General features: G+C 44.5%; 1 protein-coding gene across 1 annotated transcript; it reads left to right on the top strand.

Annotated features, from left to right (window-relative positions):
* Window positions 1-30,081: 30,081 nt before the first annotated feature.
* COL6A6 (collagen type VI alpha 6 chain) lies at window positions 30,082-122,029 on the top strand (the record flags this gene model as incomplete). Its single annotated transcript, XM_080934160.1, has 35 exons — window positions 30,082-30,142; window positions 32,869-33,465; window positions 34,918-35,538; window positions 36,522-37,082; window positions 37,804-38,361; window positions 40,783-41,358; window positions 44,062-44,631; window positions 51,605-51,948; window positions 52,041-52,119; window positions 56,050-56,204; window positions 57,628-57,720; window positions 59,001-59,054; window positions 60,593-60,664; window positions 60,767-60,793; window positions 62,225-62,269; window positions 62,362-62,415; window positions 63,619-63,681; window positions 68,178-68,243; window positions 69,786-69,839; window positions 76,951-76,986; window positions 77,747-77,809; window positions 79,562-79,624; window positions 83,729-83,791; window positions 87,882-87,944; window positions 88,993-89,043; window positions 91,786-91,821; window positions 92,733-92,795; window positions 98,498-98,560; window positions 99,979-100,014; window positions 100,126-100,174; window positions 105,502-105,995; window positions 111,444-111,540; window positions 114,506-115,177; window positions 117,733-117,826; window positions 121,834-122,029. The coding sequence occupies 35 exons, from the start codon at window positions 30,082-30,084 to the stop codon at window positions 122,027-122,029; spliced, it is 6,789 nt and encodes a 2,262-aa protein (XP_080790286.1).
* Between the last annotated feature and the right edge of the window lie 222 nt (window positions 122,030-122,251).

Here is a 122,251-nt window from a genome sequence, read left to right as displayed (position 1 = left end):
TGCTGAGCTGTGGGAAAGTCCTGCTCTGAGCTCTGTAAGTGTGACCGAGTGTCATGGGCACTTGGTTCACCTGACAATGCTCCACGACCAGAGGACCCACATCCAGCCCCTTTTCAGATACTCTCTTACTCTCTGCGGTTTTAAGCAAGATCAGCTAAACATGTGGCACTCATTCGGACACCTTGAGTCTGCACTGCCAGCCCGGGGGACATCTATTTGTAGGCTTGCACTACTAGGGTAGCACATGTTGCTCTTAATTTTAAATCATTTAACTTCTAATTGTGGGTTCACCTATGTTATCTCCAGGTGTGTCTGTGTATATGAGTGAAGGTCCCTACAAAGGTGTCAAATCCTCTGGAGCTGAAGTTACAGACAGTTGTGAGTCACTGGCCCCGGGCAGCTAGGAACTGAACTCTGCTCCTCTGCAGGGGCAGTGAGCACTCTAACCATTGAGCTTTCTCTCCACTCAGGTCCTCTGGAAGAACAGTGCTTGCCCCTAGCTACTGAACCGCTCTCCCACCCCCACACATTGCTTCTTTAAAGTGACATCTTTTAGATACTTGGTGGCTTTTCACATATACACGACATTGACAGCCTCGGCAGAGTCCTGGGTGTTCCTAAAGTAAACATAAACATGTCACCTCTTGATTTTTATGAATTTGTAGGGTTTCCGATCAAGAGAGAAGCCAACCATTTTTACCTGTCACCTTAGGCTACTCACTTGTTTCATAATTCAGGGCACTTTAAAAACGTGTGTGCACATGTACGTGGGGATATAGTTGACATGTATGTGCCTCTGGAAGCAGAGACTGGTGTCTGGTGTTTTTCTCCACTGTTCTCCACCTCACTTTTGAGAGGGGGGTCTCTCTCTAAACCTAGGGCTTGCTGTTCCGCATAGACTGAGCCTCCAGTGAGGCCCCCGGGTCCTGCTGTCTGCTCCCCAGCCCTGGAGTTAGAGGTGCTCACTGATGCGTCGGGATTTTACATAGGTGCGGGGATCTGCACGCAGGCCCTCATGCCTGTGACACAAATGCTCTGCCCACCGAGTCAGTTCACTGGCCTTTTCAGACTAAGTCCCGAGTATGCCAGGGTGAGCTTCACTGTTCGGCTTGTTGCTCAGTATCTTCTCAATTGGGGCCAATTTCACAGAACTCCAGGAACTTAAAATAGAGGTTTGAAATAAAAAGCCTTAGGTGGTTGCATCATTCGACGAAAAAAGTGTCATTTCCTTCCACTGTTTTATAGTGTCAGAAATGCGGGGAGGAAGCGATGAGATGGCACAGTGGGTACGACACTTGCCTCTGAGCTTGGAGACCTGAGTTCTATTCCTGAGACCAACAAAATAGGAGAACTGACTCCCTCAAGTTGTCCTCTGACCTCCATGTGTGTGTGTGTGCATACACACACACAGACACACATAGACACAGACAGACACACATAAACATACATATACTCACACACAGACAGATACACATACGTATATACACATACACACAGAGACGCTCATAAACACACATAGACACAGACACATAAACACACACATACTCATATACACACAGACAGATTCACATATACACACACATAGACACACACACACATACACACACACACACACACACACACACACAGAGAGAGAGAGAGAGAGAGAGAGAGAGAGAGAGAGAGAGAGAGAGACATACTCATACTAATGGAATGTAACAGGGATAATGGGAGGAAGGAGAGGAGGAGAGAACCTGGATTAAGACATAGATACAGACAGATAGATATACACTCACGCGAGTGCACACACACACACACACAGATACATACTCATACTAATGAAATGTAGCAGGAAGTAGAGGAGAGAGAACCTGGATTAAGGGGTCTTTTCCACTCAGAACTTAAATGCTGTGTCATAAACAAATCAAATTTTATGATATTTACAGCTTTTGTTAAGTGTTCATTAGGGGATAAACTTTAGCTTCAGGAAGAAAATCTTTTGGTCTTGCTAAGTTTCCTAGTGACAGAATTCTACAGGGATACTGTTGTTGCGTGTAAAGTACAGTCTTCTTGTCTTAATCCCTTCAGGGGGTCTACATTTTGGAAAGTTTTAGTATTTGTAGTACGAATGCAGGGAATGTGTGTTTGTGTAGACGGTCCTGGCAGAAGCTAATTAAGTCACAAAATAAGGACCAGGATGCAAGAGCCACGGCTAGAGGCAGGCACAGTGTCTGGTCATCTGTAGACACCACGTGCTACACAGTTCTGCTAATACAAAGTCCTTAAAAATGGCGGTTGAACCCTCCGTAAGTTTGCCTTGGCTCAGAGTTACTCAAAAACTAAAAACAGTGTTAACTATATTCTAAGGTAAGTAAACAAGGGCTGAGCTAACGGTTATGCATCTGAAAGCAATGAACCACCACTTGACTGTCCCCAGAAACAAGTATGTTGACCATTATAGTTTCTCGGCGTTTACTGCTTTGTTGTTGCTGATTTGACCTGTTGTGTTATCTGTTCATTTGGAGACAGTCTTACCATGTAGCCCTGGCCAACCTGAAACTCACTATTGTATCAATTGGGCTGGCCCCACACTCATAGAAATCCTCCTGCCTCCTGAAGGCTAAGATGAAAGGTGAACGCCACCACTCCGAGCCTAATTACTCTTTGATATGTGACACAATCATGTCATTCCCTTGCTGATTAATGTTGGATAACATAGTTTTAAATTTCTACATTTTATTCATTTTATGTGTTTATGCGAATGGGGGTGGGGTGGGTGGGGGAGCTATGCAGAAGCCATGGCATATGGATGGGGCTCAGAAGATGACTTACTGAGGTCAGTCCTCTTTCCACAGTGTCTTCCTGGGGACTGAGCTCAGGTCACTAGGCTTGTTCGGACTACTAACCCATGTCCCCAGGCCTCCCTTGACTTTTCTGCTTGTTGTGACTGTTGTTTTTTGCGGTAAGGGGTAGCCTAGTTTTGAGTGACAGATGAACCTGATGAACTCTGACCTTTATCTCTTAGAGCCTCTTTCTGCTCACCTATGTCATGTAACAGCCTCAGGAAAATGCCAGGCACAAGGGAGGAGCAGCGGGAAAACCGTCAGACAGACACCCCTGTGTGGGACAACTTGGTCAGGGATAAATCCAATGTTATTCAGTGTTGCCAGCCCAGTGAACATCTTGTTTCCTGGAAATGTTCCAGTTCATAAAGATTACTTAAGGAAAGGCCTGTCACCCAGGCATGCGGCTCTCCCGGAAGAGATGTTGTGGGGGGGGGGTGGGAGGGCTGGGGAGGGGCTATCTGTACTGAACCCACAAGTCCTCATAGTTTACACTTTATGGTGTGAGGAAACTTTCCCAGAGAAATCAAAGTATTCCCACAGGTAGGTGTCTTTAAAGATCACACTTAAGGAGCTGGAGAGATGACTTAATGCTTAAGACCTCTGGCTGCTCTAGCACAGGACCTGGGTTCAATTCTCTGCACCCACATGGCCGAATACAACCGTCTGTATGTATGTAATCCTCTCTGGCTTCTGCCAGCACCAGGCACATGTGTGGTACACAGGCTTACGTGCAAGTGAAACACCCAATACACATCAAGTAAAACGACAAAGCATCTGTTGTTTTTGACTCTGTGGAACATGTGGTTCTCTGATGTTATAAATATCCTTCTAGTCCACTCCCCACTTCTTCCCCCTGCTTAACACCCCCCCAGCCCCTGTGTGTGGGGGTTGATGTCAAGTAGCTCCCTCAACTGCCCTCTCTGTCTAGTTCTGAGACAAGTCTCCCAGAAAACCTGGAGCTCGCCAATTCAGCTACACTGACCAGCGAGCCTCAAGGAACCCCTGTCTCTGCCTCCCCGGCACCGAGACTACAGTCATGTGTCCTGGTACCTGACTGTTAATGCAGAGGCTGGGGTCCCAACTCAGGTCTTCATGCTAACTCTGCAAACACTTTAGCCTCTAACCCATTTCCCCAGCCCCTCCTCTGACTGTCCGCAGAAGGGAATGTCTATTAAAATGTAAAACTGCCTTGGTGTGGTGATGAACACCTGCGATCCCTTCCCTTGGAAGGCAGAGGCAGGAGGATCAGGAGTTCAAGACTAACCTCAACTACGTGTGAGTTTGAGGCCAGCTAGGGCTACACTGGACACTGGGTGAATGAGTGAATGAATGAATGAATGGGATAAAATTCTTCCTTAAGGCATTCCTAGTGAGGAAATAATAGTTTTCATCTCAGTCACTCTGCTAGCTCTGGTCTTGGGGTGAGCTCACAGCCCTGGCGCAAGAATTCGGAAAGGACATCCAAGGGCAGACATGGATAGTGTTCAGCCAACACAAACCATATGCCAAAGGAAAAATATGCCCCGAGTTTGTCTTATCCTTACTGTTTCCCACGGTACCTTGTCACTTAGTAGGTACTCAAATATTTCAAAACTCTGGCTGGAGTATGTGTCTCTTTGAAAGCTGGGGCAGATGCTCTTAGAAAATTCAGGAATGTGCAAAACTTCATGATGTTCTGAAAAATCCTCAAGCTGTACAGTCTCAGAGAAAAACCATTAACATGCAAACTCTTAGCAGGATAAAGGAAAATGTAAACACCACCATTTATGCTGAAGATCGGTCTTGCCAAAGCAGGATGCTGCCAATCTATCATTATGAGTCTGAACCGTACCTTTGGGTGATCCTGATTGGCCTAGATAATGCTAAGAATCAAGTACTTTTTATGGTTCCAAGTAACAAGTCTGTGGAAATTTTCTGCTTTACTTTTGGCAGGAAAAGTTTTTCTCCAAATGTACGAATGGTAGAAGAGAAGAAAAAGAGAGCATTAAAAAAGGAATTTAATTAATGTAATTGGATGTCAAAATTTTTGGCTCACAAGGTGTTAAATGCACACACAGCTATCTAAGCACTTACAGCTAAGGACTCTGTGTTGACTTTAACGTGTGCTGATGAGCTGTGTGTACTGTATGCAGTTTAAACTTTGGAGTGGGGAAGGATTTGCCAGGATTGGTTGACAAAGGCATTTGTGTTGGCTTGAAAAATCATAAGCTAATCATTTATTGGGTCCTTAAAAAGAAAACAGCTTGATTAATGTTTGGCAAGAAATTCTGACCCAGGGTCTCCATTATGTGAGTCCTAATACAACTGAACTTTGAAGTTCATAGAAAAATCATCATCCTATTTAGTTTCTGTTCAGTGAGGGGAAAAGGTCACACAGAGCATCAAATGGTCCACAAACATGTTTTATGGTACTCCTGCCTCATCCCAAGCTAGCTTGTACAGGTGAGCACACAGTCCATTTACCTCCATATTGTCTTGGGGGCAGTTAGAATTTAGAATGCTATGGTGACTGACTTTAATGCAATATCCAGATCTCAGGGTCCAGCATTGCTTTGTTGGCTGCCAGATGATGTCAGGGCCCTGGCCTCTCTCATTTGCATTCAATACGTTCTGCTGGCTTCTTGTGGAGCTGCAGTTCTACCTGAGAGTTTCCTATGCCTTGGGACCTGACTCACATAGGGATGCTGTAGCTAATTTCAGGTTAAAGTTGGTGAGGAAATACCCCTGTCTTTGGGAACCACTCCCTGGGTCTGATCTATTCATTTTGCTGAGGTGGCCCATGGAAGAGAGTTCCAGGTGCATTCAATGGCAGACTACCTGTACTGTAATGTTGGTTTCCTTCCCTCCTCTGTCTTCTGTTTCCACTTTCATCTTTTTAGGAATCACCTCCCAAATAGCCTGTTATCCTGGTTATCTTTTATTGTCAGTGTGAACAGAATCTATAGTGATCTAAGCCAAAGAATTGCCTCAATAGGATTGGCCTTAGGCCAACTCTGTGAGCTTTTACCTTGGTTATGGTTGATCTGGAAGGACCCACTGGTGGCATCACCAATCCCTAGGCAGGGGTGGGGGTGGGGATGGGGTGGGATTGGGCTATATAAGGACACTATCTGAGCATAAGTCAGTGACCAAACTGGTAAGCAGTGTTTCTCCATAGTTCTTGTTTCAATACTTACCCTAACTTCCTTCTGTAAAGAACTATGACCCAGAAGTGCAAACCAAATAAATCCCATCATCCTCTAAGTGGCTTTTGATCAGAGTGTTTTCTCACAGAAACAGAAGCAAACAAGGACACATGGTCATATGAGTTCCTGTGCAGGGTCTGCTTTTGAGGAAACCCTTGTTACTATTTCAGTGCACGTGGAAGATTTAGATAGCTCAGTTCTACTGATCTATAGCCACTCTTTCAATCCCACTGGAGTCAAATATTAAGAATAGAATCGTTGCTTTCAGACTACAGATCAGAATTCTGTGGCTGGCTAAAGCTGTTTTCACTGTGTCTGGCTTGGTTGGATTCTTGGTCCTGATTTGCTCCTAAATTCTCATTAGCATTTAGAAAACTGTCATGGAACATGGAGTGAGGTGGGGAGGATTCAGTGTGATCTCAGAGCAGAGGAGAGCTTGCTGCAACCCAAAATTAGAGGAACACCACAAAAAAACACACTCTGCCGTTCATAGAGGTGGTTCGAACGTGCTCACGAAGATGAAGCTGGTCCCCCCATGTTCTTGTATGACATTCCAGTCCCCTCTGTGGTGGTAATCATTTGCTAAGCATGACTTTCTTATCCACACCCTCAGGCCTTAGTTTCTAATTCTAATTCCTGACAGTTTAACTTGATCCCAGCCTTAGCAAGCCCTCCTGAGCCCCCTTGGGCAGTGACGCCCTGTTCCAACAGTGCCCTCTCTCACACTCACCTAACACCAGCTTTCTGTCTCCCTCCCCACCTGCCATCTCGCCTCTCCAACAGCTGCCTCCACATTTCAACCCAGGGAATCTTCCTAAATCATCTGCTTGTGCTTTTTTCTCTGTTTAAAATGCTCCAGGGGCTTTGGATAAAACCCATCCTGATCCTGGTTAGAGTCTTCTTATCACCTAACCTGCGTTCTACCTTTCCTGTCTATGTCTGAGTCCTGCCTCTAGTCCCTTCCACTAGGTCTGCAGGGAGACTTACTCTCTCCCACCTCCTGCCATTTGCACTAGAGATTTCCAAGGACAGCATTATTCTCTAGACTCCAGGGCCTGACTAAATGCTTCCATCCATTATTAGCATAAGTGCTATCTACACTCATTCCTAAAAGAAGCGTTATTGAATTACATCTCCTGGGAATAGGTACAGTGCTGTGGTCCTCCTTAATCAGATTGCTCTCCAGTAAACTGATTGCTTTGATGTGTGTGTGTGTGTGTGTGTGTGTGTGCAAGTGTGTTCTCCAGGCCAGCCTCAGCTCTAGTCACTCAGTAGATGCTCCACTAATATCTGCAGATGAACAGATGAGCTAACATCAAGTTCTTCACCAGCTGACAACCACTGGCAACTTATAAGCTTTGAACTGTAACTTTCCCATTGATAATGGGATGATGGAAACGATATCCGAGCTGGGAAGAGTGAGAGGATTTGATGAAATTATAGGTTTCAGGTCTCTGGCATGCACACAGTTGGTGCTTAATAACAGTTACTTCGGAGTCAGAAAGATAGAAAGAAGCTTAAGTCGACCCTGTGACTCTTGGAGGTGGGCAAGGCCATGTTCTCTGAGGTGGAGGCTGAAGGTGAACCATGTTGGTATAGTATGGTTGGGTGAAGCCCAGAGGCGGGAAGGCATTGGTAACTCAGCTAAAACACCTGGCTTTTCTGATGTCTTTTCAACCCTAGCGTGGGCCCTTGGAAAGGTAAGTCCTGCCCATACTCTTTCACCGTTTCCTGCAAATGATCCTTCCTCCCAGCTGTCTACCTCTGCATCCCCTGGGTCGGAGTGGGAACGGAGCTATTTCTAAGAGTTTTTGCCTTAATAAGCCGCTCCCCACTGAGAAGGCTGCTTGGCTTTCTCCCTTCTGCCTGATTACTGCCATCATCCTGAAGCGGGGCCATTAGGCATCTAATTGTTGGGTCTCCCGGGAACTGCTGCCAGGGTGCTCCTCGAGTGTTAGGCATGTTTGCAGGTGATTTAACTGGCTGAGGATACACCGTAAATGAATTCCCAGGCTCACACCACTCAGTGAAGAAGGCATAAACAAACTCAGATGTGTGTAGTGGACAGCCAAGTTAAGAACGCAATTGAAGTAGAAACTGAGCTACTAGCCTCCAGGGAGGTGTCAGGATTTAAGGACATTTGGTGATATTTGTCAAGTTACTGCCTTGGCACACTTACTTAGGATCTGTAACTAGACTGATTTCAAGCTGGCAGGACCAAGAGGTAGCACAGACTTGCAACCTCCAGCCTCACCATGTCTATAGATCCAATAATTACGAGACACATGACTGCTTGTAATGAACGGTCACTAGAAAGACTATTGGTAAATTAATGACTATGACTTTTATACTTAGGTCCTCAGAGAAGCTTTTCTCTGATAGACCAGACTAGATAAACCTATAAATATTTATTCTGTCGTGCAGAATACTTTAAATACTTGCAAACCTACATGCTTGGGAGCAAGGGAGCATTTATCTGCTAACCTGCCTCTTCCTTGGTGCTCTAACAGACCTTTCCACTATTCTTTTCCTCCCCTTTGCATTTGTGTGTATGTGTGTTGTGTATGGTATGCATGTGTATGTGTGCTTGCATGTATGAAGATTCATGGATGTATGTGCATACCTGTGTGTGTACATGTGGAGGCCTGAAGTTGACATTGAGTGTCCTCAATTGCTGGCCTCTAGATTTGTTGACATGGGGACAGGTCTCTTCTTAACCCCAAAGCTCATCTCACCTCTTTAGCTAGTTTGGGCTGATAACTACCAGGAATCCTTGTTTCAGTTTCCCAAGTTCTGGGATTACAAGCATGCTGTTGCCTGTTCAGCTTTTACGTAGGGACTTAGGGGTCTAAACCAACTCCTGTCTGCACAGGAAGCATTTTATTCATGAAACCATCTCCCCAGCCTCTGGCCTTTCTAGTTTTTATGGAGAAAGCTGCTGTAGATGTAGCCTCTCTGCTGTCACTGCTGTCAGCCGAAGCAGCTGGGGGTCAGCTGTGTATCACACTGGGGTACAGCAAGCATCCGAGATGTCCTGGCCCCAGTGCCTGCCGAATTCCACAGTTTGCTGAGATGTAGAGGTTCAGTGAGAAGGATGGCTAAGACCACCCCTAGGATGAGGATCTGGGGTCTTCAGGTCTTCAGATAGGAGATCTTTGAGTTTTCTACCCATGGAGTTTTCTGTCAGTGAATACAGCACCTCCAAAGCACTATATGGTACAGTATTATCCCTCACTCCCAAAGAAAGGAAACTAGGTTAATTGATGATTAATGACAGGTATGTTAGGGTCTCAAGGAACAGCTGTTCTCAAGACCCTACCTATCATAGCCTTGGCCACTACTTGTCCACCCTGCAGGGAGGCATGGGAAATGCTCACAAGCCTAGAAGCTTTCTGCTGACACTTGAGTTACACACTCTTGCACAAGCAGAATAAGAATTCAGACTTCATTCCTTCATAGTAAGAGGACGTTTACAAAAAGCGGTGTTTTGTTATTTGTTGCTGTTTTTTGTCTTATTGCTTGTTTTTTAGAAGAAGGAAGAAAGAAAGAATGCTCAGTGTAGTCTGGACATGATGCTCCGAAGTGGTTAGTGATGGGTAAGAAGCAACAGCAACTCAGGGCCTGGGATTCAGTAGAGCGCTTGCTTAGTGTGTGTTTGAATCTGACTATGTGTAACTAGTGTGTCATTGAAACTGACTATGGTTCATATTTCCAGGAATCTTGTCTCGTTTTATTGTGTGGCTTATACTAGGGACTTAGTAAATCTTTTCAGATTTTCTTTGAGAAGTAAAAATGATTAGTTCTTCCCCTAACTCCCCCAGCTAAAAATCCATTCATAACCCAGGAATAAGGACCCAAAGCAGGAATGGCTTCCAAGCAGCCATGAACAGTCTGGCCACTTCCCGGCATCCAGCTTCATTCAGGGTGTGCTGGATAATTTTATGTCAACTTGATACAAGCAGATTCAGTTTCAAAGAAAGGATCTTGAATGAAAAAATGTCCCCACCAGGTTTACCTGTGGGCATGACAGATACATTTTCTTGATTGATTATTGATATGTGGATGAGTATGGCAGCTCTTTGTGCCACTGCTGGACTAGTCCTGAGGGACATAAGAAAGGCTGAGCAAGCCACTGGGGTAAGCAGGTAAGCAGCATCCATCCATGGCCTCTGCATCAGTTCCTGACTCCAGGTTCCTGCCCTGACTTCTGTCAGTGATGGCTACTGGGAGGCAAAGCAAAATGCATCCTTTCTTCCCCAAGTTGTTTTTGGTCATGGTGTTTCATCACAGCAATAAAAAAGCCTAGCACATTTCTCTATGTTTTGTTTGTGTAGATGTTCTTTGACACTCCCCACCCTCTTTCACTTGTTCCTGTGTGTGTGTGTGTGTGTGTGTGTGTTCATTCAGCTGTACTGAGTGTATGCATGTGTGTAGAGACAGGAAGCCAGCTTCAATTGGCTATTCATCAAAAGCATCCTTGGCTCTTTTTCTTTTTTATAAAACACAGAATTCATCCTTCTTTGTTTTCCTATGAAATTGTCTCTCATTGGCTTACAACTTGGCATACAAGCTGGCCTGTGAGCCCCAGAGATCTGCCCATCCCTAGCCCTGCAATGATTAAGTCCAGGCTACTGTACCCAGGTCTTTTGCTTGTTTTATTTGTCTGAGGTCTCTGAAGACTGCACTCATCGCTAATGCTCACATGGAAGTACTTGACCAACTGAGTCATCCCATGGCTCTTTTTTTAATTTCTTGACTACCCTGTTTTCCTCCACACCTCAGAGCCTTAGAGCAATATCTGGTCCCTAGCCAACCCCACATTCCTCTTGGCCTGGTAAAACCAAACCATTCTTTCAGCATTAAGTTCTCCTCCAAGCAAGCCCTCCCTGATCTCCCTGAAACAAGTACTTCTAAGTGTGTCAAGACTTACATCATCACAGTATGGAATAGCAGCAAACAGTTATTCAGCATCCTTTTATGTCCGAAGTCTCTTATAGATGATTACAAATGATATGAACAGAGTCCTACTTCCAGATCAGAAACAAACAGTAGCAAAGTCAAGGAATAACTTTCAAGTGGAATTAAACACCACCTTAGGTAAAAGATAGTTTAAGGGGCTGATAGCTGGCTGTATGGGTTGGTGAGGTGACTCTAAATAAACAGGAAAGACTCTCTGGGAAGGCAACATTCGAGGAGTCCCTAGGTATCAATATCTCAACCTCTTTGAGTAAGTGTGGGATCAAATGAAGGTATCTGGGGTCATATCCAGGTGCTTATTATGGGGATCCTTCAAGTAGAGAAATTGCTCAGTTCCAGAGAAATGAAACTCAGTTTGGCCCAACTTAGTTAACCAGTGCTGGGCCAAGCTTCTGGAGTCTGACACCAGGTGATTCATTTTAGCCATATTTAAGCACAGCAGAGTTCTGGAAAAGGTTACCTGATGTCAATTACAACATGTTTTCATCGAAACTCTTTACAAAATATGCATAGCTTCTACCATAGAGGTGGGTTCTTTGACTCAGAGACAATACAGGGTCTAGGGAGAATGACTGTGGTAAACACAATGCCTGTGAAAGTCAAGACTGGCCTGGCCTAAGATAACATGGAAGTCACCTAGTCTTATAAGGATGGGTTTTATGGACTGAGAAGCAACACTCAAGAGTCAGTGGGGGACAGTCTGGGATAAACAAACGTAATATTCTGAAGGGTGCAAGTGAGGCCAGGTTGTACATTCCCCACCCCCAGTCCCCAGGTCTCCCAACCCTGCAAAGTGGAGCCAGCATGGCTGCAGTGAAGGGGTAGAAGATAAAGGCCAGCAGATGAGGTCAGGACCCACATGGCCTGTATCGTGCAGACCCTCAAGAGCCTTCCGTAACTGTCCTTTAGTCTGAGCATGGCAGGGAAGTCACCAGGGACTTTTCACATGGCACTAATTGATCTGGTTCATAATCTTCAAAAAATTGATTATTGTGTGCAGATTTGATGGTGTGTGTGTGTGTGTGTGTGTGTGTGTGTACACATTATTGCAGCAATCCAGGTAGAAATGGTGGTGATGGGCATGGTTGGGGACTGACATTTGGAATGCATTTTGGAGGTATGGCTCACAAGATCTGTTGATGAATTAGCTGCAGGGTGCTAGAGGAATTCCTTTTCTCTATGCACTGTGGTCCTAATGTTGTATTTAGTGCCCCCACCCCATGCAAACATCTCATTTCTTCAGTTGGTTGCAAACCTCATGAGGGCAGAGTACACTGTCTGCTCTTTGGCACACGCATAGTGCCAAGAGCATGGGAGAGCTGGCCCTGCCCCTCACTAGCCCACAGCATTGCAGGAGCACTAGCCCTGCCCTGTTCTACCTACCACATGACTCTCCTCAGCTGATGGCTTCTGGGGCAGATGCAGGGAGAGAAAGACTCATCCTCCCTTGGGGAGGTGGCCACTAGGAATTTGACCACGCTCCAGGATAGGACACATGAAATAGACTTTCTTTTTTCTTTGGGGGGGGGGTTTGAGGGAAGGTCATGAGGGAAGGGGATGAAGATAGTAAGACTGAGGGGTGAGTGTGATTGGGGCACATGATGTGAGATTTCCAAATCATCAATTTTAAAAACAACTCGACAGAGACTTCGTGGTAAGCGAGAGGATGAAGGTGTAAGCCAACATGGATTTCATTTCACAGACAGAGAAGGATGAGCCTCTGAGAGTTGGGTTGAGGGGGTCACCTACGATCTCTCAGTGTAGTGCTTCACACTTTTTCAGAAGTTCCTTTAAACCTCACTCCTACATCAGCAGGACAGAGGGCCTACTAAAATGCTTAGAGTACCCCCTAGATAACCCTCTGTTTAGACACCTACCCATGACAGCAACATTGTTCCATTTACTTTCCAGACTCTCTCTCTCTCCTCTCTCCCCTGTTCCTTCTCCCCTTCTCCCCACTCCTCTCTCTCTGTGGGTATGTGAGTGTATGTGCATATACATATATCTGTGTTTTATGTGTGTGCAAGTGTGGGGCCCAGATTGTCCATATTGGATTGTCTTCCTCAGTGGCTCTCCCCTTCTTTCTTTGACACAGGGTCCCTTGTTGAACCCAGATCTCACCAGTTTGGCTAGCCTGACTGGCCAAGGAACTCCAGGGATCCCCTGTCTCGACCTGCTCAGCACTGAAATTTTAGATATGTACTGTGGAGTCCAGCTTCCCCCCATGGGTGCCGGGATCAGAACTCAGGTCCTCTCAGGTCCTCGTGTTTCTGGGGCAAGCACTTCACCACCTGCTCCATTTCCCCTCCCTGAATCTTCTAAGTAAAAGTCACCAGTGTCAGCTCTCCATGGGTAATTGTGGTGTAGGGACCTAAGGGAAGTCAGCCTAAGCCATCTTGATTTCTGTCCTGTTTTGAAAGGCACTCCAGATCAATTGCCAGGAACTGTCAGGGTCCTTAATCTCCATACAATAAGTTGGCCATCCAAATTGTTCCCCACAAGGGCACTCTGAGCAAAATCAATCGAAGAGAGAGCTCTCATCAAGAAGAAGAGAAGCATAGAATGTAGCCAGCTTTCCTTGGTCTCTTGGGGCAAAGCAGCTGCCTACAATGTAACTTTCTCAGGCAGGATCACATTCTGGGCTTTCTAATTAAATTCCTGATATAGATGGCTATTTCACTTAGTGAACAGCTGGTGAAATTGGATCCTTGCTCTGCAGAGGTTTCGAAAAGCCCTTGAAGATTGCTGTGTGATTGAATAGTAAATTTTCACCCTAGAATGCAGAGAGGGAATTAAAGCCTCCTGCTCATCATCCCAGGCCTCCGAGGCACCATCCCCCTTGGTCTAAGAACTTCCTAATAACTTACTTCATTCATTAACTTTCTTCTTTTGGTTATTTCCCACTTGTTATAAGTCACTGTGTTTCCACTTCTGTGTGTGTGTGTGTGTGTGTGTGTGTGTGTGTGTGTGTGTGTTGTACACACACATATATGTGTGCTGTACGTGTGAGTGTGTTTTAAACATGTTTGTGCATGTGTGTTATACATGTGTCTATATTGAATGTGGGTATGTATGTATTTTATGTGTATTGTTTATATATGTGTATTAATGTGTTGTGCATGTGTGTCTCTGTGTTAGATGTGTATGCATATATACATGTGTGTTGTACATGTATATGTGTGTGTTGTATATGCATTCACATGAGGAGTGTACTTGCCCATGTGTGCACATGTAAAGGCTAGAGATCAACTTTAGATGTTCCCTGTTGCTTTGCCTTATCTTTTTGAACCTGAAGTTAGCCATTTGACTGGCCTGGGAGCTTCTGGGATCTGCCTGTCTCTACTACTCCCACGGCCCCGGTGCTGGGGTTTCAGATGTGCACTGGTATGGCTGCTTTTATGTGGGTATCAGAGATTTGAACTTGGGTCCTTGTGCTTTCCTGGCAAGCACCCCCCACCCTGGCTGAGCCATCTCCCCAGCCTGGATTTGTGCCTGCTTGCTTTGACAGCGTTCTCACGTAGCCCAGTTGACCTCAAATTCCCCACACAGTAACCTTGAACTCTTGATTCTCCTGCTTCCAGCTCCAAGGACTAGGATTGTAAGCATGCACTAGCATGCCCGCCGACTTACAGAGTTTAGATCCATTTTACACTCCAAGCTCACGAGGCTTCCAGTGTCATGGTGGGACAGACATCAAAGAGAAAAATCACTCCAGTGAATGTATGGTCACCGATTTCAATGTTGCTTTGAGGAAAATAATAAAATGCCAGGAGAGCAAACTCAAAGAGAGGACCTGAAAAAGAACCAACCAGGATCGAGGAAAGGGATAAAAATGACAGTGGGTGGTTGGTGAGAGAATTGAATGTAAAAGCTCTTGCCACCAAGATCTATGACCTGAATTCAGTATCTGGAACCCACACAGTGGAAGACTAGAACCAACTTCTGCAAACTGTCCTCTGACCTCTACATGCTGAGTGCACACAGACTTGCACTTATGTGTCCTCACATATACATGCACACAATAAACAAACAAAATGTAATAAAATAAATCTTAAGGCTAGAGAGGGCGGCAGTAGCCAGATGGGCACAGGGCTTGACTTCTCAAGCCTTGGAATGGATGTAGGCTACCTGGGGCTTCAGATAAACTGCAGAATCTGGTGGAGGATGTATGCTGGATTTGGTGTTTCTAACAGCTTCCCGATCATGCTGACCAGAGGACCACACTTAGAGGGCAATGGAGTAAGGAAAAGTTGGCTTTCTTTCTGGAAAGATCCTTATAACAAGCAATTTAGTGCCACAGCCACCCAAGTGTGATGTAATTGCAGCAGTAGCTGGCCCGTAAATGATCAGGAAAGGCTGTGATCGATTAAAAACTTTGATTAGGAAAGCAGACAGGCGCATTCGATTGGTCTCCCTGGCTGCAGCTCGCTGCTTCCTGGTCAGTAGAATCGGGCAGCGCCCGTTCCCGACCTCAGCTGTACCTCAACCTTTCGGGTTAAAATCAATCCATCCTCCAGACCTTTCAGATCAGTCAAATCATGCTTCCGGGGTGGGGCCGGCTGTCTGGTGAGAGAGAAGTTGGCTTTAGAGGACAGGCAACAGGTAGGGTATGGAGCCAAGGGCTAGGCCTCCTCACCCCACATTCTGGATCTTTAGCTTGTAAAGTAAAAACTGTTTCTCTAGTTCTGGGTAACCCGTCTTGCAGCTCTGCATCTCAGCATCTGGCCTATGAGATGAAAACTGATAAAAATCACAGATCGGTGAGAGGAGATAAAGGGGCAGGGCTACTTCCACACTGCGCCTGCGTAAGGTAAGGGAGCTGGCACTGAACGCGGAGTCTTTGATGTCTTTGTGTTTTATCCCCTTGTCTTTAAACAAGTGTAGACTCTGCCTCACAGCTTTTCTGAGAATTAGGTGACAGTCGTGATAATTTTCAGAAGTGATTAATATTTAACTCAGGAGATAGTGGCAGGGTCAGTCAGTGAAACTCTTAAGAAAAAGCCGGAGGTTTCCCCCCAAAGAGAAAGAAAACCTCCACGCGGATGGTCTCCACAGTGAAGGCTGAACTCCAGTTCCAGTTGCCACTTCTGATTGGTAAATTTGGGACCTGCTAGCCCTGTGATTGGCTGAGCCAACTCCCTAACACAAATCTCTTTCCATCCCAAGCACACGCTGGAGAAAGCTGCTGTGTTCCGAGTGCTCGGGTTTTTCAGCCTGAATCATTTATTGACGCTTGGTTGCAGGAACTTGTCCCGTACAACTGTCCTGAAGGAGTTTTAGCATGTCCTTTGTCTCTGTGCAAAGGATGGCACAACTCTCCCTTCCCGGCTGTAAAACCCAAAAGGTGTCTCCAGATGGTGCCAAGTGTTCTCTACATCTCCAGAGACTCTGTCACCAACAAGGACAAAGGTCCTTCTTCCTGCTTCAGTACTGCAGAACTCACCATGACATGCTGCATGTGCATACCACAGTCCCTTCCTCATCTACGGCTTTCTCTGACACGGGGCTGTAGATGGGGTTCGGGTCACTTTTATGGATGACGTGTGCGTTAATGGTGGAGGGACAGCTCAGTAAATTAGAAGCAAGCCAGTCAAAGTATGACCTCTCCATTAGACCACATGAGCGTCACCTGGATGCTGTTAGACATGCACTCCCTGGCTCGAGCTACTCACACAAGAGACTGACCACGTTCTACAAGACTTAGTTCAAAACCCTACCATCAAAAGGGGACTTGGAACCTCCCACCTTCCACTTTCCCACCTGCATCCCCAGCTTTCTAGGAGCTTTTTTCCGCTTACACATCTCTGCAGAAACTTCAAGAAGGTAGGGGTGGTCCTGAAAAGAGAAGGAAATAATTTGAATTGAAATTCTGCTGATTTTCTACATATGGCTCAGGGAGCGGAGTTCGTTATAAGTTTCAGCGTTAGCATCCGTAAAACGAGAGTGGTGAGTGTTCTTTATAGACTAGTATGGCATAGTCATAGGATCCAAGGACACTCGTGCCCTCTTTTCTGTACAGGAACTAATGTGTGTGTATGTGTGTGTATGTGTGAGAGATACAATGTGACCTTGAAAAAATACCAATTTACATGTATTTTGCATCCTGTTTTCATTTATTTTGTTGGACTCATGTTAGAAGAAATATGTAAAGCAGTGGTTCTCAACCTGTGGGTTGTGACCCCTTTGGGGGTAGAATAACCCTTGTACAAGGGTCACATGACCATCAGAAAACACCAGTGTTTACATTATGACTCATAACAGTAACACAGTTACAGTTATTAAGTAGCATAGGAAATATCTTTATGGTTGGGGGGGGGATCACCACAACATGAGGAACTGTATTAAAAGGTCTCAGCATTAGGAAGGTTGAGAACCACAGAGTCTTATCTGTGTCTTTCTGAGATTAATACACACAGTACCCAATGGAGCTTTTGCCCAGTTGAAGCAGTTTGCCCAGTCCTTGGTTTCAAAGTCAAGAACTCATAACCTCCCCTCCGGATCTCCACTGCCTAGGTCTTTATTTCTTCCGGGAGATTGATTGTATTTGACACTACTCATGTTTTACTGGGGCAACTGCAACATGGAAGTAGAATTTCAGGATCCCCAATCAGCTCTCCCTGTAAAGCTTTGAGATGCCTCAGTCCCTCTTCCCCTCCCCCATCCACCTGCATCGGATAATGTCAGGTCCACGTGTTTCACTCCTAACACGTTTCTACAGTCTGTTTCTACAGTCTGTTAGACCAGAGCAGCCAAGCACTCATATAAAAAATGAGAGCATACTGAACTCCAATACTGCCTCTGCCTCTGGGATGTCCCCACTCAGTGGTCTGTGGACACCTCAAGAAGCCAGTATATACCAGCTACCTATAATTGCAGAACAATCCATTTCAAAAAGTCGTGACCTAAAGCAACAGTTACTTCTTGTGGTTCTGTGGGTGGACTTGGTCGTGTGGGGTCTTGGTGGGCTGGTGGCCATTAAGATCTTTTTCAGGGACATGCCTCGCCTAAGAATGGCTGAGCCACCTGGTTGCTGGCACAGTATCTCTCCTCAGCTCTCTGTGGAGCTGGCTTGTGTTTCTCCAGGGCCTGCTGGGCCCAAGAGAGTCTCTTACATGATGCCGAGCATAGATGATCCTACAGCATGGTCTATTGTAACACATTTCCATCTTTGCTGCTGGGAGTGGGGCATTTCCTGTGCCTCTTAGTCGCTTGTATTATCTTCAACTGTGACTCTTAACCGTCCACCATTTGTGTTGGTCCAGACTGGTGGCTTCTGCAGGTTTGCCAAAATACTTCATATGTTCTGATAATTCCCCTTCTCCTTTTTTGGTCTATACTGTTTCCTTCATGAGAATTTCTTCCAAAGACAATATTGGGGGAGGAATACCTTTTAATATGTTGCCTTTTGAGTGTCTCTCCTGTGACATTATCACAGTTTAACCTTAGCATCTCGGCATCCCTTGAATAATATACAAACCCCAAAGTTTTCCTTAATTGTTTTCTTCTTTGTTTCAAAACACCCCAAATTTAGGGTTTTTTTTTTCCCCCAATTAGCTCTTACACTATTCCAAGTGGTTCTTAGATTTATCACTATGCTATCAAATTCCTTTTCTATTGTTTCCTGCGTTCCATCCTTCTTGCTTGCTGGTTTTAATTTTCTTCTTACTCGAACATAAGCCTCTAGGAGTGTTTTAGTTAAAAATCTAGAAGCCGTTTTTGTCCCTTTCAAGTTGTCAGATTCAGCAGCCCAGGTCTCCTTTAACCTTTCAGGGATCCTGACTCAGGATCTGGGTTCCTGGCTGCACACACGGGAAGGAATCTCAGGGCTGGCCAGTGTGACGTGGAGCTAGTTTTATAGAAAGAAGGAACTTGTAAAGAATAGAAGGAGCATCCGCAGCATGGGTGTGGTCTTTTCTAAGATGAAGTCACAGAGAATAAGGCATTACCCCAGTGTGGAGTTGCCGCTGATTGTCACAAACTAGCTGTGGACAGCATTTGGTGGCTTTTAAGTTAGATCCGCACACACTGCTGAGGACCCCGCCTGCCTCCCCTTTTTGTTAGCTGAGACACACAAGCCTCGCATGGATGGTCTGATAACCTCAACTCAGGAGCCAAAGGCGGTTTGCACAAGGAGTTTTATTTGTGCCCGTTCCTTGTAAATAAATGGGGTTTCTAGTAAGATTCCTAGAAAGCGGCAAGTTTATGGCTCTGAAGAGAGAGAGGTCAGAGGTGGTTCTTAATTTGTTGAGAGTCATGCTTCATTGCTGGCAAGAATTTGTACCAGGGTCCAGGACGAGGGGTTCCTTCTCATGTCGAGACCATCTTCCCGCTCTCTCAGTCTCTTCTGCCTCAGTTTGTTTTTCTTCTTTTTGATGATTTTATTTATTTATTTTTTATTTTCTTACAACTTCATTTTAAAAAAACAGAGATACATGTACAGATTTTTAAAGGCACGTTGGCATAAAATTATATGAGTATATTTTTGTCAGCACTTGATATTTTTTAAAGGTTTTATAGTATGCATTGAAATTTTACTAGTTACAGTAAGCATAAAGTACATGTTAAAAAAAACATAACATGGAAATAGTCAAAGCTTTCTTGGTGTGTATAGATCAAATATAATGATTTTTTAAACCCCCAAAATTGCTACAAGGCTATCTTCTTAGCTCTTGAGTTATTAATGATTTAAGGTCTAGGTGTACCCTACTCTGAGAGAGTGTTATACACTTACTATTTTTTTTTTTTCCTAAGAAGGGCTGAGGCTTCCACTTTTTGGCCTTTTTTGAGCTTCATATGGTCTGTGAGTTGTTTTTTTTTTTTTTTTTGGGGGGGGGTATTCCAGTTTATTTTTCTAATCAGTAATGTTTTTTTACATTTGTTTCTAATTATAAATGATCTCAATATAAAATGCTTCCTGTGACAGAAGATGATTATTCTGACATTTGTTGCTGTGAACAAACCGTCTGCACAGCAGATCCCCTTCAGCGTTGGTACATTTTACCACCTCAGACCATTTGTATTTTCCTGACATTTTGGTTGTGAGCCCAGCCTTTAACCACTGAGCCATCTCTCCAGCCCTGACAATTTGTACTTTCAATTCTAAAACATTCCCACCCACAACCTCTTCAAAAAATCACCTCCTTTTCCTACATCTTCCCCAGGATTTCCACTGGACGCTGCCGGCTCTCTCTGTGCTGTTCCCTCTGTGTTAGGTAATTATAAAGCTCTGTCTTTGCTGCCTTCTGGGAACCCAGTTGCTGGCTGTAAACTTTCTATATGAAGCAGGATATTTACCACACTCAATCACGTTCCAGTGGGTATACTTTGCACGGGTCGGTGTTTTCATGATCGCTTTCAAACTCTGTTTTATATTCTTTGGGTTCCAGTAGTTTTACGTCCTGTGACGATTGCCGTGTGTGATTGCTACACTTCCCACAGTCCCTTTAAGCGCCTTTTATGTCTTTTCAGCTGTGTTCAGAGGCCCTTATTGCCTCATGCCTGTGTGCTACATCTCTGTGTTGAATCCTGCCTGCTCCTCCAGGGGCCCTTGCTTTCATAGGTTTTTCCTTGTTGCCCTGGTATCACATCAGTGGTGGTTCTTTTCAAGTGTATGAGAGAGTCTCATGTATCTAAAGATGTCCCTGAAGAGCAGCTTCTTTTCTTCTTTCCTTCTTACAAATATTTTTAAAATGTTTAATGTAAGGGGTATGCATGTATGATGCTTGTTTGTAGTTTTGTGTGTGTGTGTGTGTGTGTGTGTGTGTGTGTGTATGAATACAGATATGCATGTGCCTGACACGGGATGCATGTAGAAGTCACAGGAAAACTCAGGAGTGAGTACTCTCCTGTTGCACTGTTTTATTGTAGCAATAGTAACTCCTAGACCATGGGTTACAGAGACTGAACTAAGACCACCATCAGTCTTGTGCTTTCAGCCACCCAGCCCTCTGACCAGGTCATTGTCTTGTCCTTTGCTTTTGCTCTCTTTTTGTTCGTTTCTTTTTCTAGACCCTCATTTGGTAGTTCAGGCTGACCCGGAACCCACTCTACAACCCCAGTTGGCTCTTAGCCTCTGACAATTCTCCTGCCTCAGCCTCCTGAGTGTTGGGATTATAGGGACACACTGCTGTACCCACCATCTGATATTATTTTCTGAGTGAGGAAGAACATAAATGAGGAAACACATTGCCCCGTAGCGTCTCAGACAAAGACAGGTTCTCTAAAGAGGAATAGGATGGATATGATGACTAAGAGGGAGAAGGGAACGGGGGTGTTATTCTCAGTGGAGATACGTCTAAGCTGATTTCAGGAGCTGTGACAAAATACCCTGACAAAAGCAGCTTAAGAAATGGTTTATTTTGGCTCCTAGCTCCAGAGGGGTAGAGTCCATGGTGGTGGAAAAGATGGGAGGCAGAGCAGACATGGCTGGTGCAGGAGGCTGGATGATCACACGGCATCTGCACCCAGAAAGCAGGAAGTGTGGCTGGGCTATGGAAGTGTCAAGGCACATCCACAGTGACCTACTTCCTTGGAAAGGTTCCGCACACTCCCCACAAAGCACCATCAGCTGGGGACGAAGTGTTCAAACACATGTGCCAATGAGACTCTCAGACCAGAACAGAATGCAAGCCACAAGTCTTTTTAGGGTAGACCTGTCAGTGGAGGGAAGTAAAGAAGCAGAAGATGGAGGCTCTAAAGGACAAGATTGTCTCACAGGAAGACAGGCAAGCTCAGTAAAGGCAGCTGAGGTAGCTTGGGCTGGTAGGAAGGGGGTGGGGTTGGAGGATTAGTCATACTCAGATCCTGTGAGAACATGACAGACAAGTTAAGGAGTTTGAGTAAGTGTGGGATGGGTCTCCTTTTTTAAAGTTTAAGATAAAGCATTCTAGAACAATCTATAGTTGATCTGGAGTAGAACAAAGAATCTAGGCATATTTTGCTAAACTTCAGGTGAATGAATGATGTCTTAGGTTAAGATGGAAGTGTTAAAGATGTTGAGGCATGGCTGAATCCTAGACCATTCTAAAAACTAAAGCCAACAGCAAAAGTCAAGGACATGGAGAGAGATGGGGGTGGGGAGGGGGATAGCAATTACCTCTGAGTTGCTACCCAGGCATTGTGCTGTAAGGGGATACTAGCTTCCCCACTCCCAACTTATTATTGCTGATATAACTCAATATGTCAGCTGATGAAGAAAGCCCACATTGGCCTTATGAGGTTTCTCTCTGTGGGATTCTTTTCAGTGATATTTTGATTTTCTGAACTTGAGTCTTACAAAGTGAACATTTAGCAGATATTTGGTGAATGTCTATTTTGTGCCTAATTGCTGAGCTGGTGAACAGGATCAGTTAACCTTGACCATGTTTCCTACCATACTAACCCAGTCATGCTTTTGATTTAGCTACAGTTAATAAATATTTTATCAGTGACCAGTGCCTTTTATTACTTCTCTGGTCCTCCTGGATTTTGTTGAGCAGATTTCAGACTAGCTGATGTCATTGTTAGATTTTGTATTGGTTTGGCTTTTGTCCATTGGGTGAAACAGAAAAAAGCAAACTGGAGATCTGCATCTCCCTCATACTTAATTGGATCAGCTGTAGGCAGAGAGATTGCCTTAGTTGGTTTCCCTTCACTGATGCAGAAGACAACTTAAAGAAACAATTTCAAATAAAATAAGATAGCTGCAGAAATAGATCATCCAGGGCTTTCAAACACATCAGTTAAGATTCCTTTGTCTACGGAGAATGGGGCATCAGGCTGAGCATTGCCTTGCAGACAGCAATGACACAGTAGAAAGAGCATTGGTCTGGGGTCTCTGGGACTGGAAGCACTCAGTCTTGCCAAGCCTCAGACATTCCTTGTGAGAAGGGCTGGAAATTCCTATGAGCTTCACACACATGCTGTAAGCATCCAGGGAAACAGTGGCCATAGAAAGACATGGAGAGGTGCAAACCGCTGGACCCAGACAAGCCAGTGCACGTGCCAAGGTTAGGAAGCATGAAGGGAAAACTTAGGAGTCAGATTTCTTTCGGGGGCGTCCTCAGCCAGTGTCATTTCTAGATCACTTACAAACCGTCCCATTGTAAGCAGAACAGTGACAAGAGCAAAAATGTCATCTGGTCACATTTCAGTGAGACCTTTGCTTCACTCCTGGTCTTTTACTTTGTTCTAACGGTATTAAAATTGTCAATGTGCATATTATATCTACATACGCTTATGGAGTCTTGGATTTACAGAATTGGAATGATCTTCACACACACACACACACACACACACACACACACACACACACAGCCCATCCCACATTCTCACTCATGGGTTCTTGTCAGATGCTGCTTATTAATAAGCCACCAACATCACTCACTAAAACTGGGATTTTAATGATGAGCTCCCTCCTACTCCCATCCTCCTAGACCCACCTACATCAGCACTCCCCTTGACCTGATGTTTGTTATCCCTCTGCTTAAAAGGAAGAAGGTCTATGTTTCAAGGCAGTTTAGAATTCTGTCAGGTTGAGCTGAGGGGCACAGAGGTCTCCCAGAGGTCTTTCTGGTTCATGCCCAGTCCTTTCTCAGTATCTCTTCAGAGGATTTGTTAATGAATCCAGCTACAGTGGCACCTCATCACTGAAAATCTATAGTCTACACTAGGACTCACTCAGGTGATACAGTCCACGGGTCCAGCCACGTATAGAGTGACAGTTGTCTACTGTCACAATATCATGAAACTCAACAACCCTAAGACACTGTCTACGGCCATCCCATTTGTCCTTTGCTGGTCCTCCCTGGAGGCCACTTACCCTTCAGCCATCTGCATAATTTCCCAGAATACCATGCAGTTAGAATAGCACACTATGCTGCCTTTTACGTGGGCTTTTTTCTTGGGAGAAATGACCATTCATTTCCTCTGTTTCTTTTTTTGTGGTGAATAATGCTCCCTTACCAGAAATCCCCTTTCCCCAGGTTTCATTGTTCCTTGACCTGACACCTCCCTTGCTTCAGGGTTTTGACAGTTGTAACTGAAGTTGCTGTAGCCTCCAAGGGCAGGTTTTCCTGTTGGGGGTCTCCATTCAGATCGGCTGCAGAAAATAACTGAGTCTTGACATAAGTGCTTTCAGTGCCAGCCAGGAGGCTTCTTTTTACTTGAGAACTCCCTGATTATTCCTCTTAACACATTTGAAAGCATCGGAAGTGTCTGTGTGACTAGTAGCTTGATGCTGTGCTTTTGTGTTACTTTGATTTGTATTTCTAACATATCATTATACTTGATTAAAAATGACTCGTCAGCATCACCTATTTCCAAAACCCAGAGATTCAATGGATATAAAGACTGATCAGATGAAAGTTAGGAAAATGTAAATTAATAAGTGAAGAGTTATTGTTGCATCCTTAATGGTCATAACCTTAATATCCTGATAGGTCAGAGAGGGTTCAGAGCAAGGAGACTCCGGCACCTTTAGAGAGCCAGCTTGACGTTCTATTGTAAACCTGATGACACCTACCCCAGACTCCCTCTGCCACCAGCAGACATATACCTAACAGATAAAGAGGCTTGCACAACTGTGCACAAAATAGTGTTGTTGATAATAGAAAAGAATCCAGCTATTGCAAATAACTCTCATTTGGGAAGAGGATTAGCAAGCTACTTGGTGTTAAATACAGAGTCCAACGTGCAATAATGTAGAATGAGCAAATGTGGCATTCATTACATAGGCCTGCTCCTTTACATGATTGACACACATCCCTCTCTCCACCTACTGAGACATACAGAAAACACTAGCAGCTGGGGATCAGGATGAAGGACATGCAGTTACGTATCTGTTCGTGGTTCTGGACCGGGGAGATGAAAGTGCTTGATATGAAAGCATGAAGACTGGAGTCCCTATCCCCAGAACCCATGTAAAAGCCAGGACCCATTCAAGCCTCCCCCCACCCCCCACACCCTGGACTCTCCCACTCTCCTCCCTCTCCCTCTCAGTCCTGGGATTCAGGCTTGATGATTGGGCAGCCAGTCTAGACAGAGGAAGACACCCACTGCTGACTTCCGGCCTCCACATGTTCACAATGCACACAAGCATGTACACAAACACACACGTGTTTCATTGCTGTATCTTGCAACTTTTCTGTAATCTTGAAATATTCCAAAAAGAGGAAAATCAGACAGCATTAATGTATGTCATTTCAAAGAACACGCGTAAGATGATTTTTAAGAATGATTAGCAAAATTTGAGGTGGTACCAACTGAACAGGGAGAAGCTTGGAGGGAGTGGAGGCCTCATGGAAGCTCCTGAGGGGCAGGCTCTTCATCCTGGGGAACGCGTGTGACTTTCCCTTTCTTACACTTTAAGGATAAATTCTACACCTTTCCCTGGATACATATTTCACAGGAGGAAAAAAGTAAACACATCATGATGAAAAAAATTATTCTGAAGAAATTGCTATGCACATGCTGAAGTGGTTATTTATTTTTTTTAATTGGTTTGGGGCTCCTAAGATGGCTCAGCAGGTAAAGGCACTTACCTGATGTGCAATCCCCAGGACACACACACACACACACACACACACACACACACACACACACACGGTGGAAGGACAGAACCAACTGCCCCAAGCTGTCCTCTGACTAACACCTTTGTGACAGCGCATAGTGTACCTCCCTCCACATACACAAAGAAATTAAAATAAGTAAAACTAATTTTACTTTGTAACAAGAAATGCAAATAAAGTGGCTTTTGCATGAACTCAATTAATCGCAAGGTGCCTGCCATAGACTGTGTTTTGAGGCTGTCTCTGATCTTCTGACACGGCTGCTTCTGACTCTTGAGTGGTCGGCTGTCAGATCTCACATGCACTGCGTAGCACACACCCCATCCACACTTCAGCAGATGCCGGGAGCACGCAGCTTAAGATGCTGCCATTAGGAGAGTTTGGATGAAAGTTTCATAATTCTCCGAGTGTATACAACTCGTATTCACATATGCATGTATTGACATTTTATAAAATTGTATTTATTTATTTAGTGGGGGAGTGGTGCACATGTATCTTCATGTGCTGTCACAAGGCATGGACACTTTAACCATTTTCAGTGACTGCTCTAAAGTTTGTAAAGTTTATTCACAATCAACCCAAATCACCTCTAGGTAACACTCTACTACTTCATAAGTAATGAAAGGCCTTCTAAAAACAAAGTGACCCTGATTCCTTTATATATCCATTTTAACAGCACCATTGTCCATTTTTACATTTGCGTGAGTATACATACACACATCTGAGTAGATGGAAACCAATGCATCATTATTTTGAGCAAACTGCCATCTGTCCCAGCAATTCTCAAGTGCTCCTTTTTCCTTTGTGTAGATTGGAACTATGCCATTTACCGGCTGTCCTCAGCAGAAATTCTTTTACTAGTTCTTCTGAGTGGAAACCGATAACTAATCCTTTCCCACCAACAACAAATTTCTTCCTTCACTTCTTGCCTGAGAAACATTTGTTTACATCTTCATACATAGAGAAATGATTGATAATTAACACACCTAGTCAGTCTTACAAGGTTAACCATTATGTGTGTCAAGAAGGTAAAAACTCCTGAATACATTAGCCACAGTTGTACATCGAACACCTGCATGTACCCATCCTACGCATGTGTGCATTTATAGTCTTTGCCATGGGCTTCAATAATTCCTCTTCCCCCAGGCCCCAGCAGCCCCCCTCCTCTTCCTCTTTCCCCTTGTTTTGTTTTAAGATTCCTCCTATAAATGAGACTGTGTAACTTCTCTGCGTCTGGCTTATTTCTTTTAACATCATCACCCAATGACAGAATCCCCTTTCTCTTAAAAGACAATTTGTTTTCTCATACAAATAACATTATATATAAATCTATCACTCTTAAAAGAAAATCACCCTTCGGCTGCTGCCTGAGTTTCTCCACATCTTACTCTATTGCAAACAGTGCTGCGGTGCACTTGGGTGTGAAGATGTTGTGCCCAGGGGGTGCTCTCACTCCCTTGGGTGTATTCCCAAAGAGGCACTTCTGGGGTTCTATGTTTAACTTCTTTGGGGTCCCCTGTACTGCTTTCTACGATGGCTATACCAATGCGTGTTCTCGCCAACCTAACCATCACTCACCTCTTATTTTGGTGACAGCCACCCTAACAGGTGTGAGCTGACATCTCCTTGAGTTCGGATTTCCATTTTCCTAAAGATTGGTGATGGTTTTGTTGTTGTTGTTTTTAAATCAGGTACCTGGTGGCCATTTTTATTATCTGGAGAAATGTCTATTGGTACCTGGGTCACTTTGGCCCATTTTATAGCCAGGTTGTTTGTCCTGCTGTTACTAGGAATCTCTAGGCTCTCGGTGAGCTGTGAGTTTATTTTTATCTTAACACCTTACAGATAGATAGTTGGCAAATACTTCCCCCTCTCTGTGTTCTGCTGGCTGCTGGCTCAGTTCAATGCACTGCAATTAATTTGCTTTTGCTTTTGAAGGTTGAACTTTGATGTGGTTGCCAAACACCATTGCCAAGGCCACTGTCATGATAACTTCCCCATGTTTTCTTCTAGCTTTGTAGCTTCAGGTCTACTATTTAGATCCACCATTTCAAGTTGATTTTTGTGTGTAATGTGGGTTAAATGTCCGATTCCATTGTTTACCACATGGATGGTCCATTTCCCCAAATCATTTATTAAAGAGTTGATCCTTTTTTGTTATGTCTTTTTCGCACCTTCTCTTTCACATTTTTTTTTTTTTTTTTCTGAGATTTATGCTTGGGTCACCATGTTTGTGCATCAAGAACTCTTACCCACCCAACCATCTCTCTGGCCCCCATTTTCATCTTTGAAGGACAGCTTTGCAGAACAGAACATCCTCCCAGCTCGTGAGATATTTTCCTTGCTCTGGTCTTGCTCCTGTGGTGTCCTGGCTAGTGTTATGCCAACTTGACATAAGCTAGGGTCATCTGAGAGGAGAAACCTTACTTGAGAAAATGCCTGTATAATACAAGGCAAGACTATAGGGCATTTTCTTAATTAGTGATTGATCAGGGAGGTCCCAGCCCATTGTGGGTATGGCCACTCCCGGGCTGGTGGTCCTGGGTTCTATAAGAAAGCAGACTGAGCAAGCCATTGGGAACAAACTTGAAACAAACAAGAAAGCGGCACTCCTCTATAGCCACTGCATCAGCTCCTGCCTTCAGGTTCCTGCCTTGCTTGAGTTCCTATCCTGGTGTTCTTCAGTGATGAGCTGTAGTGTGGAAACATAAACGGAATAAATCCTCTCCTCCCCGAGTTTCTTTGCTCATGGTGTTTCATAATAGCAATAGTAACCCTAACTAATAAGACATGTGGTTTGCAAGAAAGTTTCAGGTGTGGTTTATTCTTAATGGGTGAAAAAAATTACCCCCTAGGTTTCTTCTTCATCTTTGTTTCTGAAATTCAAGAACTATCACTCTAGTGTGGTGTTTGGCATTCATCCAGCTTGGGGTATTCTCTGAGCTTCCTGTGCTTCCTCTATTTAAATTCTGTCACCAATCTCAGGAACATCCTCATCATTTCTTTTAATAGTTTTCTGTTCCTTGTTCTGAGGTTTCCTCTTCTGTGGTCATGCAGTTCTTGGGCCTCTTCTTCCTCCCCCTCCTTTTCTTCCTTCCCCTCCTTTTTCTCCTCTCCTTCTTCTTCCTCCTCTCCTTCCTCTTCCTCTTCCTTCCCCTCCTCTTCTTCCTTCCCCTCTTCTTACTCCTCTCCCTCCTCCTCCCCTTCCTCTTACCCTCCTCCTCCACTTCCTCCTCCTCCTGCTCTTCCTCCTCTCCCCTGTTCTTCCTTCCCTTCCTTTCATCATTTTGTTTTTTCAGTTTGGGGGGGTGGTGCATTCTGCAGAGATAACTGCATGCTCAGAGATTCTGTCTTCCCCAGGACCAGTCTAATAATCTCAACCCAGTGTTCTGTTTCCAACGAAATGTTCTGTTTCCTAGCAGATGTTTCTGGCCCTTCACTTGAGTTGAAGAGTCTGATGCATTGCCCAACTTTTCTTCTCTGCTGCAGAGTAAATGAGGCGCTCTTGCCATCACAGCATAAATTTACTAAGACCTAGGATTCTGAGTGGATGTAACCCAGCAGAGCACAGATTAAAGAGACCCCACTTTTGTTTGTAGGATGAGAGGCAATCAGCATTAGAATGATAACTACAGAAGGTGAAGTGCGCTGTGAATTTAAATTTCATGCTAATTACTTCAAGTGTCTCTCACTCTTTCTTCACATTCTTTAAGCAATCAGATCTTTTTGACACCCATGAGAGAATCTGCTTATATATAGTAGTAGACCGACATTTAAGGCACGGTCACTTGTCTATATTTTGGTACAATAAAAGTAAACCCATTATCACCTGCACATGCATTTTCCTACTAGTGTGTATAATCAAATGCTGTGTGTGTGTGTGTGAGTGTGTGTGTGTGTGTGTGTGTGTGAGTGTGTGTGTGTGTGTGAGAGAGAGAGAGAGAGAGAGAGAGAGAAGGAGGAGGAGGAGGAGGAGGAAGAGAAGCAAGAGGAAAAGGAGGAGGAAAAAGAGAAGGAAGAGAAAGAGGAGGAAAAAGAGAAGGAAGAGGAGGAAGACTTAAGACTTAGTTCCTTTGACTGAAAAGGTTGGCTAAAATGGCCTCTTAGGAGCCCAGTTCCAGCCCACTCAAAATTATAAAGAAACGGCAATCATTGTGCATCTAAGCAGCAGTCTTAGACCTCATTGCAATAAACTCCACACTGTCATGGCAACGAGTAGATAGAATACACCGGGACTTGGGGCAAAGACTGACGGGAACACAGTGCATCTGGGCATTTCCATTGACTGACCAATATCTCCTGTTTTCTCAAGGTCTAAGAAGCAGGAAAGCATACCTGTAAGGGAGCCTCCCTTGCCTCCGAGCTGCCTCACAGTCTAGAAGTCCAGTGAGCTTTTGTCACACAGCACCCATCATCACATGGCGTTTACTTGTGTAATTTTGTCTGCCGTCACCTGTGTGAGTCCTGGTGCGCAGATAAGCTTCACGTGATTTTCTATGTTTGCCTTTCAGCTTTCGAGTCGGGGATCTTTCAGCCTACAACCTGAAAATGCTGCTGAGTTTGCTCCTGACAATGACCTGTTTCCATGTTTGTGTGAACCAGGATTCTGGTAAGAAGAAATGGAAGTGCTTCCTTTTCGTTAATAACTTTTGTTATATGCACTAGCTAGTCAGCGAGTGTACGCTGTTAACGTTAGGGCATTTGCTTCACCCTGCCTGATTTCAGTGCCAGTGAGGACGTGGGGGCAAAGTTTTATCTTTTTTTGGTTACCCTGCGTTCTTCGGAAATCCTGGGCTACTGATAAAATACAGGAAAACTATCCTTTTTGTCCCCAGTTCAGCCTATTCCAGGTTTTCTTGGGAATTCTGCTGAGTTAAGCACTGGAAAGATCACGCTGTCTCTGTTTCGAATTGACTTGACTAAAACTGTTGCTTTGGCTAAATGTGTAGATCCGCTGCCTGGCGCTGCAGCTTGTTTGCCTTATGCTTATAAGAGCATGCCTGTGCTTACCCTGGAGAAAGCTTCTGCTCTGTTAGTAATTGCCCTCAGTAACTCATGTCCAGCAAAATGAAGTCCAAAACACCTCCCACCACCTCCTCCAGCCCCGCTTCAGTAGTTGGTGTAGGTGCTGGCTGGCTCGCCTCTAGGACCACCTACATGGGCTTTAATAGCTTTCTCTAGGATTCTAATCTTGAACAAGTTTTGTGGAGATAAACTAGACTTTGCCCCCATTGCCTTGAGCTTTCTAAGAAGAGTCGATCTCCCCCTCCCCCACATATCTCATGGCTTATACATGACAAAGGACCCGAGTATCACTGCTCATCAGCCACAAGTCTTTCCTACACAAGATACAGGAGCTTATGCATGAGGAGAAAGGTTACCGATGGCCATGTATCAAACTGCCCTGAGCAGGGTTCCCTGGACCAACCAGGCTGTCCTGAGAAGAAGGTCCCACTGGCCCTCTGTTCATTCCTCCCCTGAATGTTTCTGGCTCCGCAATCAACTCAAGAATCTCAGATTGCTGGGGATGAGGTCACTTGAAAGATGAGAAAGGACCAGCTTATCCTTCGAGCTTTGGTCAGTTGCTCACAGAGACCAGATGATGGAAGTTAGGGCTGCTTTCTTAGCAACAGAAGAAGAAAGCAGGGACTAGTATGGTGTGATAGGAATCTATTGAGTAATGATTTGTGATAAAAGGCTGATGTGAGGAGCTAGCCTGGGCATTTGCTAATTGAACCTGCATGCTTTAGAGCAGAGGAGACGGGCTCATGTATTCTGGATAACTTACTAATGATCACAGAATGAGCAGAGGCCAGGGAGGTTTCCTGTCACATAATCCAAGTGCACTGCATTTTCCCACACAAGGCACACACAAGTGCATACCATTTACCCATCTTCCTTTGTGACGAAGTGCTGAAAGCTCACAGACCAGACACAAAGCTGTCAGTAAGTGAAGCTAGTTCACACTGATTTTCTATAAAGTAAAACTAGAATCGTAGAGCCCCACATGGTGCTGAACACACGCCTGTAATTCTGACACTTGGGAAGTGATGGCAGGAGATCAAGAGTTCAAAGCCACCAGACCCTCCCCACCCCCCAGGGAATAAACCACCAGCCAAAGAGTGTGCAGGGGGTACCCAGGGTTCCAGCTGGATAGGAAGCAGAGGATTGCGTTGTGGGGCATCACTGGGAAGGGAGCCCCTTAGTCCTACGGATGCTTGATGACTCAGGATAGGGGAACTCTAGGCTGCTGAGGCAGGAGTGGGCAGGTGGGTGGGTGGGGAAGCACCATCATAGAGATGGGGGGAAGGGAGGAGGGATGGGGGCTCACGGATAGGAAACTGGGAAGAGGGGAATAACATTTGAAATGTAAATAAACAAAATAACCAATAAAAATTAATAAAGAGTTCAAAGCCAGCCTGGCATACATGAGACTATATCATTCATTTATATATATTTAATTGTATATGATTGTATAATGGCACATATATTTTTTTCTTGACATCTTGCAAATTGTTGAAGGTTCAGAAAGGTTTTTTGTGTTCCAGCATAAAATATGCTTAATAGAAACTGAGATTATAATCCCATTTCTCACTTCAAGTTCTTTGCTGCCATCATATCTTGTGTATAAGAAAATGAATTTATCAATCATGGTGTCCATCCATATGACTCACTGAATGTATTAGAAATAACTTTCCTGACGATTCAGCCAATCCTGTGTATTCGTGATGCCTTGAGCTTCATCAGCTCAACAGTTTGTAATACGAAAATAACGTTTATAAATTAATCAGATAACCTGAGGCATCACTTAAGTGAGAATCACAGTGACAGAGGCTCAGGTTTCATAGTTCTAACCAATCTGAAGGAATCTGATTCAAATGAGCATGATCAATGTTTTGATGTGTGTGTGCATGTGTGGACATGTGAAGGTATGTTTGTGTGCATGTGGCCACGTCTCAAATTCTATAAAGTACAGGAGGAAATTGCCCATTAAATTACTTTGATAAGCTTACCTATTCCCAGTTAGCTAATTGTTTGCACAATGCGCTCATTGTTGTAAAGCTTTCAAATGAGAAGCTGTCTAAAGTACTCACACCAAGAAACAAACACTGAGAGATTTCCTGAGAGCTTATGTGCTGTTAAACTATTCTGTTCGATTTATCAGGAAGGTTCTAAATTTTTTTCAAAGGAAAAAACTAACTTTCTATTTGTATACTCCCCCCCCCCCCGTGTGTGTGTGTGTGTGTGTGTGTGTGTGTGTGTGTGTGTGTGTGTAGTTGGCATTAAACATAACAGAAACTTTCTAAAACTTTTTGCTATGTTATGATTTTATAGGCCCCGAGTATGCAGATGTGGTGTTTCTGGTGGACAGTTCAGATCACGTAGGGATTAAGTCCTTTCCTCTTGTGAAAACTTTCATCCACAAGATGATCAGCAGCCTCCCCATAGAGGCCAACAAGTACCGCGTGGCCCTGGCCCAGTACAGTGACACTCTCCACAGTGAGTTCCAACTAGGCACCTTCAAGAACAGGAACCCCATGCTGAACCATCTGAAGAAGAACTTCGGGTTCCTCGGTGGGTCCCTGAAGATAGGGAACGCCCTGCAGGAGGCTCACAGGATCTATTTCTCTGCTCCCACAAACGGAAGAGACAAGAAACAGTTTCCCCCAATCCTGGTGGTGCTGGCTTCAGCGGAGTCTGAGGATGACGTGGAAGAGGCTTCGAAGGCCCTGCGGGAAGATGGGGTGAAGATCATCTCTGTGGGGGTGCAGAAGGCTTCTGAGGAAAACCTGAAGGCCATGGCCACCTCTCGGTTCCATTTCAACCTCAGGACTGCCAGGGACCTCAGTGCGTTTGCTCCAAATATGACACAGATCATCAAGGATGTGACTCAGTACAGGGAAGGGATGGCCGATGACAGTATTGTAGAAGGTGGGTGTCCTAATTTTCTTTATATTGTTGTGATAAGACACTAACCAAAAGCAACTTAGGGAGAAAAGGGTTTATTTTAGCTTACAGATCTATAGTCCATTGCAGAGGAATGCCAGGGTGGAGATTCAATCAAGAACTGAAGTGGAGGCCATAGTAGGACATTGTTTGGTAGCTGGCTCCCTCTAGTTTACTCATCTACCTTTCTTATATATCCGCATTTGCCTAGGGATGGTATTGCCCATAGTGGGCGGAGTCCTCTTCCATCAATTAGCAATCAAGGAAAGGCTCCAGAGACATGCCCACAGGCCAATTTGATGGAGGCAGTCCTTCTAAGTGTGTCAAATTGATAACAAGATTTACCAGGACATTGAGCTATTGTAATAATATCAAAATGATTTTGAAGAATCAAGGTGAAAAGGGAATTAGAGTCCTGTGAGTACCCCTTTCTTCCAATGGGTAGTTTTTTCAGGTATTAATTACCGCTGAGTGTTAAAGAAGATATAGAGGTTGTGGCCAGAAAAAAAGAAAAAAGAGAAAAGGAATCCCACAAGCCTGAGTTTTTTTTAATGGTCTGTTTAGCCCTGGATTTAAAAAGTCTGCAATGCCTCCTCCTTGCAACCCAGGTTGCTCTCAGCCACCTCCCTGGGTTGTTCTTGCTGCAGGTTTATGACTGGTTCCATGAAAACTAATTTGGTTCTGGAGAAACCTTTAGCTTTGGGAACCACATACTGTAACCGCAGAATATCAAGCTGAAGCCAACCTCTGGTTATTCAAACCCTGTTCTGAAGCAAAGAATTAAATAAAGATATGCCTCAGTGCTGAAGCAAAGAATTAAAGTGGTATGATATGCCCCAGTGCCAAGCAGCCATGTGTGGCCAGAGCTGGGTGAAGTCCCCTGGTTTCTAGGCTGGTAGCCTGAACCCCACATTGCTTATTCTGCTGCTTGATTCTGAATTAGCTCCTGTGTTCTTCACAGTCTACCCCCTTGGTTAAATCAGCTGGAGATGAAGTCTTGACAATACAGAATGCTTTTCTTGTGGCAGTTTATAGAAATACGATTCATTACTACTGATGTCTTTCCCAAATCATTGAAAATGCAAGGGCATCCCTTATCATTCCTTTGCAATATTTAGGTTTGAGCTGCTGAGTACAATAAAGGTGTTACCTAAGTGATTTTCATATTTAATGGCTAGTGTTCATTGAATGAATTATATCTACCAGGCTCCATGTTAAGTATTTTATCTCTTTAATATCTATGCCAACTCTGAGGTAAACACTGCATCTCACTTTATTATTTTATAAAAAATATATACCATATATATTTATAAATAATCACATCATACCTTTTTCATATAGCTGAGATCAACTGTATGTTCTATATGTCTTAAGCTCAACAGAGATGCTGACCCTCCTGTAATAGCTATGCTGACCCATTTCTTTCTCCCCACACAGCTTGCCAAGGTCCTTCTGTGGCTGATGTGGTATTCCTGTTGGACATGGCCATTAATGGCAGCCAAGAGAACCTAGATCATCTTAAAGCATTCCTGGGGGAAAGTGTCTCTGCCCTTGACATAAAGGAAAACTGCATGAGAGTTGGCCTGGTTGCCTATAGCAATGAGACAAGGGTGATCAGTTCTCTGAGCATGGGTACCAACAAGACAGAGGTCTTGCAGCACATACAGGATCTGTCCCCTCATGTAGGGCAGGCCTACATTGGAGCTGCCCTAAAAAAGACTAGGAAGGAAGTCTTCAGTGCACAGAGGGGCAGTAGGAAGAACCAAGGAGTGCCTCAGATCGCTGTGCTGGTGACCCACAGAGCTTCAGAAGACAACGTGACCAAGGCAGCTGTCAACCTCCGGCGGGAGGGAGTGACCATCTTTACCATGGGCATAGAGGGGGCTAACCCAGAGCAGCTGGAGAAGATCGCATCCTACCCTGCCGAACAGTTCACCTCCAAACTGGGCAACTTCTCAGAGCTGGCCACCCACAACCAGACATTCCTGAAAAAGCTGAGGAACCAAATCACACACACAGTCTCTGTCTTCTCAGAACGGACCGAGACCCTCAAATCTGGTAAAGTCTCACTGGGAGAAGGCCATTCTAGAGCCTTCTTTATTCTCATCTCTTGAGTGTTATACATACAGAAGTAGGTAGGCAGAATGAAATCTTAAATTTGAGGTTAGCTGGGTACTAGGAAGTCCAGCTTGTGAGCCTGGGAGGAGCATCTCCTCCTTGACAGGGCTTTAGCTGCACCCGTTACTTCAGACATTTCCGACTCTGCCCCCTTTTGCTGGCTTTCATTCTTTGCCTCCCCAATTCTCCTGGTCTTCCCTGTACTTTATTCTTATTTACCTTTCTCTTCCTTTAACCCCCAAGGCCAAAGTACAGACTACATAAGAAACATGATTTGTATAGAAGACAGATTAAGTAACCATCTATTACTTGCACACTTGGAGAGAGAACAGGTTGTATTTTTTGCAGTACACAATGTTTGTTTTGTACATGTATAGTCATAGATGCTATACAAATATTTCATATCTATGTATATGTAAACATATTTGTATAGATTATGCAATGATTACTTATAGCTTATTTACTGAGTCACTGTGTCCTACACTCAAAGCCCCCACTGAAGGTCAGGACTAGGAATAGGGAAGAAGTAAATAATTTTTTCCAGATTCTAGGAAAAAGAACTCGCATGCTCACAGTATCCCGCTACATGCCCTCTGTTCCACATTATATTTCTTTCTCTTCAAATATTATTTACTAGTGGAGAAAAACAACTTGCAAAGAGAAATTTCTCGCTTTCCTACACATATATTTGTCCTTATTTACGGCAAAGGATTAAGGTTATAGTCTCACACTATCAGAAACAACTCATTTTATCCAACCCATGCTGAACCCTCATCCCAAGCTAGGAAGCAAGTCTTTGATGCCCGGAAGTCACTTCCGTCTTCCTTCTGCAGATGTTTATGATACTCATCCTTCCCACCTGTACTCCTGTTTCTCTCACATTTGCCCCAGTTGCCACATTCAACTTTTTGGTTCCATTTCAGCCTGTGTGGATACAGAGGAAGCTGATATTTATCTGCTCATTGATGGTTCGGGGAACACCCAGCCCACAGACTTCCATGAAATGAAGACCTTCCTGTCAGAAGTGGTGGGCATGTTCAACATCGCTCCCCACAAGGTTCGAGTAGGGGCCGTGCAGTATGCCGACACCTGGGACTTGGAATTTGAGATTGATAAGTATACTAACAAGCCTGACTTGGGAAGGGCCATCGAGAACATCAGGCAGATGGGTGGGAGTACCAACACGGGTGCAGCCCTGAACTTCACCCTGAAGCTGTTGCAAAGAGCAAAGAAGCAGCGAGGCAACAAAGTGCCGTGTCACTTGGTTGTTCTGACAAATGGCATGTCCCAGGACAGCGTCCTGGAGCCCGCACTTAAGCTGAGAGAGGAAAACATCCGTGTGTATGCGATCGGTGTCAAGGAGGCCAACCAAACCCAGCTGCAGGAGATTGCAGGAGAGGAAAAGCGCGTTTACTATGTGCATGAATTCGATGCCCTGAGGGACATAAGGAACCAAGTGGTTCAGGAGATCTGTGCTGAAGAAGGTAGGAGATGGCTCGGCTTGACCTTCAGACAGCAGCTCACAGAGAGACACTGTTAGTCTAGACAGATGACTCACATTTCTAAGTTGAGATTGTTGACCTATGTGGTATTTTCTCTCCAGAACAAAGCAAAACCCCATTGTCGTATAAATTAATATTGGAAGAATGACAGCTATTTGGAGGGTTTCTGTCTGAGTATTAATTAGCCTTTCCCCACAGACCCCTGCTAAAATATATAATACAATCAAAACTGTTCTGAAAGGGATGTGGATCTCTGATGCGCATTTCATTTTATAAATGAACTTGTCTAGATTTCTCTGGAGTGCTGTGTCAGTAATTTTTCCCACATGGCTTTTACTATCTGAGAGTATTTGGTAATGTGTAGATATATTTCTGGTGTCTTGAGTAGGGATCTCTCTTAGCATCACTGAATGGATGAAGGCAGGATATTTGCTAACCATCGTACAGACTGGCCATTCAGAGTGCTGCTACAGCAAAAATGACCTGGCCTCAGATGGTGCTGAGATGGAGCTGCTTGAGCAAATTACCAACAAACAGAATAGTCTTGGCTCTTATTGCTTGTGATGCTTTATTCCCCTAAGCTATCTTTATGATGCACACACTGAGCTTGAACACAGAAATGTTTGTGATCTGGGTTTTCCTGTGAACTCTTAATTTCTCACGTGCAGCGATGTACATAAACATCCCAGTCTTTCCCATGCAGCCTGCAGACACATGAAAGCGGACATCATATTTCTGGTGGACAGTTCTGGCAGCATCGGACCTGAAAACTTCAGCAAGATGAAGATGTTTATGAAGAGCCTGGTGAGCAAATCCCAGATCGGGGCTGACCGAGTGCAGATTGGTGTGGTCCAGTTCAGCCACGAAAACAAGGAGGAGTTTCAGCTCAACACATTCATGTCTCAAAGTGACATTGCCAATGCCATTGACCAAATGACCCTCATTGGAGAAACAACCTTGACAGGCAGTGCCCTGACCTTTGTGTCTCAGTACTTTAGTCCTGAAAAGGGGGCCCGGCCCAACGTCAGGAAGTTCCTCATTCTCATCACGGATGGCGAGGCTCAGGACATAGTAAGGGACCCAGCAGTGGCCCTTCGCAGAGAAGGTGTGATTATCTATTCTGTGGGAGTGTTTGGCTCCAATGTTACCCAGCTGGAGGAGATCAGCGGGAAGCCAGAGATGGTTTTCTATGTTGAGAATTTTGACATTCTGCAGCACATTGAAGATGACCTCGTTCTGGGAATCTGCAGTCCCCGTGAAGGTAAGCATGGGCAACCCTGTACTTACTGCTGCTTACTGTTGATTAAATAGAATTGCATCTGAGTGCTGTAAGCTTCTTACTCGAAATGCTTGCTTCAGTGCCTTTGACCTTTGGAGTTAAGAGCTGGGGATGGCACCCCCAGTATTCGAGCTCTGAGACTAGGAAATCGGCCATGAGTTCAAAGCCAGCCTGGTCTACATAATGAGTCTCAGGCTACTCTGGGACATTGAGTAAGACCTTGGCTCAGTGCCTCCCCAATTCCCCATATAAAAAATAAATCCATAAAAGAACAATTTGGGCCAACGGCTTTTCCATTTGCAGACAAATCATAGTCCTAATGTGATCAATTACTTCTTTAAGAACCGCGATGTCACCAGGTCTTATGTCAGGTTCCCTGGAAGGGGAGGGCACTGTCAAGTGCTCTTGTGGAAGTGGTCTTTTGGGGAGGTGCTTCCAGGAGCGGAGGAAGGAAAGCAAAATGGTTGGTATCTTACTCATTTGACCCTCTTTTTTCAATAATTAGGAAAAACTTAACTAGCAGGCCTTACCAACGGGGTAGAGATGAGAGCCATGTAAGGCGGTCACTTCAGCTATGGGTCTAGTTTCAGCACAACCCCATAGGCAATGTTAAAACTCCAGTCCCACCATGGTTGGCCCTGCCTTCCAACGAGGGGCCCGACCTTATATGTCCTATGCCATTAGATCACACTAATAGATCTAATATGAGCTGCTGAGGTATCTGATAGAGGAACCTAGTAGCCTCCTGAGCAGGAAGACTCAGGTTTGGCTTAGCATCAACTTAATCAAGTAAAATGTTTGTGAGAACTGTCTGCTAAATTGTACAAAACAGGAAAGTAGGGCACGAAGTTGAGCAATAGATGCTTTCAGCGACGTAGAGGACATACTTCCCACTCTTCTATAACACTGCAGAGGAATGGAGGTGGGAAAAGCAGAGCTCCAGGCTGAAGGAGCAGCTCAGTGCTAGAGCACTCTCAAGGTCATGGGACTGAACCCCAGCATCTCACACACAACCCCCAAGTGCCCGAATCCACAGAAGGAAGGCCAGCAAATATAAGCAGCTAAATTGTTCTGTGACCCCTGGGCTGAATGACTGAATTTCCATTCTGGAAATTCACTCTAAAAAGATGTTATTTGCAGACTTTTAAGGGGGAAGAGACATTGTCTTGTTGTGCTAGCTCAAGCCCTTCTGTAGGGTTTGGTGGCTGTTGTCTGAGTTTGGTAGAAGGACTACATCTGGTTTGTTTGTTTTTGTTTCCTGGCAATACCATCCGTAATAAATATAAGCTCTTCGAAGGTCTCCAATGCTGAACAACCCTCCCCTCCACCCTCGAGTCCCCAAGAAACCCAAGCAATCTTCACAGCCAGCAGATGGCTGGGGGGACCTAGTTCTTCAGTGGAGTCAGCCTTTCTTGGGAATTTGATTTTTGGCTCTGCACACATGGTCTCTGGTCAGCATTGAGTACATTGGCTCTTGTGTTTTCAACGGTCCACCACATGGCTGGCAAGTGGCTTGCAAAAGAGGGAAATGTGAAAACTAGCTGGGGGAGTACTTTCTCCAAGTTCCGTTTCTCCAGAATAGATGAGTTAACAAATATCTGGATTGCATTTTTCCTAAGACCCAAAGAGAGAGCGTGTACTACCAACATAAAGACCACTTGATCATCTCAGGACGCCACTTCTCCAGAGAGGATGAGTTAAGCTCTAGAACTCATGGTGGGGCGGGCTCCATTAGATAAATTGGAAATTAGGTCTGTCCTACTCTACTTTGCCATGGTGCTGACCTTGGCCTTAACAAGTTCATAGGAATTTTATGTTAGGACAACTCACTTGAGCTAGAAGAGAACTGGTCTACTTTTTATGATGCATCCTAATAATGGAAGTAAATATCTCAAGAAAGTCAAAAAAGAAGAAATGTAGGCTCAGAAATCAGTCAACATACAACCATGATAAAAACATAGTGTTATCAAATTCTTGTGGTTGCTATTGTTTTGTTATTTCCTCGTGGGGTGTTAATAAAAGCTCAGGATCCCAATAAACTTAAAAATAACCTTGTATAAATAGAAGCATATAAGGAAGAAATGAGTTATATGGAAATGTTACACAGTTAGGATTTTCACCTTTTTAGTCTAAAGGTAGAGGTTGTACTCCCGATGGTCCTGGGATGGCCATTCCTTCTTATACCTTTGTACTAGGTTTCACTCTGCAGTTCCCTTGTTCTGAAATCTCATTTGAACATTGCTAAGTACCACCAGCACAATAGAGCCAGGTATCTCTGTTATCCAGAAAGCTTAAAATCTGATGCACAGCATGTTCCTACAGAGGGAAAACGCCACCCATATAAATGGAAGACGGGGGACTTCCCATGCTGAATCTCAGATGTTTGTTTTCCTTCCTTTTCAGAATGCAAGCGGATTGAAGTTTTGGATGTGGTGTTTGTCATTGATAGCTCCGGCAGCATTGACTATCAAGAATATAACATCATGAAGGACTTCATGATTGGCTTGGTGAAGAAAGCTGACGTGGGTAGGAATCAGGTCCGCTTTGGAGCTCTGAAGTATGCCGATGACCCAGAGGTACTGTTTTATCTGGATGAACTAGGAACAAAGCTGGAGGTGATTTCCATGCTCCAGAATGACCAGCCCATAGGTGGTAATACTTACACCGCTGAGGCCCTCGCCTTCTCCGATCACATGTTCACCGAAGCCCGGGGCAGCCGTTTGCACAAGGGAGTCCCCCAAGTCCTCATTGTGATTACCGATGGAGAATCTCATGACGCGGAGAAGCTCAATGCCACTGCCAAGGCTCTGAGGGACAAAGGCATTCTTGTCCTGGCTGTGGGGATTGAGGGTGCCAATAGCTGGGAGCTCTTGGCCATGGCGGGGTCCAGCGACAAGTACTACTTCGTAGAGACCTTCGGAGGCCTGAAGGGGATATTCTCTGATGTGTCGGCCAGTGTCTGTAACTCTTCAAAAGTCGGTAAGGCCTGTCACTTAAGTTCCTCCTAATTATTAAAGGGGGCCAAGTGAGTGAGATAGCAACCAGTCACATTTGGGAACAAGTTTTTCTGGGAGGGACTGATATTAGGAAGTGACCTTCCCATTCATAGGACCCCAAACTGGGGCAGGCTTTCAAGGATATTTCGTTTGCCTTCCTCCCCAGCAGGAAAAAAAAAAAAAAACTTTTGAAAATGCTTCTCCTGCCTCCCACCTGGACCCTTCTAACACTGGGAACTCTGCTGTTTTTGAAAATACGTCATTAGGACCCAGGTCCACTTAGATGCCTTTTGGCCAAAAGTCACACTCTGCCTCCTGGACTAAGGGCCATCACCATTCTCTGAAGTCACTCTCTTCTCCCGACCAAACCAATTCACCAAAAATGCAGACTTGGGTATTAAACACTCCAGTCTGGTCTTGGAGGACTGGGGTAGAGGGCAGCCAGCATTGCTGTGTTCATCTTTTTCTTTCAGGAAGCTAGAGATGGCGTGAGTTTTTGTGCATGTGCACACTCATTCAACACTCATTCATTTAGCTGCCATGTTACACTTTTTATCTTGTAGGCATGGTGCTGCGTACCTATAATCCTAGAACCTGGAGGAGGCTAAGGCAGTTCGAGCCCATCCTAGACTGCACTCTGAGTTGCAGGCTAGACCTCCTGTGTAGTATGACCCTGTTCACCTCCTCCTCAGCCTCAAAGTGAAAGAGGTTCTAAGGCCTATGTCTTAGTTAGGGTTTAATTGCTGTGAACAGAGACACCATGACCAAATGCAACTCTTATGAGGATGACATTTAATTGGGACTGACTAGGGAATGGCTTACAGGTTCAGAGGTTCAGTCCATTATCATCAAGGTAGGAATATGGCAGTGTCCAGACAGGCATGGTGCAGGAGGATCTGAGAGTCCCACCTCTTGTTCTGAAGACTGCTAGCAGGAGACTGACTGCTAGGCAGCTGGGATAAAGGTATTAAAGCCCAGTGACACAGCTACTCCAACAAGTCTATGCCTCCTAAATACTGCCACTCCCTGGGCCAAGCATATACAAACCACCACATTCTTCTCAAGAAGAGATAATTTGCTTTCCAGAATGGAAGCCTATTTGGTGGAAAAAATATATAGGCAACTTTGTGCCCTAACAAATAATAAGAAATCAAATAGTTTTATTATAGAGCAATCACGCTGTTGGTCCACAACGCTAACACGTGGGTGCAGTTCTTTTTTCAAAATGATTTAGCTTCTCTGCTTTTGTCTTCTTTTGTTTGTTTGTTGTGAGTTTTACCTCCTTAGGAAGTAGCCACTAGCTTTTTCTCTGGCAAGCTTACAACCTCTGTTTGTTAGTAGGAATGAGGACCAATCTTAGCTTCCTTTGCTGGCCAGTGCCTGAACTTGCATCTGTCCTCTCCTCTGTGCAGTTGAACAGTGCACGTTTTGACTGAGGCTTCCCACCGGAAGTGAGACAGACTGCCAAATATGAACCAGAAGCAGAGCAGTGTGATGGAGCTCCTCCATTCCTAGAGGACTGATGGGCCATGTCTGCTTCTCTCTCTCATCCAGACTGTAGGAAAGCCACCACCTTTACTCTTTCCTGAAACAATGCTGAGAATTAGCTTGAGGTTGAGAATGTGCTTAAGAGTGAGGAAGCTGGCCAAACAAGTATGAGAACCCAGCCCATGTCAAAGCCAATTGTGCCTGTGAGTCTAGGTTGTGGGGGAGCTGAGACAGGTCCAGCCTATGAGACTCACACCAGCCTAGCTCCAGTCTCAGTGAGACCCTGTCTCAAGGGACAGAGGAGGAAAGAATAAGTCAGAACACCTGATATTCCCCCATTTGGCCTTCATGAATGGATGTAGATACCCACACACCTATACACTAATGTACACACACACTACACACATAATTAAAAAACTTAAGTTGGGGCAGTGTTGAGAACCCTGGAAATTCAGCAAATTATGGCACTTAGCATAATGTTAAAGGGTCCAGATGAGTGTGTGCTAGGCATGACTTTTACCTATTGGCATCAATCTCCCTTGTTTTGTTTGTTTTGTAATTCCCAAAAGATGAGACAGAATTATCTCTGACTATATTGCATTATATGCTTGAAAACACTTTTTTTCCCTTAAGCTAGTATTTTTGTCTGAATACACCAGAGAGAGGAAGCCGATAGAAGAGGAAGGTCAGAAAGCATGCTCTTAACAAATTTCCCTAATAAACCAGAAAAAAATTTTATTGGACCAACTGGACCAGAGAAGCCAAGTCAGTAATACGGACCATCTGCTGCCACTGGAGTCTCTATGTGGATACGTGGTAATGTCGTTTGCAGTACTACTACTGTCCCTGCCTTCTGGAAAGGTCAGGGCATGATTGCAGATGCTAAGAGAAGCTCTTGTGTAGTCCAGTTGTCAGTCCTCTGGCATGTCAAAACAGAGAATGGCGAACCACCAAACTGACAGAGCCAAGAGAAACAGGACAGGATGGGTTAGCAATGTGTGACTCCCACTGCCTTTATGAAAGGATCATTTGTATTTCTTTATTCTCCAGTGAATGTGGCCACAGAGTAGCATGAGATAAGAAACAACTTCCAAACGACTCTTTTGCTGTAGAGTTGCCGACGTTTAATTTACTCCTGGAGGGTTAAAGAAGAGTCGTCTGGTCTTATCTCATTTCCTTTCCTCTCTGCTCTCCATAGATTGTGAAATTGAAAAAGTTGACCTTGTGTTCCTCATGGATGGTTCAAACAGCATCCACCCGGATGACTTCCAGAAGATGAAGGAGTTTTTGGCATCTGTTGTTCAAGACTTCGATGTCAGCCTCAACCGAGTCCGCATAGGAGCGGCACAGTTCAGTGACAGCTACAGGTCAGAGTTTCTGCTGGGGACATTCACAGGGGAGAAGGAGATATCCACACAGATTGAAGGCATCCAGCAGATCTTTGGATACACCCACATCGGAGATGCACTCAGGAAGGTGAAGCATTACTTCCGGCCAGACACGGGCAGTAGGATCAACGCAGGTACCCCTCAGGTGCTGCTGGTCCTCACGGATGGCCGGTCCCAAGATGAGGTAGCTCAGGCTGCTGAGGAGCTGAGACACATAGGTGTGGATATCTACTCGGTTGGCATCGGGGATGTAGATGACCAGCAGCTGGTCCAGATCACAGGGACAGCGGCGAAAAAATTGACGGTGCATAACTTCGACGAGCTTAAAAAGGTGAAGAAAAGGATCGTTCGCAACATCTGTACCTCGGGTGGTGAGAGCAGTAAGTACCAAGTGCTTTTCTGATTTTCCTACTGCCTTTGCTGACATTTTCCTCTGACTGTTTATCTCCCCCCCCCGGGGGGGTGGTTTCGGGAGAATTTAGATTTGTGCCCCTAGATTTCAATCTGGACTTTTTCACAGGTATGAAGTGTGTGTGTTTTGTGAACCATGGAATGAGACACAGAGAAATAGAGACCCTGTGGCTTCTATTCGCCCTGTCTCCCTGGGGGAACATGGCTCTTCTGTGAATAGAGATGCCTGACTTTAGAAGATGTGAGAGGGGAGAGAGGCCATTGTTCACAATCCAGCTGCTTTCTGAGATTGAAGAATATGCCACAGAGAAAATGAGCTGTCTGATGGATTTTGGTTGCCTGGCAATAGGCCTAGAGTGCAAGCAATGATCCCACATGGGTGGGGAGGGAGCATCTCTAGTCTATACCTTTACTTTGAAACTTTACCACAGAAGTTAATAATTATCTTACAGATGGCCACACTTGGGGCCTGGAGTCCTCAGTCAGTTAGTGAATGCTTGTATACAGTCATAGGGATTTGAGTTTGACACCTCTACTCCAGGACATGTAAAACAGCCAGATGTGGTTATGCATGGCTGTGATCCCAGGCCTGGAGAGACAGTGACAGGAAGGTCCCTGGGGTTTGCTGGATAGTCCGCCTAGCCTAGTAAATTACTTCCAGGACATGTGAGACTCTGTTTCAAAAAATAAGGTCTGTGGTACCCAAGGGAATGAATAACATATGAGGTTGACCTGTGGCTTCTAGGGTACATGTGTATACACACATGCACACACACACATACACACATACACACATGCACAAATGCACACACACACACACACACACACACACACACACACACACACACACACACGAGAGCTGGGGTTCATTTTGACATTTTCCTGGTAGATGGAAAGTTTCAAAAGAATAGCTTTTATTTTTTTTACAAAGTCCTATGGATTGATGATCATTTTGAGTACCCATGGTAGACATTAACCACAGAGTTCCACCCAGGAAAGGAAAGCAGCTGAGACTAAGAGTGTGACTTCAGATTTCTGCCCCATACCATCTGTTCTTGGACAAGTTGCTCCTCAGAGTTGAATGTTTCCTTTGTGGCATGTAGATGAACATCACCGGGTTCAGAGTGCCTTTGTGAGGATCTCTTGGCATGAATCATGTTCAAACCGGATTCTGAATAGGCCTGACCTGCCATGGAATTCTGAAGTCCCTCTGTATCGGTCAGGATTCTCCAAAGGAACAGAACTGATAGAATAAATCTTTCTTTATAAAGAGAGAGGATTTGATAGAGTGACTTAAAAGCCATGGTCCAGCTCATGCAGCAATGGCTGTCAAGCTGTGGTCCAGCTCATGCAGCAATGGCTGTCTACTTAAGTCCAAGAATCTGGTAGTTGTTCATGTCCAGTCTATGAGGCTGGATGGTTCAGTAGATGATGGGATACTGAAGAACTAGGTTCTAATGCCAGTGAAGGAATGGTCTTGCTAGCTAGCGCAAGAGCAAGTAGGCAGAGACAGGTGGGTGGGGGATGGAGGGAGGGGGAAATAGATGGGGTGGGGGGGAAAGTCATGCTAAAGAGAGAGGCAGACTTTTCTTCTTTGATGTCTTGGATCTAGGCTGCCTCCAGAAGGTTCAGTCCAGGTGGTTTTTTCTACCTCAAAAGGCTGGGGTTAAAAGTGGGTCTTCCCACTTTAACTCATTCAATTAAGAAAAAAGATTCTTCTATGCCCAGCACCTTGGGTTTTAATCGATTCTAGATGTGGTCAAGTTAACAGGTAAGACTAGCAATGACACCCTACATTCATTGCCTACCACTAACTCATTAAACACATGCCTAAGGGCTGGATTTTTTCACTTAGCCACCTCCTTGGAAGGAATGAGCCTCTTCTTGGTGATGAATATGCCTGCTCCACTGTAACTCTAGAAACTTGAAACTCCATCCAAGGTTATTTTACGTTTCCAGCCTTCCATGAGCTGCTCACCTGCTGCAAGTCACAAGACTACACGTGGTGGACATTTTCCATAGTGTTCCTGTTCCTTACTTTTGAACTATTCCTTTTCTCAGGTCTTATCCCTCTTCTCTTGCTGACCCTAGCCACCCTCAAATGTTCTGGGGAAAGAGAAGGATGAGAGGAACAGAAGCATTTCACTCAATGGCACTGGTCAGAGACTGGTGTTCTGACCGTGACCCACAGCCAATGCTGAGCCTTGGAGTGGGAGCATCCTTTAAGATCTTCCCACTACCTGTATCCCTACCAAAGCCAATTCTTAGGGGAATGTGTCCACTGATGTCTGGATTCTGGACGGTGTCTGCTCCTTCCTCGTGGACCCTGAGACAGTTTCTTTTTACTGCTTTTGGATAGATGTTCCAAGGGCCACAGGGGTAAGTCAGCTGTCCCCAGAAACACTGGAAGTCACAGTCTTGGAAATGGATTCCCCTTTCCCAGAAAACACATGTGACCGGCTCTTACTCCTCCAATTTCCAGACTTAACTCAAAGCTACTTTTCAAGTTACTGGAAGCTACTTGAACTTCAAGTAGCTTCAAAAGGAAGAGAAGCCCCTTCCTCTTGAACTAAATAGGAAATTGCTTCTCATATGTGAGGAAGCTCAGAGTATGTTGATAGCTCTCTCTGAGTGTACTTTCCCAAGCTTCAGTCTCCCATCTTTTGTAAAAACCCAATGGATGGGTCAATGGTTGAATGTCATGAAGTTGGTTAGGAGCCACTGTCTTTCTGCTGTCCTGCTTTAGATACTGATCCAACTTTGACATGTGTCTGATGATTCTAGCCAAATCTTCTACATTAATTTTCTTATTTCACAAGAGATACTGATTTTAAGTTATGAGATTGAAAATTATCTTAGAACAGTTTAATTTCTACTTGAGTGCTTGAGAAAGTTTTTTTTTTAAAAAAGGGAATATTAACTCCAAGTAGTGAGCTATTTTTAAAAGAAGTGGTTGTTATGCCAACGAAATGGCTCAGCCAGGCGAGGCACTTGGCCCCGATCCAGACAACTGAACTCCATTCTGGAGCCCACATCGTGTCAGAAGGAAAATGGCTGCTGCAAGTTATCCTCTGACCTCATCCCCATGTGGTACCCCATATATAAACGTTTTTCTTTTTTTTTTAACTTAAGGAAACATTCATAAATACAAATAGATCAAGTAGTGCTTTTTAAGATAAACTCAAGTCATTGGTGCAGCAAACAAGAATGTCAGGCTTGTGTAGCCAAGCTGTGAGCTGAAGGCTGATGAGGCTGGAATGTGCACTGATAAAGCTTCAAGGGGAGGCACAAGTATATTATGGGATGTCCTTTCTGAAATGATATAATCCTCCCAACTGCAGAGGTCGGACGGCAGATTAGTGTATTTCAAAGTCAACCAGGCTTCGGTCTGTACACTTGTTTCGCTTGTTTGTTGGTTGGTGCTTCTGTTTGGTTTTGGATGCAGGGGATTGACTGCATGTACGCCAGGGAAGTACCACACTTGGCTATAACTCAGTCTCATCTGACCTACTTGTGAATGAAATGTACCGAATGTTAGCGACACAATTACCATTTGAGTCTTAGTTTTTCTCATTCATAAAGCCTGACAGGGCTTATGTTTCTCCCACTGTGTGCAATGACTCCAAGTGTTAGCAGCTGTGTGGAATGCCCCATATAAATGTCTTTCCTCCTTCACCCATCTGCCAACCAGTCCACTTTTCCTACTGAGATACTTTCTTCAGGACCACAGCCACCTAATCTCATTAATGCACCTCAGCCTGTCAACAGCATTTCTTGATTTTTCCTCCTGCCGTTATTTATTTAGTGTGAGCATTTGGGAGGGTCACACGTGCCACAGCATGCATGTCAAAGACAGAGGACAGCAGGAGTCACCTGTCTCCTTCCGCGTGTGGGTTCTGGGAATTGAACTTAGATTATCAGGCTTGGCAGAAGTCCCCTTCCCACTGAGCCACTTCTGTGGCCCTCGATGGTATTCCTTTTCCTCTCTTTTTAATTTATTATTCTCTCATGTCACATCCTTACCACAGACTCCTCTCACTCCTCTCCTCTCAGTCCCCCCCCCTACTTCCCACTCCCCCAGATCCATTCCTCTATTTCTCTTCAGCAAAAGAAAGGATACCCCCCCCCCCCGGGATATCAACCAAAACCAATATAACAATATGCTATAAGACTAGGGACAAACCCTCATATCAAGGCTGGATGAAGCAACCCAGGAAAAAGATCCCACAAGCAGACAGAATAGTCTGAAACACCCCCATTCTCACTGTTAGGAATCCCACAAAATCTGTAAGCTAAACAACCATGTCACATATGCAGAGGACCTGGTGCAGACCCCTGCAGGCTCCCTGGTTGCCCTTTCGGTCTCTCTGAGCCCCTAGGAGCCCTGCTTAGTTGATTCTGTAGACAGCTTTCTGCTGTCCCCAATCCCTCTGGCTCCCGGGACTCTTCAGTATTAATACTAAGAATATGCTACCATCCATTCTAAAGACCTTTACAAATAAGAGTCCGATGGTTATGGCAGGGCAGCCTCTGTCTCATCCAATCTGTCCTTTTGTGTTTTTATTTTGAAACATATAATGTCTTGATTTTTGTGGTCAAGAAAAGTAATCTTCAAGAGGGTAAGAGATTTGCCCAACATGAGGGCTGAAGCTCCTGTCTCCCCACCTCCAAGCTCCACCCTGATTCCCACATGGCTGCTAGAAGACCTCATTCTCAGGCAGAAGGATTCCCTTTGCTCTCCCATTCCCACCCTGTTGCCCCTTAATGGCTGCTCTCCTAATTTCCTTTGCTTTCATGGCTCCTTTTCTATCCTCAGCCCTGTGACCCCAGTTTAATTCTTCATGATCTGTTTGAAAACCAACCTTATCTCTCTTCCAGGCTCACTTCTCAAATTACCCTGCCTCCGGTGGATTTGAATTACCACTGGCAGATTCTCTATGAAGCACAGCCTCGAGTTCCCCAAATTTCTCAAACACATCTGTCCTTCGAGCCTTTCTCTTTCCAGTTTTGCCTTGTTTGGCACTGCACTAAGGCATGTGTTTGCTTAGCCTGGACATCCTCACCAACTTGTCTCCCTTTGATCATACTGTGGGATCATTCGCCAATTTTAATTAAAAATGAGGAAATTAGATTGTGTTCTTGGCATCTAGATGAAATGTTTTAAAGGTTCAGTCTCTCTAGGGAACAATTCCAGGATCCGTTGGTGTTGCTACAACATCTCTGCTGGTGTACATGCCTTTCCAAATTGGCAGTGGGGTGGCTTTGTCACCTGGTTTTCTGTTGATGGGTTAAAGTATTGTTAGTCTAAGGAGGAGAAGTGGACACACAAGTTCTAGAAAAGAGGGATGCTGATTTCTGATGCTTCCCATATCTGCCTCTGTCTCACTTTCTGAGTAGCCAAGAAGAGGGTCAAAGACAGCAATGTAGAAGGCAGGTCTTCTAGACTTTTTGACAACATTTAAATCTCTGGGTGAAATTGATGATCAAGTAAGGCTTCCTTTTTCTACACTGAGATCTTGTCTTAAAAAAGAAAAGACTTAAGTCACCAGTCTTTGTTCTAAGCATTTAATTTGGTTTTGTTGTTGTTGTTGTTGCTTCAGGGACTTAAAAATATCCAACTGATCAATGTGTGTGGGAGATGACATGAAGAGGCACCCAGGTATCCTTGTACACACACAGACATACATGGACATACACAGATACACAGACACACAGATACACAGGCACACATATACAGACACATAGACACATATATAAACAGACATAGATACATATGGACACACACAAGGACCCATAGACTCACACAGACACAAGACACACACACACAGACACACACACAGACACACACACACACAGACACACACACAAACACACACACAAACACACACACACACACAGACACACACACAGACACACACACACACAGACACACACACACACAGACACACACACACACACACACAAACACACACACACAGAGTTTGAAAACTGCTGATTTAAGCCAAGAATTTTTTTCTGTTACCAAGCAAGCCACATGTGCTGAGGAGGCAGGTTAAGGTTGGAGTGAGTTTAGCAGCTTAGACATTCTTGAAAGAAAAGCGTGTGTGCTGTAAGATTTTTATCCTTCTTGAATTATCTGCCTTTAGGGCACTCAGCTTAAAATGTCAAGTGTCTCCAATGCCAAAACTTCCCTGGAGTTCATAAGCAACAGCAAAGACCTTTAAATGCTACTCATCTCTGTTCTAAGTCTCCAGAACCCCGAATGGTCCCCAACCGACTGACCTCCCAAAGGCAGTGCCTTCTCTGACACAGACAAGTTGGATAATTGGATCAGCAGTCTCCTCTTTTCCTGCAGGACTTAAAGCAAGATCTAAACATTTTCTTTCTCTTTTTTTATTAACATTGACTTCTCTCTGGGTATATTTTAAAGGCAATCCAAAATTGACCCATGCTTCTAGAAAGAAGATTGATCAAAACTTTTCTGTGACCTTTTTTTGATTCTAAAATGATTTTTTCCTCTGTTCAAATGTATTTTTTTACTTTTCTCTCCTTCCTATTATAATTTAACACTTTTCAATTACCTCAGTCGTTAAAGAGTGCTATATGAACGCGTTTTAGCATATTACCACATCCACAAGGTGCCTCAGGTATATTTTAGAGACAAATCATATTACGGTGTATTTGTAATGGCTAGAATAGAATCATTAAGCACTTTAGTGGTCAGAGAATCGTCCAGATTTTATGCAGCTGAGAAAAAGTTTATACTTCTACAGACTGTAGAGAAATGAGTGTGTGGCTTTGTCCTGGTTTATGTTTCCCCCAGCTTTCCACTTTATGACTAGAATGGAAATAAGACTTCTTTATTCCTAGACTCAAACATGCATCAGAATCACATTAATGTGGTGTGAATCTAACAAGCTTCACTTTCCCCTTGAATCCTAGATTGTTTTGTGGATGTTGTGGTTGGATTTGACATCTCAAGTCAGCAGAGAGGGCAGACTTTGCTCGAAGGTCAGCCTTGGATGGGAACCTACCTCCAAGACATCTTACGTGCCATCAGCTCCCTCAATGGAGTAAGCTGTGAGGTGGGCACAGAGACTCAAGTAAGCATAGCTTTTCAAGTGACGAACGCTATGGAAAGATATCCTTCCAAGTTTGAGATCTACAGTGAGAACATACTGAGCAGCCTACAGGGTGTGACAGTGAAAGGCCCATCTCGCCTGGATGCAGACCTGCTGAGTTCTCTGTGGGATACATTTCAGAACAAGTCTGCTTCTCGAGGGAAGGTATCATGGCTTCAGTTTGTGTGTTGGTCTGCGGTTTTCAGTGAACTTGTTGCTAACTTTTTTCCTTCTCATTTTTCTAAAACCCACCCTAGGTGGTCCTTCTATTTTCAGATGGATTGGATGATGGCGTTGAAAAACTTGAACAGAAATCTGATGAACTCAGAAAGGAAGGTACTAAACGTGGGGGAGGGGAAGGGACAAGGTTAGGTGTTAACTTATTTGAGTAGTTTTTTTTTTTTTTTTTTACTTTGTATCCCAGGCTAGCCTGGAGCTTTCTAGGTAAATGGGTCTTACCCTTACACTTAGAACAGTCCTCTTTCAGCCTCTTGGGTGTTGGGATCACCGACATGAACCCCTATGCTTGCTGCTCACTAATTTTATAATCTCAGAAGTCAACTCTGGCTGCCTTATTCCAAGCACCTTACTGACCCTGCTTCGTTTACTGACTCCAGCCTTCCTCTGCTGTCTGGGCTGGTAGAGCAAAGGTTCGCTCAGGACACCTCAGTCTCTCATTGCCACTCCTGGTCCTTGTGTCTAAACTGGGACATAGACTACAGCCCTTGCTTCACCTGCTCTCCTGGAGGATGTGCCCACCTATCTCACCTCATGCTCTTTAACCTTGCTACTTTGTCACATGCAAGTCAACAGGAAGAGTCTCCTTAACCAAGAAACATGATCATTGGAAGACTTCTAACACTAACCATTTCCAGACTTGCAAGTGTTTTTGGATAAGCTGACTTGGGTGTTGGGGTTTTATAATTAGTTCCTTCCTTCAGAGCACAGAAGGACTAACCATGATGCTTGTGTACAGCCTCAGAGCTCTGGAGCCAGGCATCTGGCTTTCAGAACCAACAGCCGGTCTGACTTGTTGTTGGGTCCAATTAAAATGTGGGTCAGTTGAGGCAAAAAGCAGCCATGTGTTCTGACTTGACTAGTCTCCTGTGAGGGGGTACTGCTGTTCTGCCATCCACAGCTCCTCTGCAGAGAGGATCACCCACCTGCCAATCACTCAGAACTGTGTGTTCTCTGAAGAATTACCATTGGAAAGTTACTCCTCACTTCACCCCTGGGCAGGACAAAGAATCAGATCTTGATCTCAAGCAACACCAGGGCCGTGACTTATGCTCCAGAACTCTGACGTCAAATTCAAAGCTAGGGGCTTGTGTGCATCCTGCCCGGCCTCCTTTCCGTCATCCCTGTCATCCCTTTCTTCCAGTTTGTCTATAGGCTCAGCTTCTGGGAGCCTGCTCTAGTATACCTGCCTCTCCTCAAATTATACAAATTGTAGCCTTCTCTGGATTTATAACCATTTAAATATCAAAGGCTTTTATTTAACCCTTTATCAGCTGAAGCTGCCTTCTCCTTATTCTACCAAAGCTTGGTCTTTGTTTATGAGCTCTAAACAGAGTTTAATTAACATTGAGGATGGGGCTTTGAGGCACCTGGTTTGAGAGGACAATTTTGTTGTCATCCTTGAGATTTTAATTATTTCAGCCCTTTTTGTGTGTGTGTGTGGGGGGGTGCAGATATTATTTCTTGCTCATAGTGTTAGTGTCTTTCTAGGAAACATTTTGGGATGTCTGGAGTTCTAAGATGATTCTGTCTCCATCTCCTAGGAAAAAGGTAGAAAATCGATATCAACTTCAGAAGATATATATACATATATATATAATCTGAGGAATATAATTAGAATATTTGAGAATAGGATAATGGAATGGTGACAGTAGTATCTTTTGTATCCTTTGAAAAGTATCACATAAATCTTAACATGGACAAGAAATATCCCTGTCCCTGGATGCTTTATATATATGCTTGTATGAGTATATCACATATATGCATATATATAATATACATTATATATTACTTATGTATGTGATATATATAATATATGTATGTGCACAATATATATATTGCATTGATGATCTCTTAACCTAGGAGGCTGCTTTAGTTCAAGATCATATACTGTCATAAAGACTAGACAGTCATCAACAAGAAGAGAGGAGAAAAGAATTAATGGTAGTGTGTGGCTCTATAATTTATATGTGTAGATTGGGGTTTGAATTTGTTCATTAAGCTTAAAGTCATATGCCCTAGAATTTCCTCATGAAGTGATTCTTTCTTATCACCACTTTAGAAGGTTCTTCCTCCTTGATTCATTTCTAGCAACTGAAGACATAGCACTGAATGCTGTGGCTCATGTAGTGAATGAGTCTGGAGGGAGCATGCTTGAATTCTCCAATTCTGAGAATCATGCCCATAAATAACAGCTCTATGCATATTTCCTACATGTCAGAATCTCACAGATCTGGTAATGCTCACATTTTTACACTTCCTGAAGTTCATAAGGAAAAACAGATGTGACAAAACTTCTTTTATAAATAGATTCATAGGCACACCTTCCTTGTCTGTAATGCCCAACTCTGCTGCATAGCATGGCTGTTCCAGCCCACCTACAGACTCATCCCCCTCTTTCCCCTTCTTAGTTTAAAAAGGTGACCGGCCAGTTATGCTAGTTTGTCTGGGACAGGGCAGGAATTTCACAGAACTACCACCAGAAAAGTCTCCGGCAAACCAGAACAAGCTGGCCATCTGATTTAAACCTTCGTTCCTTTCTTTTCTTCAGTTAACTACTGTATCAGCCTCTCCTCCAATCGAAGCCACTCCCGCACACCTCAGTCCCTTATTCTCTTTATCCATCACATTGTTCAGATTTACCCAGGAAGGACCTTGACTCTGGGAAAGCCCTTGACTATTTCCTTATCTGCTTTGGCACTGAGGTCTCCAAATCCTATCCAGACTGTGCCACTTGCCTTCGGTAGGAGGATGAGGAAGTGCAGGCTAGCCCTTGGCTCCGTGATTGTCGTCTGTGCCTTTTACTAAATAAAGTGTCCTTGAGTGTAAGGCTTTGGAATTAGGCTCTGAATGAAAGCCTAAGAGGACCAGTAAGTCAAGAGCCTCGTTTCTCTAAGCCTCAGGTCTCTTGTCTGTAAAAAACAATATAATTTGAATCATATCTGTGAGTCTAATAGGATACGAATAGGACAAAGCATGTAAATCATTTAACTGTCTCCCAGGCATGCTGCGGTTATGAAAGAAAGCTAATAGAACTGTTATCTAGGATGATAGCCAGGCTACTAAATCGTTTTAAAAATCAGCCTCTGGCAACCCTACCCTAAGCTGTGGCTTTTATTTGAGATCTTCTGATCTATAAAATTCCAAGGCTGCTCTCAGGGATTAACATTTGTTTCTACTTAAAGTCACAACAGTTTCTTATGAGGTCATTGAAAGCTCCTACCCTTCATGTATTTGTGTGTGCCTGCTTTTAGTTTAATATGTACCACGTGTGTGCAGGGGTCTTCAGGGACCAGAAGAACTGCATTACAGGTGGTATCAAGGCACCATGTGGGTGCTGGGAACCGAACCCAGGTCCTCTGCAAGAGCAGCAAGTGCTCTAAACTGCTGAGTCATCTCTTCTGCCCTTAAACACACATTTCTGTTTCTGTTTATCCATTTGTTTCTGTGCACAAAGCTAGGGCTTGAATCCAGAAATCACCTATGCTAGGGGAATGCTCTGCCTGTGAGGTTTGTTTAAATACACATTGGTATTCAGTAGATATGAACTAAGGCCTAAAAGTTCCCCTATTTCTTTTTTGCATTGATCATCTTCCCATGCAATATTTTTTTAAATCTCATTGAAAGGATGCTAGTCAATATGCGTGTCTATCGCGGGCAAGTCTGCATTTTTGAGAAAGCTCCTAGGTAATGCTATTCTGATATTGTGGCTTTAATAACTTTCCACAAAGTGGGGGAAAAAGGTAGAGTGTTTGCTTTCATGATGTGTGGATTCGGAGGTACTTCTGCAAGCAGTGGGTGGACCTTTGGCTAAGTCACTGGCTCGCTTCCTTCAATAAGCTCTGAAATCCCGCTATGGCACCCTCCAGTTTAATTCACTTAGTATTGGGCTGTTGTTGACTAGCACTACATCGTGGGGTTAGAGGACTCAGACAATAGGAAGAAGCCATCTGCTGAGGCTAGTGATTTAAGTAAGCCACGTGATTTAAGAGACGCAAGCCCACTTCACCTGGAGAATGTGTTGAACAGGCCTGAATGCCCTCATCACCATTGCTGTGGATGGAGCCGCTGACTCCAGTGACCTGGCTGACCTTCTCTACATTGAATTTGGGAAAGGATTTGAGTACAGAACACAGTTCACAATTGGAATGAGGAACCTTGGGAGTCAGCTGTCAAGGCAACTAGTAAGTTACTCAGAAAAGGCTGCAAGGTTTAAGCAAACGTCCCACCACTGGGCAGAAGCCTTAGCTCCATAAGTTGAAGCCTTTTGGTTATCTGTGTACAGGTTTCATATTGATGAGAATGGGTTTGAACTAAGACTGACCTTTTAAGTAAAGATGAGATGAGCCCTTATGAACTGAATGAGAAGTCTAAGTACACAGTCAAAGCATATTTAATAGATACTCTTGGGACAAAAGAAATGGCAAAAGAAAGAATAGAGAGGAAAATAAGGACTGTGCTGGCCCGGTCAACCAGTGAGTCTGGTGTACCAAATGGGCCATCAGGCTCTCCGGTTCCGTGCGGCTCTGATGTTCCAAGTGTACCTTTCCGTCTAGCTCTGCCTGTGAATGACCTCCTGTTTACTGCAGAGTTCAAGCAGAGAAACAAAGGCCGCTAGGAGTGTGGGGGAGGAGCTAGACATTGTGGGCCTCACGGTGGATTTTAGGAGTGAGGGATTTTCTTGTGTTATCTCTGCACGGTGAGACCCTTATGCTCCTGGTCTGTTTTTTCCGATCTCACACCTAGAACAGATGTGCCTTTGCCGTGCTATGTCAGAAGTCTACAAAGAAATTTACAAAGACTCAAACTCGGGTGTGGGTCTTGGCACAGCATGGATGTTACTATGAGGGAAGAGTGAGTTGGGGTTAATTTGTTTATAATGTACAGAACCTTTGCTCAGTACGTCAGAGCACTTTCTGATGGAGGGCTGCTCTTCACCTGTAGGAATGAAGAACAGCATTTGCTGCAAATGGAATTTTCCTAATAAACCTGCTCCGAGGTTTGCAAAACTAAATGAAATTGATAGCGCCAGGCTATAGCTATTCAGGAGATAACAAAGTAAGTCCAGAGTGAAAGTCATGTTTTAGATACATAATAATTTTGTCACACAAAGAATATTCTCAAGCTCACACTCTCTGTAGCAAACGGTTCTAAATGTTGGCACACAGCTGACATTTCCGAAGGCACATCAGAACTCTCCTAGATGTGTTTCCAGGGGACACTGTTTCAAAGTACATACTCTGACGCTGCTAACACGCTGAGATTTTACAGACGGAGCCATGAGGATACAGCATGCCTTTGTTTTACTGAACAAGGCATGAGGGTCAGAATACATAGGGTGATGGACAATAAGCAGAAGCCAGGGTAAAGTGTGTTGACAAGAGGCAACTCTGTTAATAATTAGTATGCAGTGGGTCGGCCATGGCTGAAATGACGTCACCTGCAGAGGCGGGACACTCACAGGTTGATCAGGAATTTCTCAGGGTGGATGGCAGGACCTCTTAGTGATGATGAGGGAGGGCTTCTCCACTGCAACCCCACAGGGGAGCTTCTGTGTGGGATTTGGGGATCAATGGCACTGGGTAATTATCCTCATGTTCCCCCCAGATCAATGTTGCAGAAAGGACCTGCTGCTGTTTGCTCTGCAAGTGCACAGGAGGGGACGGCGCCATGGGGGATCCAGGCTCGGCAGGCAAAAAGGTGACTTTATCTCAGACTTACAACTCCCCACTATCTGAACAGTAGCATGCCTTCCAGGTATGAGCTGGGGCGGAAATAGAGAGGTTTTGTCTGCTGGACTGAGCCTCTGGAGGAAGCTGACCATTTATTGCCATACCCTTCAGGACGTTGGATGAGCCCTGTGCCCAAGCAGCAGTGGTAATGCAAAAAAGAAAAAAAAAAAAAAAAAAAAAAAAAAAAAAAAAAACCCAGTGATCCTCATGATGAGTGATGAAAACTTCCTCCACACCAGTATCCCACTTCAGTTTCCCCTTCTGGTCTTGTCAGTGACATGTAAACCAAGTCAATATTGTATAAAGTCTGCTGAAAATCAAGCTCAGGTCATTCTGTCCTAGCAGCGAATGTGACAGTGTTACCATCCCTAGACGTACACACAGAAGTGGGCCAGACAGTTTGGTCTGTTCATAACACTAATTCATATATTTCCCTAAGCAGGGACCATTTATATATCCTTGCATAAAAATTCTATTTCAGGGATTATGACATATTCAAATATGTCCAAACCCGTGATGGGATACATTTAATTATCTTAATACTGCTACCGTACGTATGGGTTGGATTTGTGACCGCCAAGCCGTATCGCTCTCCCAGCACCAGAGCTGTTCCATTGTACAAAACTTTGAATTAATTATTTCTGGAATGCTTAGACCTCATGGAAGGAGGATACTAGAATTTAAAAATATATCAAAAACCAGAATAGAAAGAAATGTGTGTGGCCTGGTTTTTTAGGTATAGCAGTAGGTCCTAAAAAAGTAAGGGTTGTTTTGTGGGAAGAGAATAATTCTAGTCTGCCAAAAACAAATATATCTGCCTAGAGGGGAATGTTGACACTCTGTTGGTATTCCTGAAGACAGTGAGGGTCAGTGTGCTCTTACACGCATACACATGTGTGCACATGTTATATGTTCACACTTCTGCATACACACACCAGCTACCACCCCACATACATACATGCACATATTCATAGGTATGCATGTATTCACACACATGCAGTCACATCCACACCCACAGTTCCCTCCCCCTTGTGTGTACACATGAATATCTGGATACTTGGGTAAAAATTCCCTTCCTTTTTGTTTGTATAAATGCCACTAGTTTGAGGTTTGGGAAGCCAGGGGCATTTCAAACTCTTCCGTTGCACATGAAGTCTTAACCTCAAAGTGGTGGGTCTGCCTGCCCTGAGAACTCTCACTTCCCAGTCTGTGGAGTGCTTATGTTTTCTCCTCTTTCATTTTTTCCAGGGACCCCCAGGATTTAAAGGCAGTGAAGGCTACCTGGGAGAAGAGGGCACTGCTGTAAGTCAAGACCCTTTACAGTATCCCTACAAACATAAGAAGGGAAACAGACACCAGACTCTGGGGATTCAGAGGCAGCATCTCAGGTCTTTCCTGATGCTCTTTGAGCCTGGGAAACACTTCTTAGAGGTCCGTACTCTATCGCCACCTGCACCGCACAGTGAATTAGGCATGAAAGGTAATGTGTCTGCCATAGGAACCACATCCCTGCTATGTGCCTGGGTCATTTGGTAATTAAATAATGCACCACATAATTTATCAGAAACCTTTTCCTTCCTTCTCCCCTCCCTCCTCCTTCCCTCCTCCCTACCCTCCTCCTTCCCTCCTCCCTACCCTCCTCCTTCCCTCCTCCCTACCCTCCTCCTTCCCTCCCTTCTCCTTCCCTCTCTCCTTCCTCTTTCTCCCTCTATCCTCCCCTCCTCTCTCCTTCCTCCTTTTCCTCCCTCCTTCCCTCCTCCCCTCCCTTCTTCCTCCTCTCCTTCCCTTCCTGCTCCTCCTTTCTCTTCCCCCTCCTCCCCTCTCTCCCTCCCTTTTTCTCCCTTCTTTCTTTTTTCCTTCCATGCATCCATCCAGTCATGTAGTCATTTGACAAAAGATATTTAATCTTCTTACTAATAATTTCATTGTTTACCAAAAAATTGATGCATCTATATCCAATACATATGCATGCTACCAGTGTGAACACCCCAGAAATGAGAAAAAGTGTATACAGAACAAAGATATCCGGTTCCTACCTCAGGGACCTTTTCACACTAGTGAGAAGACAAGCAAGGTAACTGTGTCCTGTTCTACACGTGGCTGTACTGGAGGCACAGGGAGTTGACCATATTAAGCAAGAGTAGGGACCTAATGGCTTGAAGACCAACCCTGTCAGAGCTGACCCTGGGAAGAAAAGGTTAAAAACAATGGGGTAACACTTGGGCAGACTCGTGAAGGATAACTAGGAGTTGCTCCAGATAAAGTGTGTGGGAAATTCTATCCTACTGCAAAGGGGAACTGTGTGTCCAAAACAGCAATGGAGTCAAAGGATTCAGATTGGGAGATGGCAGAATGGTACATGGTCAGTGTGGCTGACACTGCAGAAGTCCCCTGGAGAATACTAGATGGTGTCTAGCTATGGACAGTGTGTGAGGGTGAGCACAAGAGTGAGATGCTCAGAGGTCATGGGTGATGTTCAGAGGTCAAGGGTCAAAGTCTTAAAGTCACAGGGACTGGACAAAAAGTCCTGAATCAGCCTAGGGCAGAGTGAACACACATGATAGGGAGATAAAACAGAAGCAACGTGGTGGCCACCTGGAGAAAGGGAAGCTCCATGCAGGCAGTATTTGCAGGTGGCAGCCAGAGCAAAGGGTTGTCACCACTGTAGCTCTGATTCACTTCCATTCTTTGTATTTATGGGCTTGGGTCCCGGAATGTAAGTCATGAGCGTACAGATGTTTTCTTAAAAACAAAACAAAAACTCGTCAATTATTCAGGACAGATCCCAGACAGTACTAGCACACACTCATCTGGATTTGTGCTTTTCTGCTTTTCCTCAGGGAGAAAGAGGAGCCTCTGGACCAATGGGAGAGCAAGGTACGAAGGGATGCTTCGGTGCCAAAGGGCCCAAGGTAAGGGACTCTATAAGATCCCCACCCCCACCATGCTATGATGTCATCATGGTAGCCCAGTGCACTTCCCACACTCAAACCACCTGTCCTTTCTGTTTTCAGGGAGCCAGAGGACTCGGTGGAGAAGAGGTATGGCACCAGACCCACGTATTTTATCTACCCTCCAGTTATCCAGAAATCTTTGGTTTTTTTTCAGTACTCTACCCTCCAGTTATCCAGAAATCTTTGATTTTTTTTTTTTTTCAGAACTAGCTATTTTACTTAGGTTTGTTTTATGAGATTATAATTTCAGTAGTTCTCTCTTCCCTTTCTTCCATCCAAACCCTATCATATAATGTTTCCTTTTCCTCTTTCAAATCCATGGCCTCTTTTTTAGGTTAACTGTTATTATATGCTTATATGTCTGACCATTGTCAGCCCAGAGGAGAAAAGTTTACCAAAACTATAATATTTATACATTGAAGTACATGTATTACAGGGTCACTTTGGTAAATAGTTGATAATGTGATTTCTTAAGGCCTTAGCTGACATCTTATTGGTATTTTACCCACTTCCTTCCTCCTGGATTTTCTTCCCTACACCTCCCTACAGAGCCTCTCTTTGCCCATTTCCCTGTGAGGTGCTTTGTGCCAAGCTCTCCTCTTTGCCCTCCTCCCACCTTCTGTATTTACCTTCCTCCCCCTCCCCCAAGGAGCTCCCCTTTCCCCTCCCTTTGCCCATTTCCCTAGTCAAATTGCTTAGACCCCACTATTGTCCTCCTGCTTCCCAACCTCCCTCTCCTGGCTCCATTTTACTCTCCTGGGTTCTGTAGTCACTCCAGGCTATGTGCTCACATCTGAAGATTCAGAGTGAGGAGCTCCAAGGAGAGAGAACACACAGCAGTTGCCTTTCTGGGTTACCTCGCTCACTGTGGTCCTTTCTAGTCCTGTCATTGACCTGCCCAGTTCATGCTGTCTTTTGTCTTTCTGGATGAATAGTATTCCATAGTGTGTAAGTACCACAGTTTCACGTTCCACAGTGCCGCAGTCTCATGACCAGTTTGTCAGCTGAAGGACATATATGTTGTTTCCATCTCTTAGCTATTGTGAATAGAGCAGACATGAGCATGGCTGAGCTAGGAACTCTGAAGTATGGTGCCCAGTCCTTTGGGCAAAGTGGTATAGCTGGGTCATATGGTAGATTGGATATTTTAGCTTTTTGATGGTTTTCCACATGGATTTCCATAGCGACCACAGCCTCTTGCAATCCCAGCTGCAGTGAATGGGGTTCTTTTTTCCCGTCACCCCCTTCTGGCGTTCGTTGTCCATCATTTTGTTGATATTTGGCATTCTGACTGGGGTCGTAGGAACTCAAAGTTGTCTTGATTTACATTTTACCTCTGCCTCTCATTGCAGGCAGAGGCTCTATTTGTTAGGACAGCTTCTGTTACTGAAACCAATCAACATTACCCAGGCATCACCTAACAAAGAGGCTGTAGCTCAGCACATAACCCCTGAGACTGTTTTTGGTTTTGATGTCTCTGACAGATGTACTGCGTTCTAATCACCACTGTCTCTGCAGGGTGAAGCCGGGGAAGATGGGCTTGATGGGTTAGCTGGAGAACAGGTACAAAAGCTTGCCTCCTCCCACAGATGCCCTCCCCAGCTGCCTCTCATGGAGGAGATGAGAATTTGAACTTTCCTTTCTCCATCTTCTAGGGTGACAGTGGGATTCCTGGAAGAAGAGGAGAAAGGGGTGACGCGGGATCTCAGGTAGGGATTCAAGACAGAAACTGTGAGCTTGCATGGTTTATAAATCAAACAACTGCCTTAGACTTGCTCATTGGCTGTAGCTACAGACTGACCTAAGGCCAAGTATTCATGAAATCACATACAATGGTGAACGTGAATTTTCATGCATCTCATGGGTTCTGCTATTCGGGGCTGAGCATGGCTAACCTTGACCCAGGTCTCTATGGTGTACATGTGTTTCTTAGCACATTGACCATGACTTTTCTGTGGAGGGCAACTAGAAACACAGAAGGCCTCTCATTGGGACCTTGAGGTCTTTGTACCTCTTACAGCAAGATTCCCTTCTCTTTCTCTCGAGTTCCATCGAGTCACACAGTCCCCAGTCTAGGGGAAGAGCCAGGCATGGCAGCACACACCTTTGATCTTAGTATACTCCTCAGAAGGCAAAAGTGAGTAGCTCTCTGTGTTTGAGGGCAACTTGGTCTGCAGCGTGAGTTCCAAGCCAACCAAGTCTACATAATGAAGCCCTGTGTGTAAAACAAGACACACACACGCACACACACACACACACACACACACACACACATGTACGGTGGCATGCATATTGCTTACTATGATTAGATTATCAGTTCACTGTTAATGTGAGAAATGACCAGATATGAGGAGGAAAAACGTATTGGAGTCATGGAAGAAGCTACCACACTAAGAATGGGGGTGTGCGTTGGCTGAGGTCTATGGTGTGAAGCAGCTGGTGAGAGAGCACTGTTCTTCCTTTCCATCTGGGACACAGAGGCAGCCACTCATCCCCCAGGCTTCTGCGCGCCCCTCACGGTGTGAGCAGTTGCTTTTGAAATCCACTTTCTTGTTGTGAGGTGTCCTTAGGCAAATGGCATGAACTTCGAATTTCCACTGCCTCATTAAAACAAAAGATTTTTTAAAAATCCTTTGCAGATGAGTGGCAGTCAAGCAAAGTGACAAATGTACCAGGAACAGAGTTCAGAGTGTGGTAAATAAAAGAGGTCACCACTGGGTTACTTATTGGTGCTAAGAACTTTTTTTTTTTTTTTTTTTTTTTTAGTAGTTCCTTCTTCCAAATTTCAAATAACCTCAGTGGAAAAATATTTAATTATCCAAACCAGAGAGAATCTAAGCCCTTTCTTTATGCTTATTAAATTTATTAAAACCTCCCCTCTTGTTCTTTGTTCTGATCTGTGCTAATTTCAGGGAAGCCCAGGAAAGAGAGGGGCTTCTGGTGACCATGGAGCAAAAGGGGTCCGAGGAGATCCGGTAGGTGCATGGGCCCATAGGGCTCCCTTCCATAGCAGAGAGATGCTTTGTCTTAAGGCACTATGGACATACTCCTCGGCTTACAACTTTGACATCTTCACTGGAGAAATTAAGTGCAGTTTCTGTGCCTCTATCTTCTTCCTGTTCATTCTTATGCCTCAGAGTTAGGAAGGAATTCTAGTTCATTTGATCAATTTCCTGAGCACCTCAGAACACGGAGCATGGGAGAAAAAGAAACCACACCTTTTTGTCCATTCTCCCAAGATTCTAGTCCTGTTGAGAACAGCAGCCTCATCTTCCCAAGCTAAGGAATGGGGAGAATTCTTCTCAGCAATCATCAGGATGCAAAGGTACCGGTTTATGGAAGGTTACAACCCAGCTAAGCAAGTGTAACACACATCCATGTGTGAGCACGCCACGCCAGTGAAAGTCAGTGCCACAGGCTTTCCCTCAGAAATAGAAGAGCCATGAACTAGGACCTTTTCAAGAAATGAAAAGGTTTGTTGAGCCTCTTGGTGAGCTGTAACATGACCAGTATAGCACTCAGCTATAAAAGTATGGGCTCGCTCACTGGAAAACTCATCACCTGGGTAAAGAAATAAGACATGCCCGAATCCTAGAAATGCTCCTTGTGCATGTTCTAGTCACTCATAACTCTCCCCAGGGTCATCACCGAACTAGCACGAAATGTCAGGTTTAACTGCTCTCATGCTTCACATGAATAGGACGCTTGCATGTGTACTCTTCTGTTTCTGGCTGCTTTTCCTCCACTTCATGGTTGAGAGATGCATTCATGTGTGTAACACACATTTCTCAAGATCACTCCTATATCTTGAGTATTTATCACATTGGGTGTTTATCATATATTTATCCACTGTGTTATTGGTACACTGCTGTGAATATTCCTTAGCATGTCCTTTGGTATATACATTTTATCAAGTATACAGCTTAGGAACAGAATTTCTGGATGGTGACATAGATGCCTATGTTGAGCATAATCTTTACAGTTCCCAAACTCTGTTAGTCAGGGTTTCTATTCCTGCACAAACACCATGGCCAAGAAGCAAGGGAGGAAAGGGTTTATTCAGCTTACACTTCCACATTGCTGTTCATCACCAAAGGAAGTCAGGACAGGAACTCACACAGGGCAGGAGGACCCTGGAGGCAGGAGCTAATGCAAAGGTCATGGAGGGGTGCTGCTTACTGGATTGCTTCCCCTGGTTTGCTCAGCCAGTACACAAACATTTATCAAAAAGCTTGTAGTGAGCTACTGTCCCACCTTGTGGACAAGGTTAGTGTACTGCGTGTTGATTAGAACACCTACAGTCTATGAAAACTCTTTTAAAAATGCCGAGGGGGAGTGTGGGGAACTGAGAGTTGAAGGGACATTTGTCTGGTACCCTCTTGGGTACACAATATGTTGATTAGAGTAGAGATTTAGTGCAGCATGTGTCAAGACTGGAAATGTGCAGCGTGCATTGAAAATAGCTATATTTCAAGAGCAGGAGTATGATGGCTGACTCCTTGGGTAAAGGTCACTCATTCATCAACAAGCTTGAGGGCCCAAGTTCAATCCCTGAGACTCATATGGTAGGCAGAGTGAACTGACTCCAGAAAATTACCCTCTTACTCCCACACATGTGTTATGGCACACAAGTGCCCACGCAGTGTTGTGCACATGCACACAAAGAGTGTAAACAGGAATCTTCACTTGAAGATGATGATGTTCACCAGTCGGCATCTCCTGATAATTTTAAATAATGTTAAAGTATGTTACGTAGCTTTAGGAAATAGTAAAGATGTCACTTCACAAAGGGGTAAGCAAGAATGAACACTTTAGCTTGATGCGATGACCGCAAGCTCGTTTGAGGTATCAACGCACAATTCCCATTAATTTATCATCAGATATTCTCTTAACTGTCTGCCACGGACTTCAGGACTATATAGCATGGTTTTCAAATCAGGTCAGCTCAACAGCTCAGTGGGTAAAGGTACTTGGCACCAGGTTCAATCCAAGAGGGACATGAAGGTGCAGGCAGAACCGACTCTGCCAAGCTGTCCTCTGACCTCCTCACAGGTACCACCAGACTTAGTTTTTTCATCTTTGTCTAATGAACTTGAATACTGAGAAGGGATTTTTAGTTTTGAGAGCCATGGTGTATGATGTTAAGATGACTGACAGTTGGTCCCACCAGAGGCTCCATGGAGTGTCAACCACACTGACCTTAGATAGGCCCCAGTGTTTAACTGTCCTTTCTCACCTGCTTGGAAAAGTGCAGCTCAGATTTAAAACAGCTCTCTGGACTTTTTTTGTGTGTGGTTTTAGTGAATTGCTATTTCAGGAAATATTGGGAAGAGAATAAGTAGACCAAATATAGGATCAGATTTTCCTCAGGAATTCACACAAGTAACACAAATTCCTGAGAAAATATCTAAACAAGATTTTAGAATTTCATATTCTGACTAGATGATTTGTTTGTTTGCTTGATTAATTGATTGATTAAGGCTGGCCTTGACCTTTGAGTCCTCCTGTCCCTACCCCCAAGTACTAGGATTACAGAAATGTGTCCCTCTGACACACACACACACACACACACACACACACACACACACATAACTTTGATGGTGACTTTTTAAAATTTCATACAGTACCAGGAAAAAACTGAGCAAAACCTCACTCTGATTTACAGAGATTAATAAGTTGATCTCCTGACAATCCATTGTCACTAGAAGACTGTTTGGTGGTAAATTTGTGTTAAATGGTGGTCCTTGTTCTTGCTGAGTAGTCTAGAGAGATCAGTTTATGCTCACACTGACAAGCAACTTGCACACATACGGAGGTAGGAGATTTTGTTCTGAAGTGCTGTGATGCAGTTCTTCTTATGTTAATCCTCCAAATTAAAGGCCCTATGTGTCCAGCAAAGTAAAGCTCTGGACTTGAGCAGGGCTGTTTGCACACATACTTATTCCTGCCACTCAGGAGGCAGGGGCAGGTGGCTTTCTATGACTTTAGGGCTATCCTGATCTACATAGAGTTTCCAGACCAGCCAAGGCTACCTAAGAGAACCTGTCTGAACATAAGTGGATAAATAGATCCTGCAAGTGGCCTTCCTTCTCCTTATCACCCTTACTAAAATAATAGCTTTCCTGTTGTTTCATTTGGGTCTGTCCATGTTTGGTGGTGATGTAAAAGATGAGTTAACTTGAGGGGGAAGTGAAAACTTAGGAAGTGATGCTGGTTTGGCAGAGAGGGGAGTCGGGCACATTTTAGTAATAACAATCCTACAGTAAATCCAGGTTTCTCTCTTCCTCCCTATTATCTTATAAGCTACGTAAGTCCAAGTCCAAAAATTATTAAAAAAAAAAAAAAACTAAAAAGGCTTACTAAGTATCTGGCACAGTGCCTCATCCCTGTTGGTGATTGCAAATTGCTTATTGATTGATTGGAGGTAATCTGGGGCTGTGTCAGCAGACCAGCCTGGCAGCTGGCACTTGGCAGGGCTGCACCACTGCTGTCCCTTCTCCACCTATTGGAACAACGACTGGCTTGACAGGCTCAGCTTATGGTCACAGTGCCCTACATGCACAGTTCGACTGCAGTCCCCAAGTTAGAAGAGTTACAGTCTTTCCTGCTGAGGATGATATCTCACAATGGCGCTCTTTCCAGCAAGTTGCTGCTGAGATGTTTGGGTGAATATTTAAAAAAACAAAAAATCAATGAGTTCAGGTTTTTCTAAAAACCAGGGATGAGATTAGAACGTGGGGACAAACAGGTTGCTGGGTATTCTGTGACTTGTCCTCATTAACAAACATCTGCCCACACCAGATGACAAATCAAAGAAATTATTGTATACAAGTCTAGTCTAGTGGACCAGTGAGTTTATTTGAGTTTATTATGGGAATATGAAGGGAGTTATTTATAAGGGCACTGGTGACTTGGGGGCACTGAAAGGGAAGGAGGGAGGGTGACTTGGGCAAAATCTATATCCTAGAGTTCCTTGGCAACTCAGAGGCAGCTTCCCCAGGGTCTCCCTTCCCCAGCAACTGCTATGGCTCATGCAGCTTGGCAGGTGTGTGGTCTTCAGCACTGGTCAGAGTTTGCATATGGCTGTGAGGACCATGTCCCCATGAGTGTTTAACTTCTCCCCAGAAGAGTAATCCTACCAGTTCTCAAGTGCAAATTTGTCTGGGAGTCCAGGAAAAGAGGAAAAGCCCAGAGAAGGGCAGGCTCTCCCCACCCCCTAGCCCAGGGTAGGACACAGACTCTGTCTCCTTGCTTTCCCTTGGCCATACCTCCTGTGGTGAGCACTTGCTTTCTCCCCATGTGCTCACCTTGGGTATCCACTCTGATTCTGCAAATGGCAAGCCAGGGAGGCAAATCAAGTACTAGTGAGCCATCTGTCACTTCAACCCAGTTCTCCTTTCTTTATTGAATTCACACTCTATTTAAAAAAAAAAAAAAAAAACCTGTTCACCTTTTCTTTTTCTCTTTTTAGGGAGCTCCTGGACGTGATAGCAGCATACAAGGACCCAAGGGCTTGAAAGGAGACCTTGGAAGACAAGTAATTATGTGGGCATCTGGAAGTAAACTTGCTGCTGTAATGACTGAGAGGCTCAGTGTCTTTGAACTAGGATAGAAAACACCTGAGGGGGATTTGGAATAAGAGAATAGGCTCAGTACAGGAAGACTATTGTGGGAAGAAAAACAAAACAAAAAATCAAAACAAAAACCCCAAATCTTTCACTCCTGCTTATTTCTTGCTGCAAGGCATTAGAAACGTTGTCAACGTCTGAACTGAGACATTAGGAACATTGTTTGTCAATTGGCCTCACTAAGCCACGGCCACAAAGCCACACCCTCCAGGTCTTCATAAATACAGACATCCAAACTGTAGCTTAAAAGGAAGGAATTGTTGATTTAATAGATTTTTTTTAAAGGACTACCAGAATGGTTGGCCATCCCACCATCCAGGGGTGCTAGGATGCTATCCACACATGCTAGGAAGATGCAACCCGATTGGCCGGCTATGGAAAGGCAAGAGAGCTGGTGATGGGTGGCTCCTCCCACAAGGCAAGTCTCTGGGGGTTGTTCTGAGATCTCACAGACCACAGTTTAGTCCCCTTATCCTATTACTTAGGACTTAGAAAATTGTGTGGATAATGTGTGTCTCTGATACCTTTTAAGGAACAAGCTCCCTGGCTAACTTCCTGTAGATCAGAAGCCTGATGTGGTAGGAATGAGTCAGCCATGCTCCCTCCTTCTCCTGCTCTGTCCATGACCTGCTTGGTACACCAGGCCCCCACCCCACCTCCCACTCTATGTAAGCCTTGATCATGATGAACAGCCCACTTTTGTGTGTTCCCGGCTAATCAGTCATTCCATACTTTTGCACTCGGGCTTTATTCATGGGCAGGCGTTACTCTACACAGGGTGGACAAAGAAGCAGTCGCTTTGGTGGGAATCCCAGCTGGGGTCTGGGGAGAAGACTCACTTGTTAAAGCGTTCCATGTGGAAGCAGAAGAACCTGGATTCACATCCCCAGGACCTACTTTAAAAGGCAGCTGTTGTGGCACAGACCCGTAATCTCACACTGGGCAAGAAGTTCCTCTGTTCTTTGACCAGCTGAATTTGTGAACTTCAGCTGCAGTTAGAGACCCTGTCTAAAAAATAATGTGGAGAGCAATTGAGAGAGACCATCTGTCAACCTCTCAGCCTCCATATGCACCTGAATACACACGCAGACCCCCCAACAAATACACAACCCAAGGTGCACAAAAGGCCCAACCAGTAGTGGCCTGCCCGCCACATTCAAGCTATGCTAGGTGACAGGGTTGGGATAGTTTGAGTATTCCAACCCATGTCTCAAACATGAATTAGTGACAATGAGCAGTTGAAGTCTGAAGCCGTGTTGTCAGAGTTGTGTTGCTGATCCCTGTGACGCACATAAGGGTGTGATTTATGACCGGTGGAAGACAGTATCACAGTTTAGCGAAATATGACTCCATCCCTCCTATGAGCTCTTCTGGAACATGGACAGATGTTAAAAGAGAACTCTGTCAGTGATGTGATGTTGCCGTCACACATTCTTTTGTTCCTCTGGCAGGGCAGAAGAGGCTGGCCAGGCTCTCCTGGAACACCAGGCTCAAGAAGAAAGACGGTAAGAGCCCTTCGAGGCAAGGAGCTTCTAGACTCATGGATCCCATTGCTGTGATCAAAGTAGCTGATTGTGGGGAGTTGCTGGGATTGTTGATGGCTAAGGATGCCATCTAGAGACACTGAGCTATGTCAGAATGGGACTGGCCTGGTAAAGCCCTTTGAAGCCTAAGTAAGAAAGTGCTGGCTGCACAGGAAATTACCCATAAGGAAAGATTCAGAGAAAACAGTGTCAGTGAGGAGAAGGTGGTCAATGTTTGGCCTACTTGCTGACCTAACTGAAGCTGCCAGTGATGTTACTCAGTGTTGGGAGTTGGGAAGAAAGCTGATTCTCCCTCACTTGGCAGCCATTGATTGATAGCCTAAAGTTCTTCATTCACATGTACAGATCTACTGCTAATGTCGGCATGCAGGTCTTATTTAGGTAACCATAGTGTTGAGATTTTAAAGGGTATAGCATCCCTGTATGTCTTAGGGTAGGTAGATAGAGGGAGAAGATAATGTTATATATAGTAAACTCATATATGAAATTCTCAAAAATTTAAAATTAGAAGTAAAAGAAGTTAAAAGAGAAAGAGAAGGCCTGGTTTAGGCATGTATCTGAGGGTTAGACCAGGTTGTTGAATACCTCAGGGATTCTTGTACTGTGATAGAACACAAGATGACTACCTTGGGGAGGAAAGGGTTTATTTCAACTTACAACATGTAAACCATCACTAAGGAAAGTCAGAGCAGGGACTCAAGGCAGAAGCTGAACTGAAGCAGAATCCACAGAGGCATGCTGCTTACTGCTTGCTCCTCTTTGCTTGCTTAGCCTGTTTTCTTACACAACTGGGTATCACTGGTCCAGCAGTGATGGTACCACTCACAGTGAGCTGGGTCCTCCTACATCAATCATGAATCAGGACAATTCCCCACAGACTTGCCTGCAGACCAATTTTATGGAGGCATTTTCTCAATTAAAATATCTTCTTCCTGAATTTGTGTCAAGTTGACAAAATCCAGCCAGCACATTGGTGGAACCCATTGGGGGGGTTATTTTGTTTTTAGCTTATTTTATTGGCTTTGTTTAAATACACACTTTAAAACATTCTATGTGGGACTGCTTAGAAAAACACACAGAGATTCCAAATAGAAAGCCTTTATCCAGTAAGAGATTATTTAAAGGAATTCACTTCTACACCTGCATCAGAGTCTAAATTATACCAATTTTGTCTCATCTCACAGCATTTTCTTTTCTATTGTTTAGCTATACAGCCTGCTCACCCCATCCCTCAAAATGCAAAATGTCTTAAAATTGAGCACAAATAAAAACTACTTGAGTAGGTGGCAGTCAGGAGGCATTGTGTTTTCTGGGCAGAAGTAGTTTGTGAATCTAGCTATTATATACTCTGCCAGGAAAGTGTTTTTGCATCTGGAAGCGCACCCATGTTCTTTAGGCTGGGAAATAGAAATAGGAGCGGGGATTGCACTCAAACTGTGCAGAGTGTGATTATTAGCTACCAGTTTTGTTAATGTTGCTTCAATGCAGATGCAGATGAGGGAGTGTTTATTCTCTGCCCTTTGCTTTCTGCAAGGACATCTTCGTGGGCTCACATTCCCCTGCAAAACATTTTCAGTGTTAAGAATATATCCTGGTGTGAAGGAAAGTGTGCTTATTGTTTTGAGGTCCCCAGAGGTCATACCAAACCACAGCTTCCAAGGAGGAGGTCTCTTTGTTAGTGATAGGTACCTCTGTGTCATGGGGGGCCAAAGCCGGACTAGTGACAATAGACAAAGCAGGGGTACACCTCAGCTATAGTTCTCTTTTGTGCAACTCAGCAAAACAAAGTAAAAAGACTCAATGACCCCACCTTCAAGCCACAGGCAAGGACTGACACTGGAAGACTATCTTTGCACATGGACTAGGGAAAGAAAGTTCACTTTCTGCTTAGCTCTGAAGCCAGGATCAGATTTCTCTCAGAGTAACTTCAGCCATCCAGAAAGAACTGGTGAACACAGCTCTGCAGAATTAAAATGTGGATTCTGAGAGGAACAGGGATAGCCCCATACATTCCAGTGAGCAGAGGATAGCCCCATACATCTCAGTGATCCGAGGGGGTAGAAAACAGTGGACACTGAATGGTGTTTTGTTTGGATCACTGGTGACCAGAAACCAAGGCCAGGGAGGCCGCAAACAGTGGAGATTATGACAGATACACTGGGACCTGGAGGGCTTCCTGTGAATCCTAAGACTCTCCTGAATGTCTAAAGTTGGGGAAAGATGTAAAGATTCTCTTGACCCCAAGGTGTTTTAGAGTGTCTCCATGTCCCACCACAGTTCCCAGGGGTTTTCAGTCTACAGAGTCCCTTCCAAAGATGACCAATCTTTGTTGCCAGTGAGTCGGATGATTAGCTAATCAAACCACAAAAGAGAGTGGGGATAACCATGTCCAAATGGCAAATTAATCACTCCTCCTACCCCTTCCCCATTAGAAGAGTGACTGTGAGGAAATAGAAACCCTGGCGAACAGATCAAGTCTGAAAGAAATGAAGCCCGTATTTTTGCTCTGAGTAAGAGCTTCAAGAGTTGGTGGGATGAAAGCGAAAGGCGCCAATTGGTAAACCTTGAGCGCAGGAAGACAAAGAGGAGGCCAGACTGGCAGCGTAGCAGAAATGGTGCCACTGGGTTCCCGGTTCCTTATTTTTACTTTTCTGTTCAAGAAAGGCTAATGTGATACTTACATTTTAAAGATCTTATTCTTTTTTTAAATGCATATGAGTGTTTTGTACATCTGTGCACCCTTCATGCAGTGCCCATGGAGGTCAGCAGAGGGCATTGGGTCCCCCAGAACTTGAGGTACAAATGGTCGTAAGCTCCCGTGTGAGTGCTGGGAACTGGACCTGACCTCTGGCAGAGCAACAAGCACGAACCCAACTCTCCAGTCCAAAACTGAGCTTTAAAAATGGATAACCACACGCCCCCTTTTGAGTAAAAGTGCCATTGTGTAAAATGGTACCAGAAAAATCCCATGAGTGCAGAAATCCTGACTACCAAAAGCCAATGACTACTCCTTTTTCCTAGGTACTTTTTAAATGTTTAAGTGTTTTGTCTTTCTGTATGTGTACGTGTACACCTATGCCTGATGTCCTCAGAGGTGAGAAGAGGGATCAGATTGATTACCCTGTATTTACAGATGGTGGTGAGCTACCATGTGGGTGTTGGGAACTGAGCCTGAGTCCTCTGCATGAGCAGCAAGTGCTCTTAACCCTGAGACATCTTTCCCACCCTGATCATGTTTATTTCTTTATAGAGGATTTGGGATGATTTTATATTTTTGTTTGATTTTCATTCAAATATTAAGTAAGGATTTATTATTTTAATAATTGCAAGAAGTTGTTCTTCTTTAAGAAAAAAGGTGTGATTTATAAAACTGTAAAGTATTAGGTAGATGCTGGGTTGGGGGCATAGCTTGGTGGCTGAGTCCTTGTCTCATGTTCAAAACTCTCTGTTCCATTACCAGCACGTTATATACCCACAGAATATGTGTCTGGATGAAGAGCATTGAGGAATCTTTAGTGCAATAAAAAGCTGTTGAACTGACACATGGTTAGAGAGTGGCAAGTAGTGGGGACAGGGGTTGGCATGCAGGGAAATGGAAATCAGCAACCCGGTCTCATCTCTATTCACTTGACAAACACTGAACACCATCAATGAACCAGAAACTCCCTGAGTACTAGAGCTAAGAATTCAAACAAGAGTTCTCTGCAGAAAATAAGAACCCCTGACTAACCATAGCAATGTTTCTCCACTTTGTTTGAAGTCTTGCTGAACAGCTGCATCACGCACAGAAAGATGCTAATGTCTCCTTTGGCCTTGGCTCACTGGGTGCCAACAATGTACCCAACAAGAAATGTCCCCAGACTTTGCTAGATGCTTCCTGGAAAGGAAGAAGAGGCGGTAAACTCCTCTTTTATATGAAAGCAACTGCTGGAAAGGGAGGCAGGTCTGCCCAGTGAACAAGCTATTATCAGAGTGAGGCCAAGATACAAGCCTGGACCAAGGGCAGGAGAAACAACCAGAAAGTATAACCCCGGGGCATTGGCAAGAAAGAGGAAGGGGTGACGCCCTCTGAACCAGACTGTGCTGAGAATTGAAACAGATCCTCTGCCAGGGATAATGAGAAACAACTGTAGCCTCAAGCGAAAGCAGGCTTTCATTCTAGGTTGGCCCACATTGGTTTGGTGGTATTGTCCATTCATCCTTCTGGGTACCTTTTTACAGGCCTTCAGACAACTTTGGGGCAGCAAGAGTCAGAATTCATGGTGTATCTGCCATTAACACTCTACTCACTTCCTGGTGACTTTCTGTCCCAAATTAGTCATATCTACCCATAAAACAGGGTTCTTTTAAGTACCCGGAAGGCCAGGCTGTGAGAACCATGAAACGGGTGACCGTCTTACATAGTTTTTTATTTTCCCTCGGGTCCCCTGAGGTTACTTTCCTTCCTTGATGTACCCACTCATGTTTGCTTTAAAGAGGAGTCAGGATCTCTGGGTGTGTTGCCAGACCCCAGTCAGTCTTTGAGCATACCTTTCTAATAGTCTGCGAAAGGTTTACCTTTCCTATGTAAACCACTTGAGAAGGCTAGGCCAGGCTGCAAAATCGCTTGCCTTAATTCCTCATCTGTTTTTTATGCCTCAAGTCTGCCAGTCTCTCTCTCTCCCATGACTTTGTAGTTCAAAGCAGCATAAGTATTGGGTGACCACTTCTGGGTTTATTTCCATCACGTACACAATCTTAGATGTCAAGTCCGGTCTCTCCCATTAGGCCTAACCCCCCTCAACTAGGGACAGGAGTCCGTGTTTGCTCACCATACCAGCCCCCAAGCCTTGGACAGAACAGGAACACCAGAGATCTGGTGACTCATGCCATTGAACTCTTTCAAAATCAGATCTTAAAGTCACATGGGAACAGAGCAGAAGAGATGGTGTGCTTGCAAGCAAGCCTGAGGAACTGAGGTAGAGTCCACAGAACGTAGCTGGGTGTGGTGCTGGACCTTTTTACTCCCAGTACTGGGAAGGCAAGCTAACAGATGCCTGGGACTTGTGGGCCAGCTAACTAGCCCAGCCTCATTGGTGAGCTTCAGGCCAATGGAGAGACCCTGTCTCAAAACATAAGATAAATGACACCTAAGTGATGTCCTCTGTTGTCTGTGTGCACATGTGCATCCACATATACAACCACATACAAAAGACAAACAAGAGCAAATGTTGATGTTTCAAATGCTTGCTAGAAATATCCTTCGTGTGAAGCTCTGCTCTGCAGCCCTTAAAACCTACTGGTGAGTTGTTTTGCTAGAATATAACATTCTTGTCTCCTCCATTCCAACCAACTGTGTTCACCAGAAACCTGGTCCAACCATGTGTATTAACTGCCCCACAGACCGCAGGGGCTCAGTGTGGGACAAGCCAGTCATCCTAGTGACCTCACAACTCCCCTCTCATCTCTAATCCCTGTTACAATACCTTCTGTTCTCCTGCCTTTACTTCATCACCCAGACTGAGTCGCTGATGGAAAGATTCACACATAGCCTTGAAACCAATCTTCACATCTCTTCCTCTGGGAAGACTTCACTTCTGACCAACTTCTGACCAATCTCTGTCTTTGAAACTGTCTTCCCATCCTTGGGCATGTGCTATGCTCCGCCTTGTAAATATTTGTAGTGTTTATCTCTCCTTCCCCAAGAGTGTGGAATTCTGGAGGCCAAAGACTCAGGGTTTGCTGGGGTTGGGGGATGGGGAGTAGTTCCCATCTATTATCCTTTAGAGTGTAGCAGATGGTTTTCTGAATGGCACCGTCTACTGGTGGATATTTTTCTGAATGGCAATGAATTGACTTGAATTGGAACAATTCATTGTGAAAAACAGGTTCTTATTAAATGTATAAAAATGGTACGTGTGAGTGTATGAACGTATGTGTACCACATGTATGCAGATGCCTGTCAATGACAGATAAGGATGTTTGACCACCTAGAACTGGAGGTGCAGGCAGGTGTGAGCTGCCTAATGTAGGGGCTGAGAACTGAACCTAGGGTCCTCTGCAAGAACAGTGAATGTGCTTGGACTCAGAGCTGTCTTTCCAGCCCTTTGAAAATGACTTCCTTGTCTTCTCTGACAGAGAATTTGGACCTTGAAGATGACTTATTCTTGTTTGAAAGAAATGAGACATTTCTCCACACACACACCTCTACTTCTTAGATGACAACATACTTTGAAATACACTTAGCAGTACTGGCCTGTCCAAACACTTTTCATGAGTTTGCAGCAAGACAATATTGTCTTTCGGCTGTTGGATTTTGTGAACCATGGATGTGAGTTTTGTTCTGATTTACTAAGTAACAAAGTCAGATAGGATATGTCATTGATTATCTGAACTACAGACTACTGACTAGAAAGGTAACTTAAACCCTAACCCTATGTAGAATAGAAATCTCCCGTTCCTCTTGGGTAATATTATTTGGCTTGGGGATTTTATTGATACAATGAATCAAGTTACTTTTGTATACTTGAGATGACTGCTCTCTCACAGCTAATCATATTGCTTGGCTTTAAAAAAAAATCAAACTAGTTTGGCTCTTTAACTTCTGAGCTTAGGGGATTTATTATGACGTTCCTGGAGTTGATCTTCAGTTTTTCCTCTGGCATCCTGTCCCTTGGCTGGTCCATCCAATTCCTGACTGACTTAGTAGTGCTTGGGGGAAAATAAGAAAGAAAGTTAGTTCAGATCAGCCAGTGACGCAGCCAAGAGCAGTCCTTGGAGGTGTGTTGCTAAGACCTGTTCTCTGTGTACAGCTGCCTTCGGGTTGTCTATGATCTCAATTACCTGTTGCCCTATTCAGGAGCTCAGAGTCGGCGACAGCCTGTTCTCACAAGTCACTGGGTAATTGAATGCATTAAGCACACTGTGGGGGTTATTTATGTTAGTACCTTGAGGTATCTGTTACCAATTTAAGTCGTATACATACATATATATGTGCATATATGTGTGTGTGTGTGCATGTACACACACACACACACACCCCATCTTTTCTAAACTGAGAATATCTATTTTTCTCCCTTTTGTTTTGTTTTAGGTCGTTCATGGCCGAAGAGGACAGACAGGCCCACAGGTCCGTGATTTTTTTTTTTCTTAACTTCAAATGATAAATGACTCGTGTTCAGCCATTTAGGATAAAGATGATAATATCTCTTCCTGTCTATCTTTAAATTTTGGGTTTTTATTATACCGGTTGTAGAATCGATTGTTAGAAAAATATTGACTACATTTTTTAAAATTCAAAATGGATTGAAAATTGGGTCACTTTATTAAACATTCTCAAAGACATTAAAAATGCTTAAACATAAAAATGATCAAAGATACTATTTAGTCCAATGGTTAATTTTTATTTTGGTTGGCTTTTGAATATAAACTCTAAGTAACCTTTCTTGGATTTGTGTTCTGTTAGCCTTTCCAACTTACAATTTGTGTGAAAAATTCCATCTAAACCCAAAGAACACAATGAAAGTTTAACACAAACTGGATATTCTGGGTCCTCTGGAAACTGAAGCAGGAACTGTGTGGTGTCCCTTTTGCACACACCTTTTGCACATCCTACACTGTGCCTCGTGAATGTACAGTCTTTAAGAAAGAGCAGCCATGGTTTGGAATTTTTCAGAGCACACATGCTTAGGTTAGAAGCACTGTGAGGTTAGTGCTAAACCCATTCCCAGCCACACTGTCAGACCATAGTGAAACTCTACAATGTTAAAAATGAAAGAAACCTTTGGTTTTTGGGGAAGACCTTTCATTGCCACTGGGAAAAAGTTTCTAATCTTGCACATGAAGAGACAAGGCTAATAGATTAGTAAATTTTTTTTTTCTCATCACAGGGAAATCCAGGCATCACAGGCCTAGATGGACTTGAAGGTTCGCCAGGACTTAAGGGCCCACAGGTACACACAGAGAACATATGTGTGTGCATGAGAGTCTATGTATGGGCAATCTATATTCTGGACAGAACCCTTCACATGCCCTATTTGGAAGTGTGTTCAGGTTAATAAAGCAAGCAGATAACATTGAGTCGTGTACAGAGCTTGGTCTCTTAGAGTTCTGTTCCTGTCAAGAAGTTGAAAGAGAGGAACATGCTGGGCAGCTGGCCCCAAGTGCTGGGTTCAGGATCCTTAGGATAATCCAAGAGACCTTGAGCCAAGGAAAATGTTGAGCCTCCAATGTGGGGGATTGTGGTCCATTTAATATGGTAATAGCTCAGTGTTCTAGCCCTGGAATGTCCATGGTGTTGAAACGTTGGCTCAACTCAAGGAAAGATTTGTTCCAAGTGCAGCTGGAGGCTTCAGTGGGGTGATCTATATAGCGTGGCACACTGCCTGTCCTTTCCAGCTCGCTTCTCTGGGGACCGGCCTCCAGCACTTTTTCCTTTACAAAGAGCAAGCCATAGTTGGTGCTTCACACTGGTCACATGAGAGAGGAGGAAATATGTGTTGGTGGGGTTAAAGTAGAGCTTAAATCACAGTGAGAAAGGGAGGGAGCAGATGCTGAGAGGGACGGAAGCAGCTGGGCTAGACCGTAGCTTGGTGGTCGAATGCGTTCTTACAAGCCCTGGAAGGAAAGGAATGAGGGAGGGGGAGAGGTGGGGTGGGGACTGGGGAGCAGGGATTGGGTAGAAAGCAGACTATCAAAATAGTAATTTTCCCCTCTAAATTTAGCTTTCAATGTATGACAAACAGGTGTACTGTTTGGCTTAGGCAAGACGAGCGTTGGCTCTATTATTCAAAGTTTTAAAGCAAGTACTTAAAAGTAAAGGCATTATGTATCGGCAGTTTGTGCGTGGAGGTTGGGCAAAATACATCAAGACATCGGTGGAGATGCTTCGTGCACATATTGCCAAGATTTCGGCGTGGTGAACAGCCTTCCCTTCAGCCAGTTCTCTCTCTCTCTCCCGCTTGATGGCTTTTATTTGTCATTCTGTGCCAGCTGCAGAAGGTTCAATTTTCTTACTTTAAAGTGAGAAATATTTGCCGTGGGATCTTCGGGAAGCATCTCAATAAATTGACTGCCTTTATTTCATGCCGTAAGAGTCACGTCCGGCATTTGTTCTTTCGGTTTATAGACCATTATTTTTTTTTTTTTTATTTACAGCACAATTTAAAATGAAGCAAAATACCAAACACGGCGCATGAAGTTTCTTTGCAGCCTATGCATGCCATAGTACATAGGCAATAGAACATTCCAGAACTGGAGCTCTCTACATTTCATCTTGCTATGTGATGTGTCTTCTTTATGACCCATCTTTGTTGTGGTTATAGAATAGAAAGTGGATTTAAATGTTCTGGAATTAGATTTATATTATTAAAGGAAGCATTTTTTTTCCCCAGATAAAAGTCATAGGGCTTCGGAGCACAGAGGCTTAGGACAATTGGCAGTAGTAAACATATTTCAAATTTGGGGTGCTTCCTCTGGGCCCTAGCTCCTTGGGCTAAATAGGCTCAACCACCTCAGGCTCAGACTGGTCTGCGGCATTCCTACACAGAGGAGGAGGAGGAGCTCAGAGACCCTCACGGTAGCCACAGTGTGTCTGACTCTGCCTAGTCTCTATTACCTTGGCTTAGCATTCGTTTAGTGTGCAAGTTTAACATTCAGGGGTTCTCACTGAAGGAGGAACTAATGCTTTGATTCTATGTATTTAGGGTCCAAGAGGAGAGGTCGGTGAGAAAGGAGATAAAGGAGGCTTAGGAATGAAAGGTCCCCAGGTACGTAAGGAGAAAGCAACTGTATGTGGCTTTGACCTTGGCTTGAAGGTGGATGCTTTGGTGGTTTCTTCCCTAAAGGTAAATTACACATTGCCTGTAGGCTGGGAGGTTTTAGTTTGACTTCAGTGTGAGAAACTGCAGCTTCATTGTATCCCGGTCCGTCCGCCCCGCCCCATCTCCCCCAGCCCCTGCCTCTGCACCATATAGACTGTAGTAGAGCCAGAAGATCCTCTCTAGACCTCCTTGCCTCAGCTTCTTGGCCAAGGTTAACAATTCCTTCTCTGTGCTATGAGGATACAGTACTCCCTGCATACAAGCCACTTGGAGTTGCCTACCCTACCTCCTGGGGGAGCTAGAGTGGTGGTATTTAGTGCTGAGAGTGCTTGCTAATTCTTCCAAAGGACTCAACAAGTTCACAACCTCCTGTAACTCTAGCTTCAGGGTATCACAAAACACCCTTTTTTAAGTTTCCTGGAGAGTCTTAGACATGTTGCCACTGGGACTGTCCTCAAAGCACTTAGATCCTCTGCTAGTGAAGCTGTAGTGTCGATAATCCTAAACTCTTCCTAGATAACACCAGGTTTTAGAATGACCAATGTCCACACTTCTCGGTCATAATGTGCTAAGAGTATGTTAGGATGCAGGTCCTGATCTAGTGGGTCTAGGTTGAGGCTTGGGATGCTGTGTGATCAGTTAAGTCCCCTCTTGGTGCTGATGCTGCAGATCTGGACCATACATTGAGTAGCAAGGCCCTGTGTGATCTGCTTCCTGTCTATGGCTAGCATTGTATATATGTGACTGTTGGTCTCTATTTACACGTTGCAAGCTCTATTCGTGCTAGTGTCTTGCTTATGCTGGATCTACAGTCCCTGGCACAACAGAGTTCAATTCCTTTATGTAATGAATCAAGCAGTAAATGAATGAATGAGAGACCCAGTTGGGACTTTCACCCCTCCACTAATAGGAGTACCAAGGGAAATGCATTACTTTACATGAATTATCTCAACCCCGGGCAGAGGCCCAACATTTAAGTGGTTGTGCTCATTATGAGAATATTTAAGAGGCTATTTGCATAAACTTGTAAACCATGGCAAACTGTTCTAAAGTACATTAATATCTGTTCCTGACAAGGTTTGTTCCTGGTTTTGATGAAAGTACTCTTTTCCAATGCATGAAAACTTCATAATTTCATAGCAGAACTAAACCAATGATTAAAAAAAAAAAAAAAAAACTCTTCTGCATTTACATCTTTGGATCATTAGAAGCTAGCTGGTACCACAAATGGAGATTTTTATTTAAAAAAAAATCAAGTACAAAGAAAAAAATATATTGGGCTATACCTCATCTGTTGATATCAAATATTGATGTGGGTATGTAGATGAGCTGAAACCCAAAGGTCTAGGGTCCCAAGTGTTAGCCAAGGCTGTTATCAGAGTAAATTTTCTATGTGCTCTGTGGGGCACCTTCATCCATGGGTTCCTTTAATCTCACTTTGGCAAGAAGTGGCATAGTCATAAATCATCCAGCCTTTGGCATTGCCAGCTGGTTAAAGGCACCACACCTCTCTACCAGCACTTGCATTTTTCTGGCTGAAAACCCTGCTTTTCTTTCTCTGCTTGCTTTTTTATGAAACAGTCTTCTTGCCGGCTGTTAAAATGGAGTTTCAAAGACAAGCAGGATTTTCTGTGTCTGGGACATGATGAATGGGCTCTCTAGAGAGCTGTTTCTGAAGGAAATCTACCGAGACCAGCACAGCCAGACACACAGGAGAGAACCGTTTTCTGTTGGCTCTCCAGACCCTTCCCCATAGGTCTTGTGTTGTTTTATGGCACAGGAGGAATCCTCTAATGGAACAATGTGTTTTCTTACTGCAGACTTGAAAGCTCTCTTTGGGACTTACATCTTAGAAGGGAGTGTGATTTCTATTGATGGCATACCAGAGGCTTACTATCTTACACAGTACTCGGTGTTCTGCATAAATGAAAAGCACCAATTCAGCCAATATGTGATTATGATTACAAAAATAAAACCCAAAAAACAAAAAACCCAACAAACCAAGCTGATGTGTCATGACCAGGAAGACATTTTTGAAAGGAATTATGTCTTCACATCTATAAGCATTTCTCTCAGCAACACTTCACTGATGCCTCACCAAGTTTGACATCTTTGTTTGTTGGTTGTTGTTGTTTACTTGTTCTACTTCGTAATTTCTCTTCTCATTTTTTTTTGTTGCCCTTAAGACCTTCTCAAAAATCTCCAAATGCAAAGAAACACAATGGAGAACTACGTCCAAAATACTAATCATACTAGGAGCTGTACTTGTTCTTTGAAAATGTGTGTTCTTAGCTAAATAACAGTGGTATCTCACATACCATCAAGAATGGTTAGAATTAGCCAAGCATTGGGGTGCTTCTCTACAGAACCAGTGCTCAAGAGGTGGGGGTAGGGTGAACCCCCAGACTCTACTAGAGAGCTTCACATTCACAGCCACTCTAGTGGTCCTGCTTAAACTCAGTGGATCATGAAACAAAAGGGAACAGGAAAAGGGACCTTAGTGGGGAGGAATTAAGAGGTGGGAGAGAAAAAATGAGGGGTGGGGCTGAGAGAAACCGGATTACATTATGCACATGTATGAAATTGTCAAAGGACAAATAAATACTAATTTTTAAAAAGAAGTATGGGGTGGAGGTGATGATGGGGGCTGCCCCATTCTCACGAGAACAGGGGAAAGGAATGGGGGAAGGATCTGTGTTAGAGGGGATCGGGAGAAGGGACCTGATATTGAGATGTGAACGTGAATAAATAAACTAATGAAAATAGAAGTAGGGGTAGAAGCATTAGGAGTTCAAGGGTCGCCTTGAAACTTTGTTTTAAAAAATGTTGACAGGGTGGGGACGGGACAGGGAGGAGAGCCATGGGAGGAGGGGCTGGAATCATCTCACGCAAATGTGGAGAACATTGAAGGATGTCTGTGGTCTTCATAGATGGAGGCACAGTAGTAGCCACAGACATCGAATTTGGAGCCAGGATGCCTAGGTCCAGGATTACACCTTCACATCTTATCTATGGTACCTTGGACAATGAAAGAACAGTAAGAGCAACTTCTGCCTCGAACGTTGCAAAAATTAAATTGTTTGATAGGTATAAATGCTTGAAACTCTTAAGGGCACACAGTAAAGGCTGTGTAAGTTACTTTTGTTATTATAATATTGTGTCTACACTGTCTAATGGAAATAGCATTTTTATACTGTATTAGTGTGAGTATGCACACATGTACACGTATAAAGGTCAGAGAGCCAGTCAGAAGAACTGGTTCTTCTCTACCGTCTACAGTGCAGAAATTGAACTTGGGTCCTCGAGCTTGGTGGCAAGCACTACTCCCCACTGAGCACCTCCTGGACTCAGAGGAATCCTGTGCCCTGGATGTGGTTCATGCTTTGAGGAGAGTTCTGCCAGGCTTAGAACAATATATTACCCACGTTCTCATTGTTCAGTCTCACCATCCCGAATGATTTACGTTGGCTGATCTATAGACTCATCCCTTTTACTGGTTTGACAAGCGTTTACAATAACAGGGGACCCTGATCTAGGACACAACAGTGACAGTTCTGTTTCCTAAGAGTTTCTGGAAATAGCTTCGGAACCTTTAGCCTGTGCTCCCTCGACACACTTCTCGTTGGTTTTAGCGAAACTTTTTGAGCTTTCTAATGTACGTACCACACTTTGCAAATGAAGATAAACAGCCCTTGGTGCTGGTAGAAAGCATTCCTTAAAGGCCGATGTCCTTTGGAAAGCTGGCTTTAAATGCTGGACACTTCAGCAACATCTGTTCTCTGAGCTAAACAGTGGGAACCTAGGCTCGTTTGGACATGGAAACTCACAAAGAATCGTAATCATTTATGCCACATCTGGCCAGGGATACTTAATTAATTTTATTTACTAGTCTTTATTTGACAACTATGATATTTTATTTCCCAGAGTAGGATCAGCTCAGCCTTTAACTCTTCCTCCTTCCGCACTTCATTTTTCATAGAAGACACATAAAAGCGTCGGGGGAGAATTGTGCCTCATCCTGCTATATCTGACATCCTTGTTTCATTCCAGGGACCTCCAGGACCCAAAGGACAAGCTGGGATCCAAGGCCGTTGGGGAAGCCAAGGAAACAAAGTAGGTCACACTCTTTCTATAGCCCCTCCAACATTAAAGCCTGTGCTACCCGAGAGAGCTGTAGATAGCTGGGGCAGCCAGAGCCCTTTCAACACAGAGGAAAACACATCTTGTTGCCTGTAAGCACTGGCTGGATTCTTGGAGAGCCAGCACTCTCTAAGGACCTGGGTGTGGACCGAGATGAGGTCAGGGACTCCAGCTCAGCATAATCGCATGAAGGGCTACACCCCATTTCCATCCAACTAAGGGATTTCAGGGCAAAAGAAAAAAAAACCTGCTTTGGCAAGAACTTCCTCCTCTCTCCCACCCTCTTGGCATCATTCCTTCCTTCCTATGTCTCTGGCTCTTTCCTTCTCATGTGAACCTTTGCTAACGACCCTTTAAGATGCAGGCTTCTGTTGTACTTTAAAGTCAGGTGCAGGAGAACAAGACCCAGCCTATAACAAGAGCTTTGTGGGTGTTTATGAATGAATGAAGTTCTAGTAGCAATGATACCCAGGGCATGAAATCACATCCCAAAGAATTTAGAACAGCCTGAAGACAGTGATCTATGGCATAAGAGAGACGGGGGGAAAAGAGGCCAAAATTGGGGTTTAAATAAAGCACAATTAAAAATATTTCTGTGTTGGGAAAAAAAAAAAAAAAGACTTCAAAGAAGATACAGACTTCAAGGGGCCTTTAGGACAGAAAGGCTTTGAAGAAATAGAGTGAAATGGTGGGGGAGGAGAACTGCCACTAAAGTTAGCAATGGGCAGGAAGGGAGGTGTGGAGCTTAGAGCAGCCCAGGATGCTCTATTTGAAGAATTATTATTTGCATGAAATGTTTTCTGGCTGCCAGTGATGTAAAGATCAATGTAGTTGGTGTGGCCAAATCCTCTGTCACTGGTGCAGCCCTAATTGTTTCAAAGGGATCCTATAGACACATCCAGACTCTTGGGAGATGCTAAGTAGGCAGCTCTTATTGCCTCCAAGATGTGCAGCGACTGGGGAACTCAACAGGGTAGAAACTTATGGTGGTTCTATAAATCTCTTCTTTCAGAGTAATGAGGCAGGGGGAAAGGACTAGATGATCCAGGGATTCCAGGGTGAGTGGTGATCCCGTCACACAGGCAGATGGTTTTAAGAAAGAACAAGTAAAAGAACGAAGAGAAACATTTGCTCTGGGGCTAGAGGCAAGGGCTGGGCCTGCTTGGAGATGCAGGCTTCTTAATCATTCAGACTGAAAGGACTTTTAGGGATGCCCATTTATAAAGGAACAAGAGAGGAAACAGAAGACAATTACTGGGAAAGAAGGACAAGAAAAGGAGATGGAAAGAAGGCAGGGAAGCAGGAAAGAGCCATCACATCTGGTGGTTAACAGGTTCCAAAGATTAGGCCCAACAGTGCAGCCCTGGGGAGGAGAAAGCCAAGATATTGAGCACATGTCAATTCAGAGCCAGGGACACAGAGTAGCCATCTCCGCGGTCACGGAGTTCGTCATGCAAAGGAGCGAGAAGGGTATCTCTGCTTTAAGCCTCTCCTTGAGACCAAGCTTTGGTTTAGAAAAGCTTAGAAGAAGAAGTATATTTTCAGTTGAAGGGGGAGGTGTGTTGAGGGGGGGGGATTTCTTGCCAGAGTGAATTGGAGGCAGGAGCCTCTACATTTGTACTAGAGAAGTGGCATCGAGGGCCCGTGATGGAGGAAACTGGGGAGTGATGTGAAGGTGGTTCACTGGCTTTTGTAATAAGATGTGAGGGTAGACAGGGCAAGCACCTTGAGGGACTCTGGGGCTCTCTGGCAAGAATGGTCAGAAAGTGACAGTTTGAAAGGGGAACCATGTAAGGTATTGTGTGTCTGTTTAGAGTTGTGTGTGTGTGTGTGTAGGTGTGTGTGTAGGTGTGTGTGTGTGTGTGTGTATGTGTGTATGTGTGTGTGTGTGTGTGTACATAGGGGGTATTTATGTGTAGGCATGTGTGTGTAGGTAAGTATGTAGGGGGTTATGTGTGTAGGGGTGTGTGTGTATAAGGTTAGGTGTGTAGCGTTGTATGTGTAGGAATGTGTGTATAGGGTTGTGTTGTATAGGGGAATATGTGTGTATGTGTAGGTTTGTGTAGGGGGTTGTGTGTGTATGAGTGTGTAGGGTTGCATGTGTGTAGGGGAGTGTATGTGGGGACAGGTGTGGATATGTTTCCATGGATGTGGACATAATGCATATGAAATGAAGGTACTCTATAGGGTATAACACATAGGACCAAAAGAGAGGCACAGAGATAAATGGAATACAGAGCTAGGTGAAAAGTGAGAGCCAGAGGAGAAGCAGGGTATCTAGGGAAGCCATGGGAGTCAAGAGCTTTATTAACAACAGGGACTCTTAAGTAGGACAGCTAGAATTGGGGACATGGCAAGTGCCCCAATGCAAATCCAACCCCACATGGGTTGATTTCTGGTGTCACTATTGACTGAGATGAACACATGCCCAGCCCAGACTCCAGTACATTTACATTCAGTGATCCTGGGCTCCATGCCTGGTTCTACCAATAACTGAGTGACCACTCTTTTGGCCTTGGGCAAGCCATATGACTTCCCTGCTTTCCTGCCTTAAAGTGGGCATTCTCAAACTTGGGTCAGCTTGGAAGCTTTAAAGCATGTATTGTTGGAGTTTACTATGAAACTCATTCAGAGGAGGCTGGAAGTTGACTTTCATACATGAGTCCTGGATGCTTGTGGGACACATGGTCCCTAAGAGCACTCTGAGAAAATGGTTCCTGGGGTTGATGACCTCCATCATCTCTTCCAATCCTGTCTTACCCCCATACCTCAGAATACCTGTTCACAGTTCTTACACTCACTGGATGATCCTTTTGTTCTTCCAAATGAGCTAACCACCAACCTTAACAGTGAGCAAGCCTTACCACTATGACATCAACAAGGTGGTCAGGGGTAGTGGCCATAGAAGTAAAGCCATGCTGCTTAGTTTACCCTTGATAAGATGTAGGAAGAACAGAGTTTGTACCCCTGTGTTCTTCTTCCTCAAAGCCCATAGAACCAATCTAATAAAGAAAGGTACCAGACAAGCCCTAGTGAGAAGTCATCCCATACGATACCTGATTCATGCTCTTCAGAGCATTCAAGGTCATTCAGAAACTGAAGTCTGACAAACCACCTCAGTCTGAAATAATCTATGGTGATGTCACATTGAGTAAAGTCCTGGGGACCTGGAGCCAACAACAAATACTAGGTAAAAAGTAGGGGCTGAAAAACTGGTTTCAGTGAAGACAATGAAACCATATTTGTTAGACTGGGCATGAATGACCGCAACTAACAGGCCAGCAATTGGGGAAGGAAAACCTGTGGGGTGCTGAGGATTCTCTCTCTCTCTCTCTCTCTCTCTCTCTCTCTCTCTCTGTGTGTGTGTGTGTGTGTGTGTGTGTGTGCAGTCATTCTGTACCTCTCAAACTGCTTCAAAGTAGATGTTTTATTTTCTTAAAAAGGGAGTTCTCCTTCCTTTCAAAGTCCGTGTTCATTTTCCCAAGTAGCTGAAGTTACCCCCAAGATACTACTGAGATCAGCTCATAAACCATGGAAGATGCTCTGCTTGTCGAAAACCTTCCTAGACTGCTCTATACTCTGGTCTCTAGCCTAATAAACCTGCCATCCTCATAGCTAGGTGGTTTGCACAGGTCATCATGAGAAGCAGCTTTATTAATTTCTTTTAGCAGAGATACTCCTTTCTGGATCAAGATGGGTACATTTTCAAGGCACTGAGTGGCTGAGATAGTGAACTCCCCTCAATAATAAATTCAACTTGCTGAGATTGAGTAAGGAGTAGAGGAGAAACCTTTTGGCCAGCCACAGCCATTCCTGTGTGGTATGCAGACCCGCTGCTGTGACACATTGAACTTGAACAGTGCCTGCAGCCATCATTTCTGATTTACTATTACACAGACAACCTAATGAAAGTCAGACGTGGTGGCTCATGCTTGCAGTCCTACCACTGAAGGGCTGGGGAAGGAGGACTTCCACAAAGTCAAAGCCCGCTGGACTCAGAGTGAGATCCTGCCTTGGATAAACAAAGCAGCCAATTTAGGGCCTCTCTCTTTGTTCTGTACAGGGAGAACCTGGAGACCTGGGGGAAAAGGGAGCCACTGGCTTTCCAGGTCCTCGGGGCCTGCAGGTGGGTCTGCTTTCACTTTTATCTGCTCTTCGGAACCTTTTACCTGGGTAGTGTATCGGTTATTTTTCTCTGTGCTGCAATCCAATACCTGACAAGAAGCAAGAGTGAAGGAAAGCTTTATTTTGACTTAGGGTTCAGGGGAGTATGATCCATTATGGCAGGGAAGGCAAATGGGCAGTCGCATGGGCCCCTGGTCACATGGTATCTGCAACTAGGCAGCCGAGAATGTGCAGAAAGTGGTCTGGACTATAAAACCTCAAGGTCTGCTCCTAATGGCCTACTTCATCCATGGCTCCACCCTGTGCAGATTCCACAACCCTCCTCACAAGTTCCACCAGCTGGAGATCAAAGTGTTCAAACACATCACCTATATGGGGATAATGTTCACATCACAGCAAACAGATGTCTGTACTGCATCTCTGGGGAATGCCCAGAAGACCTTTAAAGACCCCATCTCTGGCTAGCTTTATTGTGTCTAGCTGTAATCGAGAGAGGCATCATAGTCATTTCTGATTGGTTCCTTGGCCAGTGTTTCCAAGGCAACAGACATCATGAACCTGATGCTTTTGAGATGAGATGATAAAAGAGACTAAGCTCTTTCTCTATAGCATCCTCCTGTGACCTTCTCTGACCTGCAGGACCTTCTTATCAAAAATCATTCCACCCTTCCCCTGTTGCCCAGGGCTCTCTAACAAGCCTTCACAGGATTTGTTTGTTCGGTGGACTAAAAATTGAGTTGAAGTATTAACATACGATGCTCTCCAAAGGGTTGAGTAATAACGATACCTACTTTTACTGAAAGAGGACCTGATGTCCAGCATATTCTCTTGATTTTTTACAACATCATATAGATGAGTATCTGTAATTGTCATTTCTGTTGTACAGGGGTTTTTAGTGCCCTCACCACCGTCCCTGGTACCTGCCCAGCTAGAGGACCCTGCTTCCTAGTGGTTCCTGATAGACTTCAAAATCTATCACTCATGTCCTCCTGTAAACAAGCCCACCTCTCTGTAGTCTGGATGTGTGTGATTAACTGCTTTGCTTACAGGGTGACGACGGCAGTCCAGGATATGGTAGCATTGGCCGCAAAGGGACAAAGGTAAGTTGTACCCACGGAAGCTGGACCTACTCCATTTGCTTTTGTTTGCTTGCCATGGTTAGGAGGAAGTAGGCAGTGTATGAAGCAGTCTGGTACAATTAGAAATCTATTTTAACAGTTCAGTTATTGACGTCCTGTGTGATGGATGGTAGAGAATCATGCCAGGGTTCTAGGCGCTGCTGAAAACAAAAACTTGAACAAGAATCAGCTGTGCTTTTCTGGGACGGGCGAGTGAATCTGGCAGGTTCCAGCTTGACCTGCCTTGAATTTTAGCCGTCCTGTGTGTAACTCTCTGCTTAAGAGCTGTCCACATTTTGTCTTCTATTGTTATGGTTGCTTCAGCTATTAGTGAGAATTTTTTATAGCATTTTTCTCAATGCATTCGTCCAAACAGTATCTGCAAAATGAAAATGAATGATGACCGTGTTACCAGATATGTAAATGCCTGAAAATTAATAAGTTGACTGAAGCTAGGTGATTTTGATATACTAATAACAGCCCCTTTAAAACACATCGTAAGCGGCTGGAAAAATGGTTCAGTAAGTAAAACACTTGCCGTGCAAGCAAGAGTACTTGAATTTGGTCCCTGGAATCCATGTAACTAGCCGGATGTGGTAGTGGGTGCTTGTAATCCTGCAGATGCTGATATGGTAGGCAGAGACAGGGGAACCTCTGGAGCTCCTGGCTAACAGTCAGACCTACTTGGTAAATGCCTAGGCCAGCTAGAGGCCCTATCTCAAAATAAAGGTGTAAGACACTTAAAGATCAACACCCAAAGTTCTCCTCTGCCTTTGTCTACATGTGCAAACGCACACCCCCCACACACACATGCACACACACACACACACACACACACACACACGCATGCAGAAACTCACAGAGCCCATATTTATATATGTACATACAATCATCATGAAAAATACCCAATTATTACTATAAAATGCTCAGAAAATATAATTTTTTTCTGAAACAAAAAGCTAGAGATCTATAATACCAATCTGAACGATACAGGTTTGTTAAAAGAGCTCAGTGCACCGCTAATGGAGTCCAGGATGGTGTCAGGAGGAAAAGCCTCACTTGCTAAAGGCTTTGAAAATTAAAACTCAAAACTGGGGTGTTTTGGTAATGTCCATCAGAATGTAGGACAATTGAAAACATTAATTGCCCATAGGAAAAGGAAATACCAAATAGCCTATGACATTAAACGTTAGACTCTTTATAAATTGAATGCATATGAAGTTTGTTATAAAAATGTGTGTGAGCACGGGAGAGTGGATGAGCGCACAGATGTGCATGTGGAGGTCAGAGGTTAACATGGGGCGGGGGGGGGGGGAGGATCCTTCTTTAACCTGTTCCAACTTATTTTTTGAGCCAGGGTCTCTCCTTAAACATGGAGCTCTCTAATGGGCTGGGCTGGCTGGCCACTGATCCCTTGGGGTCAGCCTGCCTCTATGCGCTGGTGCCAGGCTGCCAGGGCTCCCATTCCCCCAGTTGTAGACTGAACGCTTTATGCATGGGACGGTCTTCCCAGGCCTCTGTTTAAAGCTGTACATAGACATTTAATGTATAAACTCAGAATGTACTTAGAAGAACTGCTTACCCCATCATACCTAAAATGCATTTTTACAAAGCTAGAAGTTAATTAGGACAGGGGATGTGTTATAGCTACAGGTAGAAAGATTTGGGTAATTTTTCCTTTTTGCCTTTTGAATATTATGTGTTTAAGATTTTTTTACTTTAGAATAAAGCTTTTTTTTTGTAAATAAGTGATAATTAGAATTTGAGAAGTGAGAAAAAGATCCAAAGTTTGGTTGATCCAATCTCTATGTGTAAACTCAAAGTGAATTCATTGCCCTTAACAATGGTCATTAATAGGTGTTCATCAAAAACTTATAAAATCTGTAAAAAAAATACAGTTTAGGGGCCAAGGACTAGCTCAGTAAGAAAATTTTTCACAAAAGCAAGAAGATCTGAGTTCAAATCCGCATCATAGTACCTTTAGCCCCAGCATGGCAGAGTAGGGTAGAGATGGCTGGGTCCTGGAAGATCACTGGCTAGCCTACCCATAATGGTGGCTTCTGGGTTCTATGAATGAGTCAGTCTCAAAAATGAAAATGGTATGTGTTAGAGGAAGACACAGGATGTTCTCCTCTGAACTCTACTGGCACACCTTCACACAAGCATGCACACACACACACACACACACACACACACACAATACACACACTCATACAGAAATAAAAGGTAATTTATTTTAAGTATACATTTCTTATTAAGTATGGGTAGGAAACCTCTTTAATAAATAAGTCTTTGACCAAAGTAAGGTAAACAAAGAACCTTAAGATGAAAGGTCAAGCCCAGACTCTATTTCAACTTTTAAATTTTCTCCATTGAAACCCATCTGAAAAAGGTCACTTGTCACTCAGAGACACATAGCCAAGTGGCCCTCTCTCCTGTCACATGTACTCAGATAAAACACAGGCCATTTATAATCACCCCATTTCTTTCTCCTTCAGCACTTTGTAGCTCTCGTCTTAGATGGCTATCTTGTATGTGTAACCCATGAATAACGGAATTTAGAAACTGGAATTTGTTCCTCTGAGAGTGCAGCCTAGTTTCCAGTGGGACCACTGCTTCCTCAATGGGCAGTGTTAAAACTAAACAAGATGGTGGAACTAAAGACAGTATAAATTTCCTTGGGCCAGATGTGTGTGTATTGATTTTCTCTGTTGTTGACGGCAGGGGCAAGAAGGATTTCCAGGAGAGAGTGGACCAAAGGTATGTGCACTTCACAATCTTGAGAGAGTTGGGATGGTCCAGATCCAGGGGATATATCTTAGGACAGTTAATGAGAAACTATTCTACTTCAGCATGGAGGCATAGGGAAGAAACAGGTTGCCCCCACCAAGTTTTAATATGATCCATTTGTTTAGGAGTAAGAACTTTAAAAAATATTTCAAGCTTTTTTAATAGGTAAAGGGAATAAAATAATCCTTTAAAATGTTTTTGCCTCAAACATACTACTCTCCTTATTTTTATAACTTAAGCAGTGACTCTCAACCTTCCTAATGCTGTGAGCCTTTAATACAGTTCCACAACTATAAAATTATTTTCATGGCTACTTTATGGCTATAATTTTTCTATTGTTATGAATCAAAATGTAAATACCTGTGTTTTATGGTGGCCTTACTCCATCCTGTGAAAGATTTGTTTGATCTTCAAAGTAGTTCGTGACTCACACAGGTTGAGAACTATTGGCTTAAAGAAAGGTAAAATGCAGAGAAAATAAACCCAGATAGTGAGATTTTACCTGCCTTGATTTTTTTCCCCTGGGATATTTAGAAAAACCACGTGTCAGGTCGCAAGTCGATGATGCTAATCTCTGTCTCAGAGCCTTCTGTTTCTCTGGAAAGTTTTACTGGCCTCAATGTTAGGCCCTGCAATTAAAGGTCAAAAGACCAAACAAAAGGAGCCTTGGATCTCCACTGAGCCTGAGTTCTGGTCTGGAGGACTGAACCATGAACCGGTGGATGACTGGGTATGCTGTGGAGAGAACAACACAGGCTTTGTTTCAATTTAAAGACAAAATGTATAAGCCTTTGCATCAGAATCAATTTACAAGCATAGATTATACCTCTGTGACATATGTATTTGATTTCAATAATATTAATTTTAATGTACTCATTTAGGGTGATATTGGGGACCCTGGTGATCCAGGAGAGGTTGGTCCCAAGGGTGCTAGAGGCAAAACGGTAAGATATCCAGAGGATAACTTTGGCACGTGTGTGTGGATATGTCTGTGTGGGAGTGGAAGAGAAGGGAAAGAAACTAGTTGATTGATTATGTTCGTGTGTATGATGAGTGTGTGTGCACACATGCCTGGTGCATATTCATGTTTGTGTGTATACAGAGGCCAGATACCAATGTTAAGTGGCTTTTTCAATTCATTTGCCATTTTTTATTAATATTTAATAATAAAAAAAACATGGTGTGTGTTTGCCCGCATGTATCAAAGTGTACTCGTGAATGCCTGCTGCCCACAGAAACCAGAAGACGACATTAAATCTGAAACTGGTGTTAGAAGTGGGTCATGGTCATGAGCTGCCAAGGGGCTGTCCAGGAAACAAATCCAGGTCCCAAACAAGAGCAGCAAGTGTTCTTCACTGCTGAGCCATCTCTCTACCACTTCCATCGTAGTGTCTAAGGCAGGGTCTCGCACTGAGCCTGATACCTACCAATTCAGCTAGACCGGTTTTTGTAGTGACAAAGTAAACGAATAACCACTAACATCTTGCTTGGATTCTCAAAGCGTTTGTTGAGCTGCTTTTAATAAGGCGACTATTTGAAAGTCCTCGCCTGGCTTACCAGGTTTCTCCTGAGCTTTGGGATGTCTGAATGTTACCACGGAATGGGTCTTTATTAGTTTATGTCACTTAAACTCAGCTCTTCAGCATTGTCATAGGAGTCAGATCACCTTGGGTGACAGATGGTTAAAAATGTGACAGTGTGTTTCTTTTACAAGTATTAAGAAGACATGGAAGAATCTCAAGTTCAAGGCTAGCCTGAGCTACATGGTGAGTCCATGTCTACAGAGAGCAGAAAGATAGAGGAAAAAAGGATGGAATGTTTACATTTGTTGGCCGTCCACTTTAGACTGTGTGTAAAGATTTTATTGTGATGGGATTCTCTTAAGACAATTGCCTCTCAAAAAGTCTGCCTCTTTCCCTTCTGAATAACCTTGACCGAGAAATCTGGCCTATAGCCCTGTCCAAGAACAAGATCTGAGAAAGAAAAACCCTACAGGAAAACATGTACTTGAGACAGCTTTCCTTTTTGTCTTTATAGTGAATTTTACCGTGATCTAGCTGTTGTCTACAAGCTGAAGCAGGAACTTATGTGCAGGGCTCATGTTTGGAGGTCGTAAGGCTTCACAACAAGGAGCGTCCCCCTCCCCCTGCTGCTCCCAAGGGGGCTGCTTCCAGCCGTAACTCATTTGTGTTTTCAGATGTCAGTCCTTTATCATTTTGCCCTCAGCAATGACGAAGATGAATATAATTAGGAAAATAATTGGGAGAGGCTTTCAAGTTAACCCAGATGTCATCCACATTGAGACATCTCTGGATTGGTTCCCTTGGCTTGTTAGTGGAGTGGTTTAACTTGCACACCAGCAGCATGCTAACAAGTTCTGCCATTTGTTGGGCACTCCCTACTCTATGCACACTTAACTGATGAGAGGCAGGCAGGCTTGGTGTCTCGGCCTCTGGAGTTGCATTTGGTTCCTCCTTTGTTCTCTGTGTTGGACTGTTGTAACTTTCTGGTTTCTCCCCACCCCCTAACTGCTCTGCCCCCCCCCTCCTTGACATGAGTAATATTTGGATTTGAAGTTGAAGCTTAAACACTGAAAATGTCCAGGTTTTCCCCTGGAAGAGCAGCTGTTTTCTCTGGAAAAGATTTAGCCCTAAATTATGAATGTCTTTTCAGGTCTCTTGGAATTATTCTATTCTTAGCTTGAGTTCACTGAGTTATGGATTTTAAGATCTATAAACCTGTTTTAGCTCTGCATATATGCATATTTGTATGTATATTTTTATTTAAAAAAAAACCAAAAATACCCTCAAATCTTGACCAGGTTTCATGCAGGGATGTGGAACTATTGCCATCTGGAGCTGGAGGGCCTTCATGGGGAGGCTGCCCGTGGGTGGTGGAGCGTGTTTAGCTACATTCTTGGAGCCTTCCATTGGATTCCAGTACTACCCAACCATTTTCCCTCGTTAGAGCAACCAGCTATGTCTCCACACGCTGTCATGTAGGGTGTCAAAACCTCACACCACAGACACGGCTGCTGAAAGACTCAGGCAGCATCTTACATTTCCTTACTTTAAACGGCTTTTATCTGTCACCTCAAAAAATAAATTTAGAAAGGCGATCCTAGGCTGTGGCCATGGCTCACTGGTAGAGCGCTCATCTGATGTGTTCTCACCTAGAAAACCGAGATCGACCCCACCCTCTCTCCACCTCCCCCCTGCTTCCTTGTCTCTGAAAGCTCCATTCATCCCTGGAGATCGCCTTGGAATTGAAAGTCTGGTTGCAGTCTCTGAAGACATTTGCACATGCAACAGGCACATCCCGAGCAGCCCTATCTGGTTTCCCTGTGGCCTGCTATTCGAAACCATTCTGCAGGGACCCTGCATCTGTCTGGCTGTGAAGTCTCCTCTACTTCACCCGTGCCAGGTCTCTCTGTCTCCCTCCCACTCCCACGCCCTCCCGGATTTCCCATCCTGGAAAACTCTGCCAGGAACCTTGTATTCATTACTCTTCTTATCACTGTGGTAAAGTATTTGACAACAAACACACTAAAGAAAAAAAAAAAGGTTCATCTTGGATCCCAATATCAGAGGATGGTCCATGGTCATTTGGTTCATGTTTTGGGGCTCATGGGCAGAACATGGTAATGGTGGGGAACAGAGAAAAACAGAACAAACTAGAGATAATTTAAATTTTAAGGCATATCTTTGGGTGACTTACTTCTCCAACTAAGCTCCACTTCCTAAAGCTTCTAAAAGGTCTCAGATAAGGCCAGCATCTGGATACCAAGAGTTCAAAATTTGAGCGGGTGTGAGGGGAGTGTCTTATGTAAACCCTAAGAAGCTGATAAGAGGAGACAGGCATCTGGAAGGTTTGGTGATACCATGAGCATCTGAAAATAACTTCTATTGCCTCCAGATGTGTCAGCAGTGTAGCGAGTGCACAGCTCTGGGTTGGAATTACTTCCTTGGAATTTTTTCAGTGATTATGTTTTCCATTATTTCTGGCAGTTTTTGTTGCTTTGGGAAGTCTAAGGCTATTCAGATTCCCATAAACTAGTGTTTTCTCTCTGGAACCTCATTGGACCTCTCAGATCTACCATGGGTTTTGTTACCAGGCATACAGTCCATTTCCCCCCACTTTCCTGAGAATTAGCAGGTCCCTTGACCCTGAAAATATGAACCATTTAGTTCTAGGAAATGCTTATTATTTTGTTGACTTTTGACCTTCCCCTGCCATGCCTTCTTCTCTGTATATATGAAATATCTATCATTCAGCACAATAATAGAGTTCTTTAGTTTACTTTGTATTGTATTTATCTTCTAAGTATAACCTCTCTTTGATGTCCTTCTTTCTGGGAAGGTGTCTTGATTTTATTTTTAATTTATGCCCCATACTTTACCTTTGAAAAGTTGGTTGTTAAAAATCTGGCTGTTCTTTTTCTGTAGTATATTGTTCTTATTTCATGATTGAAGCATCTCATCTCTCTGAGGATATGAGTAGATATCATTAGGTCCTCTGTTCAACACAGTCGGTTTCCTCCAGGGTTTCCTTCTGCCTTGACGATCACCTCTCATGTGTCTCAGGAATGAGCGGTGCATTCACAGTGAGAATGGAGTGTGAAAGGGAACCCTGAAGTCAGGATGGATTTGCCTCATCAGCAGCAATCCGACGGACCTGTGCTTAACAACCTGACACTATTAGTATGCCATCTTCCTTCACTTAGATTTCCCTCTGAAAATGCCTTCCACCCCTTACAGAGCACAGGTCACGATGCCAGTTTGGAAGACACAGGCAAGGAGAGCAGGAGATGCAGAATTAATAAGCTTCTGTGGAGAGCCCCACCCTGACTGACCTTGGCTTTTTGCTGGTGGGGAAAAGTGTATCCATCTACCTGAAATCCTTCCCACTAGTACTGCTTACTTAGCCTCTTCCCTTCCCCTCTGCTTCCGGGGGTATCTGGCCCTGACAAAGCCTGAGCTCCCTGGGAATGTGTGATACCAAACACACTGGTTCTTAGATTTTCTTGCTGCTGGCTCAGGACTCAGACTCCTCAGCTCTGCCAAGCCATCTTGACACAACACCTAGGTAACTGCATCCCAAGCTCTCAAACATTGAGAACATCGAGGATCCTTTTATTTTTCTTGTACTATTTAGTTTTACCTTAAAATCTATTATTAAAATATCAGAAAGGGACAAAAGTCACCTTTTCTTTCTTTTGAAGGTAAACATATTTCAAATAAAGTAAGGTCATTGATGTTTTTCAACTATCAATGTCATGTGGGCACTGAAAGAATATTGGTGATTCTTAACTTCTCCATAGGTGGGGCTTTTATAAATCAGCTTTTAGATAACTCTACTTACTACTGTAAAGGTTATAAGTCCTGGAGGATTAAAAATGTGTCTGTCTGTCTGTCTGTGGGTATGTGCGTATGAACACAGGTACCTGCACAGGCCAGGAGAGGGAACGCATCCACGGGAGCTGGAGTTTTAGGTGTGAACCTCATAGGTGTTAGGGACGAGTCTGGGTCCTGTGGGAAAGTTAGAGGTAAATTTAACCACCCAAACATCTCTATAGCCCTCCTCTCCCAGTCATTTGGAAAGAAGGAAACCATATTGCTTCTTAAACAACAAGCACACAAACAACCCTAAATCCTAGCTTTTTCTGGGACAACCTGTATTGTTAAATGTGCATAGAAACATTTCTTACACACAGTAAACAAAACAACTCTTGTTTTTATGTTACTGTTGCCTTTACGTCATTTCAGGACAGATATTTCCAGCCAACCACTGACTGCTTCCTTGTTGCTCATTTTGTGATTTTAGATTTGTTTTGTTTTGTTCATGGATTTTGTGACCTAGCATGTGATTACAATTTTGTGTGTGTGTTTTTCACATTTAGTTACCTCTATGGTCTTTAGAAAACCACTTTACCTTGATCCAACAAAATTCAAAATTCTAGTCTTAGCAATCTTCACTAATAATCAGAATTGTATGCATATATGTACATATATATTGTATGTGCATATATGTATATATTTATGATATAATAGCATTGTTTGTTAACAACATCAAACTTAAACGCCAATAGCAGGGAACCGATTGAGTAAATCATAGTATATCCACATAGACATGAAATACCATGAGAAGCACTTTTGTGTATAAGAATATTTAGTTCCGAAATATATAAATTAAAAGGTAGCAGGGATACAGGCATGGTAGTACATAGCTGTCATCCCAGAATTTGAGAAGCAAAGGCAGGGGAATCATAAATTGGAAGCCTGTCATAGCCATACAGGAAGACTTTCTATAAAAGAAACAAAACCGAAACAGAGGCATCAGCAAAAAGTATGGTACATACCAGTTTTTTTTTTTTTTTTTTTTTTAAAAAAGACCTCTTAATATCAGAAGAACAAGAAAAGTAGCAAAAAAAAAAAAAAAAAAAAAAAAACACAAACAAAAACCAACAAGAACAAATTGATTGTTCTCCCTTCATGTATTTTAGAAATCTATCCATTTTCTAAAATGAAAATGGATTTATTTTTTGCTTTGGTTCTACTTTTGAAAAAGTGTCAATATTTTAAATTTGAATTTAAAGCATCACACATATATACAATATGATTTTAAGGTGACTTAATTCTGCTTTGAGGTATCTGCTGGGAGTCCAGGAGAGCCAGGATCCCCTGGGGAGCCAGGACCCCCTGGACGGAAGGTAAGTGGGTCTATTCCTGTGAGTTCAGGGCACAGGCCTGCTACTTTCTGGTGTGCACACCTTCTGCCTCTGCTCCTTGGCCACACATTTCACTGTTCTGTGTGTTCTAGGAAATGGGGCCGATTAAATACATCACAAGAGAAAAATGAAACGGAGGGTAAAAGGCAAAAAATCAGGACAAAATTCTCTTCTAAAATATCTTTCTTTTACATTTATAGGTTGATTTGAGAAATGGCACATTTTAGGGGTCAGAGAGTGAGTTCAGTTCTCTCCTTTCACCAGGTGTGTCCTGGTGACTGAACGCAGGTCACCAGGCTTGCTGACTGCACCCTTACTTACTAAGCAGTCTCAGCAGCCTGAGATTCTACACTCTTCATGAGTGAGTTTAGTTATCTGTTCAGTTGCTGCCTCTATCCTACATCAGCAAGTGTTCAGTGAATGAAGTGTGCATGTGTGTGTGCACATGTGTATGTGCAGTGTGTGTGTGTGTGTACATGCATGTGTGTGAAGTGATGAGAAGTGTGTGTTATTGAAGTTCTGTTCCCGTGGAACATAACCTGGAGATTGTGTGGGGCACCATTGCATTTTTATTTACATGTTTCTTCTATTTGAGAGAAGACTTTTTCTGTTTTATATGGGACTGTTAAGAAGGCAGGAAAGAAAAAAAGGAGGGAAGGAGGGAGAGAAAGAAGGAAGGAGGGAGGGAAGGAAGGAGAGAAGGAAGAAAGGAGGGAGGGAAGTAAGGAAGGAAGGAGGGAGGGAAGTAAGGAAGGAAGGAGGAAGGGAAGTAAGTAAGGAGGGAGGGAGGGAAGTAAGGAAGAAAGGAGGGAGGGAAGTAAGGAAGGAAGGGAAGCAAGCTAAGTCAGCTTTGTTCTTTCCAGTCCCTGACCCCTCCCTAAACCACCCAGACATACACATGTATACATCCATTCATTTGGAGAAAGACACTGAGTGAGCTCTTCAAGTGTTCGAGGCTGAGCTGACCCCTTGGCCCATCGGCCATGGATAGGCATGATCTAGGTTCACCTTTGGCTGCTCTATCACAGTGGAGATATAATAGCAGGTGGCAGCTTCCAAGACTTGGTCACAGGAGAAGCATCTTGGGAACAGATGGCTCAGTCTTTGCTAGTTGCAAGCTGAACACCTGCTCCAGGGCTCTGGGGGCCTCCATCAGGTAGGCAGCTCCATCGGGCTCTGGTCATCTCCGCCAGGATTTGAGGAACGTGACACTGAAGTTGTGTGTGAACCACCTCAATGCCCTCTTTCCCAAGACAGTGTGTGTCCTGTGTACTTTTCTCCCTTTAACTTCAGAGGAGTAACCCCTTTTCAAAGGGTTCCCAGGGCAGTGTTGGTGCATCCTGGCTACTGAGGTGTAAGTCTGCAGTGATAAAACAGATTTTGCTTATTTCCTTTCCTAGGGCATGAAAGGGGCCCGAGGATTGGCTTCATTTTCCGTACGTATCTCCTATTGCATCAGGTTACTCCAAGCATGCCGTTAACTGTATTTTTAAACATCATGACCCAGAGATGTGGTTGATTCTCCATGTTTTATTTTTGAACTGCAGACATGTGACCTCATTCAGTACGTGCGGGACCACAGTCGTAAGTACCATGGTGAAAAAAAACGATCCCCCTGCCCTACTCCCAATCTATCAGCTTCTTAGAAGTTAGCAAAATGTGATCTCGCAACCGGGGCAACTTGCCAACCAGTCTCTTCATGTTAGAGATGTCATGAGTAAATTTTGAGTCCACAGGGCGGGGGTGGTGCCTAGTATTAACACCCTTCTCTCCAGAGTATGTGTTGGAACCTGTTCCCAGTGTGGTCATGTACACTGTGGGCAGTCGGGGGTCAGAACATTCCCGATGGTCAGATCAGCCGGGTTTGAGATGATTGAGATGTCAGACAGTTTTAGGCAGGACTGGGTTCGGCAGTGGAGAGAGTCAGCCGTGTCAATGCGGGCTGCCGGGTGGAAGACCCGACTTCGCTTTATGCTCTATTGCTCTTTTCCTGGAAGGATAGACGGGAAATTTTATAGTAACACTCACTCTGGCCAATAATTTTCTCTCTCTCAGAAATGTAAAAGTCAAAGAGGAGGTATTCAGATTTGGCAAAAGTACTTCTGAATTTAAGACCCTCATAACAGGGTATAACCCTTAGTGTTGTAAATATCAACTGACGTTATAATTCTGTATCTACACTCACCTACATTGTGTTGATTATTGGATTAAATATGTATAATACTTCCTAAATAAGTACAACAACTGAAAAGGAAAGCTAAAAGTTTTTTCAAGGCATTCTGGGGAGAAAACCCAGATAAAGCAGAGCCCATTTCTATAGAGGGTAATACTTCTAGGGACACAGAACTTAAAACAGACAAAATAAAACCCCAAAACATTATTTATTTTTATATGCGTGTGTGTGTGTGTGTGTGTGTGTGTGTGTGTGTGTGTGTGTTCCTTAGCGTGTGTGCAACACATGGCATAGGGAAGCCAGAAGAGGGCATCGGATCCCTTAGACTGGTTGCAAGCTATTGTGTAGCTGGAAATCAAACGTCGGTCCTCTCTAAGAGCAGCAAGTGCTCTTGACCACTGAGCTATCGTTCCAAGCTCAGAGACGCGGAATTTTAATGGCTGGAGAAGCCATTGAGTCAAGCTGCTCAGGACTCTGCCCTTCCCGTAGCAGAAAGAACAGAGGTGGGAATCCACACCTGTACCTTCAGCCCGGGGAGCTAGGCTGTTCTGAGGTTGGATTGGCACACTAGGATCCTACCTGACATGTAAGTCAAGTGACAAGCAATGAGGAGTGTCAGGACCAAGTGGGACCTGGTCCTTCAAAACATGAGGGTCCCACCCAGCACATCTGGCCCAAAGTACACAAAACTGTTTCAGAAGTTGAATTAGAGCACAAAAGGTGTTAAAGCCCTCCATGGATTTTATAAAGGAACACAACCATGTGAACATAGTCAGGGCTACTTCCAGGCCTGGCCTTGCAGGGGAAGGGACCTCTGCAAATTAGTGGCCTGAAGCAGCGCTGCCCAATGGGACAAGCTGCCATGGTGGAGGTGTCCCCTGTACCATTTAGCAGCCTAGCTGCCCATCACACGTGGCTCTAGATACAAAGGTAAGGAGTATCAGTGAAAAGCTACATTTTGCATTCAGTTATCTGAAATGTAAACCACTACCCATGGCTTGTGGCTGTGCCATGTAGCCCAGCCAATGTTTAGTGCTTCCAGAGTACATCTATCACTTTAATTATATGATACACAAATATGTCCATACGCGGGGAACCCCCTCCCAGACGTCCAAACGTTTTGACTGCCAACATAATGTCACATGTGGAAAAGGTCACATCTGCCCTCAGTGTGACAAGCTGCAGCCACATGTGACACAGGCTCAATAAATACAGTCTATAAACTCACCTGCAGCGTATAGACTCTGGGGTATCTTGTTATGTATATACGGAAATATCCCCAACTGAAAAAAATCTGAAACCAGGAATACTAGCGGCCTTAGCCTTTCAGATAAGAGAGACTCACCTCATGCAGACATATATACACACTTACACAGACCTATACACACACTTGTGTATTGTTCATGCATACATCTGTGTATATGTGTACAGACTTGAGTGTAGGCTGTAGGTCACTGGTGGATCACTTGCCTAGCTTTGGCAAGAACCTGGGCTCAATTTCTAGCCCTGCAGAAAACAAAAGTAAAAAAAATAAAATCGGGCCTTTGGGGCTGAGGATGTCACAGAGTGGTACAGTCTTTAGCTAATCATGAGAAAGTGACATACGTCCTTGGGCTTAGACCCATCCTCCCCTATGCCTCTTCACACACACACACACACACACACACACACACACACACACACACACACACACACACCAATCAATAGATATATGAGACATTATGAAGAGAGGTCAAGACCTCTCACCTAAAATTGAGCTCAGATTCTGCTGTGTCGTGGTCCCTCCCAGACTGAGGGTCTCCACGTCCCACCGCTGGCTACAGGGTGCTGATTTATAGCTTCACGTTGTCCCTCTTCCCCCCCTTCCTCCACTCCGGACGGAACCCTGCTGTTCCATGATGCAGGTCACAGTCTGTGTTTTCCCCAGCCTGTCTGTGGCCTGGAGTGTTGAGTGGACATGGCCCCACTGCTCCGGTTTTCCTGAACAGTTTAGAACCCTGGTGTCCTACCAAGTAATAACCTACTCTCTTCTGTTCTTCCTCCCCAGCCGGCAGACATGGTGAGTGATGTCCTTTCACCGAAGGCTTTACTCAAGCCTCAAGGTGTCTCCCATCTGGAAGACGAGATCGAGCATGGTGATGATAAAATTGGACCTGGCCTCCCTTTGCTCACACTCAGAGCAGACACTTGGCCTCTAAGGACTCATCAGCTATAGCTGAGCTTCACCATCATTTCCCAAACTAACTGGATGCCCTTTTGTTGTGAATCACATACTAATGACTTGTATCACCATTCACCTACCTGAGTTTTTAAAAATCCTTCCTCCTCCCTGCTTTCTCTCTCATCTCTCCTCCATCCTCTCCGAATCTCTCCCAAGTCCACCTCCCTCATCTCTGTCATGTCTTCTCTGTAGTTCAATGATTAGGATGCAGAGGGAATAAGAAATGGGATCAGATAACAAATGAGAGAGATGTGTGGTGGAGATGATGCTGAGACCTAGGTAGTAGCTCGTGCTTAATGTGAATCGCCAACCTACCTCAGTAGCTTTTAGTCTGGTTTTATATGTATTTTACCAATACTTATTACATGATACGTTTGTATCAGCCTGATATATGTGTGTGTATGCATACTTGTACACACATACACACAAATATACATATATACATACATATATATATATGTATATATATGTATATATATATATACACATACCCTTATATGAACTCACTAGCCTTTGCCTTCTGCTAACTCAGTCCTTTGATAAGGATTTACCAAAAGCTTCCTATGATCTAGTCTCTTGTTTTGAGCTGGGGACGGGGCTGACAGCAGACAAGATCCATTACACATTTCCATTCTCATGGAGAGTCCAGATAGAAAACAAATGGACGAATTCAGAATCTCAGCTAAAGCATAGGCTGCAGTGTAATGGAATAGTGTCAGGAGCAGGGGTGGATACGTTTTGGACCAGGGCTCCTCCCTGAAGCAGCAAACTTGAAGTCAGGATTAAAGGAGCCACAGTTTTCTAAGCGTAAGGCAAGAAATCCAAAGACCAGAGCTGTGGAACAGAGCAGATTCGGGCAGTCCCTAGAGAGCAACAGGGCCCAGTATCCTTGCGAAGCAGTGGTAGGGAGAGATTAGCAGGTTAAGAGCAAAGGAAGTGGAGTTGGAAGCTGCGTCCAGCTAGGTAGATTGCCTTCGATCCATATGCTAAATAAGGTCACAGAATCTCGGAAAGAAAATCACATGTTCTCTGTCACAGTCTGTCATACATTCCCAAAGGTATGTATGGGTACAGTGCGTCATGTTAAGGGTGAACAGGAAAGGGTAAATATTGGTGGTGAGGAAGGATGAGGTGCCGGTAAAGAACAGAAGTCATGGAAGAGGATGTAAGCTAATTGCTTTTCTAGTCTTCACTGTGTTGTGGATTCCTTAGGTTTTCTTGTGGGTACGTGGGTAACAACTTACTTGGCACTGAGACTGTAAAATCTGGGGTGGAGCAGCTAGTCTGGCTGTGTAGAGGTTCATTAGAAGTATGGACTTTAGATCTGTCTAATCTCATAGTCATTTATTACAAATGGCTTTCGAATAAAAAGTCTCAATTACTAATAAGGCCAGAGGACGAGTCGGTACGGTGCTGGTAGGTAGGGAGAGATGCCACCTGCCTTGTGTTAGGCAGAAGCCATCAGCAGAAGCCATCAGCACAGCTCTCCAGAGCCCTTGGGCTCCTGGAAATAGCATGCTGAGTTTGAGGCTTCACTTAAATTAGCCCTTAAGTGTATTTTTTCCTTTGAAAAATGAAAACCTTTTCTGTGTTTTCAAGACTGCACTGTTAACCCCTTCTTTCCTGTATCTCTAAATCATACCGGCATCATTGCTGGTTTGTGCTGTCTACAAAACCACCCAAACAGGACACTAGAAGCATCAAGTCCTCACTTAGTGAGGATTCACCTTTTGGTTGTAAAATTAACATTCCTTTAATGTTGAGAAATCTTCTCATCCTACTAATTAGACCAGAGGCTAATAAATTATATTTCCATCTCCACTGAGATGAATTTACTTGGCATTAGCATGCACTATAACTGGCCATGGAGTTACTCCTTTTGTCTGTGGAACTCCCACTCAGGGTGACCTTGAACTTCTGATCCTCCTGGCTCTACCATCCAAGTGTGTGAGTACAGGCATATGCTACCATATTTGTTTTCCGTGGTGCTGGGATTAAACCCAGAACTTTGCGAATGCCAGATGAGCAACACACTATTCTATATCCCTAGTCTCTTATTCTCCATTTTTAATTATAAAAGGAGTCTTCACAGCCATTCCTTTAAAGTCCTGTTCCCCTTGATTTTTTTTCCTTACTGAGTAAAAAGAATTTATGTTTCAGCATGATTAAAGTACAGATGTGAACGGCCATGCCTTTGAGCTGGCTTCTGCAGGGAAGGACATTTCCAAACAGGTTCCACCATTTAGAAGCAGTTGGGTAATTAACTTACAAGTTTAATCCCAAGTCATGTTGATTTTAGACTGTTTTCTTTTCCACTTATCCCAGCAGAGCATACAGCCAGCTTTTAGAACAGCCATTTTAATGATTCAAGATGTAGACAATTAATAATTTATATGTTTTAATATTTGGAGTATTAATTATTTAATGCTTACATGGTTGGATGGTTAGCATTTAAAACGATTTTGCTTTCCATGTATTGCTTTCAGTCAAACATTCTACATGACCAGAGACATGCTTTTTGTCTTTCAGGAAAACCTGAGTGCCCGGTGCATCCAACTGAGTTGGTGTTTGTCCTGGACCAGTCCCGGGATGTCACAGAGCAGGAATTTGAGCGGATGAAGGGGATGATGGTCTCCTTAGTTAGCAATGTCAAAGTTAGGGAGACCAGCTGCCCTGTGGGTGCCCGAGTTGCCATCCTAGCCTACAACTCCCACACCAGGCATCTCATCCGCTTCTCGGATGCCTACAGGAAGGACCGGCTGCTCCGGGAAATTAAAGCTCTTCCTTATGAGAGATCCTCGGACAGCAGGGAGATCGGCAAAGCCATGAGGTTTATCTCTAGGAATGTCTTCAAGAGAACCCTTCCAGGGGTTCATGTGAGAAGGATCGCCACGTTTTTTAGCAGTGGCCAGTCAGCTGATGTCCAGTCCATTACCACAGCCACCATGGAATTCAGTGCCCTGGATATCATACCGGTGGTGATCGCATTCAGCAACGTGCCCTCAGTCAAGCGTGCCTTTTCGGTAAGCGTTGTGTAAGACTCCTTTTGTTCACGTACTTCACCAACATTCAGAAACCTTGTGAGCAAATATATAGCTACATGTTCTTGCCTTCAGAGCAAGGGCATTCCAGTTACTGAAATACAATGGTAGGGGCATCCTGACCTACCTGGTTGAATTCAAGGCTGGTTTGGGACTATGTGAAAATCTGTCCCAAAACCTGATTTGTGGATCTGTGGAAATAGTGTTGTAAAGTAAATGCATTAGGACCTGAGTTCGGGATTCCAGCACCCATACAAAGGCTAAGCATAAAAGTTCACAACGGTAGGCCCAGTGCTGGGCTCCCTGGAGCTGACTGGTGGGCCAGCCCAAAGGAAGGGCTGAGCTCTAGGTTCAACTGTCTCTGCCTCAAAAATTAAGGCAGAGAGTGAATGAGAAAGACATCTGGACAGTAGCATGTGGCTTCCCCATGTATGTCACATGTGCGTACAAATACATGAAAGAACACATTCGTGTATCACACAGCCACATGAAAGCAAAGCAAAGAAAACAAATAGGCTGGTAGTCTGTTTTAACTTCAGTTATGTAAAAGGTCCCCACTTTATAGAAGAAAAGCCATTCCAACTAAAGCTACTTTGATTAAGGACCCAACCCAGCGTGTAGCATCCTTCAGTAAACCACCTGGGATGGAGACATTGACGGACAGTGTATAGCTCCACAACTTTCCATCCTTCATTGCAAAAGACACACTGGCACCGGTGCAGTATCCTTCCAGTGGGTGCTGTCCCAGCATGCTGTTGGGCTCCAGGCAGCAGTTCAAGAGTATTGGGAAAAGCATGGGAGATAAGTCTCAACATTTGACAGTCAAGAGGAAGAGGCATGCCACTGTGCCTTAGGGCCCAGAGCATTCTAGCAAGCACAAGGATAATTAGCTTTGTTCTTTCTCAACAGTTTGATGCTGTTTGGTACTAATGGGACCAGGGTAGCAAAGGAGGTGGACTAGCTGTTAGCATCAGTGAACTCAGAATTATGTTAACAAACAAACAAAAAAAGGCTGATTCATCCAACGGTTACTGTATGTAGATTAGAAAAGGCTGTGGCTGGGCCATGCCAATGAAGCCTAGAAATTCCATAGGTGATTTTGCAAGTTTAGCTATAAAACCAAGGACAACCTCATATCCTGACAAAAACACAGGTACTTAAACCGACAGGGTTCCACGCACTCAGAAAATATGCACACAGGACACAGTGTAAGAAAGGTGTTGCGGTTTAGGGTTAGGTGTTTTGATATTTACCAACTTTGCAGTGTCAATATCCACAAAGACAGGTAAATCTAGTTTCTTGATTCTACCTAGATTGTCTAAGTAAAGCTCTATTTAAAAACGTGAGCCTCGTGGAGTAGGGAGACGGCCTGGTAGTAAAGCCCTCTGACTGAGGTCCAGAGTCTGATTCTGCAATCCCAGCATTCCTACACGGGTGAAGGCAGAGGGAGAATCCTCGGCAGCTCGTGGACCAGCCTACAGCACACAGCAGTGAACAACCCCTGCCTTACACACAGTGGAAGGCTAGGACCAACAGCCAGTGTTGTCCTCTGACACACGTCTCCTGCTGTTGCTTCCTCCTTTCTCTTCCTCCTCCTCCACTTGTGTATGTGTGTGTTTTGAGACAGGGTTTCTCTGCAACCCTGGCTGGCCTGCATCTCGTTCACCCTGTGTCCTGGATCACAGAGATCACCTGCCTCTGCCATCAGAATGCTGGGATTAAAGGCATTCACTACCAAGCCCAGTCCCACACAAAAATCATTAATTTTTTTTATTATTAATTTAAAATAACAAACCTTATAAATCCAGGCAGCAGCAAGTGAAGGGTCTGAGGTCAGAATTGGTCCGGGTTCATTATGACGTCACATATTTAGCCCTGAGTTTGCCAGAGCTGCCCTGGGCTCTGAGGATTTAAGGAGAAACTGGAGGTCCCTAAGTCCACCCTGCCCTTGAGGGGCCTAGGCATGCTGTCTAAGGGGAGCTTTAAACTGAGGCAAGCTTGCCAACCGGTTAGAACCGGATTCCTGACATTGTTAGTGGAAAGCCACCTCTCTCTATTTCTGCCTTTTTGTTTCTTGTGGACATTTTTATTCCCCCTGCCTTCCCTGGACTTAAACATTAGTTGTTTTTATCATTATTTTGCTATTGTTTTGGTTTGGGGGAAGGGGCCTTGGGAGGGTCATTTTGTTTGGGGGACTAAGTATCTCTGGCTGGCCTAGAACTCTCAGAGATCTGCCTAGCCTGCCTCCTGAGTACCTGGACATTATTAAATTTTTCCTTTGAGAACAGAACCCCAAACTCGAGTAGCATGGTATCTAAGGGTCATATGTTAAAGCATCCTTCTTACTCATCACGGCTTGTCTAGATCTCAGTTCACCTGGGAGCTGGGAAGGCCTGGCTGAAATCTGGTCCCTGTGCAGTGAGTTCCGTGTCGGGGGCTCTAAAGCCCCGATCACCCTTGGGGTTTCAAGTGCTGTGATGGAACACCATGGCCAAAAGCAACTTGCAAGGAACACATTCTGTTTCCGGTTTCACATCCTAATCCATCATGGAAGGGAGTCAGGGCAGAAACTTATACCGGCAGGAACCTGGAGGCAGGAACTGAGGCAGAGGCCATGGAGGAGGCTGTTTTCTGGCTCATTCCCTTTGGGCTGCTCAGTCTTATAGCACCAGGAACTTACCCGTCCAGGGGCGGCACCAATTCTTATGGAACGGGCCCTCACATCAGCCATTAATCAAGACAACACCCTCATAAGCTTGCCTATAGGCCTGTCCTACAGGAGGATTTTCTCAACTGTGGGTCCCATGTCTCATAGAACTCTAGCTGTGTCGCGCTGACATAAATCTTGCTAGCACAATAGATCTCCCTAAACCCTCTCTGTGCATTCCAAAGAATGAAAACTTTCCAGCATATTAGAATGCATTTTTTTTCCTCCAGATGTGCCACATTATGGAGTCTTGGGATGTCTATGAGAGAAAAATCATCCAACCCTCTGTGGAGGGCCACTCTTCATCTGCAGCCTTGTGAACTCTCGGCCACACTGGCGCATCTTTGCATTTGTTCAGGGAAATGAGCAGCAAGAGAAACACAGAAACTGACATCCCCAGCTCACACTGAGTTTAGGGATATTTTTTTTTAAATACTACAGTGACTCATGCTAAGCCATGGGATTCAGTGATTTCTAAAACCACATCTTTCAAACTGTATGAAGGGATTACTCGTTGGGGTGTTGGGAGCACGCGGGTCGCTAGTGGACTCTTCCTAATGGAGCAACTCATTAGAATCTGTGAGGAAGACCTGTTTCCTGTTTTATATCCTTGTGCAGATAAATGACTAAATGTGAACATCCATTATTAAGTGTGGTTGTTGCCAGAAATGTGGAAGTTGTTATGCTGTAGATACACAGAACACAAAGCTAGTTAGCAGATGACAACATTCCCTGGACAATCCCCGAGAAACATCACTCTTAAGTAAGGACCTGCAGATGCACAGCTAGACCATGAAACCGTCTGGAGCAGGGAAGTTCGTTCTTGTGAGGGAAGAGCAAACCCGGTGCTGAAGCCTTCTGGACCCCACTTCTATCCTCGGTTCACTTTCTTTGCCTGTGAAGCAATGAGGCTGGCTTATGTGGTTTCTAAATTCTCTTCAGGCTTATTCTGTATCATGACTGGCAGCAAGAAAAGTCCTTGAGGCTCACTCTCACCCCGACATCCGTCCCACACTCTCTGAGCCGACTGGCTTGGGTTCTAGTCACTCTTGACAAGAAACCACTGACACAGTCCACGAGTGATGCAGATGCTGCTCAAGATGGCGAGAGGAAGCAGAGCATCGTGTCCCGCTGCAACAAGTCCCCATCTGGGTCACTACAGCTCCTGTGCCCCGCCCTGCCCAACCTCCATGCCTGTCCACTTATGACGTGTCGTGCTTGCTTTTATTGGTTTCTGCTTCCTCGCCATCCTCTGGAGCACTCTGCTTCTTTCTCCATGGAGTTGTGTCTAGAAATATTACCTAAACCTTCAGTTCTCACAGGAGCTCCAAGCCTTTATCTCTAACCTAGCAAGAATATCAAGGTAAAGCAGTGGGAAGCTGGAGAGGAGGCTAATGAGCACAGACTCCTCCATCTGCTCTGTGCAAGATAAAAAAAAATGGGCCAGAGATATGGCTAAGTCTTGGGGAGACACCCTCCTCCTTTCTTCCCATTTCCCTCCTTCCTTGGTCCGCCAGATAAAATATAGCCCACCGTGTAAGTGCAAATGGTTACTTCAAGACCATTGGTCCTCAACCTGTGGGTCAAGGCACCTTTGGGGGTTGAATGACCTTTTCACAGGTGTCGTCTAAGACTGTTGTTACATGAGTATTTACATTATTATTCATAACAGTAGCAAAACTACAAATATAGGGTAGCAACTAAGATAAATTGATGGTTGAGGGTCACCCAACAAGAGAAGCTGTATGAAAAGGGTCGAAGCACCAGGAAGGTGGAGAACCACTGCTCTCTCCAGACAGTCTTGCAGCCCTCGGGACTCAGTTTCTCAACTCCTAGAACAGTTCAGATGCCCTGCCATGGTCCAGTTGGCTCTGGTCAGAGAAATGGTGTAACCCTAAGTAGCCAGGACCTCTATAACCAGGACCTCTATGGTTGCACATCTGTGGATTAAGTGTGGGACTGAGACTAGCCAGGGAGAGAGGAGACCTCTTTACTTGGGAGTCTAGGAATGATTCACTGGGAAACAAGCATTGACCTATCTTAGCCACGGGATAGGATCACTATAATTTTTCTTCACCTATTAACAGACAAGTTTCCAATCTTGGTCAGTTGGCGCATCCTTATCTATTCTTCCTGCTCTCTGAGCTGGTCCTGGCTTGGTCACCAGTCATCACTGTGCTGGTAGCCCAAAGATGTGGTGCCCTTAAACACTGTAGATGCCTCTGAAAACCATCAACAGGGCAGAGTCAAGACTGCATCCTCTAGCTCCCTAGAGGCTACCAATGGTGTTTCTGCCGTGGAAGGACTGGGATGTTTCAGGGAGGAAGCCACCTAGGCCTGCTCCTGTAATACCTAGTTCACAAGAGAATGATAAACCAGTGTCATGGCTAATTTTGGTTGTCAATTTGCTCTATATGAGGAATAAGGATGGGGAATTCCCCCGAGTGCCTGAGTGCTATGGATAGGAAATGCTTTATGATCTCTGCTGACCCACGCCACCCACTGCCTGCTTCACGTTGGTGAGCGCTGGACACTATATTAGATACAGTAATAGACTTTTCCTTTGACAGCTAAAGGAAGAGCCGAGCGTTAAACCCAGCCGGGCCACCTCCCAGCAGCCCTGTGGGGTTGCCCTCCCCTGACCTCAGCTCTCGAATAGTGCTGGAAGGTTCCTACATCCCAACCCACTAAGCAGTTCTTTCTCTTGCTTCTGCTTCTTCCAGATTGATGACACTGGTACATTCCAAGTCATTGTGGTTCCCTCCGGGCCTGACGACGTGCCAGCGCTAGAGAGGCTCCAGCGGTGCACTTTCTGCTATGGTGAGACCCACAGGGAGAAGTGAATTTGATCAGACCCGCTCAGTGTGTTGAGTCACCATTGGCACGAGCAGCTGGAACTTGACCATAAGGATATGCACAGCCTAGGGCAGACCTTGGAACACACACTGGATCTTCCACACACGGAGCCTCTCAGCTCAGCCTGCAGGGCCCTTCCAAGCACCCCAGCAGGAAGGTTATACTCTGGCCCCTCTACTTTAGTATAGCTTCCAGGAAACAATAATGGAAAAACAAAACAAAAACTTGAGCCTGTTTCCTTGCCAAGGTTTTCATGGTGTACAGTATTTTATATGTGTTTTCTAAATCTCAAATGTTCACACACACACACACACACACACACACATACACACACACACCACACAAACACATACCACACACACACCACACAAACACACACATACCACACACACACCACACAAACACACACATACCACACACACACCACACAAACAAACACACACAAACCACACACACACACCACACAAACACACACACTCACACACACACACACCCTGGCCCCAAGGTGCAACCTAGCACCTTCCTTCCTGGTTGGGAATTGTTTTTTGGTGCAGTAGGAGTGGATGACAGAAACTCTATACCCTCATCCAGGAATCTTCACAGAGTTAGGCAACAAAAAGGTTTGTGGTATTGATTGTGGTGCACAGTCTGCTCATCTAGCTGGAAACGGTCTCTCTCCTCTTCCATCTGATGGTCCATAACCATGTAGAAACTCCTGGGGCTACCGGTGGCCATGGAAACAGGCAGTTACCACATTTCTGCTGTAACCTGTGCACTGCTCTATTTATGATGCTTGATGTCATTATTGAGGTGACAGTTCAGACTTAAGCCATTGGGCTTCTTACGTGCTAAGCCCGGTTTTAATTGGTTTACATAAAATTGTGTCGGTCTAGGCTTATAACCACACTGAAATGTTTGAAGTATTATTACTAACATTGTACAGATGAGGGAGACCAAAACGAGAGAGATGTGATATTTTCCTCAGGGTCCCACAACCAGATCAAACCCAGGAAAGCTGACTCCGAAGTGCCTTTAATTTTTGTGGAGTAAGAGTCTCATTGCATTCCCTGAGACTTTCCACTTAGACCAGGAGAAAGAGTATGATACTGTCTCCATGCGTATCAGTCGGATGCTGGGATCTGCTGTGTAGATGACCTCACCTGGAGAGAGTGATTCTGAGAAGCGGGCAGACGGTTCCCTTTTCTGTGCCCCTCTACAGCCCTGGGTTCAAGCTTTCTGCTCACTCTCTAGTCCTGTGGCTCGCACTGGGAAGTTTTGGATCCTGGCGCTCTCCTCACACAAACTGGGGACCCAGCCTATATGCCCTTTGTTGTGCCCCTGGACGTGTCAGCTCCAACAGTGTGCCGATGTGCTGCACAGCCAGTAACTGCACATATGTGACTAGGGATAAACTTCTGGCTCTGCGCCTTGGCTTAAACCCTTGTTTTGTCCCATAGGCATATAATGGGAGGTATTTTGGCTGTCATTTCCTGCAATTAAAAACCCCACAAAACAGAGCAAATGGGCAGCCTGCTGTCCCGATTTAAGAAATGGCTCAGCACTCAGGTGACTATTCTGTCATCTGACCATTATTCAGGGTTATAAAATTTCACTGAACTCCAGTAAGGGAATTAGGCAGAGCTGTCTTTATTGAGTCCAGGGGCAAGCATGGAGACAGGAAGTTTGCTACACCCACAGGACCCGCATGCTAGCCATTGGATTCTTCACTTAATAGTTGGTACTTATGGTCCATGCTGATATCTAAGTACCATCTGTATGCTTCTTACTCCATTCTAAATCCCCCTTTAGTTTCTAAGGGACACATTCCTACCCTCAGTCATCTCATTTACTAACAAACTAGACAGACCCTCAGCATCTGGACCAGCCTGATTCCCAGTTACTTCCAGACAATAGTTTGTACAGAGAAACTGTGCACTGAGGCCTTAGCAGTGCCTTGTTCAGAAGTGACATCACCAGCTCTCAGGTGAAGGGACCACCCTGCTACCTCACATGTCCTTATCTCCAACTATAAGACACCGCAAGCTCGCTCAGCAGGCAAAGGGCTCGTCCCCAAACATGACGACTTGAGTTCAATCCCCAGGACTCATGAGGAAGGAGGAATCTGACTCTTGAAAATCCTCCTCTACACACGTGCTGGGCCATGCATTCCCATGTGTATGACAAATAAGTAAATGTTAAAAAGGAAACACCATTGACTTCCTACACAGAAACTTCTAGAAATGTGGTGCATCCATTGTGAATGACTTACTCCCCTGCTTCAGTGGGTTCTATGAAAATAGATTAAGTGAATTCTAGAATCTTCCCATTTCCAATTTATCATATTCTTCCATTCATCCATTGTGGTCACATTCAATAAAACCCACTCTCTGTTTGGTCTTGCCATGCATGCATATCGAGAGAGGCATATTTATAAAAATGACTTCACTTTATGAAAGAGCATTTTTTTAAATAAGGGGCACTGAATTGTGAACTCTTACTTAAATTGAAATAAAAGACACAGTGGCCTTTAGAGCTTAATTTTTAAAGCAGATGAATTTTTCACAGCTAGCATAGCAGTTAAGGACCCTGGTCTAGCCTGCACATGGTCAACACTAGAAGTGTGTTCTCTTACAGTGTGTTCTTATATCAGGAGGTGAATTGCTCGCTTCAGACTTTATAAGCACACCAGTCGAGATTCAACTTCCATGGAACACAACTTAAAAACTTGGTGACATGGAACAGAGTCAAGGGCTCATGGGCTGGTGTCAGATCTGGACATGTTGGTGATAAACTCTAACTCTTGATGTCAAAGGCAAAACTATGTTATGAGCAAAGTCTATGTAGTTCCTACATGCTAAAATAGCCAAGGTAGAATCTTTCTGCTTTTGGTCTCTATCTGCTTAGTAACTCTGAGTGACTTGGTTTGCAGACCCATGCAAGCCAGATGCTTCTTGCGACCAGGCCAAACCACCCCCTACTCAGTCCTACCTGGACGCTGCGGTCCTGCTGGATGGTTCCCGGCATGTAGGAAGTGCAGAGTTTGAGGACATGAGAGACTTCCTGGAGACACTGCTAGATCACTTTGAAATCACTTCCAAGCCAGAGACATCTATCACTGGAGACAGGGTGGCCCTACTGAGCCATGCTCCCCTCGACTTCTTACCCAACACCCAGAGGAGTCCGGTTAGAACTGAGTTCAACCTAACCACCTATAGCAGCAAGCGCCTCATGAAGAGACACGTGGAGCAAGAAGTCCAGCAGCTGAATGGAGATGCTTTCCTTGGTCATGCCCTCCGGTGGGCGCTGGACAATGTCTTTCTAAATGCACCCAATTTGAGAAGAAATAAAGTCATATTGGTGATATCTGCTGGGGAAACCAGTCACCTGGATGTAGAAACCTTAAAGAAAGAGTCCCTGCGAGCCAAATGTCATGGGTATGCCCTCTTTGTGTTTTCCTTGGGCCCTGACTGGAATGACAAAGAACTGGAAGACCTGGCCAGCCACCCTATAGACCAGCACTTGATTCAGCTTGGCCGAATTCATAAACCTGACCACGGATATGGCGTCAAGTTTGTGAAGTCCTTTATAAACTCCATCAGGCGTAAGTCATAAAAGTGTTCCTGTACGTAAGAGCCTGCTCAGTACTCCCTAGAAGGGCGATGTGCTGGCTTGCCTTCTTGGATACCTCTTGTTTGTCTTCAAGGGCATCGCAGGGTCAGAGAGGAAAATATGAAATAATGGGTAGTGGGAGGGAGGACGCTCTGGTTCCTACGCATTTAATTTTCTGGCTCATCATTTTTTAATGCCTCTGGTTCCTATGGAGAAGCAATCAAAACAAGCAGCTGTCCACACATCTGTCTGCTTAGAGGGGTATAGTCTGGGGGTGTGAAATCTCAGCCTGGACTCAGGCTCCAGAGCAGAACCCTTGCCAGGTAACACTAGCAACGCTGCCCTTTGGTGAGAGGTTTCTACAGTTAACGCACAGAAAGGGAGAAGCCAGAGAAAAACAATCTTTGGCTTTGCTTTGACAAGTTCCAAAGTCTGAGCTGGGGGTGCTAAGAGATATAGTCTTATCGTTAGAATGAAAGGCATGGCTTTGCACAACTTTCTCTCAGCGTCATGACCTCGTAGGATCCCCTGGCGAAAATAACTGGTGCCTGTAAGGAAACCAACATGGGCTGTTTTTCTTGGAATGGGGGGTTCTGAGAAATATGCAATCCATTATGGATGTAGCAGGATGGCCAAGGAGCCATGCCCAGATACGAGGCTGAAGGCGGAGGGGCAGTGGGTAACTGCGTCTGTTCTCAGAGCCTGCTGACTCTTGTCTGAGAGAGTGCAGATAAAGAAACGGGAAGGCACAGACTGAAGGAGGCGTGAGCCGGTGCCTGGCTAGTTCTTAAACTGTCATTGCATTGAAGAGCAAGGTATTGTATTATATTGCAGATGTGCTGAGCACTGCAGCAAGATTACTGGGGGCCGATGTCAAATCCTACTCAGGATGAGTCTAGGACCAGCAGGAACTGCCTACCAGCTGGGGCTGGTTAGACACACAGGGCTCAGCCCCACCCCAGATGTTCTGAATCAGGATGTGTATCTTACCAGAGCTCCCAGGGAACACACATGTAAGGTTTCAGAAACACAGGTATGAGAGTAGTGAGTCCCCCACCCCCAGAGTGAGATTTATTTCTATAGATCTGGAACAGAAACCTCGGAGAGGAACTAAGGGCAAGGGGTCACCCTGAAGAAAGTTTTTCTTAAGGGTTGAACAAAAGACCACTTGGTAAGTCTCTGGTAAACTTGAAAAAAAAAAAAAAAACATATTTGATGGCCCACAGGACTGGGGGCAAGACTTGCCCCAGATTTCCTTCCTGATATCCCATAATTCTTTCTGCTGTTCCATACCAGGGCATCCAGTCACATGATCAAACAAGGCAGCTCCTTCTCTTAGGAAAAGAGCAGAAATGTTTTAAGCAAAGAGCAGGTAGGACTCACGGGAGATAAAGTGCTCTGAAGTATGAGTGTGACATCTAGAGAGTGCCATCTCTAAAACACAGCTACAAAAGTGCAGGAAGTCATTTCTACCACAGGCCCTCATGGTCACGCCCGCTCCACACAACTGTAATTAACTGGGCATCTACTCCAAGCCAAGGCTGCACAGGTGCCAGGCTTAAAGAACAGACGTGGCCAGACCCTCTCTGCAGCGTCAGAGTCTTTGAAGTGTTTGTGACTTATGTGGCACATTACCACAAAGGCAGCAGAACGGAGTCCACCTCAGAGCAGCACATTCCCTAAGGGAAGCAGAGCTGCTGATTCTGCAGCCTTCTACAACCCCTTCAGAAAAGGGAACCCAAAGCCAGATTTGGTGGGCGCAGCACACACCTGAAATTTTTGCATTTGAGAGGCAGAGGCAGGAGAATTGCCACAAATCCAAGGCCAGCCCAAGCCACCTAGTAAGACCCTACCTCAAAACAGACTTCCTCAGTTATACAGAATTTGTCAAGCAGGCTTAGCTATCTGGCCAGTAAATCCTGACATCATCAGTAATTTTGTCACCTCCCCAGTGCCAGGATTATAAGTACATGACACTATCGATGCCTGGCTTTTCCAGAAAGGTATTTAACAAATCTTTTTGACTTCACGCTTTTGGGCATGTATGGCACATTTTAAAAATTTCTCTGTTGAAAACTTTTCATTTCCAAATGGATTAAGGCATGCTTTATTGTTATGAAAAATTAATGCTCTCCCAAATGAAGTGAGGTAGTGAATTGAACCCAAAGGCATGTAGTTTGTTGCTAACATAAAGGCCATAAAGGGAATACCCCATTCCCTTTTCATTTGCATACGCCACAAAAACCAAAAAAATACTCTAAGGAGTTCCCATCAAAGGCAAGAGCATTATTAGGACTGCCTGGCTTGTATTATCTTTCATAATGGCTGACAATGTTGGGAGCTACAGGCATTTTAATGAAAAGTTGTTCGGATTCACCAACATATTCCCTAGAGATTTCTTTTTCAAACTTAGTTTGGGGGTTTCTCAGACATTTCTCATGCCCCATGACCATCTTTTGATGGACATTGGGAACTGATGTGATGATACTCTACAGAACAGACCCATGGACAGAGGGAGATATTTACCAGACCCTATTCTCTTTCCAGATGGGATAAACAAGTATCCACCGGTCAACTTCAAAGCCAAGTGCAACAGACTCAGCTCTGTGGATCCGAAGCTGTCCCCACGCCAGTTTCGAAGGTACGTTCCATGTGCTGGGCGTGACTTTTTAGGTAGATGAGTAACACTCCTAATTCTTCACCTCCTCCTCCTCCTCTTCTACCTCTCCCCTCACCCATTTTAGCCAGACAGAAACCTGTTACAGCATATCAAAATATGAGCTGAGGGAACTATGGATCTGGAAATAACCAGATAGAGGTTCTTTCCCCTCTTTTAAATGCAAAATCCAATGGTTGAAACAAAACACCCAGTTGACACCCCAGAGCCAGAGAGCATGCCCAGTGGCCAGATCTTGCTTCTTAAACAGTACCATATACTCAAAGCAACTGGGGTTTCTTGGTACCTAAGACACGCCCAGGATCTAGTGAGGAAAGAACAAGTCTAGCCCAAGACAGTGGAGATGCTCCAGGAAGCAAAAACATAGTTCAAAAAAACCCAAATCACCTACCACTGTCATGTTGAGAGGGTGAGAGTCTGACTCCCATGGCCTAGTGTTGGACAGAAGTCCAGGAAGAAGGAAATGAATAGAAAGCACAGAGTGATTTATTTAGTGTATTGCTGGAAATGCATGACTAGAGGCTAATGATGAAGTCATCGCTGGGCAACCCCAGGATGAGGACCTGTTTAGACTGTAGGTCTTAAAGTCATGAATGAAAGGGTGAGTTTTGTGGTGAGAGAACTAGAGGCAGGGGAGCCAACAGGAATTCTCTGAACGTCGATTGGACCTTAGGGGGGGGGCGGGAAAGGCTAGTGTAACCATGATTTGGAAACATCTGTGGAAATTTGAGTATGGACAGTTCATTGATGTGAACAGGCTGGAAGTGAACGTCTTTAAGAGACGTTTGATAAAGAATTCAAGAACAGCATGTAAGATGGTAGCAACCAAGGTATAGATGACTTCCTTTCTGTGTGTGATGTGCATGAGTGTGTACACGTATGCCCATGTAGAAGCCTGAGGTCAAGTGTCTTCCTTGATCGATCTCATGTGTGGCATGTTCCCTCCCTGAGGCAGCGTGATGTCTTAGCAAGTCTAGCTGGCGGGCTTCCTTCAGGGATATCGTCTCCACCTCCTGCCACGCTGGAAGACTACAGAACCCAGTTTAATGGGTTCTAGGGATCATATTCTAGCCCTTAAGTTCTGTGGCAAGCTCTAACACCCAGCTGCTGGCCATGACCAAGCACCATCGCCTTGCTCACGCTTAGACAGACACCATTAACATTAGGAGAGGCTTGGTGTACTTTTGGAGTGTGTGCACTCTGAGTGGTCATCTGAACTGGGCAGGCATACCCAGCCCCAGTGCTAAGGACCCCTGAGAAGTTCCTGCCTCGATCCTCTGGCTTCCCTCCAGCCATGAACCAAGCAGGGGAACTGTCCAGCAGCAAATGTTTCCTGAAGTCCAGCCTAAAGCAGCCCTGAAGCTAGTCCAGGAGGAGCAGGGCTCCCCCTGCTGCAGGTACCTGGCACTGTTTAGATGTGGCTGGACTGATACTTGGGCTGAGGCAGGTGTGGCAGCTTCAAGGAACTAGGGCTGTACACCTAGGCTTAGCCCACTGTAACTGCTGTTAGATTTGAATTTGGGTTTTCTAAGTAGGAGGCTTGTGGTCAGGCACACTATATTGGGATGCCCTCCCTCCATTTGCCTTTGTTCATCTCCACCCAGTCCTCCTAGCAGGAAGGTGGTGGTATTCTGAGGCTATCTAACTGATATCCAACTGGTACCCAGCGGCTAGCTAACTGATGAAAGGGGCCCAGCTTCTGGGAATCTGTCTAGAAACTGGCAGGCCATGCCATGAGATGGGGTCACCAAAAGAGAGATCATGTGTCTCCATGCCAGAGCCCAACATCAAAGACAAACGGGAAACTGCCATGGCCAGGAAAGGAGGAAGAGCCATAGAAGAAGAAAACGCTCTTCTTCTGCCTTCTTCTGATGCAGAGGCTCAAGTGTTCATCCCACCGGGCTTCACAAATTTGCAACCAGCTCCGACTGCAAAGGCAGAGGTGTCAGTGCCAAGCTACACACTCAAGAGGCAATTTTAGAAACTGCTTTGTTTGAAGAGCAGGATAAGAGGGAAGACAGAATCCTCGGGGCATTTAAACAGGGGAATCTCTCCTTCTCCACGGTGCCCTCGATACCAAGACAGCTCAGCTTCTGAGTCTGAAGTGGCCGGGGCATCTAGGAATTGAGATGTGAAATCTATACCAGTGTCCGTGAACTGCCCTGGCCTTCTCTAAGTAGCTGAGGACTGTGATGAGGGGAGTCACTGCTGCTTTTGAAGCTCCCCTCCTGGGTCTTTCAAGAGAAGCGAGGCAGGAAGGAACATGGGATTGAGGAGACTGCCTGCTAGGCGCAGGGCCAGTCAGACAGATGAGATGCCATCCTGAGAATGCCGTGCACTGGGATTGCGCTGTGCATCTGAGGGAATGTGCAGAAGCTGGTCAGTAGCAGATGGATGGGAAAGGTGTGGACTCTTGCCACAGGCGACCAAGACAGATGGCCAGAGGGCAAGACCATAGGACAGCTTTGTGTAAGCACTCAGCTCTGCTCCAACACAGTAAAAGTCACAAAGCCACCTATATATACACTGTGCCAGACTCCCAAGCAGAGATAGGCAGAGCCTAAATTGGTGGATGGTTAAAATGGACAGCCATGTCAGCCCCATAAATGACATATCTGCTGCACATCTGCTTTACAAAGTATATTTTATGGATGCATATGTACACACACACACACACACACACACACACACACACGTATGTACAACTTCTGGGTCCATTAAGTATTGCCCATCTGTACATGTATCCAGGGTTGACCACTTAGGATTGGACAACCTATGCAGGGGCTTGTCCCGAGAGGAAGCTGTTTGTTTCTCCCTCAGCCACCTGTAGCCCTTCATCTAAGGATGGGAGGTGGTGATTTTTTTGCCCCATCCCAGTTGGTGTTCAACTGTGGTAGTGTTATCATGTTGGACTGGTTCATACACTCATACTGTTGAGAGTTCACGGGTGTTTTGTCTGTCGTGACTAGGGGACACTATGACACAGCAGGCATCCTGGTCCTCTGGTTCTTAAGCTCTTTTCACCCTCTCTTTCACAATGCTCCCTAAGTGGTACAGGGAATGCATTGCAGATCAGTTAGTTGGGGTTGGGTCTGTATTTTGAACAGGTCTCTGTTGCAAAAGGAAGCTTCTTTGATGAGGCTTGAGAGAGATGCCTATATATGGGTATAAAGACAGGTACTTAGAATAATTAGGAATTGTATTCACTCAGGAAAATGGCAGCAGAAGGCTCTCCAGCCATGGGGAGTTGGCTAGATTTACAGTAATAGGTGTGAATTCTCTCCCATATAATGTCTTGCTGGTCTGGTCATTGTGACTTACAAGTTTTACACTGGGGTAGGACTACCAATTGCTCCTCTTCCTTGGCAGCTTGCAAACACCTTTAAATACTAAAAGCTGCTCTTCAGGCAGGCTGCTTCTAGATCAGGTGCAGTCAAATTCCTCTAAGTGTCTTCAGCAATAGGCTCTTACCTTCAGGTTCTCAAAGGCAACTAAGCAAGGGCAACAGGCCACATTGCCATGGAAACTTGTATTCTCCTGACCAACAACTTGAAAGGGAGGTTTTCCCTAAGCCTGGAGCTTCAGGTTTTGCTAGATGACAGCTTGGCTCTTAGGGGCAGCATCATCACCTCACATAGTGTACCCATCAAAAATAGATATACGCACACACATATATATATACACACACATATATGTATGCACATGCATACCTTTATTTTTTAAATACACTTATGAATTGTCTCTATATGGCTTTTTCAAAATTCCTTAGTGTTATCTCTCCTTCCTCCTCTTTCCCATATTACTGTCACAATAATAGGCCAATATAAATCTCTACTTCAAAATTTTTTAAATTTACTGTGGAGGGGTGGGATGAAGAAGTGGGGATAATGGTTTAGGAAGAAAGGTTACCATGGAGCCAGGTGGGCTGGAAGGGCTCAGCCTCACGTGCTGTTCTCTTCTTTGCTATGCAGCTTTGTTCCAGGACCACAGAAAGCTGTCCTCAGAGAGCACACACCGGAGACAGCAAAGCTCTTTCAAGATAAAAAACGCCTTTCAAGTGTCCTGAGAGGAAGCCGAGCCGCTATTTCAAATCTTCCCAGAAGCACACACTATTCCTTTAAACAGGGGAAAGAAGCAAGGAAAGCGACTTCCAAACTTGGCAAATGAACAAGTTAGCTGTGGTCAGACTCTTGACTTAGCACTGGCTCCAGCCCTGAACCCGGGCTCTTAGCTGGGCTGCTCACCAGCAGCTGATGACTGACTGCTCTGAAAGGAAGAACAAGCCAGGGATGTAGGCGGTCAGGTGCCTTGACCACCTACACTCATGGGATTATTCTATCTTGTATGCTTACTCCAGACAATTCCAGCATAATACAACTGTGAGGAGAT

This window comes from Micromys minutus, assembly GCF_963924665.1.
Source record: "Micromys minutus genome assembly, chromosome: 21".
NCBI lineage: Eukaryota > Metazoa > Chordata > Mammalia > Rodentia > Muridae > Micromys > Micromys minutus.
This window is presented reverse-complemented; position numbering and strand designations above follow the sequence as displayed.